The sequence below is a fragment of the Phaenicophaeus curvirostris genome, chromosome 10 (assembly GCF_032191515.1).
Source record: "Phaenicophaeus curvirostris isolate KB17595 chromosome 10, BPBGC_Pcur_1.0, whole genome shotgun sequence".
Classification (NCBI taxonomy): Eukaryota; Metazoa; Chordata; class Aves; order Cuculiformes; family Cuculidae; genus Phaenicophaeus; species Phaenicophaeus curvirostris.
This window is the reverse complement of record NC_091401.1, coordinates 22998857-23127010: the sequence shown is the minus strand read 5'-3', so window position 1 is coordinate 23127010 and position 128154 is coordinate 22998857. Positions and strand designations below refer to the sequence as shown.

Sequence of the window (128154 nt, the reverse complement as noted above, 5' to 3'; positions counted from 1 at the left end):
GAAGCTGGTGAAGGGGCTGGAGAACAAGTCCTAGGAGAAGCGGCTGAGAGAGCTGGGATTGTTTAGCCTTGAGAAGAAATTTTTTAGAAAGGTAGAAAGGTAGTGAGATCTCCTATAATTGCCAGCAGGAAAAAAAAAAAACAACACAACTTTATTTACAAAATATCCAGTGTTTTTTCTTCTCAAAGCTCACCTGATGATGCTGGTAATGTTTGGGACTCAGTTTTAATTTGTGAGGAAAATCTGCTCAGAATAGTACCTGTTCCTTCCAGTCTGACAGAATATGAGGAAAAAAAAGCTGCTATCCAAAGTGTTTAAGCTAACCTGGCTGATTCAAATTGAAAAGAGGTAAGGAGTATTGAAGGAAACAGAAAGAAACACATGCAGAACAGAGGGGGTCATTACTTTTTTCCTGCTGCTATAACTTGATGCAAAAAATAGTACTTCTGCACCTATCTACAAGCACTGATGAGAGTATCCACTGCTCTGATCCTGCATGTAGTTTGTACTCATTCTTAATAATTGGAAAATTTAGTCAGGGACTGTGGGGTTTCCTCGCTGTGAAGTCCTTTATGTTGACAGAGCTCTTGCTTTATCAGTGGCTTTACGATTTTCCATGATACTTGCTGAGAAACGTAAAAAAGCATGATGGGAAATTCAGTTTCCCAAGCGTGTAAACTGAGTTTTTCAGGGATTTATGGGTATCATAAAAGAGAACTAGTTTTATTTCTTTATGAAAACATGAAGATGATGATCTGTCAGGCTATGGGCTGCCGTGCATTTTATCTCTAGGAGATTTCTCAGGGATGAGGCTTCATTCTATTAAAACGGATAGACCGAGTTCTCATCAGGACTGAAAGTGGCACAAGTCTGAGTCACCACAGCCACATCTGTTTCATAAATGTAGTAATGATGTCACGGCAATATGGGTAGGATAAATTAGTCAAGGTTAATTAGTCCTGATAGTATTCCATACAGGCATAGCTGGTGTACGTACAGCAATCCCTTCACATTGCCATCTGGGTGTACAAGACTCCTGTTTTCTTCACATGGCTATTTACATTTTAAAAAGTAATGCAGCCTGACAATGTTTTAGAAGACTACATAGAGAAAAAGTAAAAAAGAAGAGCATCTCTTTAGCTAGTGCTTTTACTCATTTTGTTTGGTATCACAGCACAGCAGCCTTAAGAAAAGAGGGTATTCTAAGAGTACACCCATGCCAATATCACACCTCACTATTTCAAAATCATGCTGTCATTTCAGAAGGAATTATTTAGTAAAGAAACAAGAAAAATATTACTATATGTAAAAAGTAGAAATGGGAAAACAAATTCTATCAGCATATTCAATTTTAACTCAGTTGAATAGAATTGACAGGTTGTTTCTCATGGATTTAAGCGTCTGTACTGAGTGTTCAAAGAAATGATCAGCAGGTAAAATATTTTACATTGCCGAATAGGAAATCTCTTGTTTGCTGTGACGTTTTGTACATTGAATTTATTTTACAATGCTGTATTTACATCTGAGTGGTTTGAATTAACTGAAGTAAAACTCCCTACTTTTGATTTAATCTTCAAACATATTTTAACGCTGCTTCCTTTTTTGTCTAAATATTGTGTTGTATATTTTCAGTCACAAAATCCTTCATATTTTTTATTCTCTGTCTTTAAAATTGCCCTGGCTGAGCATACCTATTGTAATCACATAGCTGATATGATAGGAATAGGATTACACTGTCAACCGTGCTCCAATACATCTTGCTGAACCACAGCTTTTTACATAATAAGGGTATAAAATCCAAAACCAGACACCTAAAACCAGCAAAGGTTCAACTAATAACTATTGCAACACAGGTGAAAATTCAGGATGCAGCACTATCAATCTGTTATTCTGACTCACTCATCTAGTTGTACATTTAAAGTACATCTTGTTGTGCACCAATTGGAGGAAGTAAGAGAATTTTAACAAGTAAAATTGCAAAGCAATTACAAAAAAAAAACCCCCAAAGTATTGAAAAATTACTATTACACGATGACATGGAGTCATTGGTCTCAAAACTAAGTTATTTCACAGATCTATCAATAATTTGCTGATTAGTTGTGGTATCACTTCCTTTGAGGAACAATTTTAATGTCTCTGAGAAACTTTTCGGCAGAATGAGTTTTAAAATTTTGTGGCCCCAAGTGGTTTCTTTGTGAATCAGTCTCTTAAAGCATATTTGAGGCTCTGTCTCAGCAACACATGTTTTTTAATAATGAAATTGTACTTTAGTACATTGGTGCTAGTGTGTTACGTTCCTGACCATATCTTGAGATTACAGCTAGTCGGGCTATGAAAGTAAAAATTACATGGTGTCTAAGAGCCAACCCAGGAGTTCACTAGAGCTACAAAACCCCATTTTCCTCCATCACTGCTCTTTTCATAGCTGCCTTTTCCATGTCTTTGCTAACCTAAAAGTATATATGCTCGTTCTGCCTTTACCACCTCCCACTGTTGTCACCCTTATGCACTGATAGATTATGCAGCATGTAGTTTGGGGAAGATGGAATCAGAAAGCCCGCACATTCTCTAGCGACCAGAACTGACTCAATGCCCTAACTCGTAACAATGACCTTTTAATGCAGTCATCTCTGTCAACATTCCCTCTGTGTTCTTGGAAAAAGATTGACAGAGGCAAGGGACTGAGCGATAATCGTGTCATTTTATGAGTAACCATTTGAAAATAACTGAGAGTCACTGAGGTAGTGTTTCTTGGAGAATCTTCCTTCAAATCCGGACCCATCTTGAAATCATATTGCTGCATTATCAGCTTTAACATACCATTTTGGCATGCCTGGGTTTCTTACTGCGTGCCTTCATGTGAAATGTAATACAAGAACATGCTTCGCTCTTACTAAATTATGTATGTTCAGAGGAAGACTATTCTTCAGTGGTCTTTGATCTGTATTTTTGATCTGGTATCATCTGAAGAATAATTTATAGTGTGACTTCAGTGAAGACATAATCAGAGATTAATCAAGTGCATTTTGTTTAACTGTATTCTAATTAATCTGGTTAGCTCTCCAAGGGACAATTACCATGTTATTTTTGTATCGGTTTGATTTTACCTCAGATCTGCAGTGCGAATCGCCCAACACTCGGAAGACCAATTTCAAAGAATAGACCAATTCCCTTCAGAATTTCTGATCTTGTGGCATTGGTCTGTTTTTAAAAAAAAAGAAAAGAAAACAACTGGGTAGTTTCATTCTAAATGAGTTTTTCCTAAAAGGATATGTCTTGGTTAAATGTAAGTCCCTACAACATAATAAATTATGCATATAATGCAAATTCTTTTGGCATGATAATGTTCAAACCTCACATGATATTACAGTACAAAGCTCTGTATCTTCTTATATTTTTGCATGTTTCTCAGTTTGGAAAAGAATAGTAATGCAAATATAAAGATGTCAGTTAGGTTTTGCTCACTTTCCGGTCCTTCAAGTGACAACAGGAAAGATATTGAGAGCTGCCTTAACATCTCTATAAGGAGTGGTTCGAAATTGTTTGCTCCTGGCACCTAAACATAACATTAGAGCAGCTTGAGGTAGTTATAATTTCTGTAAGACTTCAGCTATCTGGCGATGCATAGGTGCTAGAAAGGAGGTACCATTTGGAAGGGAGGAGGTTTCCTCCACAATACGGTATGGAGATGATGTAAGAATCCAATTTTGTCACTTTTCAGAGTTTCTGACACAGAGAATGTGCTACATGGTCACTGTGTTCAGTCACATGAAATTTTTGGCTTGCCAAGCAGCTACATCATAGAGAGGCAATTCTTATTTCTGAGATCATTTGAAGCTCCAAAGAAGAAAGAAAGAAAGAAAAAAGGCAGAATAGACATTTGAAATGGCTTTTAGCCACTGTTGTCCTTCCTGTATGTGTGTCCACAGCTAGATAGTGTTACAAATAGTTTATATTTACAAACAGGTAACGTATTTATAATTTTTGAACTTTGCACTTGATTTTGCAATTAGAAAATGTGCAATTATCAAATTATCTTGAAAATGTCTTTCAAGGAATATTGTAGATTGATCTGAAATATTTTACTGATATATTTTGTCCTAAACATGTATTCAGGTAAAATGAATTCCTGCGGATGGCTTTTCATAGCAAATAAACCTATCTCCCCAGTATAAGAAACAAAGTATTGTGGTAAACTGAGAAGATTTGTGTTGCACATAGAAAAATTCTCGTTAATCCTAGGATTTATCTGCCTTTTCAGACTCAAAATGGAATATCTAGTATTAACAGAAAGTAGATTACTGGAATATTTTATGATAATCTTTCATCTGGTATGCAAACACAGCTATTTGTTTTCATTTTACTGAGAGCGTCTCCAAGTCTGGGATCCAGCTGCACTTGAGGGACATTGCAACAGCTATATCAAATAATGCCTAAACTTAAACGAGGGTCAGCTGTGAATATTGCGCCAGGTGAAAAAGACATAAACTGTCACCTACAAAGAGTAAACGTACAAAATTGAGCCTCACAGAATACGGGGGCTTTATTATAAAAGGGACATAATTACAAAAAGTAGCCTACCTAAGACTGAACAGTGCCAACTCAAGTAAAGCATCATGATTTTCTTGGACTCTGTTAAGCAACTCAAGTTCTTTTGTGCTTGTTTTCACATTTCCATAAAGCACTCTGCTGTAGCTCCTTAGCGTGTAAAGCCTTTTCTAGAAAAAGCTAGAGGCGTTGACAGTGTTCTGCTGCTGAAGGAGCAGGCAGGTGGAGGCGAAGCGATCCCGCAGGCAAGACAGCACAGAACCCTTAGCAGGAGCTCATGCAAACCCCCCACCATGAGCAGCAAATGCCAGGCTTGTATTTCACACTTCCTCCGGTGAAGTAACAACAACCACAGGCTGCTTCCAGGGGAGACAACTTACAGAAAGCCTTTTGCAAAAGACAGTGCGTCTTTAAGGTTAAATCTAAGAGAAAATTTGTTCTCTACCCTCTGAACAGTACTTTTGCATTTAGTCTTAGAATAATTTTTCAGACATGCCATTAAGCAGCAACTACCTCTGGGATGTCACCTTTTAGTACAGCGCTTGATTTTGCTTGAGCCTCTCTATTCTTCTCCTCTTTTATTATATTACCCATTTGAACTGTTTTCATATCTTTTGGCTACATTCATTCTCATGCAGGGGTCATTCTCTTGTGCAATGGGGCACTTCTGTTATATTCAAAAGCTGTAGAGTTCTTGTACATGTGACCCCTTTATATTATTGTGTCCATTTGGCACTATTGGTTACACCGTATTCTAGCTTTTTTTGTATTTAGAAAAAACTGTATGTGTTTTTACTTAGAAAAAAATAATCTTTAATTGGAGTGGTACTTAAAAACTCACTTTCTGGAATCACATTTTCTCAGAGTAATGATGTGCACAGAACTGAAAAAGAAAATCAACCTAAAATATCCAAAACATAGTAGGATTCAATGCCTTTCCATTTATAAAACTTCAATCATGTTGTACGAGACACTAAAATTACTGAGAGATGTTCCTGGTCTTGGTTTCAGTGCCGGCCCATATCAGATGTTAATGATGCCAAAGGCCTGTTGGCGTCACTAGGCCAATTTAGCTTAGCGCTCTCACTCATTTGACACTGTCCCCTGCCAGGCTTGCTCTCGTGTGCTCGCTTACAGCCTGAGAATTATAGTTGCCTTGAGGATCTCCTCCTACAGGCCTGTTTAAATGTGAAACACCACGTAATGAGCACAGTTTTCTAGTTGAAGAGCTCTGGATATTTTTCTTCCTCATTTTTTTGGAAGCTTCCATGTGATTAGTTATAAGATAATGCACAATATTGTGTTTCTTCAAAAGCAGAGGCTGTAAAACAGATCCCCAGATGGCACAAATTAAAGGTACTTCCTCTGGCTTCCGTGGCTATTTGCTGATTCACATCAGCTGAACATCTGCTCCCGCGATTAGAAAATAAACTTAGGGCTCCCACATGACTGCAAACACCAAGCAGGAGGCAGTCCTGTTAAAATTTACGATCAGAGGTTCAAAGCTATCTCTGAAATAGTACACGAGCCTACTTGTCATCTCAGTTATTTAATATAACTTCTATTTAATACAACCCTTGATTTTGGGATTGCTTTTAATTTACATCGGTGATGTTTTCTACAGTTCAGCCCACATATATTCAGGTTTTAATGCATTAGATCAGACTATTTGAAGGCAAATTTATAGATTGTGAAACGACCATTGCAAAAAAAAATTCTTGGTGCTGGAGCCAGAGTTGATCACAAAATCCATCAGCTGCAAATAGCCAAGAAGAACAGGAATCAGTCATGAATCAGCAGATTGTGGAGCTGCACTTTCCTGCCCTTTGTCCCAGCTGCTCTTCCTTTCAAACAGAACAATTTCCTATTAAAGGCAAGGGAATAAAATTTCATTTAAATTAAAAAATCGAGGAAATGGTTAGTGAAATAGGGTATTTCAGGGTTCTCAGCAATATTCAAGGATAAGTTTCCATGTTAAAAAAAATTCCTTCTTAAGATGGCCTTAGAACAAAGTTATCCTCTGGTAGCACTGCTGATAGTAAGACAGTGACAGGAATCTTCTGTTACTGTTGCTTGTTTTGGGTGAGTTCCATAATGTTTCTAGAAGGAAAGGAAAACTTAATGTCTTCTGACAGGCCTGGGAACTCCAATATTCTGGATTCAGTTCCCCTTGACTGTCTGCAGAAATCACTTGCCCTCATATCCTTAGTTCTTCAGGTTTTCAAGTGGAAGGATGATCCTCAGAGCTGTACTTTAAAAATTAATACATACAATATGCTTAGATAATTAAATGTACATTGTACATAGAAACACTAGAAGGATCACAAAGCTAGACACATTGAATCACTGAATTATAGAATGGTTTGGGTTGGAAGGGACCTTAAAGATGACCCAGTTCCAACCCCCTGCCATGGGCAGGGACGTCTCCCACTGGATCAGGCAGCCCAAGCCCCATCCAACCTGGCCTTGAACACCTTCAGGGATGAGGCAGCCACGTCTGCTCTGGGCAACCTGTGCCAGTGCCTCACCATCCTCATCATGAAGAATTTCTTCCTAATGTCTAATCTAAATCTTCCCCATTCCAATTTAAAGCCATCCTCCCTCGTCCTATCACTCTCTGCCCTTGTAAAAAGTCTCTCCCCAGCTTTCTTGTAGCCCCCTTCAGGTACTGGAAGGCTGCTATGAGGTCTTCCCGGAGCCTTCTCTTCTCCATCTATGGGAACATTTGAAATTTGAGCTATCTTATTTCTGGCTGTTAACACTGCCAGTGAGCAGAATTTAGCATATAAAATGGCATCGAATCCAAGATGCTTCTTTTATGTAAGAAAAATGTAAATGTCCAGATGCAGATTGCTATTGTCAATGCTGCGTTTCAGGCTAATTTTGCAAGGAAACTAGAACACATAACTGAATAAGGAATTTTGAAAGTCTGAAGGACTGATATTGAGTAGAAATGTGAAAATTCCCTAACTATGCATATCTTTTTGTTACACTGTAAGGAAGAAAATGAGTACTTCTGAGCAGCAGCACTAACGAGGCCCATTCTCATAAGGATTTCTGACTGAGTTCTCCTTGATTTTCTGATGTCTGATGAAGGGCAATATTTCTCTTTCAGCTTTTCTTTTAGGGGGGAATAATGGCCACATAATTTTCCAGAAACATATGGTATTATAGTAGCTGCAATAATGCTTATGCCTCTGTCTGATAATCTAGATCAACACTTTCTTTTAATGTTAATTTTTCTTTTGATATTAAAATCTCTTTTTAGTTATAAGCTGGTATTCAGGGCTTTTATGAATTACTATCAATTTAATGTGAAAAAAACATTTTACGTTAATGTTGAGATGGACTTACCTACTAAATTTTACTTTTGAGTCACAGCTGAAAAATATATTTCACTTTAATGGTAAATATTGCTTTTTGGTTAAAATAAAAAGCAAAGGGACAGTGAGGAAGAGGGAGAAGGGAAAACTCTCTCCATGGCCATCCAGGAAGAGAAACAAGAGGGTCCCTGGACAAGTTCCCTCCCCTGGTCTCCTCTCCAGTGCAGCACACGTACACCCATAGAAGCTTTCCCACAGTAATGAACTAATTCTCCTTTGGATCCACTCAACCCACTACTGATTGTTCCTTCTTACAGTGCTGTCAGGACTGGCTGGAGCACATTTTAATCAGGACAATGTGTTGCACAGTAATGGGTTGTTAAGCTTTGGACATCTGTATTACTGGTCTGTGCTTATGGAATGCAGAAGTGATTATTGTCTGCTTGGGTTTTTTTCCCCCTAGTATAGACCAATGGTTACCATCAAGAGGTGGGAAAAGGATGGAAAGAATGGGTGCTGTCCATGCTGTTGACCATGAGAACCCAGCCTTTAGAACCCATCGTAACAGACATTTGGGGCTTGTAGGTGCATGGCCATGAGCGTGACAACTCAAGGATGCTCTTGCTGGGGAGGTTGGTTTGGCTGCTGTCAGAGGGGGCAGCAGCTCAGGATGAGTGTCATTACAGAATCAGCCTTGGTGCGACTAGCATGGAGTAGTACTGCAGAGCACCAACTCAGTCGTCGAATGTTGTACCATGTTTTTTTCCGGATTTATTTTCAATTCTCATTAACGTGAGAAGATGTTTCAAGTAAATGTCGGGTTTGTTTTTTTGTAAACCATGGCTTATTATTCCTCTTAAGCCACCATGATGTGAAAATAACTATTACTTCTGTAGAGCAGTTTACTGGAGGGATTCCCATGAGATAGAAACACAGTTTTTAATCCTTTCAGCATTTACGTTCTGTAAATAAATCAGAAAACTGTGAAGGAAGTATGAAAACCTTAATATAATTTGTTGTATATATGAATTACACTGCTAGCATACTTAATGGGGTTTTAATTATGGTTAGTGGAGCTAGTATTACCAAGACCTCCAAAGCAGAAGCAAAAGCACGTAGAGGGAGGTCCTGTGGTGCTGATGTAAACAGTTGCAATGGAAGGTCTCTCTGTTTGAGAGGCAGTTCTGTTAGTGGGGTGCTGTTGGTCTTCCCCTTTCCCTCTCTGGGAAAGCCCAGTGGGTTGCAAATACTGGGAAAGGGTGAGATGATCCAAAAAAAGGAAAAGTTAAGGTCAGAGGCTGTACTGTTGTGAAGCTTTCTTTACAGTGAGGAACTCCTTTGGTGTGTAGTAGTCTGTATTTCCTAGCCAAACAGTTTTAGCACAGGAACTACAAAAACTCATTTAACTATGGGTCAACTAGAAAAGTTTTATCTTTTTACAAGTGAACAGAATAACAGGAACTGGTTGCCCAGGGAAGCTGTGGCTGCCCCATCCCTGGAGGTGTTCAAGGCCAGGTCAGATGGGCCTTGGGCAGCCTGATCAGTGGGAGGTGTCCCTGCCCATGGCAGGGGTGGGACTGGATGGGCTTAAAGGTCCCTTCCAACCTAAACCATACTATGATTCCAAGAATTAAATTTTCACCAAAGAAATCTGTCAGAAATATTTTAAATAAAAATTATTTATCGTTAGAGAAATCTTTTGACAAATTTAAAAAAAAATATCATTACATTGATGTTCAGGTTGAATTGGAATATTTACTTTTTAAGTGACTCAAACCAGCATTATTTTTTTTTTTCAGATAAATGCAATATTAAAGTAAATGCATTTCTTTGATTTGACACACTTTTTTTGAAGAAGTAGCAGTTTGGACATCAGTCACTTTTATGAAGTTCCTGTTCCACAAAATGCTTTACTTCTGAAACATCCATCATAATGTGGAAGGAAAATGAATGTAGATATTACCTAAAGCGCAGAAATTTTCATTTAACAAATTGTTGCTATCAGTTTTGTAAAATGCTTAATATCTGAAAGTAAGTCCTGTCAGTGTTGTAATTAGCTGGTTTGTGTGAAAAAGTGATGTACAAGATTTTTAGGTGGTTTAAACCGCTCAGAACAGAGAGTTCTCATCCTCCTGTTGTCCACCATTTGAATTTAGAACCAGATGGTTTTGGTTTTATTAGCTGCAGTATGTCTTATGCGCCACAAGATGTCTCAGTGTGGAAATGCTAAACTTTCTGTACGTGTTTTTATACTGTTACTCAATTTAGATGAAGATTTTTTAGTGTTTGGCTTGGATTTTCATAATACTTGGTAGGGGCTTTTTAGTAGCACAAGAAAGGAAAGTGTAGGCAAATTTACCCATCAGCGTGGCAATGAATTATTGCTCTATATGGTCAGTGAACCAAATGACTCACTGGAAAATCTTAATCTTCAAAAAGAAAAGGCTCAATGCATAGCCCTTAGTAAGCAGGTGGTAGCTAAGAAATATGAATAGCTAAGAATAGGTCTTCCTATATAGGTTAAGTAGAAGAGCTACTTTAAACTACTTTACTTGATTTCCATAACATTTGATTTTAACAACATGTTCTATGTTTTTAATTATATGTAGTCAAGATTAATATTATTTACAGTTACTCTAAGGAGTCAGTTATTTGCACAACATTTCCTCTAAGGTTACATTATTTTTGGGGCCTAATGTTACTAACATTTATGAAATAAGTCACCTTTAGCATGTAACATGCTCAGAGAGAACAGACGTATAGTTATGTGTGTGAGCACGTATGAATGGTTGCGTACATTAAATGTTTATTTTAATTTTTATTTATTTAATGTTTATTTAAATTAATAGAGAAGGCTTCTTAGCACACTGTTAGCATCACAGGGGAATGCAAAAACTGCTCGAGTTGATGTCTGGGACATGATTTTTTTTGCTTTCTATTGCATTGTGTATCTGCACGCACTTGGTCCTGTGTTTGCCCTGAGAACTGTTCTTACCTGTTTTTCTTTTGTCTGTTCTTTCCCGTTGTATTTCTTTAACTTCTCTTCTCTCACTTCCCCTCCTTTTTAACTCTGTATATACTTTTTCTGTGCATATTATTTCTTACTTTGTTTTACCTTTTTAGATAGAACAGAGCAATTCAAACTGGATTTTTACACACTCATGTTGGTCTGCAATGTGCACAATTAACTGATGAGTACAGAAGCAATTCATATTGTGCAGAGCTATATTTTAGGTTTATTGAACCTTACATTGTAAGCCCTCAACAAAGGAAAAATTATGTGAATGTAGCCAAAAGCCATTGCACTGTGTTGTGAATACAGGGAATGATAGATCCCAGCAGTGGAGGCCTGAGCAGGAGACCCGGCGATGAGGAGACAGACGTTCATTTATCATATGGTAGCTAAGCTGTTCACAGAATGCCTTTAAGTTTTGTTTTGCATCTAAATGATATCAGGGGTTTTCGCATGAATCTCTGATGGTCCTAAACTTAACCAGATTTTTTCAGAATTATGAATGAGTTAAGAAAAAGTTGAGCTAGCATTCTTCAGTGATTAATGTGTGTGCTTGAGATAAAGTAACTGAAAACTATCGATTAAGGCACAGTTATCCTTTAACAGCGAAGCACAGTTCTAAGGGAGATTAGCCTTTGTTTGGATCAATGACGTTGTCGCTGCAGTTTCCAGCTATGTTTGCTAAAAAGAAAGAATCCATATGGCTCAGGTTTTAGAGCTAGATGGTTTATTTAAACTCACAAAATTGCTTAATTTAGCAGATACTCCATGAGATTCAGGCTACTTATAGCAGTAATATAAGGTCTAGAAATTCTCATTGGTGAGGCACACAATAAAAAGATGGTCTTTCCAGCAAAGAAAGCACACTCTAAGGCCAATAGGGAACAGACAAATAAATACGGGGAGAACAAGGAAATAATAAAACAATACTCATCAAAAGATACGGGCCAAGGCCTTGTCATAAAACCCTAACAGCTATTGCAAGATTTTTTGCATACATCATGGGAAAGGAGTGCTTTAAGGAACGATCTTAAAGAAAACAATGAAATGGTTCTGTAAATCTTTTTAGGTAATTCCAAGCACGGGGAGCAGCATGAGAGCAAGCACAAAAGTACTCAATGAAAATCTAATAGAGTAAGACCACAAGAACTGGCTTCACCATTTTAATAACTGGTGCAGGACAGGAAAGTGAGAAAGCTCTGGTGTTCAGAGACCTCCAAGTGTAAATATATGGCTGGGGAGGGGGACACAAGGGTGACAGAAGGTAAAGGGAGATGTCTCCTGGTGGCAGCCCAGCTGAGCACTAAATATGGTACAGTTACACTGTAAGCACGTGGTGGATGAACGGGAGTGGTACAAGGACAATTATCATAGCTAAAGAACAGAATATTGTAGAAACTGAAACACAGGCTAATGCAGAGTTTGTTAAAACTACATGTGTTCACATTAAGATGTGTTTTGACTTGCTGCTGTTTTATGAATTTATATTTGCAAATTGTACCTCCAGTATGGTGTGTGCTTTGTAAGTAAGGCTTCCACCCTCAAGAGTTCACATCCTAAATTAGAGGCTTCTGTAATCTAGATGGTGTGGTTTGATACATCCAGAATCCTTATGCCTATGCTCAATTGGAGTACTTGAGCTAATTGTAAATGGAAGAAGTCTAATTGTAGCAGCACAGAACTCAGCATGGGTCATTTACTAGGGGAAGAAAGCCTCCTTTAAGCAGTTTAGTATGCATCCAGCACTTCAAAGTACTGTCTTCCTTTGCAGAAGACTCAGAACCTCTTTGATAGATGAAAGTTCTCCGTTTGGTTGTTTCAGTTAGCTTGTCAGAAATGTGGAGGTGGCAACTGAGACATTTTGAGTTAACTCACACAGCTCTACGTTATCTGATATTGAAAGAGCCTTGACCTGCATTCCGTATACGCTACAGTTCCCTTTGATTCTGCAAAGTGTTCAATTACTGGGAAAGTCGTCTCCCAGGAATGAAGGAGGGTGTGTTACTACCCAAATTTGCAATTTTTTTTATGCTGCTCCACAGCTTCCCTTAAAATAGCATTTCATCCCACTGGTACAATGAGCTCCATGGCAGCTATTTCAAAACTCAGAAAGCTCATCATGATTTGATAACACAGTAATCTTACCAATGAACGGTCGAAAGGACAGTTCCCCATACTCTGGCTTTGTCAGCTTTTAAATTGTCACATCCAAACACATCCCAGCAGACAATCTTCTTGAGAGGGCACAGGATACAGCGTCCCCAGGTTTCGCAGATCCTAGCCTTTGTGTTTCACTATTTCAGACATGTACAATTCATTTCTTCATGGGTGACTGTTCTATCACCAGAATTGAACAGGTACAGCATGCTTGGTCTAAGGAATATTAGCAGACACTGGAGGACTTGTACGCTTCAGCCACAGCATAGCTGTAATGCTTCTACCACCTCATTGCAGTTGCACAGGACAGCTAGTATGCATCAATAAAAAATGCAGGAAACACCAAGGTGATCAGGGGGTGATTTATTTGCAAAGCAAATGAAATAAGTTCCAAAACCTATAGCAATATAAACAGCTGAGGAGGAGGCGGGGAGGGAAAAGGCTCTTTAAGACCTATCACCCAATGCAAACTTTTCAGCTCCTAGACTTTGGTTCCACTGCCAAGGGGGGCAGCAACCTTCATATTGTGATTTTTTACCTTCTCAGAGCACCCCAAACCTTTCAAAAACCCTAAAGTTGTTTTTAATGAGTAACCTATATAAATTCTAAATAATAAAATAAAACAAAGCTTGTCCAGGAATAAGCTATGTTTAGAATACTCTTGATTGCATTTTTAGCACAAGCGGAATTGTGCTTTCTTGAGCTTTGAAACAGAAAGACAATTCTGTTCATTGTGTTGTTCAGCCAAGCAAGAAGAAAAGCTAAAACTCTCCATAGCAGGATGGAGCTGTAAAATGCCTTTGTAACTTCCTTGCTGTTGATTTTACCGCGTAAAACATGATGGGATTGGACATCAAACATTTTCCAGGCTTCCAACAGGGCCCAAACAGCACCCAGGGGTGAGTGTACGTGTGAGGGCAGAAGGCACAGACGCTGCGGTGAGGCTGCTCCCTCCTGCCTCTGGCAACTGTGCTTCCTGCAGAAGGAACTCCAGTCTTTTTGTGGCTGTGGGAGCGAGCTGCATCAGCTGCAAAGTGGGCAGCGTGGGGCTGCACTCTGAGTTCCTGCAGAATTTAGCCAGAAGTCCCATTTCCTCTGCACCTTCCTGCCCTTATAATACCTGTTTCAGGGATCCTTCCCAAAACATGCTGAGTAGTCAGGGAGATTCTTTACTCTGGGTGTAGCAAGGAAATTTTAAGCAGCGGATTCTCTATCCCCTACCACCTCATCCAAAAGAATACTATTTACTTAGGCAGCATAGAAAAAGACCAGCTAGCTCCAGGAGCAGAGGAGCTAATTAAGTCTGAGCTTTGTGGATTTATGTCCTCTTGTAGGCTCTCTTGTGGCTAAAATGAAACGTTTCTCTCCTAGGGGATTAGTCTTCTGTACCTTATCAGCCTTGCCTTCACTGGGCGCACCGGTATGGTCACTTTTCTCTCTCTCACTGATTTTTTAATTAAACTTTCAGGAGTGTAATCCCTTTGAGAACCTGTGTCTCTATCCAACTTGATCGATATTTGTTTTAAAGCTTAAAAATTATTCAAAAAGGTAGCAGTCCCCATGGACAGATAAAGTGGGCGCGGCTTCTTCAGGAAATGAAGCTCTTAGACAATTTTTAAATAGCTTGCATTCTGTGAAGTGAATGGAATAGAGTTTATTTATTTCCTTTGAAGCACAATGTAAGATTTTCTTCAAGTCAGTGCGACTGTCGTTTAATCTAATTTGATAACCTGAAGAAGAGACTGTCTGCCTGAACGCTTATTCTCTTTTTTTTAGATATATGGGCTGGTCTATTACACTACTTTATTTCTCCCTTCAGAAATTGCTGTTTGTCTAATTAGAGACCCTGGTGCACTCTCATTAAGTCTCTCAAGGAGTATTATTCCCTGACGAATTCCTGAGGCCAGTGAACTAGATTCAGATTTACAATAGGCACATGACTAGAATAAACTATTAGGAGAATCCAATATGTAACATAAACATGAAACTGTTTATAAATTTATTGATCTGAAATATGACATTTTTAGCATTGAATTGTGGCACTAGAAAGATAGTGTTCCCATTGCTGTGGACTTCTAAAAATCCCTTACGGGACAGGAGATGTTATTTTATATTGAGCCTAAATCATCAGACCAGGGGATGACAAGTCTAAATACTTGCTCTCCTTTTAGAAATATAGTCTCAACATGACTCAGGATTTAGCCCATGGTAATTACAGTCAGTATTAATAACAGCTTCTGATGAGAAACCTTCCTTTGTTTACTATTTCATCAAATTCACCTGATGATTTTTTGTCTTTGAATAATATATGCATGAGACAACAGGGTACGTCTGAGTGCTTTTCTTGCTGCTTCACCCTTCTGTAACTTGAAATTCCTGCCTGTTTATTAGTAAGAACTAAATGTAAATGTCTTATGCGAATTACTTGGCATAATCTGGGGAAAGGCTCACGAGCTGACCCTTGCCACAACACTTTCGGAGCACGTAACTGAGAAGTGCATTTTGCCAAGGGACTGTTGAGACACAGAGTGATTAATTGACTTGCCCACGGTCAGAGATTGTGGCAGAAGCAGGGAAAAAAAAATCCAGCTATCTAAGCAAGCATTGTAACCACTGGAGCATCCTAGCTCTGCAGACTATACGCAAGAAGGCAGAAATAATTGGGCTGGATTTTCTGGGACTGTATAACCAATAATTAGATGGTCTCTCTTCTCTTGCTTTTAAAAGAGCAAGCCCTATTAACTTTTCAGCCTTAGTGTTTAAACTGTTTTCATGGTTGATACAGTTCAATTAGTCTTGTAGATATCAATCCTTTGTTGCTTTAATAGCATTGAGAATACTAATTCACTCCTTCATGAATTAGGAAATCTTAACAGAAATTTCATTTGGCAATTTTTTATACAAATAGGGTTAGCAATTTTGTGCCACCTAACGTCAAATTTAATCAAACCTAAATTTATCGGCAACAAAATTTCAGGTGGCTTCAGCGCAGGCAGGACAGGATCCATGAAGTTGTATGAAAAAACAACCAAGGAGTCAATCCCCCTCATTTCTCCTCCCTCTGCCCCCCACCCCAAAACCAATGGAGATCAGCTCTTACTGGGTTGATCCCATACTGGCTTCTATTGCTCTGCTTTTGGCTAAGGAGAGCAATACAACAGTGCAGAAACAAAGAAATTGGTACATAGCAGTCTTTAACACCAGGCCTACCCCTCACACACAGCACTCGATAACAGTTTTGCCTGCAGCTTGGTGAGGAGCAAATCCTGTTTGTTAAAATCTGTTTGGAGTATTTGGCTCTAGAGTGCAAAAATATCCAACAAGTACTTCAGATTCATAGGTTCTCTTGTACATAACTGAGAATTTAAGCTCTAAACCAACCATATTTTTACATGAGAAGTACACCCACAGAGCATTCATTACAAAACAACATTTTATCCCCTGCTTTTCTTGCTGAACAAACAACTTGGATATTTTATGCCTTGACAAAATGCTTGATTTAAGCATTTTAAGCTCTGCTCACCTATTTTGTTTCCACTTGCTAAAATACAGAAGCTTACCTCCGGCTTTTTTATCCCTCCACAGCCATACTTGTGAGCTGAATAACCCCAAGTATATGATCACCAATAAAATGCTGCAGAGTAGTATCTCAAAAGCATCTGCAGGTATAACAGTGTAATTTAAAATTGTCCAAGTTCTTTATAAATATTTAGATATAACAGTTCTACAGAATCCAGTACTGTCAGATTTAGTCTGTCCAACAAAATACATTGATTAAAGTGCACCAGAATTTGAAGACAGAAATTCTTAAAGTGTTTCGATTTCCTTAAAGATTGTAGAAGTCTCCTTTGATCGGCTGTAGTTCTTTGCAAATGTAGTTAGTATACGGAGAGCTTCTGACAGACCTTCCCCTGTGAGAGCACAACAGGGCTGTACATACCAATTTCTGTCACTGCAGTACTTCTTCACGTTGAATCTCCTGGTTATTTCCTCAGCATTCAAAGCTCCAGGCAAATCTTGCTTATTCGCAAGCACGATGACTGGTACGTTTTTTATAAATTCATTCTTTAAAATGAGTACAAATTCCTTCTTTGATTCTTCCAGGCGTCGCTTATCCGAGCTGTCCACAACATACAGCAGACCATCTGTGTTTTCCAGGAAAGTGCACCAAAGCTGTCTCATTTTCTGTTGTCCTCCAACATCCCAAAAGGTCATTGTAAAATCTTTCCTGGTTTCAATCATATCGACATTAAAGCCAATCGTTGGACTTGTTAGAAAAACTTCGTCACACTTGAACTTGTACAACAGCGTTGATTTTCCCGCAGAGTCAAGTCCTAACATCAGAATATTGGCTTGCTTGACTTTGGAGTGTTTGGTGTTCTGGAGGCCCATTTGTGCTGTGGTGCTCTCCAGTCAGCCTTGAAAATTGGAATTCACTGCCTTCCCTGAAGCCAGTTCTTGTCTGTAAGATATCTGTCTTGCGCTGTGAGATGAAGCACAGAGTCAGGAAGAGGAAGAAGCGGCTTTGCACAATGAAAAGTAAGTAAAAGCTCTGTACAAATATATTCTGGCTTCTATCAACTTGATAAAACACAAGCAGTATTTATGAAGGTGTAATGTTCAGTGCCAAGCCTGTGGGTGGAACAATGATGAGTAACGTACCCACTGGTCACGGGCGCAAAGGTTACAGTCTGGGAACATGTTTGAACAGTGAACCACACTTACATGACTATTTAAGAAGCCTTTACATTGTAGAATCATGTGTATAAACCAGCAGCAGCCTGATTATACCCATGATCCAGGGAGCCGCTAGCTGTCTGCCCTGAGATAAATCCCTTTATTACTTTCTTGGAAAGGAAATGAATTATAAACACAGCCGATGAGGAGGAGAAATGTTATGGTTTGTCCGTACTTAGCAATCCACAAAATGACAAGGTATTCAATTTATTGGTGCATCTCATCTCCCAGGAACAAATTAATCTCAAGAGGTTTCTCATGTGAGTCTGTGTGGGCACGTGGGCTCACTCAGACAATGAGCGAATGCCACTCAAAAAACGTGCTCTGCTCCAACTGGCTGCCTCTGACTCCGTCAGGTACCCTTCCTCCTCACTCAGGCATGAAGTTGTCCGCCTTGATTAAGCTGTCGAAGTTGCCAGCTCGGTGAGTTATGTTTGTATGAACAAGTTTAACTGCACTGTGCACAGTGGAGATTAAATATGGATCTATGATCTGGTCCTTACTCAGATTAAGCTACCTGAAATTAAATATTTCTGTTAGTTTCATTGGGCTTTATTTCTTTGTTGCCCACTGAGCTACAATGGTTTCCTTCAGGAAAGGGACAAGAAGAGGGGAAATAACTGAGTCTTGATGAAAAGATCAGTCTTTGTCCAGCACTACAAATAGGATAATAAAAAAAGAGGAAATAGACAATAAAGTCCAATATTATTTCTGTTGTCTTGAGTCACACGGATTTGTTAGAGCAAGTCCAGAGGAGTGCCGACAAGATGAACCAAGGGCTGGAGCACCTCCCATATGAGGACAGGCTGAGAGAGTTGGGGTTGTTCAACCTGGAGAAGAGATGGCTCAGGGGAGACCTTATAGCAGCCTTCCAGGACTTAAAGGGGGCTGCAGGAAAAGTGGAGAGGGGCTCTTTATCAGAGAGTGCAGTGATAGGATAAGGGGTAACAGTTTTAAGCTGAGAGAGGGGAGATTTAGAGTAGAAATCAAGAAATTTTTTCCTGTGAGGGTATTGAGGCACTGGAAAAAGTTGCCCAGAGAAATTGTGGATGCCCTATCCCTGGAGGTGTGCAAGGCCAGGCTGGATCGGCCTTTGAGCAATCTGACAATTTGGAAGGTGTCCCTGCCTATGGCAGGGGGTTGGAACTGGATGGGCTGTAAATTCCCTTCTGATCCAAGCCATTCTGTGGTTCTATGATTCTGTGAGTCTCTGACTTTTGCCCTCTAGCAGGCCTGTGCTGGGCTAAACCAGTGTGTACTGGGTACTGCAGTACTTATTTGCCCTCTACCCAGATGCACGAGTATTAGTTATTACCCTTTGTCTTTGATTCAGAAAGTGCATAACCAGCAAAACAACATGAAGGTCTTCTGGCCCAGCGAGCTGCTGACTGATAAGGTAATCATTTTGATAATTATGACATTGGCTGCTCAGATCATATGCGTTGCGTAAAATAAACCTCAGCGTTGACAGACAAGTTATAACTTGGTTTCTCCTGAAGCTAAAAGGGTTATACAGAAATAATTGGGGGCAACAGAAGATGACAGGGACATGCTCTCTGTTGTACATTTTTCATATTTAATAACAGGGATAGATGGTGGGTAGGATTTCTTTCAGGAGCAGGTTGTTATGTGTTAAACCAGGGAAGAAAAGAAAGTGTTTGCATTTCTTTATAAATAATGCGTATGAATGTATTGAAAGATGGGAGGACAGGAAATTATGCAAAACACATTGTTAGTACAGTCAAATAAATCATAATTCCCTGCAAAATAGCAGGCCATTTCCTTCAAATATGGTTGTCCTAGTAAAGGCCAAACCCTCCCTCTGCGCGAGCAGCAGCAGCGTGGATGGGTGCTTGGGGTCCCTGGGCAAGCTGTGATTTAAGGATTACTCACCGTTCTCTGCTCCATATGTTTGTTCCAACTGCATTCCGTATTTATGGCCTCAACTGTTGTTTCATTAAATCAGACTTCCCTTGAAAGACGTGATTAAGCGACGTCTGATGTTTTACGAGATAATTAAGTTTATTCCCAGGACGAACAGCTAGCTGCTGGAGGCTCCATGGTTCTCAGTTTCAGCTGTACCTGAGCTGAACGAGAGCTTGGTTCGGAGCCACTGCCAGTAATGGTTTCCTGCGTTGCTTCGGAGTTTATGTGCCAGCGTGAGATCATCAGAGCCACTGTCAGCAGCACAAGGCACAGCGCGATGCAGCCTTCCAGTCCATGTGTGCACCGAGCGGTGAGCATCTGAGAGAAGGAGGGATGTACCTTTGATTTGTCCAAAGGTGTGTGTGCTTTGCTGGGGCGAGGCGCGTTCGCTGGTGTGGGCTCTCTCTGTGCTCTCAGCTGGAAAGACCCAGGGCAATAAACCAGCCCAGGCAGCTGATTTGCCATCAGTTGATTAGAGCTCAGACTTGGCACAGTAAACCTCCCGTAGGTTTACATAAACGGTGGAGGTTCCCGAGTTGTCCCAGCAGGATATTCCGGCAGGGCTGCATGTTTTTGGAATGTTACCAAGTGTGACTGATGTAGTAATTTAGGGAGGATCAGGGGTGAATCCTCACTACTATCAGTTCCAGCAGCAGTTTGGTAGCCGTAATGATAACGGTACCAGTAGTGGCCAGAGTAGCGTGGGGGAATTGTCATGGGCTCCTGCCCAGGCATAGAGCTGACCACTGAGCTGGGGAACGAACACCCATGCAGGGACACGAGCGCTCACTGTTACCGTGGTGCCTTTTTTAGTGGGAAACAGTAAAATGGCTTAAAATTGCATGTCTGGGGTCAGCAAGGGCAGGAGATTTTTTCCTAATGAACCCCGCCTCGGGGTGTTTCTTCCTTATTGATCCCTGTGCGGTGGAAAGTTGCCTGGAAGGGCGAATGAAGAGTGCTTAGGCAGTTCAAAGTAAGGGCAAGTCATTGTTAAAGGTCATTTAAAGCATTCTGATATTAGATCTTCGTAGCCCAAAATACCTGCAGTTCCTCTTACTAGTAAGCCCTACGGAGAAAAACCAGAAGCCAGGAAGAGGAATACATTTACAAATGATTTCTGCTGGAAACTTTAAAGACAGATATATTTTTCTATACGTCTGACATTATAAATATGGTATTTTTTAATCTTTAAAATGGAATATCTGTTGGTTATTGTAATTATTGGACTTTAATGAATATGAGAATTTGCCACCTTTTTCCAGTCACAACTGTTTGTACTCGATAATTGCCCAACTACAGTGGGGTGCGAGAAGTGTGTCTGAAATTACTGTAGAGCCTGCTTGCTGCCTGCTTCCTTATCTGTGTTTTGAAGTTGGTCAGTTTTATCTGTGAGCATAACCCCAGACTTTATTGTGTTGTGCCAGCAAGCTGCAAGCTTGCAAGCAAATGAAAACATTTCCCTGAAAGGAGCAGTTCTAGACCTGGTACCGCTCCTGCTGCGCATCCCGTGCTGCCGCGGTGCTGCTGGAGCACAACTGCCAGCAAACAAAGTCTGGCAGTGGTGGGGAATCTGTCCTGGGAACAGCTCAAGGGTCTGCAGCTGCACACCTCCAAGCTAAAGTGCCAGCTCTGCTTTCAGACCTCACTTCTTCAACCTCTGCACTTCATTTTCAGCCTTAGAAATAGGAGAAGGGAATTTTCCTGGCAAGAGCTGTGGTTAGGCTTTCCCCTTCAATTTTCCCTTTGATTCTTTTCTCTGTGTGTTTGGAGTTCTGCCCTTCACAATGTCGGAGGATGACCACCTGTATTTTGAATTCTCAGTGCTGCAGAAATTGCTATCTCATGTTTTGGGGAGTGTGGTTTCTGCCCCACGACCACTATATAAGCTGTGTTATGTCAAACCTATTAAATTTGAGGATGTTTATGTTGGAATTTGCTTAAATATACTTAAAGTGAACAATATTATTCCAGAAGATAAATAATTCTTTCTTTATAAAATCAATTTTGATATCTGTAAGTATTGACACTGGATTGCAGTGCAAGGCATTACATCAAGTGAAATAACTGGGTTTTGGCAAGATTTGTCATCAAACACTTCATTAAGTTGCCTTTGATTCCCTTTAATAGATAATCCTAAACCTATACAGTGTAAAACCACTTAAATTACAGGGAAACACAAATCAAAACCACACTTACAGGGTTGACTTTGACTGGAGGAGGGCTGTGCTGCTGGAGCAGAGCTGTGATGGCAGCATTTTTCTGGGACATTTTAATATTCTTAATTAAAATATTGGAAATTCACAAAGTGCTTTTCCACCTATGTATCCTTCACATGCAGGGTACTTTGGAATACACTGCCCTGCCTTCCTCTGACACTTCTCCACGTGGTGTACGGTAACCACAGGATTTCTACCTGAGTCCTTTGGAATGTGTGACATGTCACTGAGGAATACTGTCTATGCCAAGAAAGTAGCTTTGGAGATGCGTCCCAAATTCCTAGCTGGATTTTTTTCAATTTTTTTTTGCAACTGCATCATCCTATGCCCCTCTCAATTATTTGTTCCCTGCCCAGCATGAATCTTGCAAAAACCTTATATTCAATATATCACCTCTGAGAGTGTTATACCCTCTTATTTAAACATATTGCCTCCGGAATCGTTCTGAGAGTGTCACGAACCTGTGGATCTTGTGCAGAAGCTGATGGGAAATTTTTGAAGCATGATGAACTTTGTGCATGTGTATCTAGGTATATCTATATCCATACAAAATGGGATTGTTTTGGTGTCTTTGATAATGTTCGCAGACTACTGAGGGCTGGATGCAGTAGAGTTTGTGTGCAGTTTAGTTACTGTAATCATCTCTAATACATTGGTATAATCTAACCCCAAATATATACACGCAGATGTGCAGGTACTGATGAATCCCAATCTGGAACCACGCTGGGGAAGATTAAACCATGCGTTTATAGTGTGACTTTATAGCTCTTCCTCAAATAGTTTTCTTTCTTCAAATTTTAAAATGAAAAAAGTAAGACATTCTAAGATCTGTATTTCTTAAAGAAGACAAACTCCACTATGTCTGTAAAGATGGGTATTTTAATCACTTTATTCATATCAGCAAGGCCAAGTTTTCAGTAGTTTACACTTCTAATAGACAACAATACAGAATTTGCAATTGCATTAACATAATTATTCTTGACACATCAACTACACAGTGAAGATACTATCGTTACATCCTGTACATCGAGAATGACAGAGCACTGCCACCTTATTTGTACTACGGCGGAGATGCGAGGATATATTTACATTTGGCTGTCCTTCAGATAGTCTCTTAGAGACAAATTAGAAGAGATGCAGAAACCTCTAGTACCACGACTGAGGTTTCACCAGGTATTTGTTACATTGTGGTTATGGGCAGTATTGAATTTTGCGATCTTTTCAACACCTGTGCATGGTTTTGTGATGGAATTATAGGACATGTTAATTCTCTAGATATAAAAATGAGGTCTTGGGGAAAATACTCTCTAAACAGGTATTTCAGATGTCAGTGTTCTATGAATGGATGGTAAGACTGTCAAAGCTTTTAAAAAATAGATATTTTTTTCTTTGTTAAACTAAACAGCTAAAGGTCCAGTACGGCATAACTGAGGAAGGAATGATATTGTATTTCTAGAAACAGGTAAAACTCCAGCTGTTCCTATGGTTTTAGGATCTGTGATTTGATCGTTGTACTACTGTGGTCAGATCCCAAGAGCTCTGTGAGAAATGTTTCACTTGGTCTTTGATTATTTATACTTCTTAAAAACCCCTCTACTCTTTTTTTATAAGCCTGCCACGCTAAATGTTTAGAAATAAATTGTCACGAGAACACTGATACTACAGCACAGTTTGTATTGCTTTTTTTCAGAAAACTAATTATGAAAGACACTGCAATTTTCAGAAACTGGATAGATAAAGCAGACAGTGCTCCTGGTGACAGAGTAAGGAACGTGTATCCCAGAGAAATGGCTGTACAGGACTGTGGTAAAAATGTAACTGTCACCCAGCAAGGGATTTTTTTTATATTTGTGCCCCAGAGTAGTAACACTGGTCATGGATCACAAGGCTTTTGCTTTCTCACATGTAGGTTTATACACAGTGATCTGTTTATGCCACCTGAAACTGTAATCTAAAGTGACATCAATTCTGCAAGAAATTTACACTGTAAATTATTCCTCCTCCTGCTTTTTTTTTTTTAAAAAAAAAAACCCAACTCATTTCCAAATCTGGTTTGTATTTGAGTCTGACCTTATTATTGCTTAAAAGACCATAAAAATTCATACCTAAGTTAATGTTTCTGCTTAAAGCAAATATCAGGAAAGGTTCTAGTGTGAGCAGCCTTGCAAGAGGTAAAAAAAAAGCTAAGGGTGTTTAAAAGACGGGTGGATGAGGTGCTCAGGGACATGGTTTAGTGGTTGATAGGAATGGTTGGACTCGATAATCCTAGAGGTCTTTTCCAACCTAGTGATTCTATGATTCTATGAAAAACAAAGCTAAAAGGAAGCTAAACCGATGATTGTGGTTGATGGTGTGGGGTTTTTATATGTGTAGTTGAGTCCACACATTAAAAGATCCTAAAATTGTAATACAAAATAAACCCCACCTACTCTATTTCTGTATTTGGTTGCCAAAACTCACAAAGCCACTTTCTTTCACAGGATTAAGGGAAGCGTGGTCTCTCTGAAATGCTGTTATGTGATTCTTAGCTAAAGGCAGCATCACCCTGCAACTCCTGTAAGGAAACAGGACCAGTGATATAGTATAGTTTGTCTAAGCAGTTATGGGACTTTGGAGCTTGGTTTTCCCACCTATAAAATAAGGACTTAAAAAGACCTGGTTTACCCCAAGTGACCTCTCTCGTGATGGTTTATATATCTGAGCTCTGTTTACCTCTGGCCTGGTGATAGTTGCTGTGCAGCAGGGTGATTTTCCAGGCCACGTTAATCCAAATGATCTGAATGAGTTATTCACAGCGTGGATGTGCAGCGTCATGTCCATCCCAACCGGGATGGGGCTCAGCCTGATGCCCTGGCTGCTCCGCCAGGGAATGCTTTGCCTGTGGTGGTCCTCTCCCTGGGAGCAAAGTGCAGTCTGCCCTGAGCTTGCAGTAAAGATAAAGTCTTAAAACTATTATACCCATGCCCCAAGTGAAAAAGTGTTCCAAGCAAGAGACTGAAGAGGCTCTTGGCTAGGCTAATGCAGCTGCGTTGTACTAAACAGGAGCAACCTTTAACCGAGGCAGACTGTTTAAACCTTGCAGGTTTGTTATCTTGTGTGCTGTGTGGGGCTTTGGTTAATGAAGCTCTGACCTGCCCTCGCAGAGTTCTAAATGTGTAGTTCATTTTCATAATGCATCTGTCTCAATGCTTTTCTTAGAGATCATTTCCAAATGCACTGGGTGGAGGTGGTTTAACCTTGCTCAGTGTAACAGTCACTCAGTACAGGTTCTAACGTTGTTTTTCCAGGCTCTGCTCCTGTTAACTTTGCGGTTAATGGCTACGGGATGGTTACAGTTTGCCATGTTAAAGGTAGATAGGTTTGAACTTCATAAAATGGATTCAATTTGTAAAAGCAGCATTGACAACCCCTGCTTACATGTTGTACTGTGCTTATGCATAAAGGAGCATTTTACCAAAGAGCAGTGCAGAGATTGGGCACAGAACGGCACTGACTCCAAGGGACTTTTCCCAAAGGCAACATCTTTTTAACATAACTAAATTTCTCTTACCACAAGAAGAAAAATCAAAAAATCACTGAGGGACTGTGGCAGTTCTGGCGTGAGAGTCTGTTTTCATCAGCCTCCACCGAAGGCCACAGAGTGCATCTGCCTCCCAGGGCAGGGTCAGCGTGGTGGCTTGGGCAGTGGCACAGGGGATGCTGAGCAGGTATCTCACTGTCCACCCACACAGCTTGACTCTATGACTCCTGTTATTACCAGATTAAAGCAAGCACAGATAAAATACAGTTTCATCTATGTTGCTTTCACTCCCCTGAATACAGTGAAGAAATTCCTAGAGAGCCACCTTTGACAGTCCTGCGTTTAGATTTCTGGAACATCATAACCAATTATCCATGTAACTAACAGTGAAATGCAGGCTGAAGCAGATTTCTGAGCATCTGTGTCCCTAGAAGTACTGATGCATCCGAACAGGCTTAAAGGAATAGAGGGTTGGCGATTTAAATGCAGAAATAAGTGCTGTATTTCCCTGTTGCTCAACTAATCTGGAGTTCTTCCTTAAGACTGAGCAGACCTGCTCATAAAAGTGGATCTCAAACCTTACTCAAGAATTGCTCTCGATATGAGCCTCTATTTATCATTTCAGATAGGCTTCAGCAGCTTCCACCACACGTTTCGCTTAACGGAGCATCTGGGCTATCACTTGGAACTGGACACAAATGATACTACAACTTTAAGTTACCTGTGGAAAAGTGATCTGTAAACCAGCTGCTCACCCAAGCCTGATCTAGCCAGCACTATATAAATAAGCAATGTAAAACTCAAATCAATATTAGCTTAATTGTATGTATCTTTTTAGATACGAGTCCTTGGGTTTAGAAAGAGGGGCAGCAGCTCTGGTCTCTAGGGATGCCCAACTTCAGCAGATCACTCTGATTTTTTTAACCTTGTGCTTTCAGGACTAGAGGCCTAAACCCCTACTTCATGAAGTTAAAAGCTCATGAAGGCGTTTTTCTTTAGTATAATTCCTTACTAAATGTTTCTCTGTGTAAAATGAGTATTGCATACATTAGCAATATATTATTTAAAGCAAGGATGTCACATATTAAGGGGCAGCTGAACAACAAAACGCCCTTATTTTCAAGACACAACATTAGTGTTTATGAAGCAAACACTGTTATTCAAGCTGGTGCAGTGCTTTGGTACTAACTTCTGTATTCTAGAAGCTTATCTTTTTATTTTTTTTCATTTTGCCTTACATGAACTGTGTAATACCGTGATAACATTAGCAGTAGTTTTGGTACTGACCTTGTGTTCACAAGTCAGTGGACAATGCATGATGTTAGCTGGTGTTTGCTTTATTCATATTTATCTAAACATTCTATTCAGTAAGACAGGCTCATTTGTTCCAAATTTTGTATTTTTAGAAGTTTTAACAGTACAGTGCTAACCTCATCCTCACAGTGTGACCCGTGACCATCCCTCCCCGTGAGATGGGATCAATACACCCAGACCACTAGTGCTGAATGTGACAACAGAAGAAGCGGCGTGCACTTCACGTGACATAAAATAGCAATTCTGCCCACCCCTGCGACTAGCAGTGAGTCCTGGGCTCTCCTAAGCTGGATGGCTGTGCTTTGCACACACATCTGATCCCACAAACAAGCGTTTGAAATGCATTCACCAGTGTTGGGTGAGGATACAGGGCAGGACTGTGCTGTGCCAGACTGTCACACAGCAGAGTATCTGTGTTTCTTAGCTGTGTCAGGGCATGGACATGTTCATCCCACGCTGCTTCAGCACTGCTGTAAGATTCAGCCTGCGAGAACAAGTCTCTCGAACCGCTGGCACAAGGGACACGAGGACTTTTAATCCCATTTTTCACAAGGGTTGAGAGAGCAACTCCAAACCTCACCCAGGAGCGGGCGGGCAGCCGCCAGACGGAGCTGTGCTCCCACTGAACCAGACTTTGCTCAGCCTGGGAGCCCCGCACTGGCTCCAGCAGCTACTGTATAAGGTGACAGGGATCGCCCTTCCGTCATGGGAACCAACAGCCTTTCTAAAACCCCACAAGTATGTAAGCAGAATGATTAACTGAATGATGGTGTCTTTAGAATGTACTAGATGAGTTAAACTATCGGTTTATAATATACCTGGGAAGAGTTAAATTCTTTACAAGGTACTTTATCATCATTTGGACCATACAAAAGATGCTTTTTGGCATCGGTTTAATATATCAGTTTTCTGTCATGGAACAGATGTCACCAATGGAGCTACTCAGGCTTAAGCAACAAAAAACCTTCCATGAATGTGTACGGCAAGAGGGAGCTCTCGGATCTGTACGAGCCACTTTAACCAAAATGCATCTCATCTTTCAAAGAGGTGCCCAGGCAGGAAAGCAGGACTGAGGGTGGTGTGCTGGAAGTACTGCCTCTCCAATGCTGTAACACATCCTGCACTGCTCGAGCATGTGGGGATATTTCTGGCTACAGTGTCTGGCAACTCTTTCCAGATGTAGGACAGATTATTAAGGCAGTGGAGGATCAGATCCTAGATCATTTAGACTGTGTAAGCAATATGCATGTTACTTAATCTTGTCATCCAACAGCTGTATGTATCACAACAGAATATGGCATTTCCAGCATGACTGGAAATTTACAGGTGTCCAAAATGGGATTAAAGACTTCTTAGAAGATGTCTAGCAGGGAGCGTATGTAGGCACTGCGCTGTGTGGAAGACTGCACAAAGCCTGTCATCTTCATTAGTCCTTCATCTATAAAACTGAAATAGCTGTATCTTGTTTTCAAAGAAATAAAATCAAAAGTCTCAACCTTACCAGAGATCTTAGGCCAGGGAAGAGCTACTGCAAAAGTGGGAGTGTTGCGGAGAAAATGGTAGGTGCTAAAACTATTGTTGCAATTGCAGACACCTGAAGGTTGAAATAGGGCTGATTCAGTGACTGACTGGTCTGTGAGTGAGAGTAAATGGATCCTAGAGTAAACATCCAGACAAGTCTGCAGATCAGCTCTGTATTGCATTGCACTATGTGTTTTCCTAAATCCTGCGAGCGTGGCTTACTTCCAGAGCAAGCCACCCTCCCACTGCTTCCTCGTGGGTGCTCCAGGAGCTTGTGAATGCTTATGATTCCTGCCACCTCCTTTTCCTATCTCAAGTGTCGGAAGAACCTGCAAGCTAGTTGTGCTTAGGAGAAGGTTGGGCACATCTTAGCAGTGCTTGCTAACCTCAAGAACATGAGCTTCAGGAGAATTTGTGGCAGCCGCGAGCTTTTTGCTCAGGTGGCATTAGCCTATGACAGGCTTTTTGGAGCTGACCAGTGTTGCAGTTCCAACTTCTCAAATGCCTGTGAAGGATTAGTAGTGATGTCTCTACTATACAAGCATCCCTCAGCTTTAGAGTTCTGTAGGCTGCTGGGTCTAATTCTTCTTTTCCCTGGGCAGTGGTTTTGACAAACATCCAGGCAGTGTCCTACAAAGAACAGCCAGTACAACGGGTACATCATCTGTGAAGGAGAAAGGAAAGGCAAATGCTACACACACCATGAGCTCTGCCTGGAGCACCGTTGTGATACTGATGCTGTAGCATTATGAGTACATGATTAAGCACTCCTGTGAAAATATCACACAAGGTTTTCATTTCACAGCGGTCTGACCTCAAATACCTTTTCAAAATAAAGTAACTGAAGCACTTTGCGATTATTAACATTTCCTGTTAGCTGCTCAATTTAACTGCAAAGTTGCACTTAAAATTCACTGAGGAATGGAGCCATGCAGGCTGGCTGCCTGCTGGTTTCAGAGGATGCTGAATACTTTCATACTTCTGCTTTTCACTTGTCTGTTCCTCAGTCAAGGGGCTCTACCCAGCGTCTGGCAAGAGAAGAAGCTGAATATTTGAATAGAGCTATTTCAATAGAACTGGTAAATAGCAACAGATCCAGTTAACAGCTGTGATTATCTCCATACGCACTGAAGGAGGGAAGTTTGTTGGGGAAGAGATAACCTAGGAACAAAAATGAAAAGACCAAGATGGGAATTCCTTCTTGAGCAGAAAGCAGAATATGTGCTCTTTCATTTTTGCCTTGAGGGACATCACACCTGCTCAGCACAACCACAACACGGTATTTTCAGGACCAGCAAGCCACTTGCCCAAAATGTTACAGATGGGTGGTGAGGAACAGGTAGCTTTTCACTTAGGTGCTATTGTATCTTTACCCAAGAAACAGACAATGTTAGTTAACATCTTGTATCCCCGATTCATCTCAGGACCCAAACACTGACAGCTTCCATCACCTCGTAGACAAGAGATGTCAGCGGCTCATCCAGGACCACATTTTGTGGGGTGGGAATCCCAAGGATTATCATAAGACAAGACATGGGTGAGCAAGCCTTCCAAAAATACTGACCTCTAGCTTGGCCCTGGCTCTGTTCCACTAACACACTCTGCTGCTGCCACCTCTCGACGATGGAGCAGCCAGCTAAATTATCAGATGCAGAGCAAACTCAGACTGTCATTGTTTAAACTTACAGTAGTCACAGATCCCAAAATACAATTAAATACTGAAAGTTAGATCTAAACATACTTTTATCTAAATTTAACACAAGCTGTCACCTCTACAGTGCGATGACACTGCCTGGCATTAATACATTATACCAAAAAACAGCTCTAAAGTGGTCTTCCCCCGGTTTAACACCACAAATTAATCTGCAGTGGTACAAGGAAGTCTTCAATAAGCTTGACTTCTATCTAGGTAGGTCTGAGGAATGCCCTGTTTTGATTAGTTTTCCAAACAGTCACTAGAGAAATTAATTTTGCATTTCTTTTTTTTTATATGCCTTTAAAAAGTCTGTGCCAAAAACCTAATGCAAGGGTGAGTCTCGGTAAATGACAGACATTCTTCTATCATAGCACAGCTATTTTTTGATATAGAAGGTGTCAGGCCTCAGAGTATTTTGGTGGAGTTTAACATTAGTTGGTTTGAATACAATATGGCATAGAAGAAATGTTATTAGAGTAAGGCAGAGTGAATAAACATGGGCTTCAGATAATTCTTTATACATAATCACGTGCTTGGCAGGGATTTATTTGGGGGGTGGTTAAATAAAATGTGAGGGCCTGTCATAACAGGTTAATAGCTGGCTCTTCTTCCTCCTTCATATCAATAACAAGGCAATAATCACAACCTTTTTCCACACAACCTTCTCACTGCAGATTAAAAAAGGAGAGAGATGAGAAAGCTGACAGCATCATTCCGAAGAGTTGCACCTGCAAGTGAAAAGCAGCGTCTTTCCTATCACTTGCTATTAAGTGGCAGCACTGCCCTGACCCTGCTGTGCATCTGAATGAACCTTTGACTATTAGAAATAAGAGATAACAGATCAAATGAAAAGCCTACACAGGAATTGTAAAGAAAATTCTGAAATGGAAGGTTGCAGTTAGTTCCTAAGGAGCAGCAAGGTCACAGGAGACAGGTACATGTGAACAAACTTGATTCTTATAACCACTCAGAATGTATTTATCATATTGCTCCTTTTGTTAAGCAAAGAACAAAGACCAGAGGGATCTGTTCCTTTTGTGGAGAATCTTACCAGTATTTACTAGAGCTTCCTACTATGTTTAAAATGTAAGAGTCTGTTTGAAGTCCACAGTGAGGCAGAGAACCCCTGGTAATTACTGTTCTTCTGTTTTGCTGCTATTCCTGAACTTCACCACCATCACTGTTATATTATCAGGACAGCCTCTGTAAAAGGACTGTAGAACTATACTCTTTGCACCGAAGTGTGGTTCATCCAAGCGTTCCTTGATGAATCGGACGGCTTCCTCGTTGCTGAAAGCATCCCACAGACCATCCGATGCCAAGATCATGAACTCTGGCTGCAGTTTGTCCAGGTCAAAGGTAAGAATATCAGGGTCAGGAATGACAACATTCAGGTTCTTCAGAGGGTAATCTCCTAAGGAGCGGGACATGGCCAGGATCCCCTGAACGCGCCAGGAACCATTAAAGCTGATAAAACCACCTGGAGAGAAACACCAACACTTAAAGCAGTTCATTTTAAAATTAAAGCATTCTATGGCTTCAGCAAAACCCACCCAAAAATGCATCATGCTGAGTTATACGGATGTTATATATCTCAAAAAGCAGGAGATGCTTTAAGGAAATCTTGGAGCGCTGCAGGGAAGACCTGGATTGTGGATGTTTGTGCTGTTGAAACAGCTGATGTGGAGAAGTTTGGAATGGCTCTGCTTTCAAACGGAGCAGCTTCATGCTCACTACTGCCCCAGAGACACGAACATTCAATGAACACGGGATATTCCTGTCCTACCCAACTTGCTATGCAGGCAGCCTCATGGCAATGCTAAGACGAAACACTGAAAGCAAATCTTTACATTCTTGTGTTAGTAAACACCTCGTTTTTTTCTGTGTGGTTCATGTTTTCTCCATTTCAGTGATCTATGAAGGAAACAACACTGAACACACCCTGCAGTAGGACTCACACCTCACTTCAAGGCATAAAGTGTAAAAATATTTATAGGCTTTTCTGTCGAACTTCCTTGAATGAGCTGTGTCAAAAAGAAACAAAAAAACCAAACCAATCACAGAATTTTACTTCAAGGCAGAAAAATACACTGTGGGATCTGACTGATCAATTTTATTATCACTGGGATTAAGGCTACTTCTAGTTGAAAATACATTATTTTATTTAGGGGTTGCTTACAGTGAGATGTGTTTTACACTGAAATCAATGACTGATACAGCCAGCACCTGGCTGTTACACAGCTGGATGGTGCCAGGGAGGCATCTATACAGTGTCCAAAGTAGAAGGGTAAAATTTAGGCATCTTCAATTCCTATTCATGCATCTGCGTGCCACTGTCTGAGCTGTCTCATAGCTATATTCCTGCCGTCTGAACAGGAATGAAGTTACTTGGGGACATCGCTCAGGGACATATAATTTGCAAACATGGAACACGAAAATGTATGACAAAATGAGGCGAACTGTTGTCTTTTATATCTGCAAGCTGTCTGCTTTGCTGTTCTTACAAATGTCTTTGTTCTTTGTAGTTACCAGAATGTTTTCAGCTCTGCACTCCAGCCTCTGTGCTATTTGTCAGTCACCTAAATCTTACGATAACATTTCCATTTCTGGTTGGCTGATCTAATCTGTAAATTCCTTCTGCTTTCAGGTGAAATTATATTTCATTTAATGATTCACTGTTGTTTAGAGCTTGAAACTTGATTTGTGTTAAAACCATCAAATCCAGAACTTTTTATCTGGTTGTTTCCATGAGTACTTCTATGGAGTCTCCACGATGAAGACGTTTCTTTCCACAGTCAAAAAAGCTAAGGACCCATGAGCCTACTGCATCTCCTCTTTAGATGTGCAAACAAACCCCGCCCAGGGGTTTCCTAAGTGATAGGGTTGTAGCAACTGGACTGTAATTGCGTGTAGGTACTGAAATAACAGGGGAAGTAAAATGCACTTAGGAAGAGGCAGTTTCAAGTAGATATTTTACAGACAATTAGAGGGCAGCAGTGCCTGCCCCTGTTATGGTACTTGCAGAGGAGACAGCTGCTGCTGCTGCTGCTGCATGCTTTCTCAGTCTTTGCAGGTCATGCTTACATGTATAAAGTGACTTTTCAGTGCCACTCTCACACGGCGCCTGGAACTGCCTATGGCATAAGTTGAATTCCTGTGATTTGCTGAAGTGTCTGTTGGCACTTCTAATGTTTTCTTTTATAAAGCCCTCTGTGCAGAATACATAGAAATGCTCATGGAAGAGCAAACGTTCTGCTGTGCTGGCTGTCACTGGAGAAGAGATGAAAGAAACAGAAGCATTTTGGCAACCGTGCAAACGTTTTGCATGTTAGCAGGAGCTGAGCTCTGAGGATTGTGTTCAAGGTGAATGATTAAGTTTCCATCAGCAACAGTCACCTTGTGGTTCTGCAACTGAGTGTTTCTTCACAAGACAAATCCATGGCTGTTTCAAGGCCACTTCTTATGCTGACACTACATCCTTCACTCCAGCTCCTGATCAGAAGGAGATTCCTTGTGTTTTCTGGGAAAACCATCATCCTTGTGCCACAGGACACGCATTCCCCTATCCCACAGGAATGAGTCAGACTGGGGGGACCCTGATCTCATTCAGCTGTGAGATGAGCGGCACCACAGCACTTGTGATCATATATCAGCCAGCCCCTTGTGAAAATAACAGTCAGGCTTGACAAAAACCCCATGATCGGTGCTGTTAACTGCACAGCCATGATGCAGAACAGGGAATCCTGCAGGATGTGGCACCTCAGCTCAAAATCGAGGGCCCTGCTTCATTCTCTTAGCTGCTGTCTTTCCTTCTAGTGCTTGGCTGCAGGTTTGGGTACCAGAGACTTCTAATAGCACTGCAGGAACTCCATGAGAAACCTGGGCATTGGTTTCTGGGGCTGCTGTTCCAGAGCTGCTTGTGTTGGCTGGGCTGATAAAAGGGAATCTTTTTCAGGCTGTGGGTTGGCTTAAGACTTTGTATGCAGTTGCTGGGGGGGGTGGGGAAAAGAGAGGGACTGAATTCACTGACTGCTGACAGCAGCAAGCAGTGAGCTTCCTTAACATCCACCGTGGCAGCAAGAAACGACGGATTAGTTTGGACTTGTCATCCCAATGTTAACGCCCCACTGAAATGCAGGGGGCAAGTCACGCTTTTCTTTGAGCTGCTGTTTCAGGCTGCCTCAAATTGATTTATATCAGACTGAGGTTTGAAGGATATTTCCTCAACCGTGGCTGTATGGATTTCCCTTTTAAATGAAATCTAATCCTACTAACACAAATGCGCAGTCATTTTACAGCTACCTATAGGGCACCGGACAGTGTAGCTTGAGGTGCAAAGTAAAGCTGGAAAACCAAACTGTAACAGAATGATGTGGTTATTGTCACCTTCTTCAGTTCTACATGACAAGAAAGTATCTAGCTGGTGAAAAGAAGTCAGGCACTTTTGTCACAGAAGCAAAGGAGACTCGATAATTCAGTTTGGGCACTTCGGTTCAATTTTGCACTTGCTGTATGTAAAGAAGGGATGTTCCAAAAATGTAAAAGTATGAGTCAGTAATGTACAGTGGTTGTATGATTTTAACTGCACAATGAGCCATATCAATTGTGACAACACAATGGGGCAACAGGTAATGGAGTAGGGAATTCATTAAGTCACCAGGCAAGGTAGAATATTTCTTGTTTAGCTGCAGATAGCTGTAACGTTTACCTGTCTATTAAAATAATTCCTTCCAAAGCTGGCAATTCCCATAAAAATCCAGGATCGTCCTCCACATTGCTGTGTTATAAAGCCTCACTTCTCCATAAAAGAAATACTCATAGTACTTTTTTTCTCCTAAGTGAAGGCTTTGTCTAAGTGAACAATTGCACAAAGGTCCTGGACTTGGCCAAGAGGGAAGCAATTTTACAGAACAGCGTTGAGGTTTTATTGATACCTCACCAAGCATTGTGTTGAAGGCAAGTGAGACATTTTCCTGTACCTTCTTCTGAGGATCTGTATACTTCTTCTTCCCCTTTGGGGAACATTCGGGACCTCATCTCTCTGTTTAGCAGCAGGAAGGATCCTTGTTGCTACTACACCTCCTTGCTGATAAAAGCAAACTGAGAGGAAATCGCTCATTGCGCATGTGCAGGCATTTATGCTGCTGTGAGCATATTGATAACCTGTAGGTTTTGAAAATGTTTTATACTCAGGGAAAAACTTGTTATTTCCACTTTACAGATGAAGATGTGCAGGCAGAGAGGCGATGTGTCTCTGGAGGCAGCGCTCATTGGTAGGTTGAACACAAACAAGAGGAACTTTTTCCCTTCATCAAATAACTTGCTGCTGCAGGCTGCTGCGGGAGCCACAGCAGAAATGGCTTCAAAAGAGACTGACAAATTCATGGAGAACTGGCTGTTAAACTTGATGATCCAAATGTAACTTCTAGCCCAGAAGGCTGCTAAACTGACAAGTGATGAAAGCCAGAAGGATTTGTTGCCGAAAGGTTGCTGTTTCTTATGTTCTTTCCCTCTGCCCCTGCTACAATTTTACATGTTTGCACTCATTAGCAATCACTACATGGGAACACAAAATAGCTTTGATGAATCGGATTCATGTTCTGCCTGTTTTCAGAACTAAACCTTACTCTGCTTCAGACCCAGCCTCTCAGATTGAGGCTGCTGATACGGTTTGGTGTGAAGCAGCCTGTAATGCTGCTGCTCCTGTTTATTAATTTGCTCCCTGCAGAGATCGCAAAGAACCTGCTGGGACGGTCAGCTGGCTGTGGGAGATGAAAGCTGCCCGTCTTACTCCGACACGGGCTCATTAAGGGGTAGGTCAATCTGCTTCCATTTCTCTGTCTGCACTGTGACATCCCATTGAGAAGTGCTGTATTAATAATGGAAGATTTTATCTGCTGATGCCTCAGTCTAGTACTTTCCAGTCTCTCTCAGGGTAAAAGTCTTTATTATTGACAGAGTAGAGAAGAAAAACGATGAACTTTCAATCCAAAGCGAAAATGTTACAACTCACCAGCTCTTTTAATCCTCTTCCTCTCTTTCAGTTGGTAGGGCTTGTGATCGTGTGACAAGGGGATAGCATTCCCATCCTTGTCACACAAGACTCCTCGAGAATCGCCGACGTTGGCCACTGTGAGTTCTTTATCCGACAGCAGTGCGATCAGACAAGTTGTACCTGGAAAAATCAGAGGGGAATGGGAAGCAAACCAAACATATAGGAGTGTGTGTATATATATATATATATATATATGAAAGGTTATATAAAAGATTAGCAGGAAAATGTTCTTCCTATTAATAATAGCAGAGAGGGGCTGAAGTGGGAGGAGTGTCTTCCAGTCTTGCTTTTCCTAATGGCCAAGAGATGTATTAAAAGTACAAATTAGCCCCAGAGCCCAAGTGCAGCTTCTGTGAACTGAAACTACGGCACTGGACCGTGCCTGGGTAAACTAGAGCTCTCTCCCCTCATGCCCTCAAGAATTGCATTCAAGCTTTTTATTTTTTTATTGAAAAGAGGAAAAGATTAGACATTTTTAATTACTTTAACCTTTAAATACACAGAAAATGTAATTAGTCAATAGCCACTGTATCCACCAGGCATAGCATTTGCTGGCGAAGGAGGCAGGAAAATATTGGAAAAACTAGCTGTTTTACAAGTGCTCTGGGGTTTATTTGTCTCATTTAAGTAGAATGAACATTGAGCAAAGCAAAGCCCATCAGACCATGACTCTTCTGTACTTGCCCCTTCCAGCTAGTCCATGCTGTATTCATAAACACTCAAGCTATAACATGTTCCTCGCACGGGCTTTGGACCAGATGACACATTTTCATTCATATTTTAGACTGGGAAGACAGCAAGTAACTTTTTAGCTATGCACTAACAAACACTAAAAGGGAATGTGCCTGGCACTTAGTTTAGGTTACATGACTGCTAAATTTTTTACTGATGTATTCCAGTATCTTTCAACAATAAATAAAATTAACTTAATGGCTGCTTTCTTTCCCTTTTAGGTAGACCAAAGAAGCACACGGTTGTGTTTTCACCTCTGCTGTTAATTTACATCTGATTATTCATTTAAATAAAGGTGCATCCACAGCTGGGGTGCCCTGGAAGAAGTGCTGGGGCCAGCCTGCCTGAAGAAGAGCCCCAGTGATGAAACTCAACCAGCAGCCGTGTCACAAAGCAACATGACTCTGCTTGTAGATTTTAATCAGACAAAGATGCAGTTCTAAGGAAAATGCGCGTAACAGGGCATTCCAGCACTGCCTATCCTCCGCAACATCCTGACCCCTGATTTTGCTCCTGGGGAGCTATATTTAGGTTTATATCTATGTTCTGTGGTCTTTAAGCTGAATTCTCATCGCTGCCACTTGCTGTGTTGCTGTCCACATCCAGAGTTAAAAACTATGGTTTGCTGTTCCCATGTCAGTAGTTGAATATCCCATGACTGGTATAAATAAAATAGCCAGTAATAAACAAGTTGTGTTTAGATGCACTGTGTTCCGAAAATTTATTTTTAACTTAATGGTCCTTATTGCACAGCCCTAAACTAGAGCTATTTTTTCATAAGACTGACATACATATTTATTTTTCTTTGCAATTGACTGACGCATTCCAGACCTAAATGGATTTAGTTTCCCATCTGTCGCTAAAAGGCCCTGCTACCTGCACAATTTAATGGCTCACCTAGCACCAGGACTGGCAGAGGAACCCATCCACCAGGATCCCCAGCAAAATGAGCTGCCTGCTCAAGAACTATCTCCTCTGAAGGCTAAATGAGATGGCACCAAAGAGAGTGAAGAATCATCTGCCCTGTTCAGATGCAGGTGTTTGGCCTTAGTACCCCAGTGAATAGATCCGCTCTAACCCTAGAGGGCTTGGTAATGAAAATACCAATATCCAAAACATAAAGACACAAGATTATAACGAGGGTACAAACTGCTGCAGCACGGTGCAGTGGATGACACAAGCAGAACAAAATGGGATTTAGTGTTTGAGGTCACCTCATTCTCTACCTTAATGAAAGCCAGTAACTCTGCAAATGCATAAAGCTCTCCTTCAGGAAAAAAATAATAGCAATAAATGGTACCCCCCCTTGCTTTTATTTAGGAAACTTTGCTTAACAAATGTTCAAGCAGCATCATGCTGACAATCTGTGAGAGACTAGAGGGCTGGTACCTGCTGTAGGTGTCTGACCTTCAGAGACAAAAAGAAAAGCTGCTTTTGCAGCTGTTTTGGAAACACCACCTGTGTGATTTAAAATGGGAGGAGAAGTGAAAGCTCTGTTGGATAGGAATATAGAGCCAAAACCAACTGCAGAAGGATACCAGCATCCTGCAGGAGAGACCCATGCGCCGCACATAAAGCTGCAAACCTCCACGATCCACCACCCAACAAATGCTTCTTTCTGAAGAGCTCCTGCTTTACCTTTCGCTGCTGTCTTGGTCTGAGATTTGCATTTCTAAATTCATCAACTCTCCTGCGTGCAGGACCACCCTGCTGCTCTGCAGATTGCCTTCCCCTTCCCGTGACACCAGCCCAGCGTGTATTTTTCCTACAGGCAGTAGTAACAATCATACATTTCCTAGTAAGGAAAATACTGCAAATAACATCGTAGATCCCTGGCGGTTAGAAAGTGAAATGCCTCACAAATATAGTCATTACTACCACAATTTATACAAAAATGATAACTTTGAACACAGTCCTCTTGGTTATATGAGCAGCCTGAGTGAAAGAGCTCTTGAAACAGAAGATAATTTCCAAAGTGATTTGGGAAGGATCAGTTGTTTCACGGTCCCTGACTGATGGCAGGGCTATCGTTAAGCCACTGACCCCATGCCACTGCTTGCCTTTACATGAGAAAGCAAACTTCTTTTACTTTGTTTTCTTTTCCATCTATTTTTATTTCAGTCATTTAACCTTGTGTAGAGTTAGAAAACATCGTGCTCTTGTCAGCCGCCTCAGATTTAATGCAATTGCACAATGGAAAATTCCCAACATAAAGGGTCTAAAATTGAGAACACATGTTATATTAGTCCCTCGATACAGCTGCCTGAATAATGCCCTGCTGAGCAGTTTACAAAGAAAATCACCAGAAAATTTAAAACCTGTACTACACTGGCTGCAGAGATAGGGCTTTTTTTTTTTTTTTTCCCCTCTCTTTTTTCCCAGTCAGGTAAGATTATTGGTGTTGTATTTTAGTATCAGACAAGGCATTTTGTAAAAGTCAAGGCTGCGCTGGCTCTACCAGTTTTTAGATAACTGCTTTATCGAAAGGAGAAGTCACCAGAGTGCAAGCAAGACCTGACTCATACATTAAAAGGCACTGGGATCCCTGGCATGATCCACCTCACCCTGTGGCTGCTGGAGATCTCATGCTTTGCATGTGGTGTCAAAAAATCCAGTGGACGCTTGGCTCCAAGTCCCTGCTGGTGGGGTAGCTTGGGATGAGCTCTTGGGCTCTAGATGGATGAATTTGGCTGAAATCCCCCCACTGCCCTTGTTTCACCGTATTCCATAAGAAACAGGTTCATCTCGCCAGCCCTTCTTTTCTCCCTCTTTGCTGAGTTTTCCTTCTGTTTTCCAAGCCTCTCGTGCCCCACAGGTTTCAGGCCATTAGCACATGTAACCTCTTCCCTTCCTCCTACCCCTCATCACTCTTTTCAACCCTGAGCTTTTGCTCATCCCTCCATCATGAGAAATCACACCTCCAAGCTGCCCCTACCTCAGGCTCTTAAATGGCACAAGTCCTCAACCAAGGCTCTTCCTCCTGAACAGTTGGCCTTCCCACGGCTGCCTTCTCATTGCTTTTCTCATTCCTCTCCGAACTTTTCCATAGCTCTTTTGCATCTCTTTGTGAGACAAAACTGGGAAATAAGACTTCTCCCTCCTATCTTCTACTGTTGCTTCCCAGTTTGCAGAGCATGTGCCAAGGTCGCTTGTGTGCTCCTCCCACCGACTTATCTTCCTACCCCAGTGACTTGGTTTTAACATTTTCTATTTGTCATCACCTCATCTCTGTGCTTCTTTGGCTCTTTTCTTTTGCAGTGCATCTTCCTAATGCCCCTCTCTAAAAAAAGTCATTATCCTTGACCATTTTTATGGCTGTCACTGAAGATACTTGTTTGCAGTCTCTTTTCCAGCCATGGTGTGGACAATGAGCTTTTCTCATCCCTTGTATCTGCCTCCAGCAGTGCTAGCTCCTTGCACCTTGGCTGATAGACACTTCTCTCCCAGTTTTCCCCTCTGCTTCTCTAATCACAAGCATTTCTGAAGGCCACTTCATCCCTGTCCTCTCTCAAATCCAGTCTCTGACCGTCCCCCAGTCCCCTCTCTAGGCTCGCTTTAGTATTTGATAGGAATGGTTGGACTCGTTGATTCAATGGGTCTTTTCCAACCTGGTGATTCTATGATTCTATGATTCTGTGTAACCCCATCTGCAAAGACACACATGGCCAACATTCCCATACAGACCTCTGGATCCGCTTCTCCACTATCCCAGACGGGTCTCTGCTCTCAATTAAGCGTCAACCTGCTTTCTTTGCAGATATTTATCCCAACACTTTCACTGACTGTCTCCTGCAGCCTGTTTTGGATGGGATGACCTCAGAAACAGAAACATCACCATTATGTTCAGAGAGACCAGCACCGTCCTTTTAAGTGTTTGGCCTAAAAGCATTAAACCCCAAAGGGCTGAAAGCTGCATTAATCCCCGCATGGGTAGGGCTTGTGATGGCTCATCTGTATTAAACAGAAGTCTACGCAATAGGAAATTAGTCTCATCTCACCTCTGGAAACAAAGCAAAGTGACAAGAGAAAGAAAAAAAACCCCAAATGTAATCAATATTAATTTTTAGAGAGAGATGGAGAGACAGGCAAAGAGACCAGAAAATGACAAGGCGGTGACTAGAAGTGCACAAAGCTCCACAGGGGATGGATGCGCAGCCCTGGAGAAGGTCTGCAGAAGGTGGAGATGGGCTGCACCAGCTGGAGCCACTGTGAAGCCGCAGGGAAGAAGATCCCCGGTAACCTTCATTGGAAAGGGAATATCCCAGTTGTTTGGATGGACGTGGCTTTTGCAGTCCGTGTTTCACAGGGTCAAACACAGAGCTGGGGAAAATGTTCTGTTTACACAGCAGGAGCCCCGTGTTCCCCAGTCAGGCTTGCCGGGTACCAGCCCACATAGAAAACTCACACGTGCCAAACTCCCCTGGTGGTGTGCCATGAGGACACACGAGATGTTGTCTGCACAGCTAACTACTATCTCATTGCCACCACACAAACGCCACAGCTGGGTTAGCAAACTGCTGATGGAACTACATCTCAGACCAGTCCCACCTTATCAGTGACTCCAAGGGCGATGGGAGGTGTGTTAAATCCGCAGTCATAACTGCTTTTTGGTAAGTCTGGACCCCCTTTGGCAAACTGATGGCGTATATTAGCAGTCCAGGGGTGCCTGACAGCTGGAAAGTAGAGGTCCACCATAGCCTCGGAGCAGAAATGCATTCACAGTGACTGCAGAACAGGAAATTCAGTATTTAATTGGCTGGATTGATTAAAAACTAAACAAAAAAACAACTCAAAAAACCCCTCCCATCTTTTTTTCAACAATGCTCAAGCTTGAATTCACACAATAATTAAGCAAGAACTAGTATTTTCGAGCTTCAGTAACCTCCAGAAGGAAACAGAATTACTCAGAACAGTGCAGAAAGTGGGATAAAAAAATTCTAGACCTATATTTACTCTCCACTAGCAATTCACACTGCATGCAGCTTCTTTCTCATTTAAAGACCATGCATTTCCACTTGCCTTACAGGGACTTTAAATCCTAAACAATAAGACTCCAGCAGTTTTCAGGGCAGATATGTGACATTTTTATCATTAATATATCTGTCCTCTGTGCCCATCTGCCTCAGCTCCCCCCGCTGAGACCAGCCACGTGTCTCCTAAATTTCTATTTTACATGCTCTGCACATACCCCTCAGGCAATGCAAATAAAACTTTGATTATAGCCTATGGAATAGGCAAGACCGAGGAAAACACTGTGAGTAAGTATATGAGGGAGGGCAAGTATATAAGGGGAGAGACTGCTTCCCAGTCACCAGGAATACAGACGAAAAGTGGTGTGAGATGCCGCCTCTGCGTGCCCTCCAGGTGACCCACCAATTCTAATCCAAAGCCATAAAAATAAACTTAATTATCCACTGCTTATCTATAGGATAAGCAACGATAAAACCAAGCAGCAGACATTTATGTTCCACTCATGCTGCAGCAGTAGGGGGAACACAGGAACTGCAGGGGCTGAAGCTCTTTCCTTGCTCTGATGCTTCCCCAAGCCAGCACGGCTGCATAGAAAAGGAGAGATAAATTGGGTCCTGAAAGCAATAGTTCTCCAAACAGAATCGATCCTAACAATCTGTAACTAGGGTGGGATCACTGCAAAACCTTTTGCTAGGTCCCAAGGATATCTGCTTGCCTCCTCCTTACCTGGTTTCTAATCAAGGCACCATTTCTCATGTGCATTCTCAGCTTCTCTAATGACATCCGACCTTCATCAAACATTTTGTGAAAGGCCAAGCTAATTGTGCTCGTTAGGTCTTTTTCATCATTACTCCTTTAAAGGTTACTGAAATGTTTAAGTAGCTACTCAATTTCTTTTAGCAGAAGCAACACAGATTAGAGACAATGCTATTAGAATCTCCAAAATATAACACAATTTCAGCAAATTACTGGGCCCTCTGCCTGCGAATCAAACAATCCGCTGATCGCTCACAAAACTGCTCAAAAATACATGTGCATTTTTATAGCACCCACCTCCTTTTCCTCAAATGCCTTGCAAGGTACATGGGACTGAATTGCCTATACATCACCCAGGCATTCGTCCTTGAATCCCCTTAGTGCTGGTGTTTCCTACAAATGAGCTGCACCTGCCCCTTCTTTAATGCAGCAAAATTCTTCTGCACAAGACAGTTCCCTAAAGCATGAACCATTCTGAAAATTGAGGGTCTCATAATACCTTAATGATCTCAACATAATTGGTTTTTTTAACTCTAAATGTAGAAGAACTCTCTCCTTTTAAAATAGATTACAAGAAACATCGGGTTCTTAGAAATATACAGAAATCACTTCAAGTTTTTCTAAGATCGTAGCTTAATTTCCATCATGAAACTATTCCTATCTGGCTGTGTTCAGTATTATTTTAAGAATTTGTACTTGAAACAGAGAACTATATTGTATTTTTCTTTAGATATCTCCTATTTTCCTGTTTAATCAATGAATATGTACAGATAACTCAGTCCTGTGCATTATTAATCATATTATATTCATCATATGCAGTAATATGGGATATATTTACAGGCTCACAGATTCATGGAGATGAAGCTAAGTAAAAAATAACTAAAAGTGTCTTCCAGGCAGGAAAACAAGAGATGGAAGGAAGTTTTGTGCATCAGGTAACAAAAGTTAATTACTGGAAAACGGAAATCCTTTTGGGCAGCCTCTCCATCTTCCAGACTGCTCTGACATTGCCTCATCAATACCGCCACGGACACGGGGACTGCTCCCACCTTTGTGCTGCCTGATTAATTTCTTGTCTTTATGAAAAATAATCTTAATACAAAAGGAATCTCTGTTTCAGTTCAAAAGTTGGTCTCTTGGCTTCGCTCCTATACTTAGTTTCACCTGAACATCACACTCAACCGTTTAATATGCTAGAAGCAGAAATATGTGGAAAATGGTTAATTTTTTTCCTGGGTAGAAATGTCTGTATTACACCAGGCTAAATAAAGTGCAGAAAACCACATGTGGACTCGATGATCCGGTGGGTCTCTTCCAACCTGGTTATTCTATGATTCTATGATTCTGCAGCAGTCAAACCTCCCGAGCAGCCTTGCAGCGATACGACAGGAACAAAAACCTGCACTAAGGGCTGGACATGAGAGGAAAAGAAATCTCTAGCTGACACTTCCATGTGAGCCTTTGTTACTCACAGGCCGAATATGATCAGGGCAAAGTCTGAATTCTTCTGATTGTAAGAGCTCCTGAAGCTCTGGAAACTAAAATGACCATGCAATGTAGTGAATATAGAGAGAGGGATCCTGCAACTGCTATTTCAAACTATATTCCTACAATAGCTGCAACCAGCTGCTACAAAAGCCAAGCAATAGAAATGAAGGGTCTGGTTCAGCATGAGGTTTAGAGATGTCAGGCAGAGCAGACAAAGAGCAGTCCCCAGCTCAAATGACGGCAAGCACGCAGCTTTTCACCACTGAAAGAACAAGTTGTATAAACTGAAAACCAACAGTCATTGCTTTCAGATAGGAACTACACCTAATTTCCACCCTGGCCCCAATCTGTTGTTGAATATGTTTTCTTCAAATTCTAGACCTTCTCTACAGCAGAACTAAAATTTAGGGGCAATTTAATGTAATTTATCTCCTTTGAACTGGATGTATCCAATCTTAAGAACGAAGCAGTGAGATTTCTAAAGGGTCAAATGTCCACTGAAAGATGAGCTGGAGGAGGTCACAACCCTTCTGAGCCCAGAAAAATACCCATCTCTGCTGACAAAAGCTGCTCATGTGGACTTCTTAGGGTGTTCAGGAAGGAGTTTTATGTTTTCAATTGGGAAAGATGTCCCCTCAAAATAATAATACCTCAAATTTTCTAAGGAAGAGCCGGATAAAAGTTTAAAAACTAATAAAAGCTACTAGAAGTTTTATTGCGAGATATTCATAGCCTGTTTGCTAAGATTTGTCCGAAATTCTCTGATCTATAAGACAGAAATTCCAGAGATCCATTAGAAATATCCCAAAGCTTTGCATTTCCCATTGTGGAAATACATCAAATTTCAATGTAAAACACAGTCTGCAAAACTGATTGCCCTCCCCCGCTAAAAAAAAAAAATAAATCACACTGCCTAAGGACATTAAAGATGTTATGTTTATGACACTAATTGACTTTGAGGGAGTCAGGTTGGTACTGAGCTGATGCAGAAACCACTCCACATTTTAAGCAAAGCAGAAGTTTGTTGGTGGCACTGGGCCAAGCCAATGCTCGGTGATTTTAAGTGTCAGCAGCAAGGTCAGCGATGCCGCTGCCCCACGAGGCCGTTAAAGAGCACGACTGACCTTACCTAGTTAGAAAATGTTATGCTAGATGCTCAACAGGCTTTCATTAGTGAATTTCAACTGTAACGAGGCCCATAATCATCATCAGGAGGAGCAAAATGAAAATCCCACTTGTTAAAAAATAAAAGCTTCCAGTTTGTGCCAAGTCCTGGGACATCTCTGGCTTTATCTCATTCCTGACTCAAGGATCAAGGCTGCAGAATTTCACTTGAATCCCAGGACTTGACCTGCACTTTCATGTGGTGCCTGAGCCACAAATACCAGACTTAAAGCAGCAGCTATAAATAAGGTGTCAGCGGGTAGGCACTGAACTGAAATCAAGACGTGTAATTAGCAAATCCTTCACAAACAGCATAACTAGCAGCTAGATTATAGATGCTGCGTGCATCTCTGCTTCGCTCAGCCTTAACAGGGCTGGTCGCTTGCGGCTGGCAATTGTATCTGATGAATGGTTTTTACTACGACTGCCTTACTCCTTGGTTCCTGGAGTTGGGTTTTACGGAGGACTAACACCTACTGGAGGCAGGACCGTCCATCAGGCTGCAGCTAATTTCCAGGAGGGCCACTGTAAATACCTGCCTCGCACTCCAGCTGGCCCTGAGGCAAGACGGATCGCTGGTGTTAACTCCTAAACAAATAAGAAACTTATTAGTCTACAGGCAGAGCTGTACAGCAAGGAAGTATTTAAGACTTACTTCTTCGGTGCCCAAGGTGTATTGCCAAATTACAAATACAAACACGTACCCTGTCCGAAGGGATTGCAATCTCACTTCGTACCTCCTGCACTGACAGAAGAGTGGGAGCAGGAGGAAAAAAAGGGATGAGGAGTGATAATGCACCAGAATTACACACAATTAAGGAGGTTTGTGATTTATCTCGAGAGCCTCACCCTGTCCCCATCCCCTCTGCTATGCAACACACAGAATTTGCTGATGCAGATTTTTCTGAGCTGTAAATTGAGGCTGGATGGCCTGAGCAAGGCTTGCAGCTTAAATTGAGCTAGTGACTTTTCACTTTTCAAGTTAATCAAACTCAGGGGCTAATCATCTTCTAATGCTGACCAAAAGTCACCTCAGACCATACTTTATTCCTTCTATATTGTCCAGCTGTATCTTCCAGTTCTCTGTATCAAACCCTACTTTGTCCATTTGCAAGTTAAAAATCTTCACACCTGCTGAACATCCATCTTTTGGGGTAGAACTATCCCCTTGGAAATCATCCTCCTGGCATGCAGCTGAGTGAAAACAGCACTGGCTGGGGGGAACTTTTGTATGAGAGCAGCAAATTCAACTGGCAGATGAAATCCAGATAGACACCTTTCCAAAGATAGGTGCAAACTAATGGCAGCTGTAATCCCAGAGCTGATGGAAAGATGCAGACAGAGGGAGCAGAAGGCACCAATACTGCCAAAACTCAGCAACTGCCACTGTTAGAAAGGCTTTAAGGCACAAGGAAAAGTCAGTTTTTGCCTGTTTATGACCAACTTCTTCATCTTAATGGGTTGTTATAGGTTATGGAAAAGGATTTTAAGAAAGTGTCACTTGAGAAGGGAAAGCCTCCTTTTGTTCCTGCTCCTTTTTCCCCTACTACACCTCCCCATGTTTAATTCAAGCACCAGGAAAGAATGGAAAAGGCTAACAGTGATTGATTGTGGCATGCAATGCAGTTGTGCATGCAAAGCAGGGCTCAGCACGGGCTGAACGCTGCTGCGAACGTGCAAACTGCACGGCCCGATGACGCAAAGATGTGTGCAAGAGAACAAGTGATCTCCAGAAACACAGCAGCACCCTTAGACCATAAATATCTGCGCATGTGCATGGTCTTGGTTTTATTACTATGTATTTTCTTCTTAATGATTCTCCTCTTAAAATGCTTTCAGAAGAACCCAAATATTAGCTTTTCGTACATGACGTAGCAAAACTAGGAGCAGTGAGACTGAAGAGATTAATTTCAATACTAATATCTAGCAATTGCAGGTGTAATTAAAGGGTTTGCAAAGGTGTACTCCGTGATGATTTTGTGCCTCCACCCAGGTACAGTGATGCTGTTTATGCTTGTCTGGGTAATACTGCAGGGAAATTTAATAAGGATCCCCAAATAGATCTGGTTTGTAGGCAGAATCAACTTTGTTGCCTTTGCTGCAGCTCACAAGAGCCTTCAGGCACTCATCTCTGCATCCATCAGCAGGTGACAAACCTCTGCTGAGATAGATGGCTTCCTTCCAGAGGCCTGGAACAGATATTCACTCCGCCTACACTGAATTTCTAGCAAGCTGTGCCTTCAAATGCTATCTCTGTCTGACGCCTCTTTAACAAATAATAATAAAAAAGATAAATCCACACTCACATCTGTTACTCATGCACGGCATGGATCGGAATTTAAGGAAGAATATTACAGCACTGGCATCGACCATGTCAAGCGATGGTGCACAACAACTGAATCTAAAGGTTTTCAAATGAAATCTAACACAATCTTATGCAACATGAAACTCAAACAGTGGTTTTAATTCTCCAGAGCTTATATACTTTTAAAGTCTTTCATTAGGCCAAAGATACAAACACAGAAGATGGCAATCAGGCAGTGGCAAAGCGGCATTCCTGAAAAAATCCTTTACAAGGTTGGAGGAGCAACCTTTCCCGAATGTGGGAGACATCAAACCACCCCTCCCCTGTGCACGAACCTGAACCAACTCTATCAAAACTTCTGACTGAATTAAATACCTAAATATGAGTTTGTGATTTAAGATGCTTTCCAGACTTAATCAATAAGTACACAGAAAGGAAATGGTCCGTGAGTAATCATTAGTATTAAAACAACTAAATGGTTTAAAAAACATTTTCTGTTACAATTCTGAATCTCATCACTCTGCAGGGCTGCGTTGGGTTCTTCTCTTTCTGCAGAACTTCGGTAATAATAAAACTTTTAATTCTTTTTCTTAATTGCTACAAATATAAATACAAAAGTGAAGGGTACACGGCATTCATACAGCAAGACTGAAAATAGTTACATATGCTTGAGTAAGAACAGTTCACTTCATGTGATTAACAAAAACCTCCCTAACTCACTGACACAGCCCTGTAGTCACCATTGCACCTACACTGCACAGAGGTTTCACCAGACATATAAAAAACCATCTATTTTGGGTTTTACCCAATGTATATTTACCAAACACACTGAAACAAGTACTGTTAGCATTTACAATGGTTCTAAAAAATTGACTGCTAGCTGACAAATTTAAATAGCTGAATACCTGCTTCAAAAATTGATGGGGAAGTGAAGAATATTTCACAGGCAAGTAGGCAACTGTCAAAGTTCTATTTCTGCTCTGAGCTTCTGCTGAAAGGTTACAATTATATGAATAATAAAAATTTATTTTAATGGAGTAAAAGAATACAACATGCTTGGGCTGGCTTAAATATATGTCTGCTGTTTACAAATATTGCCAATATTTCAGAATGCTGGAAGACCCCCAAGATAAGAAATTAGAGTTGCATGATTTGCACGGAAGCAACACTCTGAACTGTAATTTAAATGGGTTTATGTGTACACTGACAAGAGACACTTATGCTGGTGTTCAGCTCCCAGCTAAAGCTGCCTACCTGTCTTTTACCTGTGAGCAAAAGCTGACTCCCAGCCAACAGCAAAGAGTGGGCATGATTAGGATATGACTCTGCACACACTAAAGCAGATGCCGAAATTAAACCCCTGAATCATACCAGAAATGCCAGCTTCTTTCCAACGACTACTGAAGAGCTTCAGAAGAGTTGCCCAGAACTGGGTGTCTACAATGCAGATATCATAGAATCACAGAATAACCAGGTTGGAAGAGACCCACCGGATCATCGAGTCCAACCATTCCTATCAAACACTAAACCATGTCCCTTAGCACCTCATCCACCTGTCCCTTAAACACCTCCAGGGAAGGGGACTCAACCACCTCCCTGGGTAGCCCGTTCCAGTACCCAATGACCCTTTCCATGAAAAATTTTTTCCTAATGTCCAGCCTAAATCTCCCCTGGTGGAGCTTGAGGCCATTCCCTCTCGTCCTGTCCCCCGTCACTTGGGACAAGAGGCCAGCACCCTCCTCTCTACAACCTCCTTTCAGGTAGTTGTAGAGAGCAATGAGGTCTCCCCTCAGCCTCCTCTTCTCCAGGCTAAACAACCCCAGCTCTCTCAGCGGTTCCTCATAAGGAGGATGGAAAAAGAGAAAAATCCTACTTTTGGTGACTAACCTGTGATTTCTGCTGCAGGTACTGGTCCTCTGCAGAAAAATAGAGCACTCACTGCTGGTGGCCAGGCTTAACATGCAGCCTTAGTACGTAAAAGAAATCACATACTGCAAAGAAAGCACTGGGCGTAAGGCGGAGATTAAATACGCTCAGCAATAATCACCTGGCTATAAAGAGGAAAATGTCCTACTCTGTTATCTGGGAAAAGCATGATGGTGAGTTCTCACTGCAGCAACCAAAGACCCAGCGAAGGGAGTTGGTTTAGATTACGTTCTTGAGATCAAATGCCTACAAATCGTTTTTAACTTGGGCTGGAGAGAAAGCTGCTGCCTGCAGTGGCCTGCTGGCCATGCTGGTTTGTTCCTTTTTTTCAGAAGGAAGCCTCTGGCACAGCAATAAATGTTGCCTGACACATTCAAGTGCTGTTAGTTACACATCTGCTGGGGCAATGTGTTTGAGACAAACCAGAACATAAATTTACTGGGTTGCTACAGTCTTGCCAAGGGGGGGTCTTGCACACAAAGCCTCCCCAGTAACATCCCCCGAAATACTACAAACACATCGGTTACTACAACCATTCTTTGCCTGCACATGCTTTTTCTTCAGAAGAACACTTTGCTTCTGGCTCTTCTCTCCCTTGCAGCTTCTTTATGGCTCTCCTATATGCTCTTGTATATTCTGTGCAACCCACAGCCTTTCCAACTGTTGTTTTTACTGTGTTTAGTGCTTGACTTTCCTTCCTACTCTTTAAATCCCTCTTAAAAACTTAAATAAAGCTTTTCCAGCCATTTCTTAGACTGAAGTAATGTCATGTTTGGCAGTATTACATGTTCTGGCAGGACCACGATCACTGTATAATTGTGAGATTACAGATTCCCACTCCTCCTAATGCTTTCAGCAGAGCGTGCCCATACCCTGCCTTACTGGTAACGACTGTAGCCAAGACTGGAAGAGAAATATTCCCAAGGCTCCTTGTCAGGACAAGGAATTAAATGGCTGACGAGATGACACTATTCAAAGTGTGTTCCTGCATTTCCCCGAAGACAAAGCCCTGTGAGAACAGGACACAACAAAACCCATCTATCAAAACCATGCCCCGAGGAATCTTTTAAGAGAAGCTTTTTAAAAATTTCATTTTAAATCAGGTGGACATAACAAACCCAACAGATTTCTTCCTGCATTTTTAATGGATTACTGCTGAGCACAACCTTAAAATAAGCATCACGGCAATGATAACTTACTTCACCTTCACTGCAGTGTAGCGTGATGATGACTTTACCTGGTAAAGCTCTTCGCAATGGGAAAAAAAGGATTTTCCCTAGCAAAGTATTTATTATCCCAAATTATAGGATATATTTCTGGTGCAATTTTACTGCTTTAATTTTCTCATTTTCTCCTTGCAGTCTCTTTTATTGAGGGAATGCACCTGCCTGCATTGCCTGAAAGGAATCACTGCAATTGAAAACAGGGAAGCATCGGCCCCTTGATGATTAAAGTGAACTTTTACCCAGCGTGACCACACTAGCATGGACACTAGCATGAAACAGATGGATTTGCCAGTCTCTTGGGCTGAAGTTTAACCTTGGATTTTTTTTGCTTTTCTGTACTTTTAATAGAAACAGCAAATGCCTACAGGACTGGATCTACACTAGGTTGCAGTCCTACAGCTGGAACGAAGGTCTAAGCCTTGGATTTATGCTTGCAGCAGGTTTTCACAGCTGCAGCTCCTACAGAAATCAGACCCAGCCTTCCGTGAAGCACAGAAATACTGGCTGAATGTGAGGAGTTGATTTAAATCATTATCCATTCATTATATACTAAATCATGCCAGGAGTGAGAATCGGAGGACGATGCTTTGAAGGGCTGTGTGATTTCTAGGGAGAGCACAGCACCTGGCAGGGCTGGGGAAGGCAGAGTACAAACCCTCATCTCATCCATAGACATGCTGCAATATGTTGTAGTGGTAACTAACACATTTTATTTTTATCTCAGCAGAAAATAAATTTTGTTGCTAAAATTGGAGTACTCAGGCAATTTGGGACATGGACTTCTAGCATAAAAATTCACTTTAAGAAATGCTATGGAACTGACAGTGATCATCTCAAGTGATGGTGCTCATCAATTGCATCTAAAGGTTTTCAAATGAAATCTAAGGCAAACTACATCTACAGGGAGAGGCACGCAGGGTCTGGCCAGGCACAAGATTTTGTTCCCTCCCAGGGAGGACGCGTGGAGGAGCAACCACGCATTGTCCTTGCAGGTGGCTCTGGGAAACGTGGGGCACCCTGTATTACACTAGCTAAGAAAACATGCTTTGGGCTGACATCTGGCTCTGGATACAGTGCCCAAATATCAGTATCTTTCATGACTGCTTCACGGCAGGGAAAAATGAAATTCATCTTTTTTTGTCGCACAATAATGAAACTCAATATCAACAGGACTCTGCGGGAGAGGGGCCATCCATTAAAGAAAAACCTATTGACTACAGTACAAACACATCATCGGAATCTCCTAGCAGGCTTTAGCTACCTGGCACACGAGTGAAATGCCAAAGTGCCCTTACATATTCTAAACTTGTCTTTGTAGAGAGTAGTCACTGCCCACCCGAGATGCTCAGAGATGCTCTAAATGGAAGGAATAGGATTAACATCCAATAAAGCTTCAACAGGAAAAAAATATTCTTGCACAAAATTAACCCAGCCTTAGCTAGTCAAGAATGCCACTTTTTAAACTAAGGGATTTAAAGATTATGAGAGGATTTGTACCCATCTGTCACTTTTGGCCTGCTTTCATTTTATAAAGCTTCTTTAGACAAACTTCACTAAAAATCTTGTCAACATTTGACTATTTTTAGACGAACCCATTTTATTTGGTAGTTCTGATACACTGATTTCCTGAGGGAAAGATTTTTTTAAAAAAAAGGTATTAGGATGTCGAGTCCATTGAAGCTGCACATTATTAATATTGCAGGCTGCTAGAAAGGCCAAATAAACATGCAAAATTGTACCAGAAGTCCAAGCCATGTTAGTTCAGTTCTGTTTTATTCTGGCTAATGGACGCAGATGAGTTCTACCTGCTTTGGGAGACATCCCTGGGATGAAGGGAGGTGGTTGAGGGTGAGCATGCTGCAAAATGCCAGAAAGAGTGGTCAAGCACTAGAACTGGCTGCTCAGGGAAGTTGGGGAGTCTCCATCCCTGGGGGTGTTAAAAAAGCATGTAGATGTGCCACTTCTGACATGATTTAGCAGGCACAATGGTGTTGACCTGATGGTTAGACTTGATCTTAGAGGTCTTTTCCAATGATTCTATGGTTCTATTTTATGAAATGGTCTTTTGATGAGAGATGGGAAAGGTTTCCTGGGTAGAAAAGGTCTGTTCCCTTGCCATGGAAGTGTTACCCTATGTGCAGCACCCTGCCACCATCACCTGCTGACCTCTTATATCACTTCTTTCTAGTTTCCCTAGCAGACACGTAGCAGAACTCCAGCTGTTCATGTGTACAGAAATTAAACCCTTGACAGTGCTCTTGGGGATGGGTTTTGCTGATGTCTCACATAGCCTCGCTCCAGACAAAGCTGTATTTTGCCCTTGCCCACGATTGCTTTCATTTTCACCATTTTGATTTTTAAAGATTGCTTTCTTCATTTTGTATGTACCATTGGCAGCTTGATCTTCTCATTAAATTGACTCTGGTATGGAAAAGGTCTAATAAAAAGTAAAATGTCACCAGCACAACTGCTTGAGCGCTGAATAGCTGGAGCAGTTGGGATCACAAACAGCTGCTGCAATTATATATAACTGCCCATTTTCTGTGCTTTGCTCACAATCAGATCTTACTTCAAGAGCAGGTAGCACCGTTTCTGCTTCTGTAGTAAACAAGTGACATGATTACAATGATGAACAGGCTCCATCTCTGTATTTTAATCTCTGGAGGTGTGTCTACCTGATTGGAAAGCTGAAATTCTGGCTTTTTATTTACAGCAAGCTGCAGTCTCTATCCGTTCTGAATGTGTGTGTATATGCTGGGACTTTTTCTAAACTAGTTATTTGAGTAGATTCTCATTTCCATCTGATTGCATGATATAAATCCCCAGATGTTTATACTTTCTCTATACAAACACACAGTTTTCAATAAAGGAAAATGCTTGCTTTTTCTTCTGACAGGAATCAGTGATTTCTCCACTGCATTTTTTCCTTCCTAACAAGCTTCTGTCAATCAAAATGACTGGAGAGCTGAAGTGACCAAGCCAGGGGAAAGATTTACATGAGTCATTGGACTGGTAGATTCTGTGTTAAAAAAGATAAACAGATGCAACAGTAACCAACAACTTTAGAACCTTATTTATTATGCATCATTGAAACCAGGCTGTGTGATTAAACAAATATCCTGTGCCCTCATTTTAACTCTGCTGTCCTTTGAAAACTCATATGACTCCGAGTCCTTAAGTATGTGACATGTTGTCTGCAAATGGCACCGTATAGCGCTCGAGAGCATTCAAGATCAAAGCAGTTTAAGAGAATCAGGCTTATTTATTAGGTGCATGTATGACTATAATTGATAAAGTAGCAGAGCACTGTAATTACTTGAAGTTACTGAAGCTCACAGCCCTGCAAGGACCCAGAACACGCAGTCTCCAAATGGCACTTTAAGTTGCTTGAGCGCATTCGAGATCAAAGTAGCTTAAGAGCATCGTATTGCTAGTGAGTGGGAGTCTGAGTAGGAGTCGGAACAAAGTTGAGAAGTAGTTAGAGCATTTTAAGTACATCAGGGGACTGCAGCCTAAGTATAAAGTAATAGGACAAAATAACACCAGCTTGTCACCAGGTTCCAGAGCTGGGCGAGTGACGAAAAACTCTGATGACGGTTACTTCAGCAGGATTCCACAAAACAAAAGAGCGATCTACATGGGCTGGTGTCTGGTAAACATGATTGGAACAGGATGAAAAACCCAGTTATGAGTTCAAGGCTTCTGCCTAAAACAGCCAGAAGGAAAACCTGGAAATGTACTCAGCACAGTTCCCCCAGGGGACCACGGTGCCAGGTACAGTCAGGGGAATAACAGGACAAGAAAGTGCCACCGGGAATGAAGGAAAAATCCCCAAATGGGGACGCTCTAAATATAAAATCTCTTTTTGTACTACAAGGCAGCCTGAGGCTGGTTGGCAAAAAAGGAGATAAAGGATAAAGGAGATGTATGTGGCAGCTCTCAGCCACAAATGGTTAAAGAGAACTGGAGAAAAAGAGAGCAGTGTCTTCACCATCACTCATTGAGGGAGCCCAGCGAGTGCCCAGCAGTGAGCCCAGAGTGACCACACCTAGGATGGAAAACACATGGCTTGTCCGTACAGACCTCTGTACTCATTGCTAGTCCACTTGCTGCTATGAACACCAATCCATCAGTAAATAACGAACTATTAATTTTGTTAAATTCTTTCTTTAGTAGGTTGCTTGGTTAATTTCAATTTATCTAAACACCCAGAAACTTGTGAAAATTCAGGGGAGCAGCCATTAGCAGATATTGGTGGCTATTTTGGAAGATCAGCTAAAATATTAACAGATTCTCCCATTCTTTGTAACTGCAAAAGGCGACCATGCACTTCTAACTAGTTTAAAGCAAAATGCTAGTAAAAACCATGTTAGCTATAACTAAGAAAACCTCAAAATTCTTAAGACTTACATATCAAAACTGAACCCCCCCAGTAACTGCGCTGTAACCTCCAACGCTCCAGACATTATCTGGTTTTGGCTGTCCACATGCGTCATATCACCTTTAAAAAATCAGATTCTGTGACTATCCATTACACTCTTGGCTAGGTGAGCCCCAAAATAAGTTAGCAGTGAAGGAGAAACCAGGTTGTACTGCTTGCAGAGACAATACAGAGGCAGGGCTAGATCCATCAACATCAGGGCAAAGCACTGCTAGAAAAAGAACTGCCCTTTCATCTACTTAGGACTCAATCACTGAAGTGGAAAATTTTCTATCTCAACTAGATTTTAGGAGAAGGAAATGTTTCACTGAGTCACCTCACTCCTTTAAGGACAAGGTTCATTTTGCCAGCACAAGCACTGCTATTCAGGAGAAATACTGAAAGTGAGCAATGTTTTTTTCAGTAAAATGCAACTTAGGAACACCTTCATACCTGCTTCATCATAGGATACAGTCAGTTTTTCCAGCATTTCTCGATCAATTGATAAAATCTGCTGTTCCAGGATGGTTTGGTAAGACAGCACACTGTTCTCCTTGTCCTTCTCATAGTCCTGAAGATGTTGTTTTAGGACTTCAGGCAGGCGAGACTTCACATATTCTGCGGCCGACTATGCAGAAAAGAGACAAAGTTTTAATTAATACACTCTCTTTTGAAAAGCTTTATGCAGATCCATAGCAACATTTTAAAAAATAATTAAAGCATTCTCAAATGTAACTCCTCACATTAAAACACTCTTAATATTACTAACTCCAAGATGCAAAATCCACAGGTCATATCTCTGCCAAAATGACCCTTACATGCCCAACACTTCCAGGGAGCTGTGGGTATCATGGACTAAATTCCCCTGAGCTGAGGCACAACCCACTCTTTCAGCAGGGACTTTTGAGCAGTCCAGAAAAGAATTGCTCACACTGGACGAGACATGTACCACAATAGCTCAACTTCATTGTCAACATAGTTTGAAATTATAACTATGAAATATCATGTCTTTATTCTAATCAATTCACCTTCTATGGATACACAACCAGATCTGGACAAGGAGATAGAAGGTGCGACTCTTCAACAGCATAAAAAACGTTACCTATACACACATCCACACGCAGAAAATGCTATTAAATATTTTTCTCCCACAGCTCAGGGCCATAAGGAAACAGAAATTAACACAAGGTGGCATGGTTGTACCGATGTTACGGAGCTTTGGCAAAAAATGTAAATGGTAGTAAATAATAAGAGCATCTGCCTCTGGAAGGTGTCGGTCCCTTCAGGGTCCCCACTACCACCACAGCTCTCTCCCTTAGGGCTTGGGCTCAGACAACTTGCTTGGATCCAAACACAAACCAGCTGTCTGGTGTTTAAGCATCAGCATCCCACTCCTGCGAGTTCTACGCGCTCACTGTAAGAGGGAATAGAAAGTCCCTCTTTCTGGTATGTATTTGGGTTTTCTTTCTTTGTTTTCCATCTCTACTATAAAGACAACTGGAAAAGGAAGATGTAGCAAAGGCTGCTGCCCAGTGCTCCAGCTTTCCTGCCAGCCTCAAGACAAAAGAGAAAACCAAATGATAACAAGGTTCAATTATTTCAGGCCTGGAACTGACCAGAAGTTACTTTTACTCAGCAACAGGCTTTTCCAGGGTTTATATTTAGCTTTCCAAAGTCAACTGCCGATTAAATTGGAACCTTAAAATATCACTGAAGTTGTGTTCAATCTTTCTGCAAGCTCAGCCGTGCGAGACAAATGAAATTATTCTAGGAAAACTAATTGAACCCTCCACATGGGTACAGCATACTTTATGTTACATTTTAATAGTGGTTTCCTTTCAAGGGAAGGCTAAAAGATACACTGATACTAATTACATCAGTCCAAGTTCAGGCATTTGTGTTTAATGTTTCCTGTGAGAAGACGTTTTACTCTGTGGAGGGGCCTTTTTATGCTCTTCCTTACAGACCAGTTCTGAAGAGCAGAAAACAAAAGAAGAATTCACACATCTTCATTTTCTGAAATACATCTTGTGCCTGCTGGGCGAATATTTTTATACTACTGGCTGTAAGCGTGTAAATAACATACTCGTCTCGTCCCACAGATCTTGCAGCCCAAGTGAAAATGAAGAGAAACATGGGTACATGCAGATGGGAAGAACATTGGGACTGTTGGCCACGGTTGGCACAAGGGACAGCTGGTGTGAGCCACGTGCAGCCCAATCACCAAGTTTATCCATAGGTGTCGAGGCCGAGGATGGCAACAATTTCAAGTGTGATCTTACAGGTGGCCTTTTTTTTCCCCGTGGTGAGAAGCAAACTCAACATTCTTGCTTAGTCTGCTGCCTTTCACATTACATCTGGGTGTCATTAAAGATTAAACTGTAAAGCAATGATGGAACCGATATGAACTCCTCTCCTTTCCTAGCAAGAAAGGTGATCAAGCTAAATCCGAGTAATTACATCCCTAGCTGCACTGCAGCAATGAGATAGATAGCACTATATTCTCTTCAGTACAAAAGTAATTTTATCTTAGTTTTAAAAAGTCATTTCCAGTTCCTGGAATATTAAAAATGAAAAAGTGTTCAGCGCGAGTGCATGTATTTATGCACGTGCTTGGTATTAAAGAAACCAAGAGGCTACTAGGTGAGCAGAAATAACAAGAAAGGTTTTCACCATTTCCATACTCATCCACCTTACCTCAGTAAGTTTATTATTCAATTCCTGGGCAGGTCAGAAACTCCCCCCTGTGTGCCTGCCTTATTTTGTGAGACTGCAGCCCAGAGGCCAGTTTGCTGGTCTCTGCTCACAGGCAGCCTACTAGCTGAGCATCCCACCATGCTGGTTGAGCATCTCATCGGCTGAGCATCCCATCGGCTGAGCATCCCACCATGCTGGTTGAGCATCCCACCATGCTGGTTGAGCATCCCATCGGCTGAGCATCCCATCGGCTGAGCATCCCATCCGCTGAGCATCCCATCCGCTGAGCATCCCATCCGCTGAGCACCCCACCATGCTGGCCAGCCTATTGGCAGCTCAGCTCCTCCTCCTCCACCAGATGCTGGGGTCTCCCCACTCTCATGAAATCTACCTTCATTAATGGATGTATTTGTGTCACAGGCAGAAAACCCCCCACCCATTTCACTACTCTGAGGCTCCAAAAGAACTTCATCCTCTTTTCTTCAGTACAGTCCCTCTTATTCTTGCAGGAAGGAATTACAAACCTTGCTGCTCTTGGGAAATGCATGACCTCAGCTATCAGTTATAGGTACAACATTTGCTGGTCAGTATTCCTCATCACCACCCCTTTGGGAAAGCAGCTTGGAGCCGTAGGTGCTGCAGCAGTGAGAAATGTAAAGAAACGGTGGTGCTGCTCATGCAGGCACCTTCCCACAGGTGACTGCTTCTAAACAACAGCATACCAGAAATCCACATTGCTGAACTGTTACCTCTCTTAGTCACAAGAGCCTCCTATTTTCTTCTATAAAACTGAAACTGCAGCATCCTCTGTGAATCCATTTTCTGTTTGAAGCGCCCTTCTCGAAATTAAATAAAGGACTGACTTTAACAACTTTATTGACTTCAGGGTATTTCATCCTACCATGGAAAACTAATATTTCATATATATATGTATATAATAAAATTCAAAATATCTATATACAATGAAATATACTTGCAGAGCTTATTCACAAAAAATCACATTTTTCTCTATTCACTAAAAAAAGCCTCTACATAAAAATCACATTAGGAACTGCAGCAATCCCCCAGCTGTGTGGTAACCTGAACCTCCACTGGCACAACCTGAAGTCATTTCCTTTCGTCCTATAGCCTATTACTTGGGAGACAAGACCAACACCTGCCTCATTACAACTTCCTTTCATGTGACTGGAAACTACCCCAATGCAGAAAAAGTGTAGGAATTAACCTGGCTAAGTCATAAGCAACACAGTGATCTCAAACTCAAGGACACGCATACACAGTCAGAATACCATCCGAGTATAAAAGAATAACAAACACTGAGGAGCAAGTGGAGATAAAAGACAAATTACTTGGAGCTAGCGAAGTAGCAAGAAAAGGTTCTACAAGTCCATCCGTAATAACAAAAAACCCAGGCAAAACATTGCTCTTCTGCTCAGCAGAGTAGAAAAGCTAATGACAGACGATGCCATAAAAGCTGAAGTATTTAAGGTCTTTTTTTGCTACAGTACTCACTATCTTTACCTTGCTGCATTCGACTGGCAGCTAATATTCGAGGCAAATGACCAAAATCACAAGACAGAATAGGGAAAGAGCATGTTGAAAAGTGCTTATAAAGATAATATATCTTCCAGCTGGCTGGGCCAGATGAAATTCATTCAGGTATACGTAGGTAGACAATCTCTTTAACCACCTCTGTCTTTGAAAATTCAGAGGATGATGAGAAACTATTTGGAAAGGGCAAATGTCAGGGCTACTTTTAAAATAGTATAAAGGGAGAGAAGCAGAATTACAGACTAGTCAGTTTAACTTTGATGCCTAAAAAATGGGATAAAAGATCAAATGATTCCTACATGCATAAAAGCACCAAGATTTGTATGGCACAGAGAGCAAAGTCGTCCTCTCAGGGTGCAAGGAGACCTCCTAATTCAGTTCTTACCAACTGCTCATCCCAGCAAACATGCCTGTGCTTAAAAGTCTTAATGCCACCGATGACATCATTGGCACAGACAACTCTTTCACGCGATTCTCTTAAGCCTTAGGGGATCCCAGAGAAACAGCCTTCCATGTAAATCAGGATGCTGAATCTCATGCAGATTAAGCATTTCAGAGAATCTTCCAAGATTAAGATGCATGTCCAGAGTCCCCTTGGACCCAACACGTGCTCCTAGAAAGCAGATGTGGGGTGTGTAAGCCTCTCACTGCCACCATCTGACCCTCATTCACAACTCAATCAGTTCAATGCTCATGGAAAAGATTTCTACGAGGGTGCTATGTGAAATATAACATGATCGTATTCAGAATTTCACATTCCACATTTCAGACTAGCATTCCTCAGCAAAAATACTTTTATATACAGCTTTCTGGACTTACATCTTTAAAGAAAGAAAATATCTACCCACACAACTCATTATTCTAGGAACAGTGCACTTAACTTATTAGAAATCTCCCAGTAGGATGGTAAAAAACATGGTGTAATAAGGTTGTGGACGAGAAATGTATTCCAAAGAGTCCATTGGTGATTTTTTTTTTTTTGGTAGCAATGCTATAAGACTTTCCTGTTTATTTCAAAAAAGTACAGCACAAAAAATATATTTTCATATATATAAACAAAATTCAGATTGTTAGGTTCAAGGCATCATATCTCAGATTAAATAGAAGACCAGAAAGTCAATCTCCCCCTGGACCACTTCATTCTGGTAGCGATGTTCCTGCTTCCAGGCGTGAACCAGGACAAGTTTATGAGTCCATTCCCTCCACCCAGCCACGTGGTGCAGCACAGGGAGTATTTGTTCCCATTTTACTGTCATTTCAAGAGTCATTGCTTGGCATCCTAATGCTCTGTCAGGTGCTAACTACCAGAAGGAAACGGTTAAAGAATATTTTTTGGGTTCCTGCCTGCCTTTGAGCTAAACTGACTGCAGGGTCCACACTTCAACTGATTTCAGAGGACATCAGCCCTGGCTCGCACATCTCACGCTCAGTAGTTAGGATCAGATGCCTGTCCTTCATCAGCATGAACCACGAATAACTGGACTGAAGTCAGTGGGATTTTGCTGAGGCAAACCTCTTGGAATAAGGACATGAAGCTATGAATAGTTACTCAAAAGGAAGACATATGATAGCAAAACATAATCTGCTCTCAAGAGGATAATACAAGATCTACAAATGGCACCAAGAAAAACATTTTGCCCTCTGAAGTGAGGAACTATTTAAAGAACAAACATACCAACAGAAAACCCGTCAGTAGGGTTTTCCTGTAATACAAATATTTGGTATATTTTGCTTATGATTTCTATTAAAATCTGTCCTTTTTTTTCCCTCCTACATAAATACTCAAGCAAATACTTCACTATTGATCAATATTATATTCCAGGAAAGCCAAACTCACAATTTAAAAAAAGGTTCTTGACAAAACAACGATATCTGAAAACATTTGGGAACTCAGAAATGCTCTCCTAGGACTTTCAGTAAGACTGAACACTGAAAACACCACTATTATTTTGCAATCCATGCACAATTTATTTCTGTAGCAAGAAAAATACTAGCCTCACAAACATCTTCAGTTAAACAGAAGCTATATAATCATGAGAAAATTAAGCCGATTCCAAGGAGATGTATAAAGTTCAAATTAGTATTCACACTGGATTGTCAGAGATATATTAAATCCATAATTACAGTAATCCACAGCTGCTTCAACTGTAGAAAATAATGAATTTCCCAGTGAGAACTGGTATCCATGAAATGGAAAGAAAAGGCCATCTGTTTTGGAGCTTTGCTCTGACTTTATGCTTTGAGCACGGAGAGCTTGATCTTTTTTGACATATTCTATATGTGGATTAGGGCTATAAGCAATCCAAATAAACATATCACCAAACAAATATGTTAAAATAAAAAATGATGATGATCTACCGCTTTAAATAACGCTTTTTAGTTCCTTCCCTAAGACAGCATCTGTCACTCACTTCTTAAACAGACTTATTTAAATGTCCTGGAATGAGAAGGAAGGAAGTCAACAAAATCTGTAATGTGGAAATTACATGTTCTGGACTCCCTCCCACTCCCCCCAACATTAGTCATATAGAATGCGTGACATCGCAGTGAGTGTGCATGTGAATGTTGGCATGGCACTCGTTAATCCAGGACATGGATCAGAAGAGGTGAGAATAAACGCAAACCAATCATTCTCCATTTTCCAATGAGGAAGTGGGGAGTGAAATACTTGTACAAGTAATTTTTTTAATAACTGATTTAATTAATTAAAGTTAACAAAAACACACTCTATGTGACATAACCAAGACATGTCACTCAATTCTACAGATGAGGAAAGAAACAAAGCACAGAGGTGGGTTTGTCGGAGATTTCACTGCAGCTTGCCAGAGCTAAAGGAGTGTTCTGAAATCTGCATGTCTAATTAAAAGACAAATTTTATCAAGGCAAAGGGCAGCATTATGATTATCTTGTCTGGCATCCTGAGGACCATCGGACCTCCCTGCCTCATTGTTTGAATGTGTAAATCATTTTGAAAACTATGCGACTGATTCAGAGACCGAGAACCTTCCATATCGCGTGGAAGTCAATTATCCTTACTGGCAGTGGATAAATTCACGTACCACAGAAAATGTTCACATTATTTCCAATCTGAATCTGCTATTATCTACGACTTTCAGCCTCTGAATAAAGTAAAATGTCTGCTCACCTACATTCCTCTTTCTCATGCAAATTGATCAAATCACCCCATTACCTTCTCATTGATAAACTCAATAGATGGAGCTCATTGAATGGCACATTATTACATGTCACGTTATTGTGCACGCTTTCTAATCTTCTCAAGCATTTATACTGTTCTCCTTTGAACATTCTACTTTCCAGCTTTGTTCTTTAGGGACAATCATCACAGTGAGGCAACACACCACTTAGGAAGATTTACTAATCCCAAAACTACTTGCTTACTTTAATTGTCCATTTACATTATGCCATTGGCTCATCGTTGCCTTGAGGTCTAACGTGCAGCTCATGTAGCTCCTAAACCTTTTTTTATGACCTACACTCTGTGATATTACATATATAGACTTACAGTCGATGCTACTTGCATGCATTCACCTCAACATACGAGGCAAGTTTCTCTGCATCGTTAATTGACCATCATTATTTATCAATTCTCCCACATTTAATGAAATTAAGTCCCATCCCTCCAACAGTCAGGACAACTCTCCTCATGGAGAGCATCTGCTGTAGACAGGGAGGCTGTTAAGCCAAATGAAAAGAAGGCTCAGAAGGATTTTATCTATGTGGACAAACACAAAGGATAGAGGCCAAGAGGCAACGGGCACAAATTGAAACACAGGAAATACTTTTTAAGAATAAGAAAAAAAACTTTTATCATAGTGGGGGTGGTCAAACAGTGGGGCAGGTTGCCTGGAGAGGCAGTGGAGTCTCTATCCTTGGAGACAGCCAAAGGCTAACTGGACGTGTCCTTGAGCAACCTGCTTCAGCTGGCACTGGACTGGAGAACCTCCAGAGGCACTTCCAATCTCAGCCCTTCCGTGACTCTAAAAATACTACTAAAGGATTCACTGGCATGGCTATTCCACACAGAATATTTATTTATTCTGGATGTTTAGACAACTGCATATATACACCCTAAAAATGTTTGATAAATATATTAAGTAAAATGAGAATAAGAGGAATTATTACCCTAATAAAAGAAAATGCATGAGCACTTAAATTGCATATGCACAGACACAAACTCTGAATCTTAATTGTGCTAAGAAGCCAATTATTATTCATGCTCTTTTTAGGAGAAGAATTAAGATTAGTGGGTAAATTAAACTGGAAATTAGCCTAAGACAAAGCACTTATTTTACAACACTCCTGTTAGTTTTAACAAATACGAAGCTGAAGCTTAGTGTAAATGTGATGTATTTAATAAATCCCAGAAAACACAACCACAGACACAAAAGACAAGCAATAATTATGACTACCATGTCCACAAGGCCATATCTAAATAACATTAATATTTGGCATATGAGACCAATAGTTTTATTTGCCCAAAGGCATATTTTAGCTGAAACAAAGCAAAATATGGCTGAATCGATTACTAAAAAAAAATAGGTATGTCAAGATTTAAACCAATTATTTATGGTAATTGGATGTAACTATTAACACAGATGAGCTGAATATTAAATTAGGAAATGTGGAAAAAAGGTTTAAAAATGCATGAAAATACTTGTCCATTGGCAGTTAACAGTGCGTAAAAAATCTAGGTCCCGAATCACAATTTATGGTCACAAGTGATTACTCAATATAAATGCCTGTACAGCCACACCAGCAGAGATTGCATTTGCTGAAGATCTGCCAGAAAAATTTCACTCAGCCAGGAAGAACTGAAACATTTCCTTATATTACTATAATAAAGTCTAAGCAATGGGGGATCATTTCTTATTTTATATATTGGCATAAAACAACAGAAGCAAGAAGAAGAGAAATAACACTGAAAATAATGGTTGAAATTCATAAACCAACTTTGCAAGAGTAATGAACTGCTCATTTTGCAAGCTAGCATCAAGAATTCTTTAATACAGAAAAATATTGCATTTTGTATTTTACTGAGCTCATCAAATCAACATAGAAGGTGAAAAAAAATCAGTTTTATAAAATGACTGCAACTTTGTGCAATCCCTCAGAAAATGATGTTTAAAACTTCATGACTGTAACCTTGCATCAATGCAGATCCTGAAATGAAAGCTTTCATCAGCAATTAAAGTGCCTTAAAACCACTCTAGGGGACTTCTACAGGTGTTTCTGTGCAGATGCTTTTCCAAATAGCAGTGGGACACGAGATGGTTTACGAAGAATCAGTTTTACCAGAAGCTTTTCATTCTGATACTTCAGTTGAGGGGAAAAAAATGTATTTATAACCTATTAGACTCAATTAAATAGCAAGAAGCTTTCTTCTTTCTTTGCTGTTTTTCTCCCCCTTCCAGCAAAGAAAGATTGAGTACAGTGGAATATTTTAGTCTAAATGTTCTCTCCTGATTTAGAGACATCATTTTATGCCAAGCAGAAATCATCACAAGGACTAGTAAGATTCAGTCTGGGCTGAAACACTCTGAGAATTAGTTTGTTACACAGGAGAACAAGAAGACTCTGTTCTCACCTGCCTAGAATTTTACCAAAATTCAACCATCTGGTCAGAAACTTGTATTCTATTTTAGATTCTTATTCTGGAAAAAATATGCAGTACAAATAATTTAATTTATCTAGAGAATGAAATTAAGGAACAAGAAATACTGTTTCCCATTGTAAAATCATAGTTTTGGCAAACGCTTCCTTAGAAAGCTTCAGCTCAATCCCCCAGAGCAGGAGAATGTACACACAGGGGGCTTTTACTCACTAGGATGTCTCCAGGATGGAGCAAGGCATCGCTATCGGGTTATGGATGAAGAGACCAGCACCCAAGACACCTTATATACAGCTGGGAACTTGCATTTCCTGAGATGCTCAGCACAAAAACGTGGCAGTATTGCTGGTGTCCTTTGCTACCCACCTACTTTTGGTGTGGTGTGAGGTGTGCTCAGCGGGATGCTGGTCAGAGCTGGTAGATCAAGGCTCGCTGCAGTCCTGACCATTACTTTTAACTAAAGTAATTTTTACAGATGACTCATACAGAGCTGTTCTGCATTTCCAAGCTCTCATGCAGAAACGCCCATCTTTAAAGTTCAATCACAGAATCACCAGGTTGGAAAAGACCCACCGGATCATCGAGCCCAACCATTCCCATCAATCACTAAACCATGTCCATCAGTGCCTCGTCCACCCGTGCCTTAAACCCCTCCAGGGAAGGGGACTCAACCCCCTCCCTGGGCAGCCTGTTCCAGTGCCCAATGACCCTTTCCGTGAAAAAAATTTTCCTAATAAGATACTCAGGGCTTAGGCTGGGACACAAGGTAAATAAAGTCCTGCCCTTCTGCATTATGCTTTCATAACTGTGGGTGGAAGACATTGTAAAAATGAAAACGTATAAGGTTTGGGTTTTGATAGACTGTGTGAAGCACAGGGGAACCACAGTATCAGACACACTGCTTCCCACCCTGCTACTCTGGGCACACTTTCCCCCAAGAACCAGGGCACCTGCAAGGCTCCCATTTCTCCTTTTCTCAATACTGAATCCAGTGCTCAAGTACAAGTTCAAAACTCCAAAGCTTAGCAAGTAAAAAATGCACAGGAACTTGGAAACAACTGTGGAGTGTCAATGTATAAAATACTATCATCTTACCTCCCACAGTCATAAATCACCTGCACATCATCTCCTTAGGGACCCAGCTCACCCAAACAGCGCAGCAGCAGGCAGCGTGTCACCTGCTTCTGTTCTGGAGCACGAGCTTTGACTAGATGTTGTCCCCTGGAGCCCAACAGCCAACACCTGTTCTGATAAGGCTTTTAACTAAAACAAACTAACGTTGGAAACAATAATTAAGCTTTCGCTTAGGTCGCTATTTCTCATACAAGTGACCTTGTATGAAAACAAATCACATTAATAATGAGCCCCTGTTACATCAAATGCTGTGACTAGAAAGAGATAAGAATTTAGATAAACCACTTCAGCGTGAGAAAAAAAGCATTTGCAGCCACAGAGCCTCAGGGTTAATGCTGTGCCGTTTACTCTGAGGAGCTGGAGGGATTAATGAATAGATGACATAACTGCAATTGGTTCCAGCCATATTTACTGGCATCCCCTGCTGTCTCTGCAAAAGCTAGAATAAACCCTGCACATAAACAGTTAACGAGGAAAATGTGGCCGTGTAGTCCTTTAAACAGTTTCCTGTTGGGGGCCTGGTGACATTTTCAATTAGATGTTGGATGGAAATTAAAATTTGTGGAGAAAATAGCTTTGAGATTTGATGAGCTCTGTTTAAATGCAATTATGGTTCTTTCGCTCAGGTCCTCTTCTTGCTTAGGATTTAAAAAGACCATTGTACTGACCTAAGTTGCAAATAAAGAGCTGGGAGCTATTGAGGAAGGCATCGCATTCACAGTTCAGGTAAAACTAATCCAATGCTGCTCAAGAATAAAGCAAACTTTTGTCTCCTCTCCCTGTGTGCTACTGTAACACCAGTCTGCCAGGAAAAGATTTCTCTTGCCCATCAGACTTTGTGATCATGTGGGTAATAAGCAGCTGAAACATAAGATTATGGTACAACATAGTGTTTAAAAAGGCTACTAGAATCCTAAGATGATAGAGGAATAACGATTGATTGTAGTAAAGTGATTACAGAATTGTTAATAGAAAACTGTCTCGTTCTCACATCTGCAATTTGCGAATCAAACGAACATCTGAGGGTTTAATAAAACAACAAAATAAAGGAAAATAATTTAAAAAACCCAAAGATGACAGCAGGAGAAGCAAGCATCAGTCTCAATTTACCCAAGCTAGAGTCAAGTGGAAAAACTAGAGAAGTGTCTTCCACATGGGGTTATCTGTTTAGTCTGAAGGAAGCTGTCACTCAAACTCCTACGGAGAACCAGGTTACTCTGCAATCTCTACTCTGTCACCAAAGCAGATGCTGCTGAAAAGGAAATTTTCCCTCCGATAAACAATACATGTTATCAGGTCACATCAGTAAGGATGGCACAGAGCAAAAGATACTTAAGTGATACTTAAGTGACACCACTGCTACAAAGGACGTTTCACAAAACAGATGTGGAGGGCATGAAGAGGTACTGCTTGTGTGCAAAGAACACTAGATCTTTCAAATATCTCCAGTATTATAGCAAAAAGAAAAAAAAAAGGCAGGCTACTTATTCTGCCAAATATGCAGATGTCACAGAGACTAGATCCCAGCTCCTCCTCCTAAAAAGAAGAGGAATAAGATAAAATTTTGGTACATCAGGAACTGAGAAGAACAAGAATGGCCTTAGCAGCATCTCACCCCACTCAACTCAGTCCACCCTGCTACAGAAAGCATCTTTACCTTGGGATTCTGCATTTTACGTGCTTTTTCATCTCCCAAGTTGAAGGACTTGCAAAGCAGTATCAAATAAAATACCTTCTTCAGTAAGAAAACACAAACCTTCCAGAGTGGACAGAATTGATGACAGAGAGTAATTTTGATGACAGAGGGTAATTATACAAACCACTTAATTAAATGGCACAGACTCAAAGACAGGGACTTCATTAAATAGAAAAGCAGCCAATTCAAATCCATAAATAGTTTCCAAAGCATGTTCATTTTCTAGTGCCATTTCACTGCATAAACACTGAGAGCAGTACCCTTGAGAGAAGGAGAGGCATAAATCAAGCCTCCAGTTAGGATGAACACCGATGCCTGGATGTTATTATTTCTTCCCTCCAAAAATGTACACAGGTAAAGAATTAAAAAAGAATTTCTCTTGCCTGTATGATCAACACATCTTTGCTTACTGAGTCGAAGTGCCTGTAAGCACAGAGGAACCAGCTAATTCTCTCAGCAGATGCATGCGTGGAGCCTGCCTGCAAAGCCAGCAGCTGCTGCCCATGGAGAGAAGGTCGTGTTGGGCTGGAAAGAAAAGCGTGCAGAGCAAGGGGTGACGGCTTGCCCGGGGTGGCAGGTGGAAGATGCACCATGCCACAGGGCTGCAACAGCAGCAGAGCAGAGTGATGAGGCTGTTTGCAGCAGGCTCTCACTTGGGACCTTCTGCCCCCAGCACTTGCAAAGGCAGTGGGCAGCCAGCGAATGATGCAGAGCTCAGGAGTAGCCTCTAGGGCTTTCCACCTACTTTTTCAAACTTACCCTTAACGGGAGAGCCAACGCGTTCACTTGTTTTCTATGAGGAGTGTCTGCCCTCCCTGCACACCCCTCAGTTCCCGTTATCCATCCCCGGATCTCTGCCATGCTCCAATATTTTGCCTGCACACATTCATGGAAGCAGTGATGAAGGCAGAATTGCAGCTGCCTTTGGAGGTATTTCTATATCGTTCACATCACTGAAGTGCCTGACTGGCAAAATTACCCCAAATAAAAAAAGAGAAAATGAGGAGGAAAGAGAGAGACACGGGGAAAAAAAAGAACAAAGGGATAATAATTAAAGGAAAAAGAATAAGTAAAGGGGAATGAAGTTAGGAAAAGGAAGGATAAAAACAATGCCAGGGAAACACAAGTTAATGTTTAAACTACAGTTTCCTGAAACACAGCTTCATTAATATGACAGTACATGGTAATTTTGCCTCTCTAGCTCATTAGGGCATGGGGTTGTTAATTGCACTCATTAACAAGGCATAAGGTCAAGTAGATTTCAGGCTATTTTCATCACTGAATCGAGGCAGAAAGGGGGGTGAAGAAGGAAATTATTCAGCCATATGACTTGTTGCTGAAACCTGCTGGCTGGGATTAGGATCCAGTGTTTCAGCAAACCTCTCTCCCCCTGCGTTAACTGCCAGAGTTTAATGCCACAGCGGAACAAAACCACCAAACACAAAACTAGAAACCCAGCACCTTGCTACAAGCCAAGCCCGCTGCCGGGGACACGCTGCCTCTCCATTGACTCTAAGTCTTAGGATAACACTAAAGCACATGTTGTAACCATCACTGTAGTAGTTTTTTTATCTCTATGCATCAACACAGTGTATTATAGCTAAACTGGGACATTTCAGCAGCATCAGACTTAAAGTTAGAGCCGTGACCAGGTTTATTCCATAGTGGGATAGAACCAGCACTCTCTATCAAGTCAGTCTGATTAAATGTTGTAACAACTTCTTTTCCTTACTGCTTCACTTTGCAATTTCTTACTATTTTTAAAGCAGCCACAGCAGGGATTAAATGTCCATGATATCACACTAAAATACTTCAAAGACGCAATTGGAAGTTATTCTGCTTCTGCATTAGAGCCTCCTTGAAAAAGCTCCTGGTCTGAAGAGATAACAGCATAGCTTTGATTTTAAGCCTTTTGTATTGCTTAACATGTTTGTATATTAAAGTGACACAGCCTGAAGTTTTCAGATTTCATGGCGAGCCTTGAGATGACAAAAAGCACATACCTTTTTATCAGGAGTATGTAGCGAAGCAACTTACGCAACAGAGCTTAATATTTTGGAAAGCTCCCAAAAATATTCAACCTTTAACTTCCAGGAGTTTAAAAAGAAATTTAAGCAAATCCAAGCCAACATTTCTAAAGGGAAACAGATTTGAAATTCAGAGAAACCTAGTATATCATAAAGGCTGGCTGTGCTTTCATGTTGTGGGGAGACTGCTGTTCCACAGAACGGAAAGTGCGGGCAGTGCCCCAGGACCTGGACTGCTGCTCTAACCCATCGACCTCAGGCACATGAATCCAAACCCTTCCACTTGGTACCTCTTCATGACTGCTTTCTGTGTCCCTGGTCTATTAAGTTCGTTGAAATCTGATGTGTATATATCTTGACTGAAGACAAATGAGCCATCACCACCTTGCGTGTCCTACCCACAGACAGGAAATCCCAGACAAAGAGAAGGTAAGTTTTGACTAAGGTTGCACAGCACACTGGTAGAGCAGCTAATAAGTCAGACCCCCAGCTCATAACCATCTCCCCATAGCTCCTCTGTGAGTGTGAAGCCACAGCTAATGGAAAAGTTCCTTCCAGGCTTATTTGCAATAGCATTACTCGTATGTTATGTATACCCTACAGTCATGAGCTCAGGAACAGCAGTGCATCCTTTACTCCAGGGAACACGCATCATCATTGAGATCATCACTTCTCAGCACTCCAGCACACAGTGCAGCTTGTGAGAAGAATACTGCTCAGATTTTCATCAAAAAAAAACAGCGAAGTATAGCATGGCTGTTTCCTATGAACCAGATTAACATGGCTAACAAGCAGCTTATCTTACAGCCTGTGCTTTCAAAACCTCATTGAAATACCTGCCTCTTGTGAATAAATTACTCATGTTTTTCTGATCAGTTAGCTGACAGCCTCTCATGTATATAGTCAGAAGCTGGTGAGATCAAGATTTTCTCAGCAAAAAGGGCTGGTAGCAAATCTTTCTTTTGCTGTCACGCAGTGTTTGACTTATGATTTTCTGTATTCATTATTTTTATTTTCCCAGACTCTTAGGCACTTGGTCTCTTTGGTAAGATGCTATGCTGTGACTTTCAGTCTGGTGCTGTGCCCTAACTTCACTATTTCCCCCTGAGGATGGATCAACTCTGGGTTTCCCTCTTCCCTCTCTGCATTACCTATTCCACCTTAACAAGCACTATTCTCTCCCCATTTGTTTTTTTTCCACGCCACACAATGATGGAAGGCAAAACAGGTTAAAGCACACTAAGCTAGACCTATGTACCACAAATAGGCTCTACTAATAGAGTCTGAGCTGCTGCCTGAGGCACTGAACATGCAATGAATATGCCGCTGTCCCAAGGATTTACAAATCCCACCTCTCCTGCAGTGCATTTCCTTGCTGCTAAACACTTCTAAGTCCCCGTAAAATAAATAGTGTTTCCCCCCCCCCCGCAGAATGCTTGCATCAAACCAACACATTCCTTGTACTTAGCACCTACAGCGGAGCTGATACCATGTCTGGTACAGTTTGAGGCAGAAGAAACTATGTACATATTGCACAAAAGAAACAGATTTGCTGAGAGGCATGAACAGACAGGGGTATCTCAAGGTAAAATTTCAAAACATGGAGCTGCAATCAAAGAAAATAGAGCCCAGAACAAAAGAGGCAGATCTATAACATGACTGCGGATGACCCTCAAGTAAGGTGGCATGGGCTGAGGTCTCTTCAGTACATTTCCCAGATACCTCCGTCCACACCACTGTCATAACTTTATCACCACTGACAAGTGCTGCTTTCTTGAAATTTGTCCTATTTTAATGGCACTTTCTTGGGCTTCTTTTTCCCTGCCGCTAATTATTCCATCTGGATCTTTTTCACAGAATTATTCCCATCCCCCCTGTTATTTTCCATGAGTTTCATAATGGTTTTGGACAACCCTTATACAAGGATCATAGAAAACAAAACTCACAGAAAACAAATCAGCTACAATTTTCATGCTGAAGAATTCCAAGTCTACCTTGACTCTCCAGGACTTTCTGAACTAAAATCCGAGTTGGACAGCTTTAACATTTACTTGGCAATATTCATACAGCAGTGCAAGACAAACTGGTGAAAACATAGCTCTTAACCTTTTCCTGCAAGTCCTCCTCTCATCCTCTTATCCCAAGGGCCCAGAGAACCCTAGTATTATTCTTAAAAAGATGTATCCAAGGTTTATATCTCTGACTTGGTTCTGTTCACCACATTTGATGACTAAGCCACATCTAAACCTTCCCCATCATTTAAAAACGTAGTTGCTTTTAAACCCATCCAGGTAACTACTTCTTTCTAGGAACAGGACAATCTCAACTACAGGATCTCAGGCTGGATGAGGCTTTGAGCAACGTGATCCAGTGGGAGGTGCCCCTGACCATGGCAGGCTGGACCTGGATGACCTTTAAGTTCCTTTCCAATGCAAACAATTCTATGATCTACTTTTATTTCCAGTCATTCAAAATGCCACTACAATACAACTTCTCTGTGAACCCCACTGTAAACTCTATTTTGAGTGATAGTACATATTAATGGGATGAACTGTCGTGAAACCAAAAGAGAGGAGCAGAGTGGAAAAACATGCTACTCAAAGTGTCTCCACAGATCAGGACAAAAATGTGAAAAAATAATTTAAAGCAGGAAAACACTGGAGTCAAGACTTTCTCACCAAAAGTGGGCTGTTTCTTGGCAACTGAAGTTGGGACAGAGAACGAGAAAACAACATCTGAAAGAATCCCAGTGTGGTGAGTGTGGTTGAAAGAGTGGTGCCAACACTGAGCAAAAAAAGGATAAAACAGGATTTAGGAATGTTGTGGGTGTGACAGAAACTTATCTAAATAGAGAAGAATAAAATACCAACAGGAACCGTTGAGGGGAAAAAAACCTGGCAGACACAAAGTGTGTGGAAGATTGAGAAACCAATTTTGGAGACAACATACTAGTATAGTGCTGCAGGCAAAGAATAATGAGATCACTTCAGGGAAGAAAGGGTAGACAATAAAGAAGCCCAACCACCAAAAATCTTGTTACAGAAAAGACAAACTTGATGAGACACCTATAAAGATAGCTTTGATGAAGTTAGAGGTGCTTGAGGCACTGAGTAAAGTGGAGAACATCATCAATTGCCTAGACATGGACACAGCTGACTTCTCAAAACTCATTAATTACAATGCCTTTCAGTGAGACAGGTATCCAACAATCGATGCAGCGGGCTACAATCACATACAAAACGTCAACTCATTTCCCCAAAGAGAAAGAAAATCATGGACGAGAATATGATGCTGCTGCTAAGAGCATCACCAACTTCTGGGAGGCTTTCTCCAGGCAAATCCCCAGGTCCTGGCATTATTCAGTGCCCTGACAGGTATAAAGTCACTACATAAATTTAAAGTCTATTGATTTCCTGTTTTCTGAGAAAGGTTATTTGGTTGGGATGAGCACTGATACGAGCACTAAGCTGGACTTCACTCAAAAAGAAACTTGCAGTTGAAAGTAGCACTGCCAGCTGCAAAGCAACATAAAAAGCCTTGTGCCAATCCCTCTCTTGGTGTACATGCCAACTCAGTAGTTCAAAACCAGATTAGTTTGCCTCACTTGGCCCTTTGATTGAATCTTGGCTATTTTTAATCCATCCCATTATAGAAAGGAGAAAATCCCCTGCAAAAGAAACACTGAGAATGAGCCTCACCTTAAAGAGCTACAGATACTTATAGATAAACCCCAAAATACTCTAGAAGTGCCTGAATCTGAGTGCAAACAAATCTTATGAGCTAAAGTGAATGCACATATGTTGCTTTTGTAAGCAGAAGAGCTGGTATAAAGAAACATTTCTTTTCCCACCTAAAAGGCTCCCCAAAATGTCAGAACAAAACATATAAGCAGAAAGCCCAAGAAAATTTTATCAGAGCCACTTCTGTACTTTTTATCTCAATTTCTGAGTCCGTAAGCTCCCTTTCCCTCAAGTGTAGATAAAATATTTTCAAAAAGAGTATTTTAGTGAACTGGTAAATCAAATTTGCAGGAGCAACGACCCTAGGAAAATCTGATAAAATGCTTGATATTTCCTGACACTTAAAAAAATACCCTGTTTTAATAAAACCTTGTTTTTTAAAATTTGGCAATAAACTCTACTGGTTGGAAATAAGCTAGAAATCAAAGGGAAGGAATTAATTCAAATATAAAATTATGTAACGAACATTTTCATTAGATACAATTATGACTGTGTAATTTTGAAGAACAGCAGATTAAACTATTTGAAAGTGAAATCTTTAATCTCAGCAACTAAAGTAATAAAGGAACAAAATGGAATTTGGCTTGATTTTACTTCACTGGGTAAAAAGCTACTTCACAAAGGAATACTTCATCACCTATATCCACACACACAGGTGTTCTAGAGAGCTTCTAAGTAAGTATCTTGGATTTCTTTTCCATGAAGGTTATTTTGGTCACTATTCATGTTTCACATGCACATGAGGAACTACAGGCTATTTTTTGGTAGCAGTATGATCTTTATTCTGCTATTTTTACTTCTTGTTGCCATGCTTTTGCCCTTGGCCTCTTTGCACAGCTTTCTCACTCCTATTCCTCCCCCAACTTTCAGCTACTTGGCATCCTTTTTTAAAGCATCTAGTTTTATGCTCCTTAAACTCCTTAAATTCTTTAACAACTTTGACTTTATGTGCTCAACTTTTCAACACAGCCCAGACACTGCATTACTCAACCTTGTGCTCCCACTGTGTATTTTTTGTGTAACTAGACATTTTGAATACTAAAGCCTATTTCATAGATTTTCTGTGGCAAGAGTTATATGATGCGCTAGATACTATACTAAACACACAGAGAATAAATAGAACAGTAAAATGCAGCTGTATCTGAAAACCAAACTACGTGCCCTCCAAGCACCACATGCAGGTGTTCTGACTGGGGTGGTACTAAAACTTCTTAAAATCATTTCAGATGGTACTTTATACACACCAGCAAGATGTGTTTGATAGAAGAGGCTTTTACTGGTAGATGCAAGACAAGGGATAGACTGGTGGGATTCAGAAGCAGTCCCATGAGTCAACTCCAGGTTCTGACTCAACTGGAAAACCAAGTTAAGCAGAAACACTTCAGCCAGTTCCCTAGAGAACTTCAGCTCCTCAGGGGCAAGAGAAAAGGCATCATGGCTCATCGGCTAAACTGACATTACTGTTACATGGACCATGGTTAAGCTGAACACAGAATTCTCTAAACCAGAGTGGCAGTAGGGGATGACCAGAAAGGAAAGAGTGGTACACACTTGACAGATGCCTTCAACAAGAGCCCTTGTGTCCTCTTGCCTACAGTGCCAACAGATGCTCCATCATTGTCAACAGGCTACCCCAACCTGTGCTAATAAATATAGGTAAGCTATGCTGGCCTGAGCTCTGACACGTGGACATGATATCACCTCGCTCCCCGAGGCCAGTGACCCCAGTCTCCCAGGCTTTCTGAGTGGGTCTGCCACCCCAAGAGCAGAGAAGACATAGTGGCCAGCTGGTGCAGTGATGTGGTTTAGAAAAGTTTCCCTCTGCAGTTGCTGAGGGCACCTTCCCAACAGAACTGTCCCATGAACTGAGGACTCTCACTTACAAGTTGAGGACAGCATCTACTCGCACCACCACCAGCTGAAATCAAGTCTCGCACATCCCAAAACCACGTCCAGCCATCCAAAGGAGCTCTATGCAGTAGAGGGCATGGATAACAGCCTGGACATAGATGGAAACTTCAGTAACACTCTTAAGTTGATGGCCCAACTCATCCTAGTTCCCAGCCAGTACAACGCTACGGAGAGAATGCAGCAGCCAGATATATTCCCTGCCTTCTTCTGGGCTTTGTGACCCACGCTGAAACTACACACATCAGCCTTCCTTTTTCTTCACCCTGCCAAAGAGAATCCAAAAGACAGTACGGCACTAGCAGGACCCAAGAGTCAGTTCAGCCTCAGGAACGCCAGCGTGGCGTGTTCACAGGGAGGGCCCGTGGACCTGCTCAGTATTTTCTGGCTCTTCCTTGCTAATTCTTGTGCATTTTTATTGGTAGCAGCTATTAGCCTTTCTCAGCGCAATGGATCTTAGGCATTCTGTAAAACAAAACGTGTAACTAGAGTCAAGCAAAAAAAAGCTGTTAAAAATATTTTGAGAGTTATGTGTCCAAGGAATAATCCGACTTTCACTTAAAAACCAACTTAGAAAGGCATTCATTCTAATAATGTCTCTTAATGGTTTAGCATCATGTACTTTTTGTAATAAAATCAATTACAAGAAAAATCTGTGCTCTGTGATTCTCTTACTAAATATTGCCAAACTAATATGCAGTCTGTGTTTAAAAGGACTAACACACACTTTAACTTTGAAAAGGACCTAATAAAATAATTTCCATGCAACTTTATCTGAGCATTCATCTAGAAAATGGCTTGAAGTATAAATAAGACAGGGAATTCAGGGTAAATCACATTGTTAACATTTGGCTCTCCAGCAGTCCTATGACTGTTTTCAGTGAAGGTGTCTAGCATAAAAACATATGTCAGATTTGGCATTTTGCATTTTTAATAAAATAACAAATGCTGTAACCATAAAGGAGGGAAGTAAAAGCTTTCTTTTAATTGTTTCCATAGATTTGTTGAACCTTCTCATAATTTTTGGTCAGTTTTGATTGACTATAACAAATCATAGGTGACGCAGGGGAAACCCAGCACAGGCAAACACTGCTCTGGTTCAGCATCTCAAAGATTCTCCAGTGCAACGAGGCTTTCCCTGCAGAATTCCCCAGTGGAAATAAAACAAACGGGATGATAGTCAGAAATCTGTACAACTGCATTCCATGTTAATACGCAGAAATAATTTCATATTCTGAGAGTGGCTGCTTTGCAGCACTGACCTGTTCCTTCACAGCAAACAAACCAGCCAACAAAGAAACTAAGAAGTTGTGTTTTATTCTGAGGAAGGGGTAAGTAACAGCAAAAAGTTAAAGAATTCCAAATTTCAGGCCTAAATCTCTGCAAAAGTCACAGCAGCAGCGTATCTCCAAAAGAAAGCCTCAACTTTGTATCTCTGCATAAATAAAACGTATTTTATGCTGATCCCACTGCCTTTTCTAACTGGAATAAATATTTCAAAGAATTATCTTGGATATAAAAATAGAGTATTTGGGCCCGTCTGAAGGCTATGTGGCATCATCATAGGTTGCAGTGTAAAACCCTGCTTTGAGCTTTATGGCTCATGTGCCTCATTCTAAGGAATTAAGGAGCTCAGTCAGGTCACAGAAAGACAAAACCAAGGACGTGTACTTAAATCATAGTCAACATTCCCACAAAAGTTTCCTAGCAAAAATGCAGGGTTTATAATTAAAACCCTGTTGTAATTGAAGGAATATTGATTACGGCCAGCTACAGAGCAATGGTCTGAGCAGAACAAATCATCTAACATATTTCTAAACCTCAGTAAAAGGCAGAAACAACTGTTTTGTACTGCATAAAAATAAAAAAAACAGTTTTGGGGTAATTTATACAAAGCTTCTAAATAAAGTGTTTGGAGCAGCCCATTCTAGGTGACAGTGTAATAATTATGAGCAGCATAATTTCTTTCACAACTGCATGTATGCAGGCTGTAGCAGGTAGATGTAGAACTGAAGATAGTGAAAGCCACTAGTCACTCTACCTTGACCACCACTCATAAATAAAAACAAACCCCACTGTATTTAAACTTGAAATGCTTTATAAATAGATTTAAAAAACCCCTGTCAACAAGGAAGCAACGCAAAACATTCCCAACACAAACATCCTAGCTAGAGCTTTGTTTGCAGGCTTATTTTAGATGGGGGTGTGTGGAATTTTTTCCAAGATTCCTCTTTGATGTATCCTTTTTAGTATTATCTTCAGAGACATTTTTTTGAAGTAGCGTTCACGGCAGAAGCGGACAGGATGTTTGTACATTTTGTATTTGAAAATGGAATTATTGTATCCAGGAACAAATAGTAGCGCTTGATGTTCAAAACACATGCTTTTCGTGGTAGCTGCCAGAATAAAAGTCGGAATAACATTAAACCCATGACCAGGAAAAAAACATTCCTAGTTCAAAATCCACCCTCTGGTAGGTTTTCACAGTCCCACTGACACCAAAGGTCAACAAGCGTGCAGAGACATGAATGGGACCTTGAGAAGCAGGCACCGCAACAGTGAGTGGAAAAGGATGAACTACAAATGATTGCAAACCCAAGAACCTCTTAAAGTGCAGGTGGGGGATGTGGGAAGACAGAAGCATGACCACCAGTTCATTTGCAACTGATAAAACACCAACTACATGGAAAGTCCCATGGTCACACTGTTGTTGCAGCAGCAAAAACACTTCTTTGCCAAGCTCTTTTTCCACACAGATGCAAGACAAGCTTGATTTAACGGTGAGATACCATCAAAAGGGAACAGTCCTGCTCTCTGCCACCACCAGGCACATGTTCCCATGTCACTCACATTACATGCAGAGAAAAAAGCGTCCATGGATGGGTTTGCATCGGCTGACTGATCTGACTGAAAGCTAACCGTGGAAAAATGAAGAACTGGCACGAGAAAGAAATGCAGAACAATGAATTTGCCTGAAGGCCATGAGAGTGAGCAGGAATGCATCTTAGTCAGGTGAGACTGGAAAAATATTCTTTACAGTGCAAGCAGCATAAGAAGAAATTATGGATTTCTTTCACAAATCTCAGTGGGAAAGGACTAGGAGAGTGAAGAGAGAGCGCTCCAGCTGCTGTCCGCAGAGAATACACATACTGGCACAGAATTTACATACAGATACATGCTCTGACATTAATACGCTGTATTCACAGACTTTGCCTGTACTAACCATGCCTCTCCTTCATGAAGGATAAGAACAGTAAAGTCCAAATATAAACCAAACACTCAGCAGGCCAGTGCTAATACAAAAAATGTTGCATTACTCCTAAATAAAGAATCAGTGAATAAATACCTTAAATGAGGGAGGTATCTCTGCATATATAGATATATATATATAAAAGAAGAGATCAGCAGGTGTTAAGAAACAGTTATCTCACTCAGTGGAAGGATTTCAGGGATACTGACATTGGTATCCTTCAAATAACTGCTGACAGGTGTAAAATAAAGCACTGTGCTAGGAAAAAAAACCCAGAACAGAAGAATCTGATAAAGGAATAGGAAATGATTCATGAGTAAGTGAAGAAAAAGTTATCTGGTGCAGTTAGGAAGGTCACTACATAGAAGAGCAGATAAAGGCACAGCCAGTTAACTCGCTGCACTTGAACAACTATCAGAGGAAAATGAAAGGAGGGAGATGTAAGAACAACCTGGCTCAGCAGGAAGGCTGTGAGATCCTAAAGAACAGCTAGATAATAATGTATGGCAAGAAGAAGAGTGCTGAGCTGGACTGCAGTCTTCCAGGCAGACCATAGCACAGCAGAGCCTTCAAAATCAGCAGGAGAAAAGGGAGGTTGAAAACAGAGAGGAAAAGATCTCGCTGGCTTACACAAAACCTTGGGTTTCTGCAGCTGCTGCTGGGGATCTGCAGGTCTGGAGATGTGGTGGAGGACAATGGGGCATCTGCTGGGAATCTGAAGGTAGATATGGAGCTCCTCCTTCAGAGGAGGAGATGTGGTGACCCCTCACAGAGTGTCAGACGGCTCATGCTGGAGCAAGACACTTGAAGTAAACGCTTTATTTACTAACTCTACTGCTGTGTAAAAGCCATCAAGTTGCCAACCAAAAGGACAGAACACACAAAGTAAATTAACAGGAGTTATAAGAAGGTCTCATATATACGCAGCTTCCCAATTTTTACAGCAAAAAGTTTCAGGGAATTCAAAATATTAAAAAAACCTGTTTAGTAACATCAAGCAGAATAGGAAATTATCAAATAAAACAAGAGAAAACTACCAATCCAGGTCAATACATAAGACTAAAGTCCTACCAGCATTTCATTACCAAGAAGGCTCTTAACTTACTTACGGTTCCCTGCACTGGGAAACAGGTTTGTTCCTCATTCCAGTTATAATGCGTGTGAGGACAGGGAATCCGGCTTTTAGCTCTGGTTAGCAGCTTAAATTACTTCCTTATTATTTTAACCCATCTTAGCTAATTCAGGCTAATGAAAAGAAATTGCCCTCCAAGCACAGCCGTCTGCAGAACTCGCATACACCGTGGCAGTGTCCTGGGAAAAGCCACAACACTATTAATAATAAAGGATGGAAATAAGAAGGATAAAGAAACTTCTATTTAAAAATGAATGAATACAAGTAACTACCTCCACATGTGTAAATTGTTATTCCACTGGTGAATAGCTTTTCACAGCTTACTGAAATTCATGTATTGTCTCTGTGGTAGATGTAACGTTAGAAAAATAATTACAGAAGATGACAAATGAAGTAAATTATACCCAAACTGTGACTATAAAACAAAAAAGCTGTCTGCCTTATGTCTGATGTTTTGAGGTATTTTTAAGACTAGAAAGTTCAGAGGTTAATCCAATAAATACAATGGTATTTGCCAGTTTTAGAACCCATGCAACATCATTTTAAACATACCACAACCCACAGCATCTGCAGAGAAATGTAATTTATCCCGGCAAAGGGAAAATTCTGCTCAAAGCCCTTCCAGAAAAAGACCGCGCAAGTTAAAATTTAATGAACTGACTGCAGAAAAAGGACTCTGAATTTATTACAAGTCCAGACTTGGTTAAATGAAATAGCTGTTTAATTCTGAGTTCTTGGACAGAGGGTTCGGAGTTAGAAGATTAAAACCTTGAGGAAGAGGTGAAGTTGAGTTTGGATCTAAGGAGGCTCCTCCTCCAAGAGCAGTGGGGATGCATGCTTGGGGATGGATGCCTTTCTGCTCACATTATAAACACTTCAGCCCAACTCCTGGCTGATCACAGGAGTGATGGCTCTAATGTACTAAAAAGCAATTACACCTTCTTCCAGCAGGTAGATCTACCAACAGTTGGTATTTATCACTTATTCTCCACTTCATTAAATACGGGTTATTATAGACGAGAAACAACAGCTGTGTAACTATTGTTTACATCTAACCCAGACCTACTTTTATGTTCCGGAGGCAACAGAACTTAAATCACTAAAATGATGGAAATTAAAATACAAAATGCTTGGCACAAAGTATTACTTATCGTACACAGAAGTTAGAATAACTGTTTTCTTTACCAGCATACCTGAACCCCAGGCAAAAGAGGGAATAAACTGTGACTTGTGTAGGGACAGCATCTCTACTTAGATATCTCCTTACGGGGGGGATAATGGTGAGTGGACAGCACTGTCCCATCACTGTCTTCACACATTCTCCCTCCTGCCTTCAGTGGATCAGGAACTTAAAAAGTCTCCTTGAGGAGCAGGGAGCTGAAGATGAAATCACAACTATGCATTTTAATTTAATCAGATGAAATTATTTTTTTTTTCTGCTGCTAATGTGAAATTAGCATCACATTGTACTTTAAACTGCCACTAGGAAAGAAAAAAAAAAAGATACAAATTAAATCTAAACCTACAGGTAGCAGTGCAAAGAGCACAGGAACTGCGTACGGGGGAAGCATGGTACACGCTCCAAGGATGTGAAACTGAATTCCAGCATGTTTTAACTTAAGAGATTATAGCCTTAAGAACGTTCTTTTAATGCTGCTGGCATGTGTATTTTTATAAACATGCTTAAGATAGCAAATGGCATTTTCCTACGCTTTCTCTGTTTGTGAGTGCATGCACGGTTTACTGTGCATATACTGGAAAATCTGCACAAATTGTTAATCATGGGGAGTTTTATTGTTAACAAAAGCTGAAGTTACCAAACTGCTGATGACGTGCAGCTCATATGACAGATTTTCTCCTTTCTCCTTTCCTTGGAATAAATACTTAATAAATAAATTTCAGAAACATAATTAAAACCTTGGTGCAGAACTGAAGGATGCTGTAATACAGTTAAGATTTGAATTTCAGATGTAATTTCTGCTTCAGATGCAAATATAAATAAAGTGTATGAATACAGAAGTGAGTATTTTGAATATAGGAGCAATATTTCTAAATGTGAATAAATGATAAACAGAGAACAAAGTCTACCCTTTGGATACTCCTGTAAAGTGCTGTCCATGCAAAGTAAGGAATTGACCACATAACTATTATTTCAGCTGCTGCTAACGTACAGAATTATTTTTAAAAATCTGCAAGATTTGTTTCCTCTTCAGAAATCCTTCACCCCAAAGAAATTTCAGTTGCCTCCCAGTCACGCTGTCACCCTTTGTTAGCTATGGTGAAATCAATTTACACATCAGAGCAACAGGGAAAAGTGGGAACTGGCCTTTTGAAGCCCATTTTTTATTTCCCTTTCTCCTCCTGAACAGTTTTGCTTTCAAAGGTAAAAAAGAAATGTCTGGAAGGGAGAGCCTGGACTGCTCTTCAAGGCAACATTGAGGCAGTGGGGCAGGGTGGTCACAGGGACCTTTTTCCACCTTCCCTGCCGCTCTGTCTCCTGCCCACAAAGAGGAGGCAGGTGCGTGGGCAGGAAAACCCGTCCCAAGGAAGGAGAGCAAGGCAAGTCCTGCCAAAGGATGACAAAACTAGTACCTCAAGCAAAATATACTTCTGTTCTGGATCCCTCAGCATAAGAAGGAGATGGAGCTGTTGGAACGGGTCCAGGGGAGGCTACTACAAGGATGATCTGAGGGCTGGAGCACCTCTCATACAAAGACAGGCTGAGAGAGTTGGGGTCGTTCAGCCTGGAGAAGAGAAGGCTCCAAGGAGACCTTAGAGCGACCTTCCAGTCCCTGAAGGGGCTACAAGAAAGCTGGGGAGGGACTGTTCACAAAGGCTTGGAGTGATAGGACTAGAGGCAATGGACACAAACTGGAGAGGGGCAGATTTAAACTGGACATAAGGAGGAATTTCTTCACCACGAGGGTGGTGAGGCCCTGGCCCAGGTTGCCCAGGGAAGCTGTGGCTGCCCCGTCCCTGGAGGGGTTCAAGGCCAGGTTGGATGGGCCTTGGGCACCTGATCCAGTGGGAGGTGTCCCTGCCCATGGCAGGGGGGTTGGAACTGGATGGGCTTTAAGGTCCCTTCCAACCCAAACTATTCCATGATAGTGAAATTACAGTAATTCCACACCATTACTACCTGATTCTTATAAGATACCTGAAAATGACATTGCAGAAGGACTGATGTAGACATACACTCTGCTAGGCAAGTACTACACAAGTTCTCACTTTACATACATTGCAACAAAATTTCTTTCAAAAGCTGTCATCTCTTTAAATTAAAAAGTCAAATCAGACAAAAGGAAAACTATTTAAAGATAAATGATGCACGACCATTTCCAGAAAAGCTAGAGAAGGAGGTACAGGAAGATACTCTACTTTTCTTTTTTATCATAAGACAGTTTTCTTTGTTGTTTCTGACACAACAGTAGTAGTAAAAGGAGATGATTTGTTTGGGTAAGTTGGGGGCTGCTGGTGTTTTTTTTGTTTTTTTTCTTTTGAGACTCAATGTTCTGCCACCTTTGCAAGCTGATGCAAATCTGAAGCCTGGAAATGGCACAGAGAAGGCATGATTTGTTATCCCAAGAACAACATTCATTCTTAACTGCTGCCACTATCACTTAGAGAAGGACAATTTTCTTTGCTGCATTTGTCCATTTTTTTGGGATGATGTATGTACTATCAGTGTTTATGTCTGCGCTGTACTTGTCTTTGATGGGACCAAGAGAAACATTATGCACGGACAGGCTTTCATCTACACAACTACATTTACAGAGACCATACAACATTATTACTGTGAAAACAAAATAATGGGTTTAAATACAGTTGCTGAAGTCAGTACACGAAATATAAAAATTACCAACCTCGTGCATACAAAATCACAGCCACAATAAATCCACATTAATATGATATCTTTAATGAATACTTTATCAGGGTAAGTCTTGCATTGGGCGTTATTATCGCATGAGTCAAGATATGCATACAAAATAAATCAACTTCATAATCTCAGTCCTTAGCTTGACAGTAATTATTGATATGGATCCACCATCTCAAGTCTCAGGGTGGAAAACATTACCAATTACTTGGGGAAAATGAAACAGTACCCAAATTGATACAGGCAACCTGCGCAGAGACTTGCTTTCTGTTGTCCCTGATCATCTTTTACAACCAAAATCCTCTCCCAAATTGAAGGATATTGCAAAACACACTCCCTAAGGCGTGCTTCTTCCATCTACATCCTCTTACATCAGACAAAGCAACTTTTGAAGCATCAATTTAACAAGCCAAGCCTACCAAAACAATCATTTCACTGCACAAACAAGTTTCTACCTGGAAAAACAATACAAATTAAAATGAGCAATGTTATGTTCCGTAACACAATCCAGCTATGCTTCAACTAGGACAAGCAGTACAGGAACTTGTAAGGCATGAAATATGTGGGCATGCAGGCTGAACAATTTAAAACACACTCTTTGAATAGTCTGAACAACAGCAACAGTTGCTGAGAAGTCTACGGGTTTCAGAGAAATACTGCTGAAATGACACTTGCTCCAAAGCAGGAGAGGCAGGTTCCTGCAGAACACCAGGCTTCAGCCAGGCTCCCCTTTGTCTTCCTTCACCTGACAATTTGCAGGCTTACAGCTACTTTTGTGTTATGAAAACCACTTCAGCAGCAGAGAGCCCCGTTTCAAACCAGAATCACTTAAGTCACTATGATGTAGACAAGCAAAGTGCGTTTTTAGTGACACCTACCACCAGAATTGCTGACAGCACAGAGCTGATAATTGGCCAAGAGCAAAAAATAATAAAAAAAAAGGTGTCACTTATTTAAGCTACTTTCTATAAACTTTAAAACCTCTATAATTTACTCTTATCTTCCTATCTGAAACATGTTGATCAGCAGGTCCCATTCCAGTGGGACGCTGTCCTTCCAGGAAGAAGCTGTCAGACTGATTAATATGAATATAAAATTACTCTAGTAATACTATCCAAGGGCAGATTTTTGCTGAATATAAACTGTTATAGCTGCTCCACTGAATTTTAGACTGCAAACAACCATAAACTGTATTAATAAAGAAATGCTCCCCTTCCATTTTCAGGAGCCAGGTGAAATGCTGAGGTGGGCAGGGGATGAGGGGAAGCGTTTGTACAAGGGAGAAGAGGAAAATGTCTGCTTGGAGCAGATCTACCTCTTCCCTTGCTGGGAAAACAGGGGGAATAAGTGCTGTCACCCTCGCTGTGACAGCAGTCACCCATACAGAATGAATAGGGAAATGAAAATAATAATTAAAAGAACAATATAACAATTCTAGCCAAGACTGAACAGTTTTAAGATACACTTCTGAATTTTAAGTTCTGGTAACACTCTGCTGCTTTTCACTTTCCAGCTGCTCCCCCTTAGGAACATGACTGCACAGACTCTTATACATTAGTGCACTCAGTATAGCACAATAAATCTCACCCACCACAGTCAACTTGACAAGATGTATTTTCCTGCAAAACATGCATGAAAGATAAGGGGCAGTTATTCATAACTCTTTTTTACAGATACACCTCCTGAAAGAACCTGTAATAATGTACTATATTTTGGTCTTCACCAAAGACTTACAACTCAATTGTGAATGCAAGGCATATTTTATATTTATGACCTGCAAGAAACATTCTGACAGACCTCCACTGCAAATAGGAACTGGAAATAGTTCTTCCCAAGAAACCACAAGCAGGGCACCCACTTCATTTCAAGGTAATCACTGGACCCTACTGAATATTGTTGCCAGGATGCTGGAGCTAACGAAGAGAAGAGGAATTTCTACTTTAATCTAGCAGCCAGCTCTGGCCAGTGCATATAAGAAAAATTTACTCTATATATATCCACACAAATGGTCTTCAAAGAAACAGCTTTAGCTGCAAATTAACCATGACGTTTGTCAAAAACAAATAGTCTAGCAATCAACTATAAGCTATTTCAAAAGCCAAATTCTTCTACAAACTCAGTGTAGGGTTGAATTTGTAACCCTACAGCAGGGTGAGAGCTTAGACATATATCTGGCTGTGCATTTGGTGCTGGAAAGTAGGTTTCCAGATGCTTTCTTCCACAGCCTCTGCCCTCCCAAGACCTGAATAAGAACGGTCACTGGGCTGAGCAGAAACCCTGTCCCAGCTTTTAATGCAGCGCAAGCCATTTACACAAAAGCTTCCTTCAACAGCATAAAAATAGAAATATATTTTTATTATTGAAACACATACACATCGTGCATGGTCAGCAAATGCTTTCACGTATTCTTCTGTCTCACCTCCAGACTAATGGACCGATACCAAAGCACTTTCCCTTTCTGCCTTCTCAGCTCCTCAAGATAAATATTAATGGCAAGGCATGGAGTAAACACTCAAGTGATTCCTCCGCAGCTACTTCAAACTAAATAAGCGCTTTAAAGTATTTTTCCACCAAATCTTTTCCTCTGTATATTTTCTGAGCTTTGCTTGGGTCTCTCCTCAGTGACATTTACAGGCTCATGTGAAAATGGGCTTTATGCTTGTCCAAAGCTGCCAGGCGAGGAGACAGCAGCTCTGAGGTCTTCACAAGTGCATTCTGGGGAAGTCAACAGCAATCTGTCTGAAACCTCTCTCTTGGAGGAAAACAAAGCCTTCTGAGGGGTGGTTTTGCAAGTTGGATTGCATCTCTGAGTGTTCAGCCTCTGGGCATCGACTTTTGCCAACACAGACTGTTCACTACCACTATCAATCCTCACTACGGGTAAAGAATACTCCTCATGCCCCTGAAAAGCATTTGCAGTGGTCATACGTCCTATGTTCTTGCATATGTATAGGAGATAGGTATAGGGTATAGATAATATGTTCAAGGCACAGTTCTGTTATGTATCTATTTGCAAGTATTATGCTTATGCTTTTAATATGGGATGAAGGCAATACGGATGCCGCTGTATCCAACTCAAACATCTGTTGGCAATCACTCAATACCACACACTCACCCCCAGACACCACTATGAAGCTTGTATTCTTTCACTGAGGCTTAAAAGGTTACGCCTTTCTTTGCTGTAATAAGTAGAAAATTAAGTAGACTAAGGCAGTTTCTCTGTCCTTCCATAATGTACAAAATACCTGGATGGTTTGAAAACAGCAGCAAGGCACAGTGTTTTGTACTTTTCTCCTCCTCTGAGCAGACAAGACATTTTACCAGAGAACTCACTCCATGCTACGCAGTATAAAATAAGAGTCTAAGTCCCCAAGTAAACGTAAAATGAATAGTCTCTACTCTGCACATTCTAAAAATAGTTCACATGTACATTATGCTATGAATAATTCCTCAGTTTAGGAATACTGAAGTGCCTTTTAAAATTTAGACCGCATAGACAGCAATTTGGACAAACGATATTGCTCAGGGCACTTCTGTTCAGAAAGGGTAAGCCTGTATAATTTTCTCTTAATAGCATTGTTGCCAGTGCTCCATTTTTCAGGATAATTTGCTTTCGTTGATATAATACTTTACACATCCATATTCATGGAGAACACCAAAGGGGTGTTTTCCATTCATAACTCACAGACATCTTCATACCTGCCAATTAATGCACTCTGAGTATACAGAGAACAGGATAATCGCATATCATCAGTCTGTCCATAAGAGATGGGGGCACTGAGCTGCCAAGGCCACCTGAGAGCAGTGTAATGGAGGAGGAGGAGCTGCGAGGGAAGGAGAAAGCAGTAGCAGCTGCTTCCATCAGCCTGGGTCACCTTATGTGGCCCATGCATCCCTGCCACCTTGCCAGCAAGCAGCCCACCTCCACAGCAAATCCAGCTCCCCATCACCATTCCCTGCTCGGGGGTCAAGCAGAGCCAGGTCCCACGGAGCTGCTTCTGCCCTGCGCAGCTCCAGGGTCCAACGTTGGCCACCAAAGCCCTTGCCATCTCTGGCCCCATGGCCATCGCCACCATCCTGCAACTCTCCAGCTACCTCTCCCCAGCTGGGACTCCCTCTGCCTCCAGCCTGCACCCCTTAGCCCCTCCACGTCAGCAGATACACCCAGTCCAGTCTTTCCCAAAGCCTGCAGCCTGGAGGGACAACTCTCCTTCCACTTTCAGGCATCATCAGTCCCCTGTGACATCTCAAGTGGGTGACCTGAGCCTGAATTTTTGGAAGTGGACTTCCATGACTTCTTATCTGTGTTTTGCAGATCATCAACCTGAGACAGTACAGCTTAATCTGTGGAGATACAAAGCATTTACAACTTCATTTGGAATAAAAATTAAAAAAAACTATTTGAAATATGTGGCCACGATGTTATTGGGCTGTAGATCTCTCAAACAAGACAAGCAAAACAGTTTTGTATCTCAGACTGCGCATAAAGCAGCACAGGCAAACAAACTGTTTTAAGAGACTTCAATTAAAAAGAGCTAGGTAAATATGTATCCTAGATGTAGACCATATAATTTTGTAGACACATAAACACAATAAAATAATTGCTTTAATACAAGATAGACAAAAAAAACCTTGAGAAACTGATCTAAACAGTACAGAAATAAACCTGGACACCTATTTGATTCACCGAGTTAACAAGGAATTAATTTTCTTGCAACAATTGCATATTGATCATAACAACAGCTGCTGATGAAGCTGGAGATACACTAACAACACATTGATTTTGTCTTACAGAGGCTGACCACTATGGATACAAAAGCCTTTATAGCACGAAACTTCGCTGTTACTTGCTGAATTTCTCATCTTGCTAAACTTAACTCACAGTTACTTAGAAGCTATTTCAGAAGAAGCATAGAATTATAAAGGTCAGAAAAGACCTCTAAGATCATCAAGTCCAACCATCAGCCAAACACCACTGTGCCTACTGAACCATGTCCTGAAGTGTGATGCCTACACATTTTTTGGACACCTCCAGGGATGGTGACTCCATTACTGCCTGTTCCAATGCTTCACCCATCTTTCAGTAAAGGAATTTTTCCTAATATCCAATCTAAATCTCCAAGGACGTTGTTCAATAAATACTACGAACAATGCCTAGCAGCACTGTGTCACGCAACAAAGCTCAAGGCAAATGCACCCAAAGTGGTGCGAGCAATGGGGCAGACACTTGACTCCACATTTAAACAGCTGAAAAATACACCATTGGAGTTCCTGGAGAATGTACATCTTCGGGTCTGGCAAACAAAAAACCCAGCTGCCATGAGTTTTTTTATTTAAGAAAGCAATATCCAAGTCCAAAGCGGCGCCATCTCTTCAGGCTGATGTACTACTGACCATTCACGCTGTCGTGAGCATTAACAAGTCAGATTATTCAACTCGCAACGAATTAAAGAATAGAGAGCATTTAGACAATAGATGCACCGAAAAAGACTTTAACAGTAATGTTGCTTCCCACAGTCTTTGCATAATAAGTCTTAAAAAGCCATTCTTTTTTTCATTTATTCTTTTCTTCTGAAAGCCACAATTATTCCAACAACTCAACATGCTATGCCCTAGCACATTGTAAATGAAAAACTGAAATGCCATTCATCAAGACAGGCAAATTAAATCAGACTATATTTATCATGCTGTTTGTACAAAGTGAAGGAAAACCGCATGTTTACCTCCCTGAACATAACTAAAGAAGGTCCAAGGTTGTAACTTCAGCTGCTTCCTGAAGTGATTCATAGCAGCTCCTGTCAAACAACTTTTTAAAGCTTTTAAACATTTTAAAACATTTTAAACCTCTCAACAGAATAAAAAAGCTCATAAATTTACAATCACCATTCTTCCTACATGATGTTTCACTTGAATTGTTAAACTTTCATTAAGATTGTCATCAGTGTGACCTAAAATAAATAAATAAATTGCTCTCTGTTTCAGGCCACAGAATAAATAAAATCAACAGTGTACAACTAATTGGGATATGGCAGTCAAATCAAAGCAGTGAGAGAAAGCACATGATGCCAACGAGGAGGACACCAGGGATTTAGGAGTCTTTAGGGAAACGGCTCTGAAACAGGACCTGTATCCCTTTGAATATATAGCTCAGATAATTTATTCCTGGTGGTGATGGTAGAGGAGAAGTAACTTTATGCAATTTTGCTTTTTTTGTTTCTCTTGCCCTATAATCATATACATCAACATCACTTTTGAGTACCTAATAAAAATGCACAAATTCAAAGATACGGATTACAGACAGATCAAACAATATTAATCCATAATCTCTCTTCTCGCTGCACATCCTGGATCAGAAAAATTTATCTTGCACATCTGTGGTTTTGTAATAAGATAAAAAGAGTGTAGAGAGAAAAATTTATGTTTGCTCTGCAATAGTAGGACTTACAGGGTATTCAGTTATTCATGGCAGAGAATTTTGTAGTAAATAATTAGCCATTTGCTGGCTAAAGTAAACAGATTAAAATCTAACACAATATGAGTAATTACTGTAGCTGAATAACAGCACCAAGGAGCTCGGGAGGGCCATGAGCAGCTGGGCTGTGGAGCAGTGACTGGGCTGTTGCGGGAACAGGGAGTATTGGCAGTCAGCAAGTGAGACTCGTGGTTCGGCACGGATCACAACAGGCAGCCCAGGGCATGTCTGAACGTGGTGGTTAAAACTGCTTAGCATGAGCTGAGCAGAAAGGTGCTCCTAAAAGGGGTCTGAGTGCACGCTTAATAGATGCAAAAAAGGCATTTAATTGGAAAATATACCACAGCGCACAACTAAAGATGATATCCAAGTGCTAATGCACAGCATACTGCATGAAAAGCTTACTAAATTAGTACAAAGAAGAAATGGGTATCTGAACAGCTGAACAATGAAGAACTGGAGCAGGTTTTCACGTTGAGATTTGAACATGTGTTGTGGGATGCCTTATACCATTTCCAGCAGGTACAGCCAGCCTCATCCCAGCATTTATTTTCTACCTTGGCAGGTAGCTACCAAGATATGACCAGGACAGCCGTCCTCCAGATGAAAGAATAGGGTCGTAGCTCTGAAACAGACTGTTGCCTGTGGGACACGTGGGAGTCTTGTAACTGCCTAGTTAATGGCTTTCATATTTGCATATATATGTGTCCACAGATTATAGCAAGCCACCGTTAGAGATGTTACTCAGCTACCACGACTAATTCATTCTCCTCAGTTGGCTGCCCCTGCCTCACAGAGGAGACAACAGTACATTTTCTAATATAATTAAAATATTTCCCTCACTCATCCTGGATAATTTGTCTTAGTGTTCAAAAAGTGGCTCTGTAATACCCAAAAAATCTGTTGGTTTAGTTGCTAATGTTTCTGCTGCCCTAGATCTATTCAGGACTCAAGTAAAACGTAATCAAAACTTAAAACGATAACAGGGCTTGTCCCCTCTGATATAAATCTACATAACAAGTTAAAATGGGCATTTTTAAGATAATTTAGGTGATATATTAAGTTTATAATTAAAGTACCTCTTTGAGATCAGAAACTGTATTATTCTTCAGTTTGGTTAAATTCTCTGGAACAAAAGCAGCAATTACCAACTACCACTCCCTATGAACCTTGGAAAGGCCTATTCTGTTCTTCGGAATTTGAAAGATGAATGGCTAAAACCACGTCCTGCATGCAAATCTGGCCAGTAGATCTCAAACCAGTAGAAAAGAGGTAACATATCTTAAACATGAGACTTCTTCTTTGATTTTTCTTATTATTACTGTACATGAAGACCACTTAGGAGCATACAGAAAAGCATCGATAAACATATTATGTCCCAAAGCATGCCATCTGATCAAATCTTGCTTGGCCTCCTGGCTCTGCTGCCTTTAACCCAAACCAGCACAAGTTCCTGATCCTGCAGGACCCTGATTCTGAGCCTGCAGAAGTTATGCTGACACCTTTCCAGTATTCACCCCGCCAGGGGTTTGCAGCCCAGCCTACTTTCCTCTTTTTAATTGTTAGAAAATCAGCTGGGCCACTCCCCAAGTGCACGGTGGCATAGATGGCTCTTCCCAGAATAGATGCGAAAGGGGCTGCGAGGCAGGGCACCAGCAGCCTCAAGAGATGCACCACTGATGTGGGCTTTGCAGCAGGAATACAGAGCATGCAGGCAGAAAGTTAACAAGCACCCAATTTTAGGCCACCATTTGCAAATAAATTTTGTGTATGGTTGCAAACCTAGCTGTTTTAAAACACGGATTTGCACCAAGAATTGCATGCAATTCAAATCAATGCAATTTTTTTAATAGGTATTCTATCACGAGAAAAATTAAACTCACTGAAATTTTAAGTAATGAAACCTTTGGGGTTGTACAGTAATTTTTGATAAATTAATTAGGATTACTCTTAAGCTATGTGGGAGTGAATACAGCTATAAAGTTAACAGTAATGGACAGTCACCTCTCCACCCCACTATGGGGAGCCTCATGCAAGTCAGCTGGTCCCCCCTGGTCCCTTGCTCCCTATCTCACCTCTGGTTGGACTTGATGATCCTTCCTGGACCTTCGCTGGAGGTGTTTAAGGCACGGGTGGACGAGGTGCTAAGGGGCATGGTTTAGTGTTTGATAGGAATGGTTGGACTCGATGATCCGGTGGGTCTCTTCCAACCTGGTTATTCTATGATTCTATGATCCTATGGGTCTTTTCCAACCTAATGACTCTGTGATTCTGTGATTCTACTCTATACTTCTCCAAGGTTTCAAAATTATTTTCCAAAGGTGATACTTCATTACAGTCAGGAGTGGGAAGTCAATGCTTCATTTGAGGTAAGGATTTGCTCACATGACACTCAATAGTGCTTAATTTGTTCTTAGGACAAAATGATAAAAATGGAGTGCAATCCTACATGAAGACTTTCAGGTGAACTTAAATGTTGTTATTCAAAACTTCTTCAACCATGAGTCATTACATGTGACTAAAGTTGGCTCTAATGCCTCATAGTCACAGAAAACTTGGTTCTTGATTGACTGTTTAGGCCTTCGCACAACTTGCTAAAGAACCATTATTGTGTAATACTTATGTGTTTTGGTTTACTAAAGGGATCCAAAAGATACCCTTTGAGGTCCTCCAAGATCATCATGGTAGCATGGTATGATCAGACCTCACTACAGAGATCAGGAAGGTACAGAGACTGGAGGATTTCACAAACTCAATTAAAACTCAAGAAAGCTCTTTACAATTGTGTTTTGAACCAAATATTGTCATCAATGGGCTGTATCTGTTACTAGCTCCAAAGATTTGCTATTTTTCCTTTCCCCATACGTAGAACAGCAGCCTATCTGGGCTGCTTTGTGCCTAAAAACTGTAGATCAAAAAGACAATTTTCAGGCCATTGATTAAGTAGTGTTTAACTCTCAAAATTTTCATTTCTACGTGGACAAAAACATTATTTAGTGTTATGAGGAAAGGAGTTAGGGAATTAGATCCTGTAGCGCTCTGCATGGAGGCACTAAATAATTAAATCAGGCAGTGCCAAATATATTTGAGTTTTCAGCTTCTGAAAGATACGGATCGGTGACTAGCAGAAACTTGCAATGGCCAAGCACCTCAATCCTGTTTAACTTAAAGTAAATTAGGCATACAGACAGTTTGTGAAAACTGCAGAAAATATCTATCAGTAGGCTGTATAAACCCCTAAAATATTTTGTGATTAATTTACCTTTTTCACAGTCTAGCTTTATGTTCACCATACGTGCTGTGGAACATACTTGCTTTGCATTCATTAATAAACACAGCTTCCAATAAAAAAAAAAACAAACCAGAAAATTTATTGCACGATCATTTGCACTTGATTTGGCTGTAGTTAACATCAATTCATCTTTTTAAACTACTCCCAAGTTACTTATGGAAACACATATAATCCGCAGCACAAACCACCTGGTATTAACATCTGAAAAGGTACTAAGCCAGGAAGCCAGATTCAAAGTTACGGCTCCCTCCAGCCACTGAACACTTGACATGCATCAAGAAGAGGATCTCTGACTGCTCTCGTGGCTAAATAAATACAGTTTCAGTTCAGCAGCCTAAACCCAAGCGTCCCCACATTAAACAAACTTCTATGTTGATACCAAAATGAACTTCATTAGGTCTAATGAGATGAACTGCACAGTTATCTACACAAAACCAACCCTCATTTTGGATTATTCATTGAAAAAATATATATTTGTTTAAAAGCCACATATTTTTGTGATCAATGGTGCCTTTGTTTTATCCTAGACTGCAGCATCTACAGGCTTCGTGATGTTTCGTGATGTTTGGTGTATTTGTATCCAGACATTTGTAATGCTAGGAGGAGTTTTTCTGCCTGCTTCCCAGGTGGGGAAATGAAGCACACTAGTTAAATAACGAATCAAGATCACAAAGGAACTTTGCAAAGGGGAAAAGGCCAGCTGATGATACATTTACTGAGCCTCTCTGCTGTTTCCAGTAAAGGCTCTAGTAACAGGCTTGTAAAGTTAACATAAGAACAAATTTATTTTGGGCAAAATACCCCATGTAACATGATCTTAAATTAGAGTATTTTTAAAAAAATAGTTCAATACTTAATTCTGAAAAAAATATTTTGTGTACTTCTTTTAAACGTAACATGTCCTCAACAAATACAAACTTAGCTGTTTAATTATCACAGTAAATGTTTTAAGATCAAAGCAAACAAAAGTGGGAATAGTGACTGTCAGAGTTTAGCCCTAGCCCAACCAATTTCAGCAGCTAATACCAAGCAGTTGGACTTCCAAATCCCTCCCCCACCTACCCCGAAAAAACCAGCTTTAACGAAATGATGATAATAAAGCAAATAATAGAAAGTAATATATACAAATATATGAGACTGCACTCCCACTCCTCGATGACTGTAGGTCACCACAAACACTGTGAGCAGACACGAGGGAATGGGTCCATGGCTAGGAAGAAGCTGGATTTAGGAAGTGGATTCAGGAATGCACAGATCGAGAATTAGGAGCAAACAGACAGGTGAGGTCTTTACTGGACGTCAGCCATTGCAGAAGAAAATGCGACTTTCTCTCATTTTTACATCAAGTATGACATATATGGGATGGAATACTCTACTGGTCAGTTTGAGGCCACCTGTCCTGTCCACCCCTCCCTACAGGTGTGGCCTTTTTTTTCACCAGCTCGAGGATCGCCTTGGTTACTAAAGGAATGAGTATAAGCATCAGCCTTTCTGCATACCAATGCCCTGTGTTATCACTTCTAGAGAGAAACTGTCTGAAAAACACGCAGCTAGCTTTCAGAAAATGAAGTTGGATGAGATTTAGCTGAAGTTAGAAAGTCAGAAAAGTGATTTCTGCTTTAGTTCAGACTATAACAGTAACATAATTGTAAGAGTCACCAACAGTACAAGCCGTGATGCTGCAGTCACGCGCCTCAGGCTTCCAGACTCAGTCTGCTCACCTGCGTGAAGTCGACCTTCCGCTACACTCCCCCACCACATCTCAGCTCCAAAGGAACATATTAAAAGCTTTCTTGCCTTCGCACAGCAGGTTAGAAAACACTTGAGATGGTTTCAGGTTCCTCCTAAGAGGAGCCTGCACTCACGGTAACATTTTGAAATGTTAAACATATTGAAGAGGTTGAAATACTAAAGCTTCTAAAATAAGTGGGAGGAAATGTAATTACAAGAGGCATCTACTTGAAATAGGCTGCATGCAGATTTACTACACATATACAAACCTTAATCCTAATACTGTGTTTTCTACATTTATATGATGTGATTTATTTTGGAGCTTGTTACCAACTGAAAGTCAATCCCGAGACTGTGGAGTGGAGGGACTGCCTTGTATGAGAAGGACTTTTTTCAGTTGCCCTTTTTTTGCTCAGTATCGCCAATCTTATTTTGAACTGCCAGAAAGAATGTTTAACAGAAAAGGAAAGAAATGAAGGCGGCAGTAGTATTTATGCTATCCATTTGTAAGTTTACAAATAGTTTTGATAATACATAATATTTAATCAATTAAATAGTTTTATTTATATAACATTAGTGCTATCTGGGAGTATTCATTCCCAGACAGTTAATCCCTTCAGTTTGACAGCACGAAAGGAAACTAGCTGATCTGCAAATATAAGAAATACATAACATTTCAGCAGGAACAAGCACATCAGGAAGAAATGTAGATTTCCATTAATCAACAGGAAAAAGCAAAGAGACTACTACTAATCCATGCTGATGCCCTTCAGAAGCTATCCCGCTAAGACTACATGGTTTTTAGCATTAAAAGACAAGAGTTAAACACAAAATGCTTTGTGCTCACAGGACGGACCTTGTGAAGAAAGAAAACCTGGAATTGATACCATTGTGGAGAACGACATGGTCCTGTGATCATTTATTTCAAATTTTTAGTGGTTCCTAGGGAACTGCCTACATCACAGGCAGAGGATTTTATATTCTCTAATTAAAAAGGACCCACATCCAAGTGGAAAAGCATGAAAGGATTCATTTCCAGATTGGGAATAAAGTCTTTTACATGGAGCTTTATTTCACTATGTAAGCCCAAAGTGTTTGCTTTTCACATCCTGAAGCCACTCACATCACATTTAGTGTCATTTGGTAGTTTTCTACTCTGCATATTTTACTGCCTATAGGAGAGCTAGCTTTTAATATTTTGTATCATTAAACATTTAGCTAGATACTTACATGGTCCTCAACCCTGTGACTTCTAATTTGTGCCCATCTGTCTTGAAATGATTAGGGCCTAATCTAGTGAATTCATCAGGCTTGTATTAGACTCTTTTCGAATGATAATGATCAAACATCAGTGAAAGTATTAGAAGATGCTAGATGTCATTGTGAGAGATGCTTAGCCTCATAACGGAGATCTGCAAAAGGTGGACACAGATCTGATGAAAGGAACAGCAGGATTGGCTTGAGTGTGGGAAGATCACTACAGTTATCTGGCACTGGCTGAGTATTCAACTATTTATTTTTCTCCTAGTTCTGACACACTGCAAATACGACACTATATGCTTCCCTCTCCTCAAAGCTCACCAGATGGCATTAGACTGTGTGGGGATGTAACTGAAACATAGCACAGGACAGAGGTACTCTGCAAACAAACGTGACTCCAGGATGCATCTACTCCCGTCTTCTCTAAATACCTAGGTAGAAAACAGTTTTTAAACAACCAAAGCCCATTTGTGAATACTAATAATTAAATAAAAAGCTCTTTTGTCAAAACAGCCAAGCCTGCTGCTGAGTGGGATGACATTCCAGCGACAGATTAAGGAGGCGAAGAGAGCAAAAGCTTTGCAAGAACAATTGCCTTCTATGAAGACGCCATACAAGGCAGGCGGATTTAGGGTGTTTTTGCTCTTTTTTGTTTCGCACACATAATGCATTGTTCTTCTTTGCTTTCTTTCCTTTAACTCACTGCACCCAAGCACAGTTGCTGTCTGTGGTTTCTGCAGAGAGATGTATTTGTTCAGGTAAGTGTGGGCCCAGAATCCATGAAAATCACAGAGTGCTACTCACAGCTGATGACTTTATCCAAGTCATCTAATTAGAAATCCACAAAGTGTCAAAGCACTGTAAGAAAATTCCTCCCTTTCTTCCCATGTGAGAAATGTTGAACACCAAACAGCTAGATGCACAGTACAAGTACACTGCCTATATGCAGAAAATTTTACAAATAGAAACAAAACAAGAAATGTTTACATTTAGCATTACATATAACAAATATAACTACACTTTTTACTCTGCACCCCAACCACATTTCAGATTCGTATTACTAAGGGATAAACTAGTATAGTAACTCTAGCCAGGCAATGAATAGTTACTTTTCCAGCAAAAGAATAAATCAGAACTCAATAAATGCAGCCAGATATTGCTATGACAGTGAACAGTTCATGCGCAAAGCTGAAAAAAGAAGCAAAACATCTGTATATGTTTTGCAGTTGCTTTTAAAAAATATTTTATTATATTTCTGTTAGTCCTTATTTCTGTATCAGACCCCGTTCTCTAAACCGCACTGAGCTCTTCTGTATGGCTGCACACTCATTCTATAAAATCACAGACCACAATTCACTTCAGTAAAACCAGAAAATCTCCTTCCGAACACACACAATTTGTGTAGAAATACTACACAGAGGTAAGAACAAGGCAATGGGAATCCAGGAAAAGAAAAGCAGGCCAGTGCCACACATGAGATATAAGCAGAGATCAATGACCAACGGTCTTTAGAGCTCAGCCTGAGAGTAGGAGAAACCAGTATTAGCAACATCTGGAGAAACAGGGGAACCAAGACTGTGTTAATGACTGGGTATAGACTGGAGAAAGTGTCTCCCTATTTAGTTTGAAGTAGTCATCCTTATTAATTGGCTGGGAAACACCACCACAAAACCAAACAAAGCACACCCAGTCCAAAGAATCTGAGGAGCACGTGGCAAGGTGTTACAAAATTTATCCCTTAGACATATAGATTGTCAGTCAAGGGAATTGTAATAGTAACAGTGGTGGATGATCAGGACTCAGCCACGAGCACGGATGTCTCACATTTTACCTTTAGCTGTAGAAAAAAAAAAAGAAGGGCTGAGATGACAACCCCAAAAGAGCTGAAAACTGAGTATGAAAGAGAGGAGGGAGATAACCTAGGGCCAGGTTACATAAAGCACCAACCTGAGATCAGACATGGCTACTAAGAAGATCAGAGAGCCTGAAATTTTTGGAAGAAAGATGCTGGCAAGGATGTGATAATTTGGAAAACTTACAAAAAGCATAAATGAGAATACTGAAATGGAATATAAGTTTTTGCTATAAAAACTAATGTACTGAAACCAGGCTATGGAAAGGACCACAATGATGACGAAAAGCTAAATGAAAACAAGCTTGTTTTTCCTCTCCTGCTGAAGGCAAACTATTTCCACTATCCCTCCACTTAAGGCACAGAGTTTGTAGGGGTGGAGCTACATATCAGAAGACAAGCAACTCCATCAAAAATGTCAGCTTTGGAGGGACTACTAGGCAGGAAATTAGAGCCTTGCAAGTATGCTCCAAAACCTAAGGAGTAGTACCCAAACGCCTGTTGAGACACAGAGGGTAAAGAATATAGAGTATTGTTGACTCAGTTGGGATAAAACAGTGTTGAAATAAAAGTTGGGAAAAGAGTGTAAGAGTTTCCAAGGACTATTCAAGCCTTGGGACAACTCTTCAGGGGCTCTGGTAGTATTGGCATTTACCTCCCCCAGCACACATGGACTTTCTCTCCTGAGGCAGGCATGTCACAAGAGTATTTCAGACAGTGTTGGGATGGGACGTGATAAGCTTGCAAAGGGCAACACTCAGGCTTAACTGTCCTAGCTCCGCCAGAAGAATGAATTCATATCAATCAGATCAGGGCTTTTTTTTTAAGCTGTTTCCCAGTATGGCAAATGTTGTAGCTTCAAGGAGACCTGGAAAAGCCACCAGGCTGTCATATCAAATAAGTATTTAAATTCTAAGCATCGGGACTTTTACCTCTTCCAGAGGACAGTGTGCTTCACACATACTACAGCAGCAAACGGAGGACAAACATATATCCAGTTAAAAGCACCAGAAACAGTTTCTTCTCTACTGAAACATTCACATACATTTATAGCACTCAGGATTTTTTTGAAACTATTAAACCAATTTTTGTAACTGTAATTTAGTTCCCATGCCTACAGTCTCTATTTCATTACTGGTGCTCTAGCAATCTGGTTTAATCCTTCACTTTCCAAATTCTTTATAGAATAACATGCTTCCAACCTATTATAATCCTTACTGACAAGCAACCTTTTGAACCAAAAGCAAGATTGTATTCCCAGGTTTAGGGGTGGGGGGGAATTAATTTCTTTAGCCTCTGGAAAGAAAACTTGTAAAACTACACTAATAAACCCACACAATTATTTCTAGAATGCTGCATTTGGAAATGTAATTGATTTTGCAGAGAATCAATTGTAAAATTAGAGGTTCAGTATTTATTATCTTAATCCCTCCAAAATGCTGGCTATATATCAGGTTGAATGAATTCTAAGAAAACAGCAACTCCAATTTAAAATCTCTTTGAGTCTTTATAACTGTGAAGCATTTGTAATTTTCACTCCTCAAATTTGTCATTTGAAGCAGTTTTCAGCATGTACAGGGATTCTTATCATGTTGTTTATCTATTTCTCCCTCACTAACAGCTTGACTGCCTTATGTCATACAACATGGATTTAACACAGAGACACCTCTTTTGTGGCTGGTACTCAACAGATGGAAGTATAAAGTCATTTTTATTGTGCTCACTGCTATTTGCACAATCTTTTCGACAATGGCAGTAAAGTGATACTCCCGTGTGCTTTGTCAGAGGCAGGTCTGCCTTCAAGTTTTTTTTTAAAAAAGTGAGAATACACATTCGCCTTTACATTTATAAGCAACTTTTTTTCATTCAAAATTACATTAACACTTACTTATTTGTGGACTGGCAGTGATCTGGGCTGAACCTATCACGCTCCCTAAGCTAAATATTTATAATGCAGATCGAGAGCGCAATCTATTCTGAGGAAAAAATTTTAGTCTCCAAAACTTGATGCATCAATGTCATTGCTGGTTTAAAATTAAGTGCCAGTACTGGCTGAAAGACTGTTTGGATTGCAGATGAGGCAGATAAACAAACCCAGCAAGTACCACATTGTGCCCTGGCATGTTAAAAAAAATCTGCTGAACTCTTTATAACCTTTTCACCATTCACTTTTGCCCTGTCTGGCAAGATTAGCAACCACACTTCTCTTAAGACACATGGAGGGAAAATTTAGGACAGTTTTATTTACATAACTCATGATGATTTTTCAAGTGAACTTGGGTGGTGTGAAGCATTTATTTTCCTGGCTGAATTTTTGAACTGACACTGCCAAACAGGCAAGCACTTCTACAGAGGCACAAATCTTCATCTTGAACCAAACATCCTTGCTCGGTTGCTAACAACAGTCTGATGTCATCAATAAAAGAGGAAAACTTCTGCTGTGATAATGACCTCTGCAATATGAATCCTCATCATCCCTAGCATACAGGAAGATGAACACTCATCTCGCACTACAGCAAATGTATTTGAAAAGTAATTTGCAAACATTGTTCCTCTTCAGCTAGTTTGTGAACCTAATTTTCTTTAAATTCCTTTTTAAAACATTAATAAAGCATAAATTAAGAACAGCCTGTACTTTCTCCATGGAAGTTCCATATAATTTACAAATAGAATAATCTTAACTGCATTCTCTGGCATTATTATTATTATTATTATATATTTTATATATTATTATATATAATCTATTTTAATATATTTATATATTATTATAATTTAATAATAATAATAATTTTCCTTTTATTGTGCTACACCTGATTGTCACCTACTGCTCAGTTCCCTTTGCCACAGAGGAGTAAAACCAATTAGCTGACCTTTACGACTACAAGAAATAGCAGTGTTTAAGGCCTTATTTATAAAAACCTTACAGCTATTATTAGATAATCTCTGACTGTTCTTTCTAATTTTTGTTACACCAAAGAGACAACAAAAAGCAAACATCAAATGGAACACCTACTTTTACGCTAATGAAATTAAAATATGGCTGAGGTGACGCTGAACAGGTCGATTATGCGTGAAAGGCCATTTGGAATTACACACATTTTCAATTACGAAGTGAAAATAAACCATAATACTGAGAATCTGTGAAATGCAGCTAACAAGGCCAAGAGAAAGAAAGCTACTTTACTGAACAGATGTAATAATAGGTCATTTCAACACAACTGAAACTTACTGACATGTTAACTATAGCCTCAAAATAAGGCAGCACCTGAGCTCTAGCTTCAGGTCCTAACTAGGTTTATAGCAATATAACAGTCAGGTAAATAAAAAAAAGGAGTAATACCTATATACAGCATGGATACAATAGGTTTTGTAACTAGATAATGTAAAAATGATAGACTAATAAGGCACAGATTTTATTTATCGATTATCACCATCATCTTGCTTTAGAGCTGAACCAGATAGGTAGTGGCCTGGTACGTAAGAAACACCATCCTCAGCTCTCTCATCATCTGCTGCGTGGAGCTCGTTCACCCTCAGTAACTCCCATTCCAGCCACTGGTGTGACAACAGTCCATTTTTTCCTTCTAGTGACACAGTTTTTCTAGGAACACGTTGCTCCACTTCAGCTGCCTGTCTGTAAAAGGCTACTGCTTACTTCACAAGACCATTGCTAAGAATAAAACATTTGTTAACGTTAAGAATGCTGCACAAATTCAAAGCTGCATAAACAGAGAACAGGCTACTTCTAACCAGAATGGTGCTTTCCATATACAAGGTTTAGTTTAACACAGGATACGCGCACACTTCAAGGGAGGGATGTCACAGAGAAGACGTTCCGCAAGCCAGTTTTAAGAGACCTCAGATCTGTCTGATTGTGGCACATCACTTGAGTTTCTATGGGCTTCCTGACAGGTGGCCTGGAGTCAGTGCCAGGAGACCTGTGTATCCTTTCCAACTGAATTTATGGAGCTCAATATATAAAGGCTTCGCAATGCTATATTTTACTTGCCTTTTAATGGCTGGGAGGAGAGAAGTGCTGTTACTTCTGCTGCCAAGATTCTTCAGCTCCGAAAGTGCAGCAGCTACTTTTAGATCAGAGAGTCCTCAAATTCAACCCCCACAAAGTTTCTTCTCTATATATTATGTCTGTTTTGGAGCGTTGTAATGCTGTTAACTCTGTAATGAATATTAATATAGCCTTTGGGGAGATTTGTTCTGTCTCTACTATGCCTCACGTATTATGAAGCGCTTTTAAATCTGCAATAACAGTTTATCATATCACAGACAAGTAATTCATTGTGCCCCAGCACAATGGATGCACACACAAACCCATACACTCAAACACCACCTTAATTACCTCTCCTGCCTTCTTCCCACGAAATATGTTCTTTCACAAGACATGAACTATGGCTGACTTCTGCTGCTGTAGTTTAAAAAAACATGCAGAGAAGCAGCACTGCCAGTCTCCCACACTTCTGTAACATTTCTAAAGAATCAATTACTTCTCCCATAGCTTCCCAGACTGACTCAAACCCACAAGCAGTTTAAAGTCCAAAAACCAGACATACAGACAAAAAAAAAGAATACAGCAGGGGGTCAGCAGTGAAAACTTGCATCACCAAGGCAGAAGGAGCTAAGCTAATCTTTGGAGGCAGCAAAGGGTTTGAAAAGGAGTAAGAAAATACATTTCTAACGAAACACAGGTGTAAGAACCACACGGAAAGACTGGGGCGGGTGAAGGTAGGAAACAGCAGAGAGTGAGTCACAGAAATACTTGAAGATTGCCCTGAGGAGCTTAACTGAGGTACTGCCCTTACAAGGAAAAACAGGTTCTTTACTTCATTTTTGCACGAAAAAAAACAAATGCCAGAAACTCCTTTGTGCACTGAAACCCAGCTAAGTGGTGGTCCCTGTCCCACAGCGCTCTCCTCCCTTCTGCTGACTATGGCTCAGCTCATGCCTGGAGACACCAGCTGGAAAAAAACAGCTCCTCACAGTCAGTGAAGTGTCAGGGCAGGCAGGAGGCAAGGTCAGGGCAGCAGGGAAAGGAAACAGCCTCTTGTAGATCAGCATGACCCCCCCAAACCCACATCCTGGTTCCTTCTGCTAAGCAACCCACTGTTCAGCAGATGAGCTGCAATACGCGCGCCTCGGCGAGAAGTGAAAACAACCTTTGTAGTTTCAGTCCATCCTGCTGGAAGAAATGCATATACTTTTTACTGTCAAGCAAGTGGTGGCTGCCACTGGTGCACCCACCTCTGCATCACCTGCACCCACCAGTAGCCAAGTCTCCATCAGCACTGGCCAGTGGCTTTGAACTTGGTTGACTTTAGCTCATTGCACTGGAGAGGAGTTAGAAAAAGTACTTCTAGCTCTGTGGAGAAGCCAGGGTCTTGTTTTGCCTGCTTGTTTGCTGTGATACAGCAGGCTATAAACAACAAAAGCAAAGCTCACAAAACCCCACATCTTCTGGCTTAGAAAGGAATCCGCAACCCAGCTGCACAAACCAACCTCATTTCAATTCTGATGGCTGAGAAGGTGCTGGATTTTTATTAGGACAGTTCTCAGGGGGCACTGTGGAATTAGGAATGCCCCCCTTATTTTTTTTTTTAGCACCAAGAAGCTAGGGAGGAAGCAAAGTCCACGGAGAGTTAACCTAACAGTGAGGCAAAACCCAACCAACTGCAGTGTTTCCAGTGTCCAGAAAAAGGAGAAAATAAGGATAGGAGGCAGAAGGCAGCAATGCTAGTTAAAAGGGGAGCTGCAGGGTGAAACGGGGCACACTAAGCAAGAGGATTTAAGACCTGTGTGTGGATGCAAAGTAATTTAGTGCAAACAAATTAAATGCCAATCTACCAGAACCTCCACATGGAGATAAGCCTTAAGAAAATACAGGCTACTGACTGGTTGGAGCTATTTCTGATGAGCTTGGAAAGAAACCTACTCCGTGACTCTAAATCCAAAGCAGGAAGCTATACATATGGTAAATTCCAGATGATACCTGGTCTAACTTTAGAAGACATTACTCACTGTGGAATAGTGCTTTTTGCACTTTGGCCAGTAACAGAAATGTCCTGTAACAGTTTTTTACTTCTTCTTTTTAAGGAAGTTACAACATACTCTACCCAAATACATGTATTTGCCACACTAAGTTTTCTAACAATTATAGACAATTTTTTTAAAAACAAAAAACTCAGAATTATTAGGATGTTTTTCTTTCTCCTAGTATTACAGCAATCCTGTTGCAGGTGTTTTGCAAGGCTAAGAACACCAGAACCACCTGAAACGCAAAAGCCTCTAAGATATCTCTTCACACCACTGCTCTCTAATGCCAGTTGCCACCACATCTGCCAGATTCCCACATCTGCATCCCTGAAAGGCGAACAGTCTAGTGTGATCTCTGCTCTGTTAAGTCCTCACCTGGAGTACTGTGTTCACTCCTGCAGCCCTCAGCACAGGAAGGACATGGATCTGTTACAGCAAGTCCAGAGGAGGCTGGAGTCCAGATCCAAGGGCTGGAGCACCTCCCACGTGAGGACAGGCTGAGAGAGTTGGGCTTACTTAGCCTGGAGAAGAGAAGGCTCCAGAGAGATCTTAGAGCAGCCTTCCGGGACTTAAAGGGGACTCCAGGAAAGCTAGGAGGGGCTTTTTTATTAGAGAGTGCAGTGATAGGATGAGGGATAACAATTTTAAGCTGAAAGAGGGGGAATTTAGATTAGATATTAGCAGGAGATTTTTACTGTGAGGGGGTGAGCCAATGGAACAGGCTATCCAGAGAAGTTGTGCCCCATCCCTGGAGGTGTTCAAGGTCAGGTTGGATGAGACTTTGAGCAACCTGATCCAGTGGGAGGTGTCCCTGCCCATGGCAGGGGGGTTGGAACTCAATAAGTTTTGCATTTTAGACTTTACGGTATTTCACACTTGCCACAATGGCATCTTAATTTAGCATGAAATTTAAGTGAGCTATTGCCAATTTTTGCTGTGTTAAGTCTTATGCAAACATTTTATGCCCAATATCACACTCAGGATTTTTATTTCTGCATTTACAGACTAGTTTTCACTTGTGACCATGAGTGTTTGTGTATAAATACATATATCTGACATATATCCCTTGCCTTACTGACTAGCAGACTAAATCAAAAGATGAATGAACTAAGAAAGGTGACTAATAAATTTCTTCTAATGCTTAGACATTTAATCAGCATCTTAGTTGAGATGTTCACTCTCTCCAGACACTGCATCTCTAACTAAACAGCAGAAGATTATTGTAGGCACACAGGTTTTGTCACGGAGAAAGAATTAAGTTGCATTTACTTCTGCCATTTGTGGTAAATTAATTGCAGCCTTTCTGATAAGACAAAGCAAGGACCATTTCTTGGAAAACATTTAGTTATATATTTAGTTACATATGTCCCTGCTGGCTGCAGGGGGTTGGACTAGATGACCTTCATGCTCCCTTCCAATCCAAACCATTCTATGAGATAAAAGATGCTGCCTTGGAAGAAATATGTATTTAATTTCATGTATATTGAAGAGTCCCAACTGGATCTTAATGCTTCACAGAGAAAGAAAATTCTCCTCCTTCCAAGGGAGTGGTTACTGGTGACCATTGCTTCAATGTGTCATCAACTATTCCAGGCACTGTATGGACTTAAGTGTTCCTAGATTATGGTAATATATTTTCTCCTGATCACAAACAGTGAATGAGGGCTGTATACTTCAGTGCAAAGTTCTTTTTGTAGGAGAAAGCAAAAAGCAGATGGGTAATAACATCACTAACTCATACAGTCAAGAGAGGCTACCAGCAGACCGTATCCGAGACACATCCTGCTACAGACTTCTTACCTCGCTAGAGAAAATTGCAAACTGGAAAATACTCCAATGAAAAAATATGCCTGAGAAAATCTGCACACTTATAGCTGTTTGGAAGTCAGTGTTGTAGTGGGAGGCCAGAGTAACTTCAGAGCTGGGGAGTTCATAGCAGTGACCACCCCTGCAAAGATTTATCAGCTCCTTGCCAGCTCTGCCCATAGACTGGAGACATTCCATGTGCAAAAGTATTTTTATAACATCTTGAACTTCAGCATTTGACCTCTATTTTGAAATGTCCTTTTCCTATTCAGTCACCCAATAGATTTTGCAAACAAACAGGCATTTGTGTCAGAGGACAAATTAGATAATAACACTTACTGGTCCCCTTTTTCTCTATTGTAGCTATGGATAACATTTTGAGGTCTATTAGAACAGCAAGACTATTGTTTTTTTCTCCTTTAGTAACTGCTGATGACTGAAGAAATTTGCTTGTGCCCACTCAAAATACTGGCAAATTACTGATGAGTTCTGGTTTTTCTTCTGTAAAAAGAATAAGATTAAGGCAAACTATTTCAATTTCATTTCCCAGACAGACTTGCTCTGCTAACAAGTCTGTTTTCCTGTATTTGCACATGTGAGTTCAGCAGCCTTTGATGGAGTTCCTGCAGAGTGAGACCTCTGTCCACCCAAGGTGTTCCCCTGATGTACAAATAGTTGTCATTCCAGTCATCTTTTGTCAGCCAAGCAAGAGCTGAAAACACAGTCTGTGAGAGGACAGACTATCAGTCCTGGATATCCTAATGCAAAGCAGAAAAGAACTGGATACAGCAGCACAATGCTGCAGTTCTTAATCTTCTTCAGGCTCTTCCTCACCTCTCTTCTTACATACTTGCACATGCTAAATGTTTTCTTTTTGGTCTCAAAGTTCTGTTTCCATGTCATCCATGCATTGCAACTAAAGAAGTCTTGAGAACTTTAATCTGCACTGGGAAAGGCAGCATTCACATCAGGAGTACAACCAAGGAACAATGAATTATTCAGCTGACAAATCTACGATTCTTACTGTACGGACAATTAAGAAGATTTATGAACTTCACTTTTAGAGCAGTTATAAGCAACCTTTATGAAGTGGGAGCAAAAAGTTACTCCAACATACTCTCCCATCTCTTCTTTACTTAAATCCATTCTGCATTAACACAGCAAGGATTATAGGCTAACCATCTCCTACATTCAAATCACAAGCAAGTTGTGTACTTACAAGCAATGAAAGCAAAATGTCACTGACCTTAAATATATATATGTGCAAGAACAGATTTCATTTTAAAGAAGACCTCTCTTAGCTGTTAATAAACCTCTATTAAATACACTGTCAAGGTGTGAAACATTTATGGTTATTATCTGCTTTCAGCCTAACAAGAATGGCAACGTTTCAGAGTCTGACCTCCTCCTATTATTGTATGCACTATGACCAAACATGGTTCTCTCCACACTTGATTCATTAAAGGAGCATGTATGCAAATTTATTGTCCAGAAAAACAGAGGAATTACTGACTCTGATGAAATCCAGATATAGTGATGGCTAATGTTTTGCAAGCTTCCCTATTCATGCTCCAAAACCATCGAAATCCAGATTGACAAGTTCCAATTGGAATTCAATTTTCAAGACAGGATATGAGGATTTAAAGCCTTTACTTAAAAAGCTGTATCTAAAATAGCAAAACCTAATATCCATAGAATGAGTAAGTAGTACTAAATTTTCTCATGCAGTAGAATCTGAAACAGCACTTTTCTCTCACTAACTAGAAATCCCAGTTCCATCCTAATGAACAATGATCTGGTTTCATGCACAAATATCAAGTATTAACTCCCGTAATAGCTAACAAATATTTCATTTAAGCAGTTACGCATTCCAACATTGTTGCTGGGAAAAATGAATAAGAATTAAGTAGGTCTGTGGAGACGGCAGATGTATTTATACCGAAGGTAATCTATACAACTGCGCTGAAGTGCTAATTTTAAATAGCTTCTTTCCATATTGCTCACATGTGGCTGTTGTAAGATGGAGAGCCACACAGGCTAACTTTACACTTCTTTATTCACTCTCAAATTGCTCTGCAATAGCTATGTAAGTCATGGGGCTCAAGGGAGTTCAAAAAAGCTTGCACACTCCAGTCACAGTGGTGGTGGTGGTACAGTCAAGCCTTAGTCTCCAGATTATCATAACCTGATATAATTGTACATTCTATTGCAATATTTCTCCTCTTATTAAGAAACACTTAAAATGAATGTTAATCCATTCTTGCCTCAGGCTTTTGTACAAGCTGCTCTTTTTCTGGATTAAGAACTCACAAGGCAAAGCAGGAGCTGACTCTCTGCAAATATTTAAGTACATTATCAAGGTGCACTGCAATAACAAGAGAGATACCAATACCCAAGACTTTACAACTGTACTTGTATATCACCTCTCAGCCCTGCATGGGAATACCTGATATTATTAAATGGATGGAACGATATTAAAACGCAACTGGAAACAAAAAAGGCTGATGAGTAACTAAGAAAATTCAGAAGCTTTTTACAGCTGCTTCCACGTACACAGATATTTTCGTTTTGCCTCTGCCTCAGCCTGGGCTGCTGGTGGCTTTCATTAGGAGGTTCTTGAGAAGGAGCTATCCTGCTGCAGGAGCAGCGGCGTCCTGGATTATTACACGCACACAACTGCTCAACAAAGCCACTTTCTGTAAAGCAGTTCAGCATATGGGTCCCTCTTGATCCTTGTTTCAACCTTTGTTTCATGCTGAAACAGATACTATCTTTACCAGAATGAACCAAGAAATTAATTGGTTTTGTTTTTCTGTATCAAGGAAGGGAAAAGACTTGGCTTGTTTCAATTTTTAATTTTTTTTAACTTTCCCTCCAATCACACTTTGGACTGATGAGATCTTCAGTTTCTATTCTTTGATAAATTAAGAAGTGAAGCTCTTATTATGCTGTAAATAGTGCCCCATAGTGCTATAAATTCTGCTAATGAAAGAGGAAGACAGGGATAAGAAAGCCTGCACTTGCAATCACCAGGTACCTGACCGGTATGCGAGGCATGCAGGAGGCAGTCAAGCCCATCCTTAGTTTGGTCCCTTTGGAATTCAAGTGTAATTAGCTCTGCTTTTTTCAAGTTCATGCAAATACGAGTTCATTAGCATGTTTACTAATTCTAAGTGGTTCAAATGGCCTCTAATATTGAACATTATCACTTTTCAAATAGAAAGGTCACACAACAGAGACAGGTCAAAGCAACATTGGAACACTGATAAATCCTAAAACAGCTCAGGTCTTTCTCTAACGTATCAATCTAAAACAGATTAGAGCCCTAGAGTACCCCCCAGGCATTTGTGCACCAGTGTATGCCCGCCTGGATCCAAGCTTACAAAAACCCAGATGCATAGAGGTGCTCGCATAAACTCCTGAAGTACATCGATGGAATTGTGCTTCCCAGGAGACGGGCATCTACAGAGACATAGTAGTAAAAAAAAGCTTTCCTGAAGTGTTTTGATTTATTCTCTTCCTACAAAGACAGTTTCATGACTGGTTCATGAACTCTGACATTTGAGTATTATGGCTTAATGACTGATGCAGAGAAGGCACTGGTGATCCATTCTGAAACTGTTTATTGAGGAATCGAGATTCTCTGGCAGCTCAGAGCCTGGGTGTTAGCTCATTCTTGCCACTAAATACTTCTCCCTACAAAATACTTACTTATTTGCTCCTTTTGAGTGCTCCCCTTTCTAGCTGCATAAAAATATACCTGTAGGTTCTTTTTCAACAGTGTGGAGTTGTGTAAGCTATAAGCTTTATGCAGTAGTAAGACAACTGTATAGCTGGGGTATCCACGCACTTTCTTCATTTAGTTCATTTATTTCCTCCCTTCATGTGGCTGTACAGAGGTATGGTAAAAACAGACACTTCACTTTCATTTTAATTCATTGAAATTCCTTTTATGGTTCCCAACTCATCCCTCTTCACCTTGAAATACACTTCACTGCTAAGGGAAATTTTCGTGAGATGTAACACACTAATTCAAGAAAGATCAGGCAGTCTTAAATGTTTTATTAACGTAACTTTGAAAGTCAAAAGCAAAAACACTTAACCAGATCTTCTGGGGCATTTTCATGAAAAGAATAAAAGCTCTCATGTTCCCTAATTTAACTTTTCTTTCCTTATTTAAATCAGAAAACATACCCATTCTCACTTCCAGCCTCCACATTGCTGCTGCGTTCACATCCCCAGCCTCTTAGAAGTTGATCTCCTGGATCAAAAGCTTCCAGAAGATTTTAGTCTTCCAGGGCATTAGAAAATTAGAGTACTGCCTCAGGAACTCATGCTGCAACACCTGCAGCAGTTAAATTGCAAGCGATAGATTGCTTGCAGTGATTCTCCTTTATGTTGCTCAAGAGAGGACAAATTATTCCAAGTTTTCAAGTCTTACCGTTAGCTCCCTACACTTGTTGGCAAAAAAAGGGAACACGAAGTCCCCCTTCCAGGGAAGCAGGTGAGCATGGAGATTATGTTCAGCTTCTTGCCCAGCAAAGGACAAGAGAGAAGGGGTAGAACCTCTGGGGGGTTAATTCAGCTAGCTGGCTACATGGTTGAGTCTCCTGAAACTGCCAGGCGTTCTAGCTCCTGCTCCAGAAATGACTGATGATGTGCCAGGCTCGGGTCATGCGCGCAATGAGTTCCTGACATCTGCAGAGAGTTTCAGCTATCAAACCAGCCACCAGGGCTGGGAGTTCACTTAAGGAGAAACCACCTGTTTTCCTCACCCTTGTCACATCCAACAGAGCTGGTCAGTGAGCAGCTATGTCTAACAGCTGCCCATCTTTTTTGCACTCATGCCTTGCTATCAAGATCACTTTTTAAACTAATAATTGTGTTTCACAACAAAATGCTGGAAGAATTAATTTAAAATACGACAAACAGTAGCACAGTGCTTGCCCCAGGTTCAAGTTAAGGCTTCTCACAGCAACAGGGGCACGCCAGTATCACTACTTTGGCATGACAGACAACCACTAAGATCCACAGTTCTTCAGTTTCTTTCTTAAGAACTTTCTTTCTTAAGAACTGAAGAACTTTCTTTCTTAAGAAAAGAAACTGAAGACTGCAAAACGCAGCAGGAAGGTGATGGTGTTACGTTAAATAACGGAAGGCACACAGTTAATGATGTCTGTGTCTGAGGAGAGAGAAAAGGCCAGTTGCGTCTGGGACAGAAGGAGGGCTGAACTATAAAGTTCTATTTTCAGTTGTATTACTGAGTTGTATTAGATCAGTCAAGGGATATAAGCAGAAATTTAAGCTTGTAAAATGATCTGAACAGACCTGTTCACAGAGATATAATGTGTTTTCGTGACACACTTTTGGAATACTTTGAATCAGAAGCATATCGAGGTCACCTTAGAGCCACTATGACAGACAAAATGCCAAGTTTCCACCTTGTACATAAAAAAAAAGTCAATTAAAAACCAGTGTTTATCACTGAAATTGTATTTAGCTATCCTATCACCTGGGAATGCTGGGAAACTCAGTAACAAACATTCCAGCAAAAATCTCTTCTCACTATAACAGGTTTGAGGTAATGGCCTTTCATATTATTCATCAACATGATTTTCATCTTCCTTCAGTCAGGTTTCCCTTAATAAGAGACGCATAACCCATGTGCCAAAAAAGCTTTTAAAACCTACATTTGAAGAACTAATTCCAATATGCAGCTGGATATGTTTTCTTTTGGCTCTTCTGCCATGGCACCATCATGTTGTTTACAGTTTATTAGAAGCAGCTATCTCAAATGCCAGCCTTGAAAGTTTAGATGAACACTTTAGAATATACAAACTCCAACTAATGCAAAACCCAACACGTCCCAAGAGATAGTCTGATTTATGCAGAGTATTCTTCTAGTCAGGTCACATGCAGACCTGTAGCACAAACCAGTATGAAGCTACCATCTTGAGCTCCTGTATGTCACTACTGGGCAGAGTAGCACTGTTCTTTACAAGAAGGAGGATAAGTTGCTTTAAAAAAAACCCAATTTATTTTAAAATAAAGCTATTAACAAAATTTATATCTCAAAGGCTGAGAATATTGTCTATCACTTTAATAAGAGACCTAATTAAAATAACAGATTAGAAATAGTCCATGAATTGGTAATATCAAGGTACCACCTCCCACCACAGCAACCAGGACAGAGCTTTTTGGTAGATCTGGATGAGGACACTGATACTCTAGCAAAGACTACCCTATGGGATAGCAGGTGTTCCTAAGCAGGTAAGACCCGCAGGACTTGAAATTATTGACTGTCTCACAAACACTCTTCAAAAAGATGATAGGTTAACTTGATCAGGAAAAAGTACTTCCAATTCTTCTCTGTGCTGCTGAAATTCAAGTTAGAACTGGAGTCCAAGGAGATGGTCCCTGAACTCAGAACAGACAATCTGGCCACAGAGTCCAGATTTCAGGAAGAAATGCTTGATAAGAGGCCCTCGATCACAAAACTGACCTTATAAGTCCCAAAAGGGTATCTCAAATGAAATCACCCTCCAGAGGGTTAAAATGTTCCATAAAAGTTCTGTATGCAAATCATTCAATAACTGCTAACAAATGTAGATACATTATTTAGATTTTTGTTCTGCTTTTGTTTACAGTTACACCATTGACACAAAAAAAAACAAAGAAAAAAAAGTATCTCATCAAAGAAAAGAATTGATAGTAAATACCAGTCTCCTTTCTGCTTTTCAGAAACAATACAAAATAAAAATGTGGATGGGGGTATCAGAATAGATAACTGCTAAAATAAATACTAAAGCAAAAAATACTTCAGGTTGATGATTTAAATGTTTGTCAATTTAAACCGTCATAGAAAGTGTTTATTGAAAGCACTGATTGAAATAATTCCATCCTGGAGGCAGGAGATTGCTCCTGCCCTCAAAGTTAAAAATAATGTCACCATTAACCTCAGCAAAAGTTTGCTAATTGCCAAAGATTACAATTCTTTTATGCAACATTCATCCACAGAGAATTCACTCACTCTACTTTGCCTTCCAAAATTGCTACTGTAATAGTAGTTGTAAGGCAAGTCGTTTTTTTAAAAAAGTCAAACTTATGCTTTCATTTAAGACACATCACATAAAACATCTGGCAAAATGAAGAAGTCTGTCATACCAATCTCTCTGTCCATTAAATGTGGCACCACACATTACTATTTATGCACAGAACATAAGCAAGAAGAGGGGCTGCTTGGAGCTCTTCTCTGACATGGTGATGCCAATTGGCACTATGAACCAGGCAGCTGGTCCTACACTTTGTTCTCTAAGTTGGGAGCAGTAAGGACTGTCGATACGTGCCAGCAAACCAGTGACCATCAGTAGAAACAAAGAGGGCAAAGTTTAGTTTCCAGAGCACCCAGAGTTACAAAACTGTTAGTGTTCTTTCAAGTGCCATAAAGAAACACTGCCAAAATGCACATTCATGCTCTCTGTTTCTCTCAAACACACACACACAGATAAAAAAGTATTCATCCAAACCCACAGAAATAACCCTTTACGCATACGCCTCTCGGGTTTTGGATCTCAGGTAGTACATAAACACTGGCGCACTGAAACCGATAGCAGTTTTCCTATGTCTGCCTGGTGAGCTTGCTAGGTTAGTTTGTTATTAAATACTTACAGTCTTCAAGCAATCTAAAATTAAGGCATGCTGCAATGCAAAACCACACACTGCTCTCCTTCTTCTCCTCTACTCACCTTCTTATCTTCAAGTCCCAAGTTCCACATCTCATTTCCACTACCCTCTTCCTGCATTCAAGTTCCTGTGCCTTGTTATTCCAGTAAGAACACTGGATTCTTAGGATTGCATGGCCAGAAATGGTAAGAAATAGCTTTTTTTTCAAGCAGTCACTATACTTGTCATGGTCAACTGCATCTCCAACACCTGCCCAGCAGGTACATAGCTCAAGGCCACTCACCTTCACTGCTCTTGGATAGGAATCCCAGCAGCATCTTGTCCACAGACAGACCTAAGTAGTCAGGTGTGCTGTGCCCCATGATCCCAGCATCAGGTGATCATTATCATAGGCCTTTCACAGCAATATCATGCTTAAACTCTGTTATAAAACTGAGTTACAACACATACCATAAGCCTGTGTATGGCTTCGATTAGTTTGGCATCTCCCAGTTAACGCCACTCTGGGAAAATCAGGTTCAGTCTCCTGCCCAGCACTGCTGCTTCTGAACTAGGAACTGTTCTTCTTTAGACTGTAGTTATTTTTCTACTTTTTTCTGCATTATTTCCCTTTTCATCCATACCAACAAAGGGTATTTACTGACCATTTAGGATGGTCAGTAGTACATATCTAATGAACATACTGGCGTTATTCAGTAGGATCATCCAAACTGCTGCCCAATTTCCCCGTTTCTCAGCAGAAAGAAACCTATTGCGATCACATCACCAGTATGTCAGGTTAAAGAAAAAACACTAAAAGAACCTTCACCATCCTACATAGTGTTCTATACAGACCTACCTATACGTAATTAAAAGAAGCAACTAGACAAATTAGGAAAAGACATTCTCACTCAAGTGCAGGAAGCAGATGAAAGCTCGGGGCTATGGAACATTAAGAAAACTAAGGACACAAGTATGTTTCATCCTTTCCTTCCTCCTACTCCCACACTAAGTTTCCATTCCTGAAGCACGCAGCCGTGGACAGACACTTTATTTCATGCTGATCGCAATCAGATATTTCAATACCTCAGCTTCAGCGTGTGTTTGAAGAAAACGCACATTTCAAGGAAGGCTTAGGCAATTCTGTGGTGCAGTCTGTGAGTAGACTACCTCCAAATTAATCATCTTCCCATTTAAAATGCAAGTTTACAGAAGTGCACGCAAGCCACAGCACACTGGAGGACTGTATTATGGGCCACGCACTTTTACTTATCAGAAGAACTGTTTCATGCCCTCCAGCAGTTTTCTGTCTAGTAGAGAATGAAAAAGTAAAGAGATTTATTACATTAAAAAGCGTATTGATTGAAAGTAGTACTGTATGACAGTTTCAGCTATTATAACAGAAGTTAATAAAATCAAATGTTTACCCCTGAAGGGGATTTTGAAAAATATAAGCCTTCAACATTTATGACAATGAGAAAATTTGCAAGGGATAACATTTTAGCGCTGAAAGTAAATGCAAATAAATGTTCCTTTCTCCAGGGGAGCTTTGAGGTTTGCCGACATGACGTGCTATGGATAATTGCATTGTGGTTTAGCAGTTAAAACACGTACTTTGATTGTCTGGCTGGAGATGTCAGCTGCTCACACAGCTGTGAATCAGACAAGGTCGGAGATGATGAGAGCCAGCAATGTTTCAGCATCATAATCAATTTGTATCAGCAGCAGTAGGATTGGTACTTTCTGCTGCCATGCAGCTCTCAGAAGTTCTTTATGACACCCAACCAAGAGAACCATGCTTGTTCCTCTCCTATCGCCTGCTTTCCTCTATCACTTGATAACTTGGATGCTGCTCTCCCCAGTGCCCAAGTCCCTGACTCACCTGACTCTTCTACAGAAGTAGAAAGGAAGGTAGATGTTTCCACTGTGATTATGTAAATATTTCTGCTGGTGAAGTTTGCATTGTGCATCATGGAGCGAGTCCAGAGAAGAGCAACGAAGCTGGTGAAGGGGCTGGAGAACAGGCCTTATGAGGAATGGCTGAGAGAGCTGGGGTTGTTTAGCCTGGAGAAGAGGAGGCTGAGGGGAGACCTCATTGCTCTCTCCAACTACCTGAGAGGAGGTTGTGGAGAGGAGGGTGCTGGCCTCTTCTTCCAAGTGACAGGGGACAGGACAAGAAGGAATGGCCTCAAGCTCCACCAGGGGAGGTTTAGGCTGGACATTAGGAAAAAAATTTTCACAGGAAGGGTCATTGGGCACTGGAACAGGCTGCCCGGGGAGGGGGTTGATTCACCTTCCCTGGAGGGGTTTAAGGCACAGGTGGACGAGGTGCTAAGGGGCATGGTTTAGTGTTTGATAGGAATGGTTGGACTCAATGATCTTCCAACCTGGTTATTCTATGATTCTATGCTATGGCCCAGAAATTACTCTAGACCTGAAAGCCTAGTCTTAGGAAATACTTTCTGTTCTTTTTATTTCTTGATTGCGATCAAGATGGTTCACTTATACCAGATCAGGAATAGCTCTGTCATCTAAACATCAGGCCTTAAGGCATAGATGGGCAGTTATTTAAACTACAATCTACACGCTCTTACTGGTCCCCTACTGATCCTGTCTTGACTAGTTATTAGTATTCTGGCATCTGCAAACTCTTTTTTTTTTTTTTTGTAAACTGCAATGAATTTTACATTTTTTTAAATCTATGTTGCTTTCAAATGAAACCTCTACATTTGGTAGTAAGTTTTAAATGGCTTTAATAAAAACACTAGCTGAAGTGTTTAATGTTAACTAAACAACCAGAGTAAAAGCACACACGCACATCCCAAAAGAAATTCTACAACTTGTTGCAACTACTGATTCTGCACACAACTTACAATGCCTGGAGATCACGAGTTCTTTGCAGCTTTATCATGACACAAACTTCTTTTTGGACCTGCCTCATCCGTCATCTTTGTTGTCTTATTACCTTCAGGGTACACTGAAACTCTACATGGCTAGTAAAGACAAAGAGTCATTAAAACTTCACAACCTCCCTTTATGCGAAGATCTCTTGGACTGGCCACAAGCCAGAGAAACTGGTCAGTCCAGCTGGACTGGTATCTGGTAACAGAGTCGCTGATGGTGAACGTTGATGATAACTTGAACCTGACAAGGAAGTGAGCAGCCAAAGGGAACTTGTAATTATAAAAGCTATTTTGAAGAATCAAGAGGCTCACTCATATCTACTCTGTCTTTCAGCAGGTGGTCAAACAGGGCATACATTCCAGAACTTGTTGCAGGTTCAAACTGTCTTTTAAATTGGGACACACATGCACACTGATGGGACCATGCAGATCATTTTAATCAGCACAGACGTGTGACAGCATTATGAGCAGCAACAGCTCGTATTGCTGCCTGTCTTTGGCATCCTGCCTGAGACGCAGGCTGAGCACCCCGGTGCCGCTGCAGCTCCTGGGTCTTCTGGGGTCCCAGCACACATGAGGACCTAGCTGGTGCAAAGAGCCAAGAGCTGGCATGGGCCAAAGGAAACACAGCTTGTCGCAGTAGAGCATCTCTTAAATGGAGGAACGTGTAAGGGTCATGCGATGCTCAAGTTTAAAAGCATCATCACAAAGTCGCCTGGGCAGCAGGGGTTACGGGCGTGTGGGCAATGAGGCATGTTTTGCAGAGACACAGAGTAGGGAGGGTTGCAGTAGGGTCCGAAGGATGGGTGAGCTCACTTGAACTTTAAGGTTTTAATAAATACTAGTGAAGAAGCGGAGCTAGAGGCGTATGACTTTCTGTGTATAATTAGAGCAGCTGCTGCCCTTAAATTAGTTTTGGGAACTCTCCTTTCAAGGGCATAGATTCAAACCAAAGGGCACTACAGAAGGAGTATATAAATGTTTTGTTCCCTTTTCTACGTCTATCAATATCTATGCTGTGCTTAAACGAACAGCAAGTCCTGAACCTCCAGACCCAAGAAACACTAGCGCCAGTTACCTTTGGATTGACTTTCTGGGTCACAAAACTTGACCAATCTTGTGCATGACCATTTCCAAAGGATCAGCACGTTCAAAAGCTGCTGGGGCTAAAGCGAAATGTGCAGCACTGCCTGTAGTTTCACTTCTGAGAAGTCAATATGTATGTGCCAAGGAGGAACGATAGATGGGCCAGGTGAAGGGAGACAGGGATGAAGGGTCCTGAGAACAAGGGAAAATTCAGAGGTACCAGATCCAGCACACAGGAACCCTGCGAGAGTACAGGATCTTCTTACAGAGCCAAGGCTGCTGCAGAAAATTGCAGCCACCGGCAAAAACTAGACAGCAGCAAAACAAAGCATCCGTATGCCAGGAGCTCGTTTAAAAAGTGAAACTGCCAGGAGCCAAAACTCAATTTTAAGGAACAATTTACACCATAAATATTTGAATCTCTAACAACAGGGAGAAATACTACTCTGATCCAAAAAAGCTACCGAAAGCATTACACTTGAGACAGAGCTAGAACAATCTGCTGTTTTAACTAACCCCACATGACAGAGAACGTGAATTTTCTTTCTCTCATACTATGCAACACAAAAATGCCCAAGTTCCTAACCTCAGAACAGAATTGATGAAAATCCTACTGCCCCAAACATGTATGTACATTTATTTATTGCACATCCATGCTGGACACCAGCTTAAGTAGGGCTAATGAACAAGTCTTTGCCATTGCCTACGCTGTGTGGGAAGCAGCATCAGTAGCCCAAATCTGCACATTTTTAAGCAATTTGAGACACTGCTGAACCTTGATCCATCTTTAGAGATTGCTTGTGTATCTACGGACGTGGCCCCAGGAGTGCTGCTGCAGGGTATCAGGTTAAAAAGCGTCAGGCAAAGCATCTAACAACTGCGGTCTGAACATTCCTGTTCAGCAGCTGTGAAATATCCTCCCCATCTACAGCAACGGATAAAGTGCTGAGCGCTGACCACAAAGCAAGAGCACATACACACACAAACAACTCCATAGGAGTAGCCTGAGTTATTCAAGTTCACGGAGAAACTGAAATGACTTTCAGAATCTGAAAGCATCTAAGAATCAAAATTGATTTAATTATACCAGTAGCAATCAGCTTGCTGCCTGTGTGCCCAAACATAGAAGCACTGGTCCAGGCTAAGCTGGCAGACTACATTTAAAATTAATTGACTTTTTGATTTTTATAAAAATTGAAAAAGACTCAATTCTACACTCAGTGATACAGCTGTGAACGGCAGCGATAAGCATTCTACTTCCAATTACATATTTTTACACCAATTTAATCAATTTTAAGTTGCAATTTTGTGACTTAAATAAGCATATAGCGTAGACCTAGAATCAAATAAGCATGGTTTTGTAAGGTGAAAATCATAATTCTGTAACATGATATCCAAGGATCAAAACTTTGATAAACTAAAACTGACAGAAGTGTTCCTTTATATCATTTTGGCTTATATTTTCAGCCACTCATGTGGAGTTTATAAGCAGATTTGAGAGTTGCATATCAACATGACCTCACCTATGTAAACATTTACTCAAGCATTTAGGCACTTTGCAGAGGATTCTAGATTAGAAACTGAAGGAAATTGCTATAAAAGGAAAACCATCCCAGCAGTTTCTTTTTAAAAACTGCAAAGCCTCAAAGACTTAAATTAGGCCAAAACATCCATAAAAACTCAGAGCTGTTGTTTGATTTATTCTTATAAAATCTCTAAGGCATTAATCCCTAATGGCCTTTATTCAAAAGTATGATAGATAAATTCTCATCACTAAGTTTGCTAAAGAAGTTCACTATCACAGGAACAGGTTTTGAAATAGAATTAACAGATCCGGATAAATTTAGAAAAAAGCCAAAGTTGTTAGCTTTCTTATCTTTCAACACAGCGTAAACACCTTCTGCTATTAGGAGCAGAAACTAAGGAAAAAGAAAAAAAATCCACAGATCACCAAAATAAAAATATTAGCTCATTAGTTCATATTAGGTAGAAGGCAAACATTTATCTCCAGCTGTCAACTACCATCTCCAATTAAATGGAATAAATTTCTGCCTGTCAGTGTCTGAGAAGGTGCTCGTGATCACAGCCCAGCCTACACCCAGGTGAGTTTGGATCATCACTTTGTGAGGGGGTTGAAAAAATCACCCATTGTACAGACACTACATCCTGTCCTGACAGTATGATGTACAGGACACCCCCACATGTTCAATAAACTGATGGCTTCACCTTCACCGAGGACTAAGCCATCTCAGGTTCATTAGAGAAGATGCACAGGAGCTATTACTGTGGTACGCAGCCTTACAGAAGTTCTCTTCCCAACCTAACCCTGCAGTGGCTTGTTTGTGGTGGCAGAGAGCAAGTTCACCCCAGTGAATCTGGGAAGAGTTCATTACACTTTCAGGCACCTGTATTTCAAACGCATGGCAAGTTCATTTAAACCCAGCTGGCAGTCTCACCTAAGCATTCCCATTTCCATAGCCTCAGACAAGGCTGGTAAGGACTCTCACCATTATCTACTGACCTTTCCCTTTTCATTTGTCTCTGTAAGTTAATCAGTAACCAGAGACTTCTGCCAACAGTTCACACTTCTGATTTCAATGTCCTGTAACACACAAAGCAGTAAGTGATGTTGATATAACCACTGGTCACTTACACTAAAATTCCCTCCTTTCACATTTAAGCTCCCCAGTCTTTCCCTACCTTATGAATAAAAATAAAAGCGTATTTCACATACTGCAACACTATATCAGCAACTCTAAAACGCAATTATATTGTGCAAAAAACTCCTATCCACATCTACAGATCCTACGGAACAAGCATTGCCATGTTCCTATTCATGAAAGAGAAATAAAAAGAGCAGGACATTTTTTACGAGACTATAACTAAGCTTTAATTTCCTACCATTGTTATCCACATCAGTTTATGACTGCAAACAAGCACAGACAGAGTACAATGTACTATCTATTACTATAATTATTTTCAAAGTCTTCACCTCACAGGGTTAGGAAACAGCAATGATATGCGACATCACCATAACCATAAAATGCAGATGGTCGCTGAGCTACTTTGTTCTTGTCTAATACTGAGATCTCATTAAACTAAGTGCTTGAACCTTAAATATTTGAGAAAAGAACCCTGCAGTAAATGCTAGTTAGAACAGTTAAGTCATTCTGATCAAGCATCCATCCTTTCCTTTGCTTAGCTTTCAAGCTGTTTGTTATTTTATCATTGATGCAGTTTGCCACATCTCAATCTTCCAGTCTACGCAGCCCTACAACTTCTAACTACAGGAAAGAAAAATAAAGGCAAAAAGAAACAAAAAAGCCCTTGAGCCATCTGTAAGCCTTATAAAGAAGCTGATGGGAGAACAAATACTTTCTTGTCTTTTGAGTCTAAGTTAGATCATCTTGAATACTCCTTTAGCCACATTCAGTGAGACAACAGGCAGAAACTTCTCTTCAGTTCCTTTACCCTTTACCTGTTCTGCATTATTATTATTATTATTCTTCAATTCTCAAGAAACAAACTTAACATTTTATAAACGGAAGATTGTGCCACACACTGTGTGTCAAGCTTTATCACTGAACTACTATTGCCTTTAACAAGCAATTGCAGCAGCACACCAGATTCTTGACTGTAACACAGAGCATTAATAATTATTTTTGCTTATTGCTTTCTCATCAAGACAGCCACAAAATGTAAGTAAACGGCTGCCTGCCTACAAAGGCCAAAACTGTATGATGGAACAGGAAACAACATAACAGAAAAGTACAATTTATGCAAAATGTTGGCAATACTTAAGCAAAACCCAGAAATCTTCATAAATCAGCCCTACACAGTAATTCATATTGAATTATGCTCCTCTACCCCTTCACTTCAACAGGATATGTCAGGAAGCAATTAATGGAGACACACTCCCTTGTACATAGCTGTAAAGAATTAATCTAGATCTCATTTGTGGTATTGTCTGTTTGGAAAAACCATTTTTCCCCATAGAGAACAGTTTGTTTTGCATGTACTGCCAGAGATTAGCAGTTCTTTGTTCTTTAAACACACATAAAGAAATTTAATCAGATTCCATATGGAAAATTTAGTCTTTACAAGGGCTTTGCTACATATGTAGGTAAGGTGTTCCTCAGGAACATTTATCTTTTAAAAACAATATAAAAATAAAATAAGACATCTGGAAAACCAATTCAAATAGAGACCTAAAAGGTAATATTATGTACTACAGATTAAATAAGAGCATCAAGTTTTGCTAATTCTTTTCCCTCCCCTCTTTTCTACTTGAAACTACAAAACCTGCTTAGATTAAAACCTATTTTTTGCTGTATGTACAGCCCACAGTTTGCAGATCTTCTGATCAGTTTTACAGAAAATCTAACAAGATTTTCTAGTAACTAGAAACTACTTATGTCCCCAATGATCAGGCACCTATTTTTGTAAGGGTAAGGGCCCCTAAGAATATCTGGGGGTTTCATTGGGAAGCTAAAGAAGAGATATTGGATACACACATTTTCAAAATACTAACTTTAGTGAGGTTTGGAGAAAGATCTGCTAAACCTTGCTAAATAACAGGCCTCATATAACAGCCTCATACTTTGCCGCTGAATCAATTAGAGTGAGTCCTCTGAGGAATCGGAATACAAATGAGCTTTCCACAGATCCAATATTATCATTAGGATATCTTACAGATGTAATTCCCAAGATCCACAACGAAACAAACAAACAATACATATAGGGCACATTCTTGTCATTTAGCTATTCTCTGTGTTAGTTTTGGATTATTTAATATACTGAGTTTGCAATTGACTGTACAGCAAGGTCTGTATATGATACAAAACTAAAGACAGAAATAAGATCCCCCTCTAACAATGCCAAAGTCTCCCTGTGTGTGTGTGTATTGTAATTCCAACTGTAACAATCTCAGAACACTGCTTTTAAACCAAGACACAGATATTCCCGCGAACTTGACTGATTGGCTGGGAGGAGAAAAAGTGTCAGTCTAAACAAAGGGGAAGAGGGTAAAAGACAAGAGCCCAAGCACCACCTGTCCAAAGGCTCAGGAAACAAAAGAGCCAGAGGTACCAAATGCACGGATCGGAGCCAATATTCCTTCAGGAGGAGGGGTGTACCAGCTTGTAATACGTACTCCTCACAGCCAAGGAGCAGTGAACTGGCACAAGTACATCAGTAAGAGCTGGCACAACCGTGCCCCAGATGAAACCAGACGTAAAAAGGAAAATAGGTTCAGCATCAGAATTATTTATGAAGCAAACAATTTCCAATATCCAAACCTTTAGCATTATTTTAACAGGGGGCAGAAACTGCAATCCAGCCATGGGACAGGTGACCGACTCCCTTCACAACCGTGCTGGCAGCAGAAGAACAGCTTTTTGATTATGTGCCTAAGGCCTGGAATGTTCAGGCAGCACTTCTAGGTTTAGTGGGGCAGCAGCTGCTGTCCTTGTGCTCCATTAGTGTCTGGTCACTGCCAGAGCTTTTCTAGGAAGGACTCTGACTACATGATCTGTGAAAGCAGCTGGAGGAACAACCCAAGCTCTCTTGCTGCCTTACCCCTCCTCGGCAGGAACACGTACGTGATAAACTTCAACGTTTCTCTCCAGCTTCCATCATCCTGGCAAAACCTGTAAGGTAAGTGCTGACCCAGCGTAACGGTTGCTGGAGCTAATTTGTCACACAAGGACAAATTCTTTGTCCTTTTCCACAGTTATGAAACGTATGCTTTGTGCTACACAAAAAGCTACGTGGCAGCACCACAGTTCGAAAAGAAGAGGAAGCTATGGTTTCACCGTTCATCATCTGAAACAAATGAAGTATCCCATCAAGCTGTAACACTAATTACACAGCATTACCTAAAGGAAATCACCCTGCCTAAAGAAGTAAGAGGTTAAACACCAGAAAGTTTCAAATTGACAGTTTTCCTGGCTTTCCACTAGGGAGAGGACAAGGATGACAGCACAGTTGTAATGACTTAAAAACTACATGCAATTCACAAACACGACACTCATTCTCAGCGACTCGCTGGTGTTCCAGGAGGGAGAATCGCTGCGAGGACAAGGTTGTACGCACACCAGCTTCAAGACTGCGCACACACTGCCCTTTAGGAGGACTCCTCTCTGCTGATGAGCCCAGCTCCTGACAGGAGCGAGAGACCAGCCCTGTGCCAAAAGCGGATCACGCCACGCTTCGCTGGAACAAAAGATGACTCCAGGGAGTTTGTGCTCATCATCGTTATTCCGCGCACGGGAGAGCCACCTCCAAAGGCTTTTACTTCAGTTAAACCTTTACTACGGTAAAGGGCAGAGGGGCTATGAACACATTTATACCGCGCCAATTGTGGAAGGTGTAATGAGGAAGGGAATCGAGTATCGCTCTCGATGCCTGTTTAGAGACACCCCCCCACCCTCTTAAAATATTAAGGCACAGCACCCAGTGTCTCAAGATAATTGCACAAATACACATCCATTCTTTGCTCTGCAACCACCTCCCCACCTCCACCCTTTTTGGTTTGGTTTATTTGGTTTTTTTTCCCAACTGAGCACTTGCCTCTCCTCCGTGCCCATCAAATATCCCGAAGATGGAGGGGTGAGTCTTGTTCACCAGGTCAGTGATTACTTCGAACCTGTCCTCCATGTGATCCCTCCGGCCTTGGATGGAGTAGACAGCCACGTTGTGGCTCTTGAACTCCCAGGTCTTGGAGAACTCAGCGTCCAGCACGTCCAGCCCCCCGAGCCTGTCATTCTGCATGATCTCTGCCACCTTGCCCTTCACCATCTTCACCGCATCCCTGCTGGACTTAACGATGGTTTTCACCTCATCCGTGTGGAAGAAGTAACTCCACAGGGCCAGGCTGATGCACAGCAAGAACAAGGTCTCCGGTCTAAGCAAGAAGTAACGCATGATCCGACCCAGCAGAGACAGCAAAGTCATTGTATCCTCTATCATTTATTATCGAGACCGGGTCTCCCCGCACCGTGCAACGCGCACCGGGCGGCGCTGGCTCCGAGCCGCTCAGTGCATGCTCCGCGCCGAGCCAGCCGCTCGGGGCACGCTCCGCCGGGGGCAGCCGCTCAGTGCCCGCTCCTCCGGGGGCAGCCGCTCCGGTGAACGCTCCTCCGGGCGCAGCCGCTCCGGTACATGCTCCTCCGGGTGCAGCCGGGCAGCTCCGAGCCCCGCCGCCCCCTCCCTCCCGGCCCTCCCGCCAGGAGCGGCGAGGAGCGGAGCGCGCCCGGCCCGCCTCGCTGCCCCCGCACAGCCCTTCTCGGGAGCCCCTAGGCCGCCGCTCCGCCTCCGGGCCCCGCGGGAGGCCGCTCCGCCGCTCTCGCCGCTCGCCCAGCCGAGGAGGTGGCCGGCAGGGCCGCCCGCGGGTACCTGGCGCCCGTGTCCCCCGCGCCTTGCGCCGTCCCTCCCCCCGGGGCGGAGCGACGCCGCCCGCGCCTCCTCGCCCGGCGCCCGCCCGAGAGACTACAACTCCCGGCGGCCTTCGCGCCAGGGGGCGGGGACGCCACGGGGCGACGGCGCGGCGCGAGGGCTTCTGGGAGTTGTAGTCCGCAGGTGCGGGGCTGCGCCGTGAGGGAGAAGCGGGTTAAAGCGATGCGGTGGGAGGAGGGGGGGTGGGGGCGCAGCTCGGTGTCATCGTTGTGGGAGACGCGCCCGGCGGGATTGAGGGCACCCTCAGGAAGTTTATCGAAGGCACCGAGCCTCGTGGGGCAGTAAATAGGCTGGAGGGAAGGGATGGCGTCCAGAGGGACCTGGAAGGGTCTGAGAGCGGGGTCTGTGTGAACGTCATGGTGCAAGGTCCTGCGCCTGGGGCGGTCCCAGGTGCAAACACCGGCTGGCAGAGGGTGCATTGAAGAGAAGGACTTGTGGGTGTTGGTGGGTGAGAAGCTCAACAGGAGCCGACACCGTGTGCTTGCAGCCCAGAAAGACAACCGTATCATAGAATCATAGAATCACCAGGTTGGAAAAGACCCACCGGATCATCGAGTCCAACCATTCCCATCAATCACTAACCCATGTCCCTCAGCTCTTCGTCCACCTGTCCCTTAAACACCTCCAGGGAAGGTGAATCAACCCCCTCCCTGGGCAGCCTGTTCCAGTGCCCAATGACCCTTTCCGTGAAAAATTTTTTCCTAATGTCCAGCCTAAATCTCCCCTGGCGGAGCTTGAGGCCATTCCCTCTTGTCCTGTCCCCTCTCGCTTGGGAGAAGAGGCCATCACCCTCCTCTCCACAACCTCCTTTCAAATAGTCACAGGATTGTTTGGGTTGGAAGGGACCTTAAAGATCATCCAGTTCCAACCCCCCCTGCCATGGAGAAGCACTGAAACTAGAAGACAACAGCCTTCTCAAAACCAGTCCTGAAAGTAACATAAATTTAATGCCAAACATCCCTACTCTTACTCTTTCCACCAAAGAAATATTTGGAGATGTTCAGCCACCGTTGACAAACAGGTGGAAATGATAACAAAACTGCTCCAGTGCAGTATTTCTCAAAGATAAGTCATAGAATCATTTGTGTTGGGAGGGACCTTTAAGATTATCCAGTTCCACCCCCCCTGCCATGGGCAAGGACACCTCCCACTGAACCAGGCTTGGATGAGGCCTTGAGCAACGTGATCCAATGGGAGGTGTGCCTGCTGGTGGCAGGGTCTTTGGAACTGGATGATCTTTAAGGTCCTTTCCAATTCTACGAAAGAGATGCAAACCTCATCAGGGAGTGCCGCGGCGGCAAGCACGCGAGTGCAGCTCATCGTATTTCAGAAGCCTGAGTGACCCCATCAGTCATCCCTGCTTCTACTAAAAGTCCCAGGAAACAAAGAAGTGAAACACTGCTGGGATTCTTCTAGAGAATAATCTTCCAAGACTGTCTAGTAAATGTAATCAGGTTGTGTCCAGTTACATCCATGGATTCGCAGGTGAAGGGGAACCGCAGCAGGAATTTCTCCATTATTGAGCTGGTAGTGGAGTTTGCCTAGGCAACTTTTTAACAGGGAGGAAAAACCTGCTCAAGATGTGCCTTTTCCTTCTCTGACCCATTTCTGTAAATTGCTGTTTTTCTGCTAATTGGTAAGCAATGAAAATTACAAGCTGTGGCTGTGTGAGCAGTAGTTTGCTAGGAGAGAAACAATTCAGCTGAGGACCTGAGCCACAAATGAGCTGGGGTGCTTTTCAGCCACTTGGTGGGTGGGGGGGGCTGACAAAATTTGTCAGTCAGCCCCAGAGTGGCACAGCCAGTGGGAACAGTCAAGCACAGGAGGGTGGTGTTGAAAATGAATTAGCAAACCACAAAAACAGTCTGAAATTTTGAGTGAAAAATATAATAAACTGCATTTCAGCCAAGGCTGAGTACTCAAATGCACACATCCAAGTCTTCCAGGAGCTCCCACTTGCTTGGGCCTTCTATAATATCAAAGGCGTAAATGAACCTACACGAAATTATGTTTTTCAAAGATCAGCTTAGGTAAACTACATCAAGCCAAACCTGGTTAACCCAGTGCTAATGATTTAAGACTTTCTGTATCTGATTCTTATATCCAGCTTTGCAAAGCAGGGGAGTTAATGACAGATGTTGAATAAAACAAAGATACTGATTTAAATCGTAAAGGTGCATACCATATGTTAGTATTTCAGAGGACCACTCAAAGCTGTGCATTTCAGGCCTGAAGCAGCTCTGACCTTTATCTTCCTTGTCTGTCACTATCCATTGAGTCCAACCACCAGCTCTTTATCTGAAAGGCCAAAATACTTGCCTGTGAGTTCGATAACAAGGTAACAACACAGACTTGAGAGCAGCTACAGTTTTTAGTGCTAACTGCATGGCTAACTTAATGAGTACTTCCAGGGAACCTAAGACTAAATGTGACAAGTAGAGGCTGCAATAGGTTGCACAAATGCAATAATATTTTTGCTACTGCAGACTTTGTAGCTACACCATGCCTGAAGTTTTTTGGTCAGAGCTCCCATTTTGTGAATAAAACTTTTCTAGCACAACTTCTTAGTTTAAAGAAAACCTCAATTTTGTTCTGTTTAAACTGTGTCTTAGCATTCCTGGGACACTTGCACCGCAACACAGATCCCTCTACATGGTCGACTTGTGGGACCTTAGAGACCTCACTTCTTGCTGGCTTTTTGCTGTATCTACTACAGCAATTCCCCTTTGGGTTGTTTATTGTAATGACTGGATGCCCTGCATAGCCACTAAGCAAAACTGGCTCTGTAATTAGAGTATTTGTTTTTAATAACAACTTTATTACAGTTTCTTTTAATTCTATTCAATTTTTGTCTTTAATGAAAGATAAAACAAATGTAAAAATATGGAAAATAGTGCTCACCACCACAAACTAACTTATTGTTTAATTAATCATCATT

The 128154-nt window shown here is 41.2% G+C and overlaps 2 protein-coding genes and 1 long non-coding RNA gene across 6 annotated transcripts; 1 reads left to right on the top strand and 2 right to left on the bottom strand.

The window, feature by feature from the left end:
* Nucleotides 1-16066: 16066 nt before the first annotated feature.
* On the bottom strand, nucleotides 16067-19958 carry ARL14 (ARF like GTPase 14). 2 transcript variants are annotated; one of them, XM_069864617.1, is made up of 2 exons: nucleotides 19672-19958; nucleotides 16067-17673 (listed from the first exon to the last, which is right to left on the bottom strand). In XM_069864617.1, exon 2 carries the CDS (start codon nucleotides 17431-17433, stop codon nucleotides 16849-16851), a length of 585 nt encoding a protein of 194 aa, XP_069720718.1. In that variant the 5' UTR covers nucleotides 17434-17673; nucleotides 19672-19958; the 3' UTR covers nucleotides 16067-16848. The 2 variants fall into 2 exon arrangements, with proteins under 2 accessions (XP_069720718.1, XP_069720719.1); XM_069864618.1 differs by having other exon boundaries at nucleotides 16067-17524.
* Nucleotides 19959-22783: 2825 nt separating this feature from the next.
* PPM1L (protein phosphatase, Mg2+/Mn2+ dependent 1L) lies at nucleotides 22784-125195 on the bottom strand. 3 transcript variants are annotated; one of them, XR_011338109.1, is made up of 5 exons: nucleotides 124332-125195; nucleotides 55468-55642; nucleotides 35985-36146; nucleotides 31023-31451; nucleotides 22784-29303 (listed from the first exon to the last, which is right to left on the bottom strand). XR_011338109.1 is itself a non-coding variant. In XM_069865149.1 (4 exons), the coding sequence occupies exons 1-4, from the start codon at nucleotides 124728-124730 to the stop codon at nucleotides 31105-31107; spliced, it is 1083 nt and encodes a 360-aa protein (XP_069721250.1). In that variant the 5' UTR covers nucleotides 124731-125195; the 3' UTR covers nucleotides 29804-31104. The 3 variants fall into 3 exon arrangements, 1 of the variants encoding a protein (XP_069721250.1); XR_011338110.1 differs by having other exon boundaries at nucleotides 22784-28939; XM_069865149.1 differs by lacking the exon at nucleotides 22784-29303 and having other exon boundaries at nucleotides 29804-31451.
* On the top strand, nucleotides 35251-37740 carry LOC138724831 (uncharacterized). Its single transcript, XR_011338113.1, has 3 exons — nucleotides 35251-35784; nucleotides 36016-36197; nucleotides 36994-37740. It is a non-coding gene; the product is annotated as an uncharacterized lncRNA (long non-coding RNA).
* Nucleotides 125196-128154: the final 2959 nt, after the last annotated feature.

Excerpts from the sequence above, each read along its gene's own strand:
- PPM1L (XM_069865149.1), bottom strand. The coding sequence starts at position 124,730 with ATGATAGAGGATACAATGACTTTGCTGTCTCTGCTGGGTCGGATCATG. Across the intron at positions 55,643-124,331 it reads TTGATGGGCACGGAGGAGAG|TCGGCCGCAGAATATGTGAA; the intron begins GCAAGTGCTCAG and ends TTTTCTGCATAG. Across the intron at positions 31,452-35,984 it reads GAAGAGGATTAAAAGAGCTG|GTGGTTTTATCAGCTTTAAT; the intron begins GTGAGTTGTAAC and ends GTTTCTCTCCAG.
- ARL14 (XM_069864617.1), bottom strand. The coding sequence starts at position 17,433 with ATGGGCCTCCAGAACACCAAACACTCCAAAGTCAAGCAAGCCAATATT.